Here is a 144,179-nt window from a genome sequence, read left to right on the forward strand (position 1 = left end):
CGGCTAAGATGCTTTGTGAAAGCTTTAACTTTATCAGGATCCAGTCTTGACTTGAAGGGGACATTCTGAGAAATGTCATAATTCTCAGATTTGTCACTAGTCGCAGCTCCTTTCCGTAGACGTGAATATGGCCCCTGATATTTTTCATTAAGAAATACTATAGAAATTAGAATTCCACAATTGTGAGCAAACATTTGTAGGTTTCACATTAAGATCTTTCTAGAAGTCCAAAACTCTCCCCTCTCTCTTTTTAATAGACAGCTCATGTTCATTTATATGCCTTTTTCTCCAAATAATGTTAAATACTAAGAGCAATCTATAATTCCTTCCCAGCGGCTATTAGAATCAAACCTCTTGTTTGGAGCCATTGTAAAATGGACGATAATGAAAGAAAACATGTTTTGAGTGAGTTTTCTCTCATTACTTTGTCAAAAGACAGATCACTGAGATGTAATCTCTTCAACATTACTTGTGATTCAGAAGTTAAATTGAATTAACTTTTAAAAGTTATTTTATCCCTCTTAAATTGGTTTAACTTAGTTTGATGTTATTATACAAAAAATTAATAGGTATCCCTGCTATCTAAGCCAAGGATCCACTGAGAAGTCTTGAACTTTAATTTCAGAATCGGAAATGGATGTGGTCCAGCACAACAATCATGATTTTCACTCACAGCTTTTGGGGTACAGATTTTGTGAAATCACTGCTACTACAGCCTTTACTGTTTCAGTGGTGCGGTGGATCCAGATTTTGCCAGGATGCTGAGTGGCAGAGTGGACAGTATCTCTGCTTTTCACATGGGGGATGCGCTCAATTCCCATATTGGGAGAGTTATGTGTCCTACTATATCCTGATAATACACCAAGAAAGACAATAGTTGTTAGCACAGTTGCTACTGCACAACAGAATGGAGAATTAATCTTATAATGCTGTGGTGCTCAGTGTCCTCACACCCTGCAAGGTCTGTGGTTCAACTCCAGACTACTGCAGTCCAGTGCATTTGGGCTTCAGGATTTTTCAAGCTGTTTATTTCATATTTCTTCATTTCCAGCAATGATTTGAAATAAATTTCAGTTGCCAGCATTCACACTATGTTTCTGCATGAAATGCATTATCCAGTTGACTTTGCACTGTAAAAAATGTTAAGAAACAGCTTAATATTTTAAAAAGTATAAATGCTGGACAAGATAAAAGTAAATAACACGAATGAGCTGAACATTTTAATATTTAACTGGTTTCTGTAGCTCCAAACATGCAAGAGGATAGAACTTGAGGATACATTCTCTGCAGAAAACGTAGGCTTAATGAGAACATGGGGAACTGATGGTTGCCTGTTTGATTCCTGTCTAAGGCTACTACTTATTCTAATACTACTGCTGCTTTTAATGCTACTGCTGCTGTTCTTGCAGCTGGATACCAATTTTAAGGTATACTGTGATTTGACAGTTGACAGTTATCATACCATGTACATTATGATATTGAAAAAAAATGCAACTGGACAGACTGGATGGACCTTTATTTTAGTCATTTTCAAAAGGGAACCTTTTTTTCCCACATACTTTCATTTAAAAATGGTTTAAACTTTCAATTATAGTAATAAATCCTTTATTCAATCAAAAATAACCCTTTGGTTTCATTAAACAATAGGTCAATCTGACTGATAATGGTAGTTACAGTGCATGTCAGCTGTTTGCCTCTTTGGTACTGGTGTTTGGAGGTTCAAATCCTGTCCAGTTCAACTGTTTCTAAATCTTACATGGTTTGTTGAATTATCAATCAGACCTGCAAGCACTGTCTGACTGAATTTAAAGAAATACCTCACCCACAAAATGACCACTTGTATATCCATTAATGTTACCTTGAATTTGTGAAGGAAACATTGTTTTTTTCCCCGCATATCCTCACGGAAGAACATATTGATCTGTTAACTGATTGTGTGCTGTGTTTAACAACAGCAAAACTACATCAAAACTTCCTCCTACACAACTAATCCAAATAATCCAAGTCTCATTCATCCAGTTGTACCTACCAAACACATGCATTTTCATTAAAACCTCACTATCTAAAACTAAACTGAAAGTGAAACATATCTGTGCTCTCTTCAAAGCCAGACCCCAATACATTTTTTTTTTTTTTTTTTTTTTTTTTTTAGCAAAAAAGCATTTGTTGGTGAGGCACGAAATGAGACTTGGATTACACTGTGTTGTGTGAGTTGGGTGAAAGTTTGTAAATAGGTGTTTTTTTTTAAGATTATTTTTCGGGGCTTTTTGCCTTTAATGGACAGGACAGATTGAAATGGGGTGAGAGAGAGAGAGTGGGGGTTGACATACAGCAAAGGGTTGCAAGCTGGAGTTGAGCCTACGACCGCTGCAGCGAGGCATCGTCTCCGTACATGGGGCGCCGGCACTATCCAATACGCTACCGACGCCCCTGTAAATAGGTGTTTTGATATAGAATACCCAGGAAGGCAATCCAGGCACTTCAAAAATATAGAAAACAAGGAGGTAAGTATTAAAAAGCTTTTATTGTAGTGCTAAATCATGTCAATCAATCAAGTCTTCATCGGACTTTAAAAATGTTTTGAAGTGTTGATATTGTTTTATTGTAGTTAAACATAGTCTCTAGCCAATCAATAAATCAATGTGTTCAATGTTTCCGCAGAGGCATGCAAGAATAAACAATGTTGTCTTTACAATTTCAAGATAACATGGCATGGCTAACTGATTTACAAATGGTCGTTTTGTGGGTAAAGTATCAAAGACTTTTTTAATAGTCACGAGTCTTACTCAACTTCTATATGCATAAACACATACTAATGTAAAAAATAATCAAAGCTTATTTTCAGTCATCTTGGTTGATTGGATTATTGTATACAGCAGCGGCAGCAGTGGATCTCAGTTCTGTCAGGATGTTCAGTGGAGGAATAGATAGTATTTCTGCTTCTCACACAGGAGACTGTGGTTTCTGTTGAATTCTATACCAGTTGCTGATTATTCACCAAGAAGCACAAAAGTTATACAGTGCTACAGTTGTTAATGCAGAACAAAAGCATTGTGCTACACAATAGCAAATTTGCTATAGCACATGTCCTAAAGTTCACACACCTTAAGTTCGACCTCAACATTCTGCGCTGCAGTGTATTAGGGCTTCAAGATTGTAGGATGTTCCCCAACATGTGGAAATGGTTTTTTTTCCTCGTTACTACAATGCATTATAACTCAGAAACTTCCTACTCGTAATAACAGAAAAGAGAAATTTCATGCATATAAAAGTTACCCAAAAAAATGCAGTTTGTCACTGTATTTGCATCACTGACTTATTTTCATCCTTGTCCATTCTGGAGGACCATTTCCTGCCAAATACTGATTCTTTATGATCAGGAGAAAAAAAAAGTTTCACCCACTGTTTAGCCTCTAGTATCTAGTATTTATCTCTATCTATCTATCTATCTATCTATACACACACACACACACACACACACACACACTGTATATATATGTATACATACATATGCATGTAGGGGAGAGACAATGATTGAGGTCGGCAATAAACAGTGAAGACAGTGAATTACAATGCAGGTGTGTGTGTGTGTGTGTGTGTGTGTGTGTGTGTGTGTATGTGTGTGTGTGAGGTACACACACCTGACATTTACTGCATTTTTGTTTACATTCAGTTTATTCATCTGCAAATATTGTCTACACAATTTTATATTAGTTTCTTTTAATATTTATGTTTGTAATTTAGCCCTGTATTTTAACTTCTATTTTATTTCTTAGCTCATTTTACTTTAACTTGTGTGATTTGGATGACAACTGCTTCTTTCATTGTTGTGCACATGATAATTAAAAACTTGTATCTTGCATCTTTTCCCACTGACAGCACTGGATCCAGTCATTCATTCATTCATTCATCTTCTAACCACTTCATCCTCTTGAGGGCCGCGAGGGGGCTGGAGCCCATCCCAGCTGACATCGGGCGAGAGGCAGGGTACACCCTGGACAGGTCGCCAGACTATCGCAGGGCTGACACATAGAGACAAACAACCATTCACGCTCACATTCACACCTACGGACAATTTAGAGTTATCAATTAACCTAGTCCCCAATCTGCATGTCTTTGGACTGTGGGAGGAAGCCGGAGTGCCCGGAGAGAACCCACGCTGACACGGGGAGAACATGCAAACTCCGCACAGAAGGGTTGCCACGCCTGGGATCGAACCGGCAACCCTCTTGCTGTGAGGCGAGAGTGCTAACCACCACACCACCGTGCCGCCCTTGGATCCAGTCACCTCATCCTAATATCTTAAGCATTGGTTTGGCATATAGTATCATGACTAGTGTTCCTGCGTTGCTGCGGTCTTCCTCCACAAAAATGACTTTCAGTCTCTTTTTCTATGAAATTTTTAGATTTACCATAAAGTACACCAGATTTCTATGGTTTTAAGAATCTTAAAGCCACTATCCGTATTTTTTGGATGAATAATCCCATAATCTATCTTCTTTAACACTGAACACAGACTTTAACAACATAACATGTATTTAAGTCAGTGTGCCCCAAACCTGAATAAATGCCCTCAATGACATAAAAAATCCTCACAAAAATCTTGACATTAGTATCTCGGTATGCATTGATGACCCATCACCCTGGGGGACAGAGCATTTGCCATCGCCGCTCCTACCCTCTGGAACTCCCTGCCCCTGGCCATCCAGAACTCTGACACACTCCCCTCATTCAAGACTCAGCTTAAGTCCCATCTCTTCAGGATCACCTACAGCATCTGAAAATCCTCCCCCTTCATCCTCCACCCGCTCTCTGTCTTAATATGTGGTCCCTTTGTAGTGTAGTGTATAGTGTTGTTTATTTGCCTTTTGTTTGAGTGTCTTGTTTGAGTGTCCGTTGATTGAGTGTTTTGTTTGAGTACCTGTTTCTGTGCGTATTCTTTTGTAAAGCGTCTTTGAGTATCTAGAAAACTGCTATATAAAACTGATTTATTATTATTATTATTATAATTATTATTATTATTATTATTATTCTGCACTAAAGAGCAACCAGTGAAGGTGATCCAGTGGAGACACACTCAGTTAATATCTCAAAATTTCAACAAATTATGACAGTTTACAACAAATTACAATATATTTTTGTTCACATCAGATCAAATACATTAAATTATGAAGACATTAAATTACACCATTGATAAATACACAGATAAGATTTCAAGGGTGAATGAATCATAACTTTCAAACAGTCACATTCAATGGCAGATACCATGTACAATTTTTCCCATTCCACTTCTTATAGAAATTCATTCTTTGTCAATTATACATTTATAATATTAAGTTACTGCATTTGTTTCATTTTTATTATCAATATGAGATTGGATCAGTAGGTGCATTACATTTCACTAAACAATGCCTCGTGTCACATAACGCAACATAGAAACACAATTTATCAGTGTGACTTATTACACGACAGCAGATTATCTCCCAAACTATGCTCAGTTTTTTATACCACAGCCACAGAAAGCACTTGTAATGGCTGGCAGCTCCATTCAAAATCCTACACCAAGACAACTCAAACACTACCGGCCAACAGTTTTACTACTATTGTTCTAAATCTGTGTGCAAAAACTGGAGGTAACCATAGCAACAGCACTTTTGCTTTAAACAACATTACCTATTAACTCTACCTGGTCAAACAGACCTAATTATGGGTTAATGCTTGACAACAAACTTTGGAGACAGTTTGAACACAGCTTCTGTTACAATGTTACATGCTGACCTGCTTTGCTCTCCTTTCTAACAAACAGTCACTGCATGTTATTTAGTCCACTTAAGGAAAAAAATAATCTGTGTAGTCACAATAAATTCTGCTGACTTGTACTGTCTTGCAGTGGATGTGATGCAGAGATTTGTATGTGCAAGTCTGTAGTGTGTATACATTTGTTTATGAACCATGGCAGCAGTTGTCAAGTTATGATAGGTCTTCTCAGTGGTGCCTACTAAAACAGAACTGTGTAGGTGAATGTCCTAGTGATGTGTATTTGTGCAGTCATTACTTTCCTCAGCTGTGCTCTCTCAGAAGCCCTGTATATGGCAATAGGCCTCCAGACTGGAGAAGAGAATGTACAGGAACCAGAGTCCAAAGAAAAGCAGTGAAGTGAGGACTTTGGAGATCTGCGGGCCACCAAGTTCACCACCTATGGATGGCCTCCGGCGTAGCATCAGGACCCCCATAGAGATGAAGGCAAAAATGGTGAAGAGTGTGACAGAGAAGGCCAGTGAGCCGGGGTCAACACGGAAGACCTTACCTTTGACTTGCCAGTATATGGCAGCCACAGACCAGGCCACCCCAATGCCTAAAAAAACATTGACCGCGTTGCTTCCTGTCACATTTCCCACACATGCATCTGCATACTGGTCCTGAGTGGCAGCCACTTTGCTGGCAAAGGTATCTGGAAAAAAGAAATTAATAAATAAATCAATAGCCAGGAGTTCAATAGTTTAATCCAACACAATCTCCTTTAGGAGCGTATAACCCTAGCTAAGACTTCTAGAATACATGACTTATGGCCGGTATACACTGTGTAATTTTGGGCTGTCCCAGACAAAAGATGGCCATCGTGGGAGAAACATGGCTATATCTTTAGTCGTGGCTCTAAAACGGTGGTCTTACATCGCACTGTGAGACAGGTTCAAGGACGGACGTTGTCAGCGTCTTGCGACCAAAGATAACTTGAGATAAAATTCTGATAGTGTCAGAAATATAGGATGACTATCTCACAGTGTGACAGCTGTTACGACCTACATCTACTAATCAACCAATAGAAATGCAGCATGAAATGACACAATGGTCACCGCGACACCGGCGCTAAACCCAAACAAATGATCGCTTGCCATGGAGGTAAAACGAACAAAAAGAAGTCTGTGGAACTCTCAGAAAGAGGAAAGTTTGATGGAGCTGTGGCAGCAGAAGCCTTGTTTATTTGATGTTTCCTCCAGCTGCTATCATGACCACGACAGAAAAGACGCTGCATGGAAGGAAATTGAGGAGAACAGCAACTTCCAGGTGAGCCAGCTACCTATGGTGGCGCAGATGGATGATGTTGATGCAGTGCATGCTGATGACGTTGCATATTGACGTATGTCATAACCTGCAATTCAGTAGTAAACGGCCATTGTACAATCTGCACACATCAAACTTGACGTCGTACCAAAGTTTATTAGATCCTCGTCTCACAGTGTGACATGTAATAGTCTTATAAGATGCTAAAATCGCACAGTGTATAGAGGGCATTAAACAATGGCATTACTGTGTGCGCGTCCTAGTTAGGGATATATTGTATGTTGCAAAAACTGACTGGTTAGTAGAATCACTCACCAGGAAGTGAAGTCCCCAGTGCTACAAAGACCACTGCAGTAACGGAGTCTCTCAAGCCGACAGTGCAGCCAAAATGGGAAGCTAGGTCTCCAATAACGGCAGTTAATAAACCAATGACAGAGATTGACACTATGAAGCAGGCCCAGCCATTCCAGTATTCTGTGGGTGGTACGCAAGCAAACAGGATCTTCCAGAAAATACACAATATATGCATGAAATAGTCGAAGCAGTTCGGCATTCGCTGCTCCTCTCCCTCCTCCTCATCTCCATCACCTGTTTAAAGAAGACACAGAGAAAAGAAATCAAATAGCACACCTTCACTAACCTTGCTTCAAAGGAAAAGTTAAACATTTTGGACACAGCCATAACTTAGTCCAGTACATAACTCCCCTGGTTTTTGTGCCGTTGAAACAAGACATGACTTAACATGTTAATGACATGTTAATTCGTGACATGTACATTATTGGGCTTTAGACAGAGAAATGGATGGGTCAACCAAACACAGGACTTTCACCCAGGAGACCACAGTTAGTGTTCCATGTGAAATCAAAAGTCAGTGTTGTTTTAACATGACATTAATTAACGTTACCTTATTTATGTACGATAGCCACGCACATTTAGTTATATAACATACTTTTCTTTTGTAAGCTTAAACCTAACCGTACTGTAGTTGCCTAAACCTAACTGTGATGATTGAACAAACATTACTATTTCTGTGTGCATGTTTAGCTGTTAGCCCTGTTAGCCGTTAGCGGTGTCTGTAATAGGTAATAACTCATTAAACGGGCCGTGAAAAAAATATCTTTTCCAGCGGATATCTTAGTTACAACAAGATTGAGCTAGCAAAGCAGTATTGTGTTGCTATGTGTGGTATTTATTCAGTTTTGGGAAATCACGATGTCTAGAAAGCATCAGTGGCTGCAGCTGACAGCGACAGCTAACAGCAGCAGCAAAGCTAACATCAGGATGTCATCTCTTAAAAGCTTCCCATTGTCGGATACAACATGAAACTATTCCAGTTAGCTCAATCATGTTGTAACTAAGACATCTGCTGGAAAAAAATATTTTCTTTACGGATGAGCACACGTTTGATTAAATGGAGTTAAATCTCTTGGCATCCATTTTCAAGCTGTCTGTGTGTTTGTTTCCTTGCGGACGAGAAAAGGGGGAGCGCACATTTCCGAGAAGGTGTGTCCTTTTCAAAAATGCAAGAGGCGTTGCTTTGTTGCCAGCCGTTTTCGCCGGTGTGTTAAACACACTTTATAAAGGAGTGACCCCAGACTATCAGAAGGTGGAGATCTCTGATTGTCTGGTAGCGAGACTACACCACTGCTTAACTCCATGGGCTCTAGTTTCGCAGACCGGGCGAGGAGGGGGCGCAGTGCACCTGCGGTTCACCAACTGTGTGTGGCCAGGCGGATTTTGCAAGTTTGGCACACCGTGTGTGCTGGCGCAGTTACTCCTGTTTCCCACCTCCATCGCTCCTACTTGCGCAAGTCGGAAAGAGGGAGGAGAGAAGGCGTGGAGTGGGTTTTACACACATCACACCAATCAAATGAGCCCTTCTCCTCACCCTTAAATGTACCACGCGAAGGCGTAATGAGAGTTTACTCAATTCACCATGGCAGAAGAGAGCAGCAGCGTCAGATGGCCAAACTTCTCCCAGGAGGAAACTGATGTTTTGGTCCGGGAGGTCCAAGCTCGCAGTGTCCAAATATACGGAACTGCAAGCAGACCTCCACGGGCTGATGATGCAAAGGTAGCCTGGGAGGAGGTCACCACAATTGTAAATCAATGTTGCGTTTCTCTTGTGCGCACGTGCGTGCACTCTTTCTTTCTCTCTTGTAGTCTCACTCTGTTTCTTTTCTTTTGACTTTTCTAAGATGACAGATGCTGAATATATACTCCCTATCTGATGCTGTGGCTGTTTGTGGTTGGCTGAGAGGGATGTGAACTCATTAGTTTGCAGCTGTGTTAATCAAATCAAGTTGGGTTTCCACTACGCGTGCCAAACGTGCCATACGGTGCCAATTCCCTTTGATCTGACATCAGATGTGACGGGACAGTCGATATAGATACATTTATGTGCTGATTGCAGATAGTTGCATTGAATAGTGTTTTTTTGGGGTATTTATAGCATCGTTAATGTGTCTGATATTCTGGAAACCTGCCTGTGAGGTTTTGGTGAGGTGTGCGCACTGTCCGCCTGTCAGCCAAACTTTGGCTTACACCAGCTGCGCTCTGCCTGCGCTGACAGTAGACCTGGTTTCAGCTGGCGAGCTTTTAGCGCACCTTCGGTGAAGCCTTTTGGCACAAAACTGTCACTGTGCCAAGCTGGATCTGTCGGCACCTCCCCCTGCTGCGCCGCCACACCCATGTCAGCGCACCTCAGTCTGCCAAACTACCAAACTGAGCGCGCCTCGGGTTGCGCTGCTCGATACTAGCTCTGCGGGAAACTAGAGCCCCTTGTGTTAACCAGATACCACATAGCATGTCTAAAACAGACTTTTATGGATTTTCACCACATTATTGTTTTTTAAAAATTGCACAAGAGATTCACGGTAACATCACAATAACAGATCTGACAAATAATTGATCTACTCTTGGTGTATCCGCAACACTCTGTACGAATTAATGAGAGAAGCATGGAATACCTCACTGCCTTTTTTATGTTTCCTGCTAGAGGAAATGACATCACTGTGTGCAGGTCACATGGTTCTTATGTGAATGCTTTGGAGATTTTCATGGGGTTTTGAAATTGCGCATAATACAGAAAATTAATATCCTGTATGTTTGATTTTATAACTGTTAACAGAATGAGCACACGCACGCATGCACGCACGCACGCACGCACGCACACACACACACACACACACACAAAGTTAGACTTATTATTTCATGATAATTCAAGTTGAATGAATGAATGAGGAGCTGAAGACAGTCAGTAATGGGTCAGGTGGGATTCATTTGGTAATATTTTATCTGTAAATTGTCCCTAAAATATACATCAAGCATTATTATTAGTAAAAGCTTGATGTAAACAGTAGTATTATTCATAACTGATTCAATAAACATTTTTTGGGTGAAAAATAACCAAAGGTTTATCTGGAAGACACGAAATGTACCCTCAATTCCAAAGTGCATGCAGCGGCTATTTCTTTCTGCCATGAGGGTTTCAGCAATGAACTGGTGATTTTCCATCCTTTTGTGAAGCTATCATCTGTAAATCTATTCATGTATTATAAAAATGAGTGTCCTGTTCACGTCCAATCAGACATTTACAAACTGATGTAAATGAAATGCATGTTGTCCCTGGCCTGCTAACTTCACAGAGGACACAGACCTGACCAGCTGTAACATTTCATTATAAACATTTATTCAAACATGAGACCCAATTTCACAACTGAGTAAATGTAAAACATTATCCACTTGAATAACACACAAAGTTTACCCGGTTAAATGCAAAATACAAACGTAGTGCAAACTGACCTGCACTGACTGTAACTGCTCCAATGAACTGCTCTCTCCACGAGTGAGTGCCAATCACCACAGCCAGATTTGTGTCCTTCAGGAGTTTGTCCACTGTGTTCTGTTACAACACATACGTCAGTAATGAACTGCAGGTAGTCATAGCTCAAATCAATATACACAGAACAGGTGGGTTCACATTTCTGTCACTCAGTCTCAGAAGGCTGAGACCTGTTGTTACATAAAAAAAGAATTAATGGGAATAACAGCCGCATAATGATGTAAAAAAGTTGGTCACAAAAAGGTTTTTGTAAGATGGTTTGTAGGCTGGTTGATGCAGACCAGTTGTAGTTTGATATCCAAAACAAATATGACAAATATGTATCAAGTCAAAATACGGTCACATGTACTGCAGCTGTGCATGACTGAGCTGTGTATGATACCTGAATTGGAATTAATATTTTGTTTGAATACATTCAAATGTATGAATGCGTAAAAATGTTTTGATCAAATGGCATGCAGCGGGGGGCCACAGGCTGGAGTTGAGTGGCTGCTGCGGCAAGAAAGAGGCCTTTGTACATGGGGCGCTTGCTCTATCCACTAAGCCACCAACACCCTGGCTCTACATCACAGTTTTGAATAAATATAAAATATTTGTGAGTGCATTAAGAAGATTTACACATAGGCTTGCAGTTACAGCTAGAATTAACGCCCCACAGTTGTATGCCTCCACGCAACAGTCAAGTTTCTCTAACAGTTAACATCCATGTCTGTGAAAGCATGAATGCTTCACACATATCCCCTGGACAGCACAGAAGAACTATACAATCAGCACAGTTTCAGGGTGGACACCCAAGATTAGTGTCACCAATTCAGTATCTGATCAAATGTCTCCCCTTCTGCTCCTGAAATATGACATTAAGTAATGGCCAGATTAGTGTTTTTGCAGAACATTATGATGTCACAGTGACCTTGACCTTTGACTATCAAAATCGAATCAGTTCATCATTAAATCGAAGTTAACGTTTGTGCCAAATTATAAGAAATTCCTTGAAGGCAATCTTAAGATATTGCATTCTCAAGAATGAGACAGACAAGAGTCCTTTTTAAACAGGAATTGTGCAAATTTGCAGGAAAGCCCAATCAGTCTTGATTGAGCATTGGCAGTATAAAAGCAAAATCAGGGAGTGCACCAATTCTGATGAATCACTGGGTCATTCCCTCGGCGATTCTCTCATAAATTGGCCCATCCTTCACCGTCCCCGTTATTTGACGGTTAATGGCCTCTTCATTTGTGAAGACAGGAGGGCGTGCAATTCTTTGTCACCCAGTTGCTCATTTTTACTGTAGTGTCTGTCAGGTTTGTGTTTCCCTCTTGCTATTTGTACTAGCTGCTCATTCCTGCTATCAGCTATTTCCTGTTTATCCACCACCAGTGGGTCGCACGTGTGGCGTCATCAACAGCTCCTCCCACAAATCATCAACAGCCCCTCCCATGGCGGAAGGGCGCCTTGTTCTTTTTAACCAAAAATGTTCCGCCAATATGTCTAGCCTATGAGGCGGAAAATTGGGCACCTCGGATCAACTCGCCTACAGTAACCTTAACCTTTGACCCTTTTCTTAGGACACTCAAATCTTTCAATGTCTGCAGAACCATGTTGCAGATGTTTTGTCACTCGGTGGTACCTAGCGTCATCCTCTACACTGTTGTGCACTGGGGCAGCAGGGCAAAGGCAGCTGATGCTAACAGACTTAATAAGCCCATCAGCAAAGCTGGCTCTGTCCTGGGAGTGGAACTGGAGTCTTTAGTGGAGGTATCAGAGCGGAGGATACTGAGAATTACTCGGTATTTTGGACAACACCTCTCACCCTCTCCATGCCACTCTGGAGTCATATCAGAGCACATTCAGCCATAAACTGAGACCACAGAGAAGCAACACAGAAGATCTCCACAGAAGATTGTATTGAACTGAACTGAACTGAACTGAACTTAACTGAATTGAATTGATCACCTTAATCTAGTCAGTTCATTGTTGAGTCCCAGTGAACATTTTTGTCAAATTTGAAGAAATTCCCTCAAGGCGTTCTGGGGATACTGCATTCTCAATAATGGGACCTATGTACGTATATGCATGCATATGTTTGGACGACCAGACAACCTGAAAACATAATGCCTTTGGCCATGGTGGTGCGGAGACTTAAAAAAGTGCTTGGCTGGGCCAGGAAACTCGATCTTAAATACTGGGAAACAAAGCTACGATTGTATTCTGACTTCAGTGCAGCCACTGCAAAAAAACAAAACAAAAAAGGAGCCTGCATTCAACAAAATCAAACAAGCCCTCCACCACAAAGGTGTTAAATTCTGACTAATGTTTCCTGCTCACTTGCAAGTTCAACATTAGGAGGAAACCTTCACCTTTGAGGCACCAGAGGACACTCTTGCCTTGGATTTTACCCCTTTTCTTTGCTTAACCCGAGTGAGTTGACTGTCCTTTTTTTTTGCATTCAACCCTTGATGACTAATGTGGACATCTTCATTCCAGCTTATGTTTACCATTGGAATGGGTAGGAGAATGGCTTATTATTAACCTAACTCCTATCTGAATTTCTCCAAAAGGCCAAAGTATTTATTTTACTGCAGATTTTTAAAGAAAACATGCCTTCAGCCTAAAGTCTTAAGGGGAAGGGCTGTTGGTAGTTGTAATTGGTTTCCTGCAAAAATGGTGAATTATAAACAATTCCATGACTTATTGTTGTTTGGAACATTAAGTTAAGCTTATATAGACCAAATCTCTATGCGCTAACAACAACAATCACTTCTGGATAGACAACTAGCAGTTGATTACCATTGTGGAGATACGTAAAAATCAGCAAACATATTGATTGCTATTGTCATTTTCAGCCATGACTTTAAGGTTTAAAGATACATAGTTAAACACTGTGGCCCGACCTATCTGATGTTTCTGCTACGCTTATTTAGGTACTGTGTTTCTTGCTAGCATCTTTGATAAACCAAATCTACTTGGATGGAAGCTAAGCAACGTACAGCTCCAACCAAACATTTGTTAACCTCCTGAAACTAAATTAATGTCAGTGTAAGTGTACGCTGTATTTGTGGATTTGCTTTGCTTTACCTTACAAACTAACCAATCGATGCCGTGGTAGACCAGCACCTCAGTGTTCTGCTAAGTTAAATAACTGCTTTTGTCAGTGGAGTCAAGTGGTTTTGATATAACGGCCTCAATGGCTTGCAAAATAGCAATGTTAAGTGTTGAAATCTTTTTCACCACTTTACCTTGCTATTTTACAAGCCATCTGAATATAGCGCACACTTGAACTGATATTGATTTTTTTGGTGGCCCTTTCTTAGGTGGCTTAAAACGAATTAACTGAGTCAGCGTTTTCTTAGCACTATTTGATTTTATGTATGAGATACGAAGATTTAAATGAATTTTGTGATTGTGATTTGGTCTATAGGCTCAATTGCCACTTGCTGCCATGGCGATGGTAAACATTCAGGTAGTGGGCTACAGGAACATAAACACAGTGTGATCACAGTATTAATGTAAATATAAAGATAAGATACAATGTACAGTTTTTCTGTGATGATGATTATCATGATCAAGATGAATTCATAGAATCATTCAAATAGTACACAGCAATTACACTAGTCTTTTCAAATAACTTAAGAAGCATAGTTAGTACATTTACTGATCAGTGTTACATGGTCTATGTTAATACACAACTGTACTCGCTACTGCTACAGCTGAATCCAATTATTAATAATTAATATGTTAAAGGATGCCTCCCCATTTATTGCATTTTTTTATTTAGTATTGCCTTACATTATAATAAAACACATTTTCGCTTTAACTTGTATGTAATTAATATTTGTGGTGTTGAAAACACAGAAACAACAGCTTGGGGGTGGCCAAAATGCTCTATACCTGTAACTGCCATGGTCATCAGAACGTCAATCTGCAGTGGTGAACTTTTTCACCAAAAAGTGGATGTGTAACTGCAAACCTTTTTTGTAACTGTTAAGTTTTTTTTTTTTTTTTTTTTGCAAATCTTTATGCACTCAGATATTTTTCCTTTATCATAAAAATACATAGATCTCCTTACGGATTCAAAAATTAAATCTGTTTATGCAGATATTTTTTATACATTTAAACATTTAACGTATAATATTTTCCAGTGGCTTAAGGTAGTTACAATAGGCCCTAGGGAGCTCTATTTTGATGGGCCCTAGTGTGCCCCAGTTAATAGTTATGAAGCACACACACACACACACACACACACACACACACACACAGAGTTTTAAGAGTATAAACATTTTTCCAACAGAGTGCCTTACTGCATATATGCAGATGTGCCCAGCTTGTCAGCCTTGACAGATTTTGCACCAAAACTAACTATTGTAACACGATTAAACAGAGACCTGATATTGGACAACATCAACACACATATTACCCAGCAATCATTACATAGCTGTATTTGACAAAACTACAAAAGAAATTATTAGTTTAACTAAATAGTTTTTATAGTTAAATTATTGTTTGTTTGTTTTTTTGCAGTTTATATAGAATAACCGTATACTTGTGTTTTGATATTGATACTATTTTACAAAAACATTAAACCATAATGGAAATGGTTTTTTTGAGGGCATATATTGAAAATCACATCACTTTTAATTTCACGTGAGTTGTTCTTGAACACAGCCATATTTTCAGTGGCAATAAGGCCCCTCCACCCCACGGGCTCCAGTGCAACCACACTGCCTGCACTGTCTGTATTTATGCTCCTGATGTTTTCACACATTGGTCATACAAAGCTACAGTATGTTTCACCCTATATTGAATCCATAAATATGGCACAAAAGAATATCATAACCACAAAATCACTGGCTTTACTGGAATAACTGACCCAAAATTTCACACACATCACACATGAATGAACACACATCTAAAATCAAGATGAAGTTGAGAAATAACACATAATGTACAATCAGAGTTTAAAGAGAAAGTGAGATGAGGAAAGTCTAATCAGTCCCATCACTCACAGAATGCTGGCAGAAACTGTACCTGGTCTAGTACTCCATTGGGAGCCTGATGGATAAGAGGGTGTGAGGTGGTTAATGAACTAATACACACATGCCTAAATAACACTTACTAGTTGTCTGTAACAACCCAAATATCTGTTAAAGCTTTAAAGGAAAAAATACCCTCAAATTAAATATACGTTGCATGTTAACTCGTGTGTCACCATATTGTCAATTTCGACAAGCTATTATTTCTTCACAAAGATATAGTTTGACATGCGGATGTAATAATATGTTCAAAGTTGCCTTTAAGCTTCATATGTTCACTCAAATTCTCTTTTGACATACCATTTTTTTGTTTCCTAATGTTCTTAACTTAAAATATGTGTCCCTAATATTTGGTGACAGTTGGTTTACTGCTAGTTTAATACCTTCTATCAGCCACTCACACACCTTAAACTCACAGGACTCCTCTATGATGATCTCCAGAATGCTGTGCTCCCCTAGAACAGGCTTGCCCATCTCAGAGATCCTCCGGGCCTCTTCCTCCTCAGGGGTAGGATTACCTGTCAGGGAGCGCAGACATTTAATTATCGCGCCAATTTATTTTTTATGTGTCATTTACAAAACACACAAACGTCCTGAACTTCAGCCAAGGGTACAGGCCCACACATAAATCATTAAGATAATAAAGCATTCCACACCGCACACACTTTCAAAGTATAACATTTTTTAAGGTGCTATGTGTAGCATTTGGAGGAAATCTTGCTTCCAGAATTTGATGTATTTACTGTTGAAACAGGATGGGGGAAGACTTTTTGGCCTTGAGTTGAGTAGCTCTTTTTTCATAGACTCAAATCCCAATCGGTGTGTTCACTTTGACCTAATCCATCTATGACTCAAAATGTATGAATGGCAGAGCTTGTTGGAGGTAATACACAGCTAGCACTGCCTGCAAGTTTGTGGTCAGGAAAAAAAAGCTACAATCCCAATAAGATCAGACACAAGGTGTAAATGACGCCATAAATATATTTTGAGTTTATTTCTGTTTATTAGTAATCCCATCCCCTAAACCGGATGTTATTGTCCGCTAGGCGGATACAGTTCAGAGCGCACAAAACACGGAAGTAAAGTAGATGGACACGAGTGAGAGAGAACAGAGCAGGAGAGAAGTTTACAGTCATTCTACAACTGGTCAAGTGCGCACACGGTAAATAGCTTTCCTTTGTTCTGTACTAACCTTTTCTTTTGATGTAACCAACCTAATGGTTTGTGGTGTGAAACGCTAATTTGCATAACAATAGTTTGTTTGCATTACATCACTGTGTATGAGCTAGCTAGCTTGCACTAGGCTATTGACACATTAGCACATGCTTTACTTTGAATGCTAGTTATGCACTACTTGAGAAGTTTCATTTTTGTTTATTATGCACTACAACTGATCAGTAAACTAACAGTGTTTATGTTTACAACTTGAATTCTTACTATGATGTTTATATTGAATGGTGTAAAAGAGTAGCATTTACTTAAAGGTTACAGGACTTACATTGTATCGTTTTAAGTTGTGTAACGAGAAAGTAATGTAATTTAAAGGTAACTGTTGTAATGTAGTCTAATTGAGTTACATGTGTTTGAATGATTAGAAATCTGCTGTCTGTCAGGACAAATATTCATTGAGATTTTCATTTCCTCATTTCTTTAGTTTTCACGGTGTTCAATGAAGGTGTTTCATCAACATGCCAGAAGAATAAATGCACTTTATTAACATCAGTATGAAGTGTGGACTCAGTGATCTGCTACTGTGTCTGATCACGAGCGCAGTTCTTCTACCACGTCCTGTTGTCCGCAGCAGACTTCAAATCCCAGAGCCAAAGTCTGCAGAGAACTTCGGATTCCAGAGTGCAGTTCTGCTACGTCTGTAGCGTACTTCAAGCCCCAGAGCGCAGTACTGCTTCATCGCCTGCAGCCCGTGGACTTCAGGATTCAGAGCGCAGTACTCCTTCATCGCCTGCAGCCCGTGGACTTCAGGATTCAGAGCGCAGTACTGCTTCATTGCCTGCAGCGGTGAACTTTAGGATTCAACGCGCAGCACTGCTTCATCGCCTGCAGCAGTGGACTTCAGGATTCAGAGCACAGTACTGCTTCATCGCCTGTAGCCTGTGGACTTTAGGATTCAGCACGCAGTACTGCTTCATAGCCTGCAGTGAACTTCAGCTTTCAACATGAAGCTTTACTGCCTCAAGGTCAGATCTTACACTCTTAAAATTGCATCCTCAGACAATTGATGGATAGTCCCATGATACGTTAAAGAGACTCAAGTGTAAAGTGCTTTCATAGAGACCTAAGTTTAAAGTACGTTCAATGTGTTTTTTATGAGATTTAAAATCTGCATTTTAAAGTGTCATCTTAAAGTGTTATCCTGTACACGTTTGATGTTTGGTCACAGTGTTTGCTATTTCATTGCTGACAAAGTGGTTGATTTAAATGAAAAATGTCATTGCATAGTGACCCACAAATTCAGGACGAGCTTGTTAGTCAGTCTGAACTTCTGCCAGTAGGCTTACTAGAGGAGCCAGATGATCAGACCAACAACCCATATGAAGAGGTAGAGCCATCAGGGGTGTCAGACACTGAGCAAGGTGCAGCTGCACCAAAGGCAGGCGTAAGGAAATCCTCTCGTGAGACACGTTTGACACTAAAGATGCTGGAGTTGACAGAACAGCAAATGGCTCAAAGAGAAAGGAAGTTCTACTCAGCATATGAGAAATGGAAAGCCCATGTTAAAGATGTCTGTGCGAGTCTAAAATATGAATGCTCTGATTGTGACCTGTGTGAGATGATGGAATCTCTTGAAAAACTTGAGGCTATAGCCAAAGTAGAATATGACAACCTACGAGAAAAATCAACTCCCTCTCAAGAAGTAAGGCAAAAGATCGATGCTTGCTCAGTGGTGACAGGAGATTTAACCCAATTAATGAGAGTACGCCTGTCTAGAGGACTTTGATGCAGAAGCCGAAAAGCCAAGGCTGCGCTTGCTACTGGATAAGGACTACGCCAAATCCATATATGGATCCATAGCTTCCAGATCATCTGTTGCCAGCAGCTCCAAACCTGCCTCAGAGTCACCAAGCATAGCAGCCAAGAGAACTGAGACGGCTGCTCAGTTAGCCGCAACAAAGGTTGAATTCGAAAAGGAAAACCTTATCAATGCACAGCGTCAAGAATTGCACTGACCTGAACAACAAAGGGATCTTGAGGCTATGGAAGCCAAGCTTAAAGTGTACGCTGAGGAAGAGTCAAGAGGAAATAGTCAAAGATGTAGCCCTGCATGCAGCAATGTGATGGATCCTCGTCCCGCAGGCTCCTGCAAAGGAGGTCAAGAAGCTCCAAAAAATGAAACATCATTACTGCAAGCCCTGAGTGATTCAGTCGTACTCGCTCCAGAACCTGGTGTATTCTCTGGTGACCCGTTAAAGTTCATACAGTGGAGCACTAGCTTCAAAGCTCTATTAGATCGACGCTGTCCCAATCCTGCCCACAAGCTGTTCTACCTGCAAAAGTACGTTGCTGGAGAGGCAAAGACAGTTCTGGAAGGTAACTTCTACAGAACCGATAAAGAGGCCTATCAGCAAGCATGGGAGAAGTTGAATGCCAGATATGGCCACTCCTTCGTAGTACAGTGCACATACAGGGAGAAGCTCAACGGGTGGCCCAAGATCGGAGCAAAGGAGTATGTAAAGCTGAGAGAATTTAGTGACTTCCTACAAGCATGTGACAGCGCTATGCCTCATGTCAAAGGTCTGCAGGTACTTAACAACTGCGAACAGAATCAGATGTTAGCCATGCTCCCGGAGTGGGTAACCTCAAGGTGGAGTCGCCATGTTACTGAGCAGCTGGACCAAGCCAAAGACTATCCCAGCTTTAAGGAGTTTGATTTCTTCATCTCAAAAGAGGCACGTATAGTGTGCAACCCAGTCTCTTCACTGTATGCCCTCAAGCCTGCTGAAGAAAAGCCGACAAGAGAAATAAAGCGTCCAAAGGCGAACACCTTTGCTACCGGTGTGCAGACCTCAGACACTTCAAGCACCACAGTCAAATCCCACACTAGTAATGAAACCAAGCCAAAAGATCCCAACAAACCCAAGAAAGATAACACAACCGCACAGAACTCAGGCCCAGTGAAATGTATGTACTGTGAAGAAAGTCATTCTATACATAAATGCCAAAAGCTAATGGCAACCTCTGTGGAGGAAAAGCAAACGTTTGTCAGAGACAACAAACTGTGCTTTGCATGCCTGAGGAAAGGTCATAACTCGAAAGACTGTCAAAAGAAAGCCATGTGCGGCAAATGTAAAAAGAACCATCCCACTCCATTACATTAAGACCGTCCACCTATAGAGAAATCGCCTTCGCAAGGAGCTCAAAACATGGAAGGAAATACTTCTGTATTATCATGCAGTGTGAATGGAGGTGAGGAGGGGGGAACGTCAATGATAGTCCCAGTATGGCTATCATCCCTCATCCCTAGACCCTAGCTTATGTTTTACTGGATACTCAGAGTAGTAAAACATTTGTCGATCAGGAGGTCTGTGAAAGGCTGCAAGCAGCAGGGGAGCCAGTGAAACTCAAGCTCTCCACCATGATGGGAAAGGACTCAACAATAGAAAGAGAGTCAGTGGACTTAAAATCCGAGGCTATTCCTCAGAGACCACCGTCAGCCTACCTCCTGCCTACTCCAGGGACTTCATTCCACTCGAACGAGCACACATTCCCACCTGTGAGACTGCTAACAAGTGGAATCACCATGCAGCCATAGCCCATGAAATGCCCCCACTGATGGATTGTGGGGTCGGATTACTGATCGGCTACGACTGCTCAAGAGCACTAGCACCGTGTCAAGTTTTTACAGGACATGACAGTGAGATTTATGCCATAAAGACTGACTTGGGCTGGAGTATTGTCAGGAGTGTGCCCCATAGTGTGAACTCTAAGAACGTGACAGAGCTGTGTAATCGCATATCCGTCAGAGAGATGCCTCCTGTGACACAGGAGCTGCTGTGATTAGAGCACTCGAGTCTGACTTTGCAGACACCAGCACAGGAGAAAATAACATATCTCAGGAAGACATCCAGTTTCTCCAGATCCTGAAAGGAAGAATCCAGCAAAATGAACATAACCACCTACAGATGGCTCTGCCCTTCAAAGCACGCCCATGTCTCCCAGACAACAAGAAGCTCGCCTTGGTCCGACTGAGGCCCCTGAAAAGGAAGTTCGACAGAGATCGCAAGTTCAAGAATGACTATGTGAACTTCATGGAAGGTGTCTTTAAGGATAGCGATGCGGAGGAGGCTGACAGCAAACCAGAGCCAGGTAACGTGTGGTATATCCCACATCAGGGGGTCTATCACCCTAGAAAACCAGAGAAGATCAGAGTGGTTTTCGATTGTTCTGCGAAGTATGAAGGCACTGTAAGCCTCGAGGCTGTGGACACAGCCATCAAGCTGGTGGAAGAAGCCCAAGCTGTGTGTGCTAAAGGACAACTACGTCTCCACAAATTCATCTCCAATGATCGAGTGGTTCTGGAATCAGTCTGTGAGAGTGAACGAGCCAAAGGAGTGAAGGACGTAGATCTTAGCCACGATGATCTCCCAGTTCAGACAGTACTTGAAGTGCGATGGAATGTAGAGAGGGACACTTTCTCCTTCAAGATCTCACTGGACGAGAAACCAATGACACGGCGTGGGATTCTCTCAACCGTAGCCTCTGTGTATGACCCATTGGGGTTCTTGTCCCCATTCCTCCTGTCAGGAAAGCAAGTACTCCAGGAGATGTGCCAGAAAGGCGTTGGCTGGGATGAACTACTTCCAGATGAGTTGAAGCCAAGGTGGGAGAGCTGGGTCGCTGACCTTAAGAACCTGGAAAAGATTCAAATTCCAAGATGTTACTCTCCTGAGAACTTTGGAAAGATCCTGAGAACTGAGCTGCATCACTTCTCAGATGCCAGCAGTCAAGGCTACGGTTAATGCACTTACGTAAGACTTGTGAGTGAAGACAAAGTACATTGCTCCCTGATAATGGACAAGGCAAGGGTTGCACCCACGAAAGTAGTCACGATACCAAGACTTGAGTTAACTGCTGCAGTGATCTCTGCTGCTGTGAGCAGTATGCTGAAGGAGGAGTTAGAGCTCAGTGTTGACGAAGTGTACTTTTGGACAGACTCGCAAGTAGTCCTGGGTTATGTCAGCAACGAAGCTCAACGCTTTCATGTCTTTGTAGCAAACCGCGTCCAGAGAATCTGCGAAACAACCGACCCACAACAGTGGCATTATGTCGACACAAGTGAGAACCCTGCCGATCACGCCTCGAGAGGACTCAAAGTATCACAGCTCATCAACTCAAACTGGTTCCAAGGACCCAAGTTCCTATGGGAAAGAGAGCTTGATATCAAGCAAGGAACGTCAGAGCTGTTGGTGGGAGACCTCGAGGTCAAGGCAGCACAGGTGCTGAACACACTGGCTGAAAAGCAGGACAGTTTTCTGGAGCAACTGTCGCGATTCTCAAAATGGACCACTGTTGTGAACGTTGTGGCACATATTCACCGATTGGCTGAGAGGTCTAAGAAGACAGAGCCTCTAGACGTAGAAGAGAGAAGGCGAGCTTTACTTACTCTCATCAAGCTTGTGCAGCAAGAAGCTTTCAAAGAAGAGCTGCTCATCCTGAGCCAGGAATCAAGAAAGCTCTCACACAATCACCCACTCTACCAGTTCAACCCAGAGCTCCATGATGGCATACTTAGAGTAGGAGGACGTTTGAGGAAAGCATCCTCGCCCTTCGTTGTGAGACACCCAATAATCCTACCGAGCAATGGTGATGTGACATGCCTCCTTCTCTGCCACTGCCACGAGAAGACCCAGCACCAAGGAAGAGGGCAAACCCTCAATGAAATCAGAGTCAATGGATACTGGGTCATCGGAGGAAGTAAAGCAGTCGCCAGTTACATAAGTCAGTGTGTCGTCTGCAGAAAAGCTTGAAGACCCACAGAACAGCAAAGGATGGCAGATCTTCCAGCAGATCGTATTGAACCTGCACCGCCATTCTCATTCTGTGGTATGGATTGTTTTGGTCCCTTTCACACCAAGCAGGGCCACAAGGAACAAAAGCGGTATGGTGTGCTCTTCACGTGTCTCTGTTCCAGAGCAGTACACATAGAGATGCTGGAAGACATGACGACGGATGCATTCATCAATGCCTTAAGATTAGGGGTGTAACGGTACACAAAAATCACGGTTCGGCACGTACCTCGGTACACAAGTCACGGTTCGTTTTTTTTTCGGTACAGTAATGAAAAAAATAGACAACTATTAAATATCTTTTATTTATTGGTAACCTTATTAAAACATACCACCACAGCAGTTAACTCTTTTTACCCAATTTTTGAATGAAACAAATATATATAAAATCCTGCTTTTTCACATTGTTTGAATGAAAACAGAAATATAAAAGTGAAAAATAAAATCCTGCTGTTTTTTTAACACATTTTTTGAATGAAAAATATAAATATAAATTTCTGCTTAAACAGTTTTACTCAGTTAAAATAAAAAGTATAGTGCAGCTGGTCAGCTTTAAAGCCTGCTCAGATTCAGTTTTACTAGGAACTTACTTAGCTTTCCCACTTTGTTAAAGTGCAGTAAACAAAACATGCTTATATCTAAAGTGCAGCTTAAACAATTTTACTCAACTCCAATGGCGTTGGTTATTTCTTTAGCGCGAGGGTCAGGGAAACGCTCTTTCTTTTTAAACGACGACGATATCGTAGTTTGCACCAGATTGCTTTTTCTAGTCATGCCGGTTAACGTTCAGACTCGGGTGGTGTCGCTTTAGATGCGTTAGCATGTTAGACGTGTTTCCAAGTACATACCCGACCGCTGTTCTGCAGTGTCGGCACACTGCTTTTGTCTTGTCCACTTGTTTATTTCCATCTTCGTATTTTACCCTGAAACCAAAGTGTTCCCAAATGGAGGACTTAAGGTTTGCGGGTGGGTCTTCAGGTTCGTCAGGCTCACTTGCCATGTTGTCAAAATGAGAGAATGCGCTGCACAAAGTGAAAGCGGAGATTTACGGTCGGACTCGGTCCGTCACTCAATTATGTCCGTTGGGGAACTAGATATTTTAAATGGTTCGGCTCGCAAAAACGGAATTAAAATAAAACAAAATAAAATAAAATAATATCTTGCGCCCAATAATTCAGTACAGGGTCGTGCCGAACCTAAAGTCGCGTACCGAACGGTTTGACACAAATACATGTACCGTTACGGACCTACTTAAGATGTTTCATAGCCATCCGAGGAGCAGTGAGGCAAATAAGGTCAGATCACGGATCCAACTTTGTTGGTGCACGGAATGAACTGGAAAGAGCCCTTAAAGAACTGGACGAAGAGAGAGTGGCAGCATTCCTAGTGGATAGACAGTGTGACTTCTGCATGAACGTTCCAGACGCAAGTCACGTTGGAGGTGTCTGGGAGAGGCAGATACGTACAGTGAAGAGTGTGTTGAGTTCAGTCCTTGCACAGAGCACTGGAAGACTGGATGATGTCTCTCTCAGGACATTCTTTTACGAGGCCATGTCCATCGTAAACAGCTGCCCTCTCACTGTAGACAGTATCAACAACCCCCTAAGACAGAACGTGCAAGTCAACGACATTGTCATCATCCAAGAAGATGCTCCTTGCAATGAGTGGAAGCTTGCAAGGGTTCTGGATGTGTGCAAGGGTGATGATGGACTTGTCCGCAAAGCTACCATACAGATAGACGAGAGGAAGCTGGGGCAAGAAGGTGAACGCCTCAGCAAGCCATCTGTTGTCGAACGCCCCATCCAGAAGTTGGTTGTTTTAGTAGAAAGCAACTAAACTGCCTGAGTCTCAAGATAGAGGCTTTATGACCTTAACATGATTTTGAAATTACCATTGATTTATTTAGCTAAGGTTGTCGCATGCCCAATATTTGCATGTTTAAGCCATAAATCAAAGGGTAATTGGTGGGAGTGTAATTGACGCCATAAATATATTTTGAGTTTATTTCTGTTCATTAGTAATCCCATCCCCTAAACCGGATGTTATTGTCCGCTGGGCGGATACAGTTCAGAGCGCACAAAACACGGAAGTAAAGTAGATGGACACGAGCGAGAGAGAACAGAGCAGGAGAGAAGTTTACAGTCATTCGACAACTGGTCAAGAGCGCACACGGTAAATAGCTTTCCTTTGTTCTGTACTAACCTTTTCTTTTGATGTAACCAACCTAATGGTTTGTGTGGTAAAACGCTAATTTGCATAACAATAGTTTGTTTGCATTACATCACTGTGTATGAGCTAGCTAGCTTGCACTAGGCTATTGACACATTAGCACATGCTTTATTTAACATTTACTTAAAGGTTACAGGACTTACATTGTATCGTTTTAAGTTGTGAAACGAGAAAGTAATGTAACTTAAAGGTAACTGTTGTAATGTAGCCTAATTAAGTTACATGTGTTTGAATGATTAGAAATGTGCTGTCTGTCAGGACAAATATTCATTGAGATTTTCATTTCCTCTTTTTTTTTAGTTTTCACGGTGTTCAATGAAGGTGTTTCATCAACATGCCAGAAGAATAAATGCACTTTATTAACATCAGTATGAAGCATGGACTCAATGATTGACCAGGAAGTAGTTATACAAGGGGAGGGATCATGCAGAAATATAAGGATACCGGTTAAAGACAGGAAGTTTTATTTGACAGAGGGAGCAGAGTTTTGTACAGACATATTCATATTATTGTAATTCCTTGCTGTAATTCTTTTGTATGCTTTCTGGTAAACTGTTAACTAAGCCATGATAACCAGCAGGAGACAAATGTGGTAGAAGGACCTAAAGTTAATTGATACTGGTTTTGTATACTGACACCATTTCCCTCAGTGGAAACAAAGCTTTTATTTACTTTTATTTCACACAAATAATGAATTGTGAAGACAGTAAAGCCTCCACTAAAATAGCATTTTAAAGTCTTGTGCATAATTTAACCTTAAGAGATTTATACTTTCAAATTTATCCAGGTTTCATATGAGAAGAGGAAGTCTTCACTCATCGCTGGGCTAATTTATACAATGTAAAATGCCATAATAACTCTAATAATGCTAGCGCTAATATAATAACAATTAAGCATTTTGTATTTCTTTGGATACGTGTTTAGTGTGACAGTTGTTAGTTGTTGAGTTATAATGGAACCAAATTGTGTGCCGTTAGCTTTGTTAAATGTTGCTGTTGTCCCTGGCTTTATATGAGTAGAGGGAAAGATTGCTGGCCTGTAGGCTAATCTATACAATGTAAAATGTCATAGGCTTGTGCTAATAACTTTAGCATGTTATATTTGTTTGGAAAACATGTTTAGTACAGGACAGTTGTTTTGTCAGTGAACTTTGTGAGTTGTAATAGAGCCAAATTGTGTGCCGTTACCTTTGTCAAATGTCGCTGTTGTCCCTGGTTTTATATGAGAAGAGGAAACGGTCGCTAGTAGCTAGGCTAATTTATATGGACCGCGTTTTTGAAGAGCCACCACCCCCAAGGGCGGCATACCATGCCCTAAATAGCTCCATTTCTACCAAGCAGTGGATGGTATGAATGCAACTGTTCTTGTTCCACACTTTTGCTCACCCCTCTGTTGGGGTAACTGGTACTCAAATGTGGAGCTGGAAACACGGCAGTCCATTGATTGGTCAATAGAGGACGGTCACACTTGCTCAGGGCTGAGTTGTGGCTGGTTTTGAGGCTTATGTAACCATTGTTCATACTGTGGCAAGTTTTCCATATATTAGTAAATTATAACTATAAAAAGAAAGAATGTTTTGCTACCTGTCACAGCAGCTGTAGACTGAGAAAAAAAACAATTTGAATCACTAGGCCGACTGCAGGCTTTTAAGATGGAACTTTTAAGGTGGAACGTTTACTTGTAATGTTACTCAATGTATGAGCTGACGTTGTGAATCAATCAACACACCTTAAATTTCAATATGACAACTTTGACCATTTTTAGTAATGAGTGGATCTTCAAGCGTTTAAAAATATATATTAATATTGACCTAATCTCTCAAGACAGATTCTACAATTTACATTTTTCTTTTTTTTTTAAACCAATGGATTTCCAGATTGATATTGACCAGGTTAAGTGAACTGCATATATTCTAAAAAAAGCACTGTGGAGCCTTGCTCCTGTGGGCTACAGCAACAACAAACCCCTGTGCTTGCCTGTGAGGGACAAAATGTAAAAACCTGCTATTTTTTAAATATCCCACGGAAAGAGACTTTCACTGTTACTTTTGCTTCCAAAGATACTATACTTTAAGTGTTTGATGGAAACAGGGCTAAAGATAGTCTGGTTCCCACTCCCAGTGTTAGCAGGCACTGCCCCCAGGAGTGGTAGGGGCCCCACCCAAAAGGCAACCATACTCCCCCCAGTGGCCCAGCCCCCATCACACACAGCAGGCCCCAACCTAAACAGCAGTCCTGACACCCTCCCCAGTCCCCAGTATCAGCAGTACATCCTGCAGTGATGGGTCCCGCCCCCAGCAGAGATCAAGTCCTTGCCCCCAGTGCTGACAGTCAGCCCTGCCAATATCAGCCACCCCCTCCAACACCCTCAGCAAGCACAATTTATCAATAAAGACTGGCTGTTTTCCAAGAAGTAAAAGTAATAGTATGCTACTGTATATTACAGCATAAAACAAGAGGTAGCATAAATGGAGCAAATGTTTTCAGTGTTTCTGACAATGATAAATCATGGAAGTGATGAAAGACTGAAACCATGTCAGCTCTTCTTAATGCCAGAGTGTAAAAGAAAAGCAGCATAATCATTTTTGATACAGAAAGCAAAACCAAGAGATCTACTGATCTTTTCTGGATTCCAGTTGTCTCACTCATGGCCGTGGCAGATTTGCATTACATTACATTTATTTTGCTGACACTTTTATCCAACAAAGTACATTCAACCATGTGGATACAACAAAAAAAAACCCAGCAAGAATGATGCATCAGCTTCAGTAAATAAACTGATATACCTTAAGTGCTGCATTTAGGCCATGTTTACATGAAAATGATGCACTGAAAACAGAATCGTTTCATTGTGTCATGTTATCATTTTGATAACAACTGGGGAAACATAAACGATTGGCCAAAATGCAACTAAAGTTAACCATTTTCAGTTGAAATCATTGTTGTATAAACATGACCTTAGAAACAAAAAGGCCCTGTTTATACCTGCAATTAACGTGTCTTGGGCGATGCGATCACAGGTGGACAGCGCTAAATGTATGTGTAAACGACCACTTAGACACACTGTGATCTTATCACTCAAACCACTTGCCCAGGTGGTTGGTTTGACCACATATCTGTTGCAGTTTAAACGCTAATGCGTCCTGATGTGTCCCCAATGAGGACAACGTCATCAGTGCAGGATGTGGTGGTTGTTTTGGTGACAGTGCGCTTTAACTTGCCCATTTAGCGAAGCTGCACCGATACAACAGCTTGCAAGAATGTGGATGTAAAAACTGTGCACAGGGCTCTTTGACCTTCCTGGGTAAATGATGTAGGCTGTAATGAAATCTGAAGACAAGTGGTCAGCTGGAGACACATGATAGACACAGATTTGGACAGTGATGTGTCTCAGCTGTCCACTTATGTTTAGATTACCAAAATACAAGTTAATATGTTGTAAACAGGCTCTAAAAAACAGAGGAAGGTTTTTTTTTTATTTTATGGGCTGCTGTCCTGATGTCAAAAGGGAACTGGGTCCACCATTGTGGAGCCAGGACAGCATAATAAATTTGAACATTTCACAATATGTTGGTTTTTGAAAATGCTGCACATATCACCTTTCACACCCAAATCTACACCCAAACTATCTTACCCTGGTTTAGCAGTAGTGCTGTGAAGAAAGACAGACAATGATTCATTGCAGTATATTGACACGATTTTCAGGGCCTAATACATTAGAATGGCTTTAGAGAGTCTAAAATGCAACAGGGGAAAACAAAACACTTTGTTTCACAGTTTAGCATTCACACCCTCACTGTGCCTGCATTTGCACTCATAGTCTCATAAACTAATGTCACTGATTCCTTTGACCTCCACTAACAAGCACATATCCAGTTTCTGCACCACCCTAGTGACACAGTGACAGGGAACAGGCAACTAAAGGATAATACAATTGATAAGTTTATACTTCTTCCTACTCCTTTTTGCAAATGTAATTTGATGCAATTTGTAGATGGAACTTATTATGTCTTTTTTTCCTCTCGTTCTTTTTGTTATTGATATAATTTTAACTACTGCACTGTGAAATATTTTTACTGTACATTTACAGTTGACACACTTGATTACTGTGATTTAGCAGTATGCTCCAATACAAATGACTGCATTTCACTGTAATTACACAGTTAAACTCTATATATTACTGTAATTTAGCAGTATCCTTCTGTAAACTGACTATATCTACCTGCATGAATTTCACAATAAAATTCTGAATCTGATTAAATATCACATTAAAATCCTATGAGAAGATAATAATGCAATTTATTATGAAATATTACAGTTAAATATTGTAACTTCCTGGAATTAATTTGCAGTGTGTTTTTGGCTGCAGCGCCTCCTCCTCCACAGTGAAACAGAGACAGCAGTGAATGGCAGTGTGTAATCTTCAGTCGTAGGCTGTAACACAGGTGCCCAGCATTCAGCTGCCTGTGTTGCTGCTGCTGTTGTTTTGATTCTAGATCTTGGATACTGCTGCCATCTACTATGTGTAAGCATACTATCGTATGCTAGTGTAAATGAGCAACTCTTCTCTGACCAACATCTATACAGCACTACTTCATTACTATAATCATGAAATCACAAGTCACTTAGACATTAATGATGACATTTAAAATGCACAGACACTTACCAGAAAGTCCTCGCTTCAGCCATTTTGGGTCCTCAAGCACAATGAAGAAGTTTTCCTGTTTCTCGTACTCTTCCACATTTATAATGTTCACCTTTAAGGTCTGACTGGAGATATGCAAGCATGTACACGTGCACACAGGCACACACGGGCACACACACACACACACACACACACACACACACACACACACACACACGATTATATAGTATTACTTTTTTTTATAACAAAGAACTACAGTACTAGGTACTAAAAACTATTGACCAGTAAGGTAAACACACTAAATACACAATACATCCACATTTTAAACATTTGCTCTACCATCTAAATCAAATCACAAATTGAAGTGACCTAAATAATTAATCACTGTGGACCTCTAAATAATTCAGGCTTAAACAAAGTGTGCTCTTGCTCCTTAGTGTGCCAAAAAAATAGCACTAAACTAAATGACCTGTAGACAACACCTTTGTTCAACAATGTCTCTTTAGTTAATTTGTGGAATATGTTGATGAATTCTTGACAACTTGGGAGGAGATCAAACATATAACAAGGTGTAATGGTTCCAGCAAAAAAAAAAGAAAAAAAAAAAAAAAAAGAAATAAGGCTACTTAACCTTACACCTAATTATAATTCCATTGACTATAATCTACATTGTTAGACCCTTTACTGTAGACCATCTATTTTTGGCCAAGTTACATAACAGAGTCTTTTACTAAGTGTACAATTAGCCCATGTACAAACACAGCTTATATACCTGAAAATTTAATGGGAAAAGGATCTGTCACTTTACATGGGGTGACTAGTGACTAGAGGTTCCTACACCTGATCAGGGATGGGATTATCCTCAGGTGTTAGGTCGTCAGGTAATTTAGTCTAATAGGACCTCCTCCATCTGGTAATCTTTCAGTGAGGGTCAGGTACCTTGGCCAAAGTTATATAAATATAAAAGCACTGAGGCTGCTGTGTGTAAGTACTGCTGATTTCAAATAAAATAAAATCAGTCATTCATACAAGGTACACCTCCAGTGAAATGTGATCCCATCAGCCTCTTTAACTTGTGCACTGTAATTTAGTTCTTTTTGTGTCTTCTTACATTGTTGGCTGCTGCTATATAATTTTCAAAGTGGAGGTTTAGCTAGAATCCGTCAGGAGGAGAGTTTACAGACTGGTGAGTTGATTTCTAGATCTGGACTTGCAGCCACATGCCATTAACATCCAAAAAGGACAGCAGTCTTCTTGATCACTGTCTAATGTGTCTGTGGTAACCATGCCTAAGGTTCACAGACCATAAAACCATGTTTCAGTTTGTCTCCCAAGAAGTTGGCCAAATGAGAATATGGAGAAAAATACCTGTTGTGAACATAAGCTTTGTCACCCTCTATCTGCCTACACTGGAGCTACAATTTAAGTAAAATTACATCTCAATTGAATACCACTACTTTGTTAAAGGGTAAGTCTTGCTATATTCCATGTTTTTCTTAATATCAATAAAGGCAAATTAAAAGACCAAAACCATGAATAAACATGCAGTAAATTATTTTGAGTTAATGTTACAAACACTGCTGCCTGAAATACTTAAAGGGCCAGTGTGTAAAATGGGTTGAAAACAGTGACATCAGTGGTCAAATTCTAGATTGCAGGGCTCACTCGCTCACCCCTCCCATCGGGTAAATGACAGTGGCCTCGTAGGGACAAAAAGCCTTGCGCATGACTTTTTCAGGAGTAGGTCTATCTAGCGACGAGGTGAATGTTTATATTGTAATGAATCCCTCACGAGCAGGAGACCAGAGGAGCATTCGGGAAAAAGGCCCGTTTATTTGAGCACTCCAGAAACTCTGGTTAATACTCCACTCCGTCCCAAACTCTGACTCTTCTAGCGTCACAGACACACTTCATAACTTTACACACATACTCGTTTACCATACTGAGTGGGGACCCCCCCTCTCCTCTCCGCTCCGCCAATCTCCAGCCTGCACACTGACTGACAGCGTAGCCGGTAAACAGAGCTCAGCTGTTTATTTAGCCTAGCAATATCTCCGGACTATAGTAGCTGCAATGGACGACTTTGAACACGATTTTGAAGAGTTTCTTGTAGCGGACACAGATCCAGAGCCATACCTGTTTGAGCCGGAGTACACAGATGAGGAACTCCATGTGTTTGATGCTGAGCGGGCGAGAAGAGAGGCTGAATGCACAGAATGGGATTCGGTGCTACTGCTGCCATCGCTGGGGAGATATATCATCAGGAGGGAAAGCGCCGCAGAGAGTGCATCACAAGCAGTGAAGTTGCGTCTTCTTTTCCTCGCAGATGGTGGTTCGGGTTCTTTCTCTCCTGTTGCGTGGTAAGTGTGGTCCATTCGCAAACTTTATAACTAAAAAAACTTTTCACTACTCTCTATCGATGAACTACTAACACTCTGTGCTGTTTCCTCCTCCTTTTTCCTTCCTTCTGCTGTCTTCATTGGTTCATTTATACACGCGAAACACGTTCTCTGGCTGGCTGGATTGTCCGCTCGGGCTGCCGTACATACATGGTGGCGCAAGATGGCGACCTCTCTAAAGCAAGGCCCTTGCTATATATATATATTTATATATATATATATAAAATATATAATTATATTATATATAATATATATATAATAAATATATAATATATATTATATATATATATATATATAATATATATATATGTATATATATGTATATACTGTATATATATATAAAAGCATAATTATAAGGCTACAAAAACCAAACGAATTTTATTTTATAGCGATTATACACTTGTATAAACATATAATGGGTAGAATATTCAGATTCAGATTCAGATTGACAATAAACCATGCCAAATATTACACACTGGCCCTTTAATATATAACTTTGGCATATGTCAACCTGGACCCTACTTCCCCATGTAAATTGGTCAAAGAGACTGATATGAACAACAATTTTTGAAATTGGTTCAAGAGTGAGCAAATGGGCAGTTGTGGGACTGGCTTTAATGGAAGCACACAGGGCAACTGAACATTGTCACTATATGTCCATTTCAAATGGTTGTTTTCACCACAGAAAGGCTCAGATTGTTATTGTCAGTGTCTGAAGTGGCCCTTTACCTGTCACTTGATCCGGTCTGTTTGCTATTGAATCGTTAAGCAGAAGTTTCCTTATGAAATATCATGAGATGTCATGAGATGTCACTTGTGAGTTCTGGAGAAAGTATAATAACCAGAGTAGTTTATGTAGTTTAGTGTTATGTAAAAGATATTTAGTATCATGGATGATTTCAGTGATGTGGATGAGGCTTTTGAAGTTTACTGCTGCCCCTATTTATGTGAGCCAACGTATAGGGATAAAAAGTGGACAAGATGACAGAGGAAAAAAGGCAGCGGAGGGTGCCATAAAGAGGAGGCCATAAAGCTGGTGGTGTTCCTACGGGTGCTGTGACCCTGTGGGCCCACAGAGGAAAAATGCCTTTGTTGTAAAGAGTGGTTTGTATTTGTGCATTTCCGACCAAGAGTGGATTTACCTGCTGCAGATGAGTGGAGGTAGGCCAGTGCTATTAGCTAAAGTTATTATGTTGAAATTACATAACGTTACACATGCATGGCAGGATAACAGCAAAAACAATCAATCAATAAACAATTAGGAGGAGCAAAATATCAACTGATTCAGCTCTGATTATAACAAATCTCTATAGATTGATTACCATTTTCATCAGCTGACATTCATAATAAAAAAAAGTGATATCAACAAGCTGATGCTATCTATGCCACAGTATGTGTGTGTGGTGGAAGAATATATTTATGCTTCACTAATATATGACCTATAATATATTTTTATGATATTTCATGCCTACATTTGCCCATACATCAAGTAGATACCTACTGGCTATGAATGATGATGATATTATTAGTTAGATTATTAGATATTATTAGTACGCACTGCTATACACAGTCTTTTCTAATAGGATAATCATTTGTTATTCCCACAGAGATGAAATTTGTAGTGTTACAGCAGCAAAGGGGATAATGTAATAACAAGAAGCATCAGCAAGATGTAATGAATACATAAACAGTAAAATAAAAACCTGCACTGCCTTTTTCTTCTCTCTCCTTGTCCACTCTTCATGCGTATACTCCATTACAAATAAATACCGGCAGTGATAGAATTCAAAGGCCTGAGCCACAGTGTTGAAATTAGGTAAATAATCATCCATGATATTGACTTTTTTTTTTCCATTTAACAAAACATTCAGAGCACACACGAACACGGCTTCAGATATGGATATAATAGGATCATCAGTTCTAGTGGTTATTGTCCTTGGGGTCCATTTGTAAAGGAAATCACCAGACACCTTCTCTTTACAGTTTTTTACAGTTGTTTAGGCACTAAAATGAAAATTTTCACACAGTTAACAGCTCTTCACACTCAAGAAGCAAAACACCTGTCCATAGTTGCACAACAATAAGTACAGACTCAGCTTCACACTTTTTGCAAAACATTACACACAGTGATTTGCAAAACTCTACACGCATTATCACACCTTAGACACAGATAAGGATTGTGAGGTTACTTCCTTCTCATTACAAAGCCCCGGCTTGCCAACGACCACACTAATGAACGAATTGGATAATCACATCCACCTAGTGTAGAAGTACACAGGTGCTTAATTGAAAATGCAGCACTCAGGTAGGTGCTATAAAAGGCAGCAGGTGAGTTCACCTGTCTTCAACAAAAATAGAAAGAGTCAGAAGAAGAAGAGGAGTGAGAATGAGAGGGGGAGCTCAAAGAGAAGAAGGAGGTAGAGGAAGAGGCCTAGGTAGAGGAAGAGGTAGAGAGGGACCTAAAGAAGTTATAGAACCTGAACAAAGAAGACGAGGACCAAATTTACAGTTTTTTACAGTTGTTTACGCACTAAAATGAAAATTTTCACACAATTAACAGCTCTTCACACTCAAGAAGCAAAACACCTGTCCATGGTTGCACAACAATAAGCACAGACTCAGCTTCACACTTTTTGCAAAACATTACACACAGTGATTTGCAAAACTCTACACGCATTATCACACCTTAGACACAGATAAGGATTGTGAGGTTACTTCCTTTTCATTACAAAGCCCCTGCTTGCCAACGACCACACTAATGAACGAATTGGATAATCACATCCACCTGGTGTGGAAGCACACAGGTGCTTACTGTAAACCAAGTGGACCACATGTAGTACATTGTCGTTTAGGACAATGTATCTTTCCATCGATCTGCTCTGGTCCACAATTGGTTCCATGAGCACCCTGAATTTGCAGTTTTATACCTTCCACCCTAATTTTTATTTGTCTACACTTTACAGTAGTAAGAAAAACTTCTATTTTGTTCTGATTTTCATTGTTGATCTGTTACTGTAACTGAGTATGGTAAGAAATAAATAGTTTCAGTCTGCAGCAGTCTGCAATCAGTGTTGTGTTGTGTTTGTTGTATTTGTGTACTTTCTCTGTATACCTCAAAGTAATCATGAAGAATGTTGTGGGTTTGACAATATCTTTTTGTCATCTAAATTATCCCTTGCATAAAAGTGTCTGGCACTTTACAACAGTAAGAAAAACTACTATTTTGTTCTGATTTTCATTGTTGATCTGTTACTGTAACTGAGTATGGTAAGAAATAAATATTTTCAGTCTGCAGCAGTCTGCAATCAGTGTTGTGTTTGTTTGTTGTATTTGTGTACTTTCTCTGTATACCTCAAAGTAATCATGAAGAATGTTGTGGGTTTGACAATATCTTTTTGTCATCTAAATTATCCCTTACATAAAAATGTCTGGCAAACAAGTCTAGCACTAGACCAGCTATTTCCTAAAATAGGGGTTTTTACAAATGTATTTTGTACTGATCACTGTAGTGTGTAACTGACTGCAATAGTGTCTGATCATTTGAAGACTGTGTTAGTGAGATGAAAACAAAACAGCATTTTTATAAATATGTGTATATGTTTTGACTGAAGTGTATATGTTTTGACTGAAGTGTGTCATTTTGCAAACAATCTAGGAGTTATGCAAATTGAGTGTGGTGTTTGGATAATTGTGTGAATATTTTGAATAAAGGAGCCCTGTTTTCAAAATTGCGTGAAAACAATTGAGGAAAAACTGTAAAAGCATACATTACAATTAAAGCCCAGGAGGAAACACTTTGCTTCTCAAAGAGAAGATTTAAGTCGCATTTGGGCAGCCAAAAAAATATTTTTTAAAACTAGGTAGTCGGAGGCCACCCAGCTTATAGTCCCATGTAAGCTTCTCCAAAGAAACCCTTGGAGTCTTACCATTACATATGAACTACCTAATGTGTTTATTAAGAGTTTTTAAAAAAAACAACAACTATGTGGTACTGGAATAGGTAAGGACTGGAAAAGATACTGTAGTCTTGGTAATATATTAATTTTAACACAATTTATTCTCCCGATCAGGGTAATGGGTAGATTTATCCGTTTCTGCAGATCAGCTATTATTTCACTAACCAATGGGGAATAGCTGTGCTTATACACATTTTTAAGATTATTGTCTAATATGATTCCAAGGTATCTTACTCAATTTGAGGACTATTTAAAGCAACTCTTACCTTTCTTGCATTTCAAACAGCACTTAGAAAAAATGTGATTATCCACAACTCCCTCCAAAGGCCTACTCCCCCCTCCTCTATTACGTCCTCATTACGTCTATGATAGACGTAGGCGTTGGAAAGGTAACTTTAGATACACGGAAGAGGAGAGCGAGTGTAACACGCCAAAAGAAGAGTAGAAGAGAAGAGGAGTAAAACACGCTGCTGATTGCTGAACGAAACTATGGAGTCGGACTCAGAGGCACCGGTAAGTGAAATTCTACTAAAAGATATTTAGTAAAATTCAATTCAATAACGTTAGGTGTTATAAAATGCTCTCATAACGTTCAGTTACTTTGGAAGTCTGATGGACTAACATTATCAATTTTAACGTAATTATCGTAAAGTTAGCAGTTAACGTTAGCTAATGTTATCCATTAGCAACTGGATGCTGTGTTGTCATATAACATTATAGCCTATGTTACATTGGAGGCAAACTAAAAACACCCGTCCAGCAGAAATTCTGCAATCATCTCATCCCTTTTTAGCTCAGGATGAAGCTGCATCAGTCTTCGCCATCGCTCGAAAGCAGAGCTGATGTTGACCCGAGTTTTGGCTCTTGCAGCATCGAGTTCTCTCTTGGTGTTAGCTTATTCTGCAATATTCTTTCTTTTGCCAACTGATATCCCTGTTGGAGCAGCTGGAGGTGGAAGTCGTGGTCTGCATTTTTCGGCCATTGTTACGGAGAAAAGTTTATATCCACAAGCGTCCCTGTTACTAGCCTATTTGTTGTCTCACAGACTCACTGTTCCTGGTTGGAGGCGGGGGGAGATGTTATGCAAGCGGTTACATCAGTCGGAGGCCTCCACGTGGGGAAGACAGACAGGACCAATCATTGCAATGATTGGTCAGAATTTTAAATGAGCTTCTTTGTTGATATTCAACATAATCAAACTTTTTCATAGTTGACTTTATATCCTGAGACAGACCCAAATGTATCTAGAAGTATTTGTAATTTAGAAAGGGAATCAAATGGATTCGTCATATAGAGAATTATACCATCCACTAGAAGACTAGTTTTATGGATTGTTGGACCTACTTTAAAGCCCTTTATGTCTGCATCTTGCCTGATTACCTAAGCCAGAGGCTCAATGGCTAGGACAAAGAGCCCAGGAGATAGGGGCAACCCTGACTACCAGATCTACTCAAACAGAAAAGGGTGGACATCTGTCCATTGGTGATGATTCGGGCTTGAGTTTTTTTTATATAGAGTGCTAGCCCAATTAATGAAATAAGTAATGGCTATCCTGGCTCAGCCCTGGAACTGGCCAAATGGAGTGTAAACAACCGACACAAATTATTGGCAGAGGATCTCTTTGAGATAAAACCAGTCTCATCTGAATGGATCAATTTTGATAAATATTTACTTAGCTTGTTTGCAAGAGCTTTAGAGCAAATGTTGATGGCCTCCTGATGCCTTAAGGAAAGTGTCCTGAATAAAAGAGACGTCATCATAATTCGGCGCATATAAATTCAGAAGCGTCCAGTATTAAATTTGACAATATATTAACATGTAACGGCTTAATAGATCACAAATTGTTTCCTGAATAGTAACAGGAACATTTTTCTTTATTAAAATAGTGACTCCTTTTGCCTTAGAGTTAAAGGATGAAGAAGACACTTGTCCTAAACAACAGCTAAATCTGTTTTGACCTTTTTTAAGTTCAAATAAACACAAGAAGTTTGTGCTCTAGAGAACAGATGACATCCATCTCATGCTCTATCCCTCCTAATGGAGGGATATCCGGTGGAAAACCTACTATCCTATTCTTCTCTAAATCTGAATATGTATTTCTCAAATATTCTTCAACCTTTAGCCTTTCTGCTTTGAGCTGCCCTCCCTTTTCCTGGCTAAACAATTCTTTAACAAACTTAAAAGGGTCCCTGAAAAAACCTGTCCTTACATGTGCCTTCTTCCTCCTCTTTTTCCTGAGATGCTCTGCCCTTCGAAGAACTGCTAGTCTGCTTCTCAACTCCTCTTGCAACACATTAATTCCCTCCCTTTCTTCTTCTGTAGCCTTTTTCCACTGCTTTCTTGACTGTCTCCTTTCCTTAACTAACTTCTCTATTTCTCTTTGCTGCCTAGACTTACCTGACTGTACCATCTCACCCCTCTTTCTCTCATGCACCCCAAACCTCTCTGCACCATATGAAGTAAATTATATCTCCCATCTTTTCTAACTTTTCTACTGCATTTCTTCTAAGTCTGCTTAAGATTACTGACAAATCTCTATTAACTATCTCCCATTCTCTACTGTCATTTGCCCTAGGCCATCTAACTCTAATCTTTTGCTCCATGGTTCTCTCTCTGACTGGCATACTGACCTCAGTGTCATCTCCATCCTCTCTTAGTACCCCCTCCTCCTCCTCCTCAGGGGCAGTGTTACTGATATCCTGCGAACTGTGGTTTTCTACCTGCCGCTGGACTTCATCTGACTGACTCGACTGACTTCTTAGGAAGTACTGATCAATGCAGCTACTCTGCCCTTTCTTTGCCACACACTTCTTCTTTCCCTGATGAGTTCTGAGGCCTTTTATTGATGTTACTGCCAGCCGCAAATACAAACCTGAAGCATCTTGTTCTCGACTGTGCTACTTTTGTCCTCTATAGATGCGCTCGCCTTGCCCTGAGTGTTGCTAATTCTAGTCCTGGTGGATAGGTCCATGCCCCTACCCTTCACTGAGTCATAGATCCAATGCATAGATGTGTCTGTTCCAGTGTCTGTTACCGTGTAATCCACCTGTGATTAATTTTCCACCCCAGCTCTCGCTGACTCTTGGGGTATTTTCCCTATGTTGTCTGTAGCTAATTTTGGTTGTAGTAAGGCTGCTAGGCCTCACCACTGCTACCATGGGTTGCTAGTCCATGCCAGCACCTTTGGGGTTTTTTCCCTCCTGTCAGCTGTCTTTCCAAGCGGCCACATGGTCTTTCCCTTGTTGACAGCTGCCCTATTCACAGCAGTCACTAGCTGGGCTAGTTCTGAATTCAAATAAACACAAGAAGTTTCTGCTCCAGAGAAAGGATCAGCACTCAGTGAATAACCTCCTAAGCCCTATGATAAGCTATTATGGCAAGGCTTAACTATACAGACCAGTGAGCAGTGATAACTAACATGTCTTTGGGGTCATCAGGTGGGAACCTCCTTTCACCAGTGTTTTGTCTAGTTGGTCCCACAACACCTCCAGGAGGCTAGACAGTGATCTCTGGCATCCCAGAGACACTCCCCTAATGCCAGGTCTCACTGCTCCCCGCACCAACCCAATAACCTCCTTTACCTTACTTACACATGGCTTTCTCAGCCCAAACAGCACTGCCACCTTCAACAAACCCAGGCTCCATTCATGCGAGCTCCAGGTAGAAGCAGTGCTGATACTACCTTTCCTAGCACATTCACCATACTCTATTTCACACGCTACATAGCATAACTCCAATGTAAGCTAAAGTTAAAGGAGATAGAGAAGATAAACTCACAGGATCAGCAAACACTCTCTACTTGATCTCAAGGAGTTATGTACCCTGCTTAGTAGTTCCCCCTGCTGGCCCCCAACTGACATTATTCTTCTTCATCCAAATCCACTGACTAGCTCTGGCTGCTTCATCTGACATTTCCTTCACTGTCTTCCTCAAACTCTGTCCCCACACTCCGAGTTCCCCCAGGAGTGAGACAGCTGATCTTGCTATGAATCCCCTACACCCCACTTCCACTGGACAAATCCTAGATTTCCATCCTCGCTGCTCAGCTTCTGCTTCTAAGTCTGCATACCTAAGCTTTTTTCTTTCATAGGCTTCTTCCACTGAGTCTTCCCAAGGAACTCTCAGCTCAATGAAATAAACTATCCATTGACTTGCTGACCACAACACTATGCTTGGTACAAACTATTTCCTGGGGAACAACAATATTTCCCCCTAAATCTACTTACATTTCCCAATCACAAGCACCTACTATGCGGCCACACCCTTGCCTCTTTACTAACTTATCCCTTCTGTATTTCTCCCCCTCAAAGACAAACTAAATTGCTAAACTCCTATTCTTAAAACCTTCTGAATTTGCCTGTCTTCGTTTCCCTTCGATGCCTGCAGCTAAACTTTTCAACACCTGGTTATGTCGCCATGTATATCGGCCTTGTGACAAGCTTACTTTACAGCCTGACAAAATATGCTTTAAGGTTGTGGTACCTGAACACAATGGGCATGATGGGTCCCCATTTACCCACAGTTTTAGGTTCTGGGGGGGGTTGGTAAGTATGTTAACACTCTTTTCCTTTAATTGGCCCATTTAGACATTAAAGCTGACAAATTTCACTACCTTGTCTATGTAAGATATAAACAAATATAGTCTCCTTGAAATAAATTTACAAAGATATAATGCCTCTCTTTTAATATAATCCAAACTCAAAACACATATGTTCAGACTTGCCCATTCCATCTGATCAAATGTTCTTACACTGTCTTACTGCCTTCCCCTCTATTTTAATGTATTTCTATGATGTTTTGTATGCTGTGTTTCTTGTTTGATCTATGCTTTTTTTTTTATCTTTGCTGTAAGGCGACCTTGAGTGGCTTGAAAGGCGCCCTAACAAATAAAATGCATTGAAAAATGCATAAAATGCAGACTGTCCCCAGAAGTACACTGTCCACTGACTGACAAAACCCATCAAAATAAAACAAAACAGAACAAGAAAAAAAAAAACCCTCAACTGCTTGATGTGAAGATTTTCAGTCGATTTCGGGGTATCCAACTTATGATTCTTTGTTTGTTTTTTGTTGACAGAAAATATAGAATATTGCCAACCTTATTTTTAAAAAATATATATTTGTTTAAGGGTTCTTCATAATGTAAAATCTTTGTTTTAATGTATAGTGTGTTAAAGAGTGGGAAGATGCAACCTCAAGAGTCACAATGTCTGGCACCACATTGTTCCTGGAAAAGAATAGATTGATGTTCTAAGGAAATACAGCCATTAGACTCTGTGGCTCTTACAGTATGACTGAGGTTGCTGACTGTGCCTCACCTTGTCTGTTCATTGGTGAATTCCAGCTCGCCTCTGGCCTCCTCATAGTCCACCCCAGCCTTGGCACTGCCATCTTCTGTATGGTACGGCACAGCAACAGTGCCCCTGGAGCCCGAGTTCCTCACCACTGTCACTGTCAGCATACCTGTGCTCTCACTCACCCGTAGCACACGCTGGCCAAAGGTGAAGATGCCAGCATGGTCATCGTCCAATATAGTGATGGTGGCAACCAGTGGCTCCACTAGTCTACCCTTTGGTGGAGTTCCTGTCCCTTCATTTCCACCTTCTTCTAACCTAAGATTCTGAAGACGCACAAAGAAATGCTCATCCTCCTCAAAGATGTCATCATCCAAGATGCCCACCTGGTGAGCACAAAATGTTAAATGGTCACTCTCAACATGAATGCATAAGGCCATGACAGTTTTAATGCAGACATTTGAAACACATCACAACACAACTTTCAAAGTTACTGTTTCAGGTCTCACTGTTATCAAACTCTCAATTTTTAGTAGAGAGATTGCTATTGTTGCAGAGTTGGAAATATATTATGAGAGGCCCTTTGAGACATAATCCATACTTGGTTTCACATGTAACATCATACTCACCACTATACTCTTACACAAACACTACTATACCCTCTTACATGCACAATCATACTCTCATACATACACCACTATACTCTAACACAAACACTACTATTCCCTCTTACATGCACAATCATACTCTCATACATACACCACTATACTCTTACACAAACACTACTATACCCTCTTACAAATGCACAATCATACTCTCATACATACACCACTATACTCTTACACAAACACTACTATATCCTCTTACATGCACAATCATACTCTCATACATACACCACTATACTCTAACACAAACACTACTATTCCCTCTTACATGCACAATCATATTCTCATACATACACCACTATACTCTTACACAAACACTACTATACCCTCTTACATGCACAATCATACTCTCATACATACACCACTATACTCTTACACAAACACTACTATACCCTCTTACAAATGCACAATCATACTCTCATACATACACCACTATACTCTCACACAAACACTACTATACCCTCTTACATGCACAATCATACTCTCATACATACACCAATGTGAGAGAGTGTAGTAGGCCTACTGTGTGTGAGAGTATAGTACTATATGTGAGAGAGTACAGTGATGTGTGTGAGAGAGTATAATTAAACAGGAAGTTAGTTTGATCAAACAGGAAGACAGTTTAAATCCTCATTCCCTGATTGGCTTACAGCCCTAAAAATAAAGGCTGTACCTTCTCAGAACACTGCTAACTAAATTGACGCTACGTGGGAGCGTTCAAATCAAGCTGCAGCACCCTTCTTTTTCAAAGTCATTTTTTGTTTGTGGAAGTAAATGGTAATGAGGAGAACATTACTATTTTTTTCACTATTACAATGAGGTGTGTTCAGGACATTGACAGGGAAACTGACAGCGTGGGACATGAAAGCATGATTTTGGAAAGATTATTCTGTGAGCTTAATGGATATGCACTGAAAATTTCTTTCTTTCTGTCAAATAACCAGCAGCTAGAAGGGGGTGACAGTCAAGGAAGCTTAGGTGCACTGGAGGCACTGTAGGCCTATACACAGAGCTAAGAAATATACACACATCACCCCAGTTCTTCAGTCCTTACACAGGCTCCCATTGAAGGCCAGAATTGAATTTAAAATTCTTCTTATTGCCTATAAGGCACAGAATGGCCTTGCCCCAAAATATATTAAAGAATTAAAGTTATTATTGTAGGCGATTTTAACATTCATGTCGACGTTGATAATGACTCCCTGGCTACCGCGTTTATCTCATTATTAGACTCCATTGGCTTCAGTCAGGGTGTACATGAACCTACTCATTGTTTTAACCATACCCTCGATCTAGTTCTCACGTATGGAATTGAAATTGATAACCTAAAAGTCTTTCCACAGAATCCCTCGCTATCGGATCATTATCTGATTACTTTTGATTTCTTTTTACTCGATTACACGCCACTCAGTAACAGTTACTATACTAGATGTTTATCAGATAGTGCTGTCGCAAAACTTAAGGAAAAGATTACTTCGTCGTTAAATTCAATACCAATACCTTCAGTAACAGAGGTTTCCCGTGCCGACTTTAACCTCTCCCGAATTGATCATTTTGTTGATAGCACCGTAGGCTCGCTACGAAAAACACTAGAGTCTGTAGCTCCTCTGACAAAGAATTTAAAAAAGCAAAGAAAGTTCGATCCTTGGTATAACTGTCAAACCCGTAAGTTAAAACAAATATCGCGAAAATTTGAAAGGAATTGGCGATTAACCAAACTGGAAGAATCTCATTTAATCTGGACAGACAGTCTCAAAACTTATAAGAGGGGCCTCCGCAATGCCAGAGCAAACTATTACTCAGCTCTAATAGAAGACAATAAGAACAACCCCAGGTTTCTTTTCAGCACTGTAGCCAGGCTGACTGAGAGTCAAAGCTCTATTGAGCCTTGTATTCCCTTAGCCCTTAGCAGTAATGATTTTATGAGCTTTTTTAATGACAAAATTCTAACTATTAGAGGCAAAATTCATGACCTCCTGCCCTCAGATAGTACCTATCTAACCTCAAACACAGCTGTAAAATCTAATATATATTTAGATTGCTTCTCCCCAATTTCTCTTCAAGAATTGACTGCAGTGATTTCTTCATCCAAATCATCAACGTGTCTCTTAGACCCCATCCCAACTAGGCTACTTAAGGAGGTCTTTCCTTTAGTTAACACTCATATATTAGATATGATCAATATATCCTTATTAACAGGCTATGTACCACAGTCTTTTAAGGTAGCTGTAATTAAACCTCTACTAAAAAAGCCCCCCCTGGATCCAGAGGTGTTAGCCAACTATAGACCAATATCTAATCTTCCCTTTATGTCAAAGATCCTTGAGAAAGTAGTCGCAGACCAGCTGTGTGATTTTCTCCAGGATAATAATTTATTTGAGGAATTTCAGTCAGGATTTAGAGTGCATCATAGCACTGAGACAGCACTAGTTAAAATTACAAATGACCTTCTGATTGCTTCAGACAAAGGACTCGTCTCTGTACTTGTTTTATTAGATCTTAGTGCGGCGTTTGACACAATTGTCCATCAAATTCTACTGCAGAGACTGGATCACTTAATTGGCTTAAAAGGTTCTGTACTGAGCTGGTTTAAATCTTATTTATCTGATCGTTTTCAATTTGTTGACGTTCGCAATGAACCATCCTTACGTACTAAAGTTTGTTTTGGAGCTCCGCAAGGTTCTGTGCTCGGACCAATCCTGTTTACTCTATATATGCTTCCTTTAGGTAACATCATTAGAAATCACTCTATAAATTTCCATTGTTATGCGGATGATACTCAGTTGTATTTATCAATGAAGCCAGAAGAAAGCAATCAATTAACTAAACTCCATAATTGCCTTAAAGACATAAAAACTTGGATGAGCACCAATTTCCTGATGTTAAATTCAGACAAAACTGAAGTTATTGTTCTTGGCCCCAAACAACTCAGAGACTCTTTATCTGATGACATAGTTTCTCTAGATGGCATTGCTCTGGCCCCAGCCATCATCTTCCTGTTACGGTCCGGGAGGCAGACACCGTCTCCACATTTAAGACTAGACTTAAGACTTTCCTCTTTGATAAAGCTTATAGTTAGGGCTGGCTCAGGCTTGTCCTGTACCAGCCCTTAGTTAGGCTGACTTAGGCCTAGTCTGCCGGAGGACCCCTCTATAATACACCGGGCCCCTTCTCTCCTTCTCTCTCTCTCGTATCCTATTACTCCATCTAGCTAACCCGGCCATTCTGGATGTCACTAACTCGGCTTCTTCTCCGGAGCCTTTGTGCTCCACTGTCTCTCAGATTAACTCATACCGCAGCAGTGCCTGGACAGCGTGACGTGTGTGGTTGTGCTGCTGCCGTGGTCCCGCCAGATGCCTCCTGCTGCTGCCATCATTAGTCATTAGTCATACTTCTTCTGTTATTATACACATATGACTATTGTCACACATGTATACTGCCAGATATTAATACATACTTTCAACATATTGTACCGCAGTAACCAGAACTATAACTATAATATTATTACTTTCAATAATGTTGTTGTAAGCTACTGTCATTACCTGCATCTCTCTCTCTCTCTCTCTCTCTCTCTCTCTCTCTCTCTCTCTCTCTCTCTCTCTCATTGTGTCATATGGATTACTGTTAATTTATTATGCTGATCTGTTCTGTACGACATCTATTGCACGTCTGTCCGTCCTGGAAGAGGGATCCCTCCTCAGTTGCTCTTCCTGAGGTTTCTACCGTTTTTTTTCCCCGTTAAAGGGTTTTTTTTGGGGAGTTTTTCCTTATCCGCTGTGAGGGTCTTAAGGACAGAGGGATGTCGTATGCTGTAAAGCCCTGTGAGGCAAATTGTGATTTGTGATATTGGGCTTTATAAATAAAACTGATTGATTGATTGATTGATTGAATTACTTGTGCCATATGAGCCAATGAGAACTCTCAGGTCATCAGCTAATGGTCTTCTCGTTGTTCCCCGTGCACGCACTAAAGCTGGAGAGGCAGCATTTAGCTGCTATGCTCCTAGCAGATGGAATGCCCTTCCAAGCAATGTCAGAAGTGCGGCAACAGTGAGCTCTTTTAAAAGTAAAGTTAAGACATTTCTTTTTACCGCTGTTTTTAACTAGCCTGTTAATTGGTATTGTTTTTATTTGTCACTAAATACTAGAATCACTATGCACTTTAAATAAGATGCATCCATGTATGCTTGCATGCATTCATGTTCTTGTCTGTTGTCTGTCTGCGTGCTTGTAAATATGTGCTCATATTTTATGTTTTTATACGTCTTCTGTGAAGCACATTGTGTTGCTTTCTGTATGAAATGTGCTTTATAAATAAGTCTTCTTCTTCTTCTTCTTCTTCTTCTTCTTCTTCTACATGTTTTTGTGCCATTATAAATTCATATGAAAACTCAAGATCAGTGGAAACGACACAAAGGGATATGTTTACTTCAAGAGGACCACCAACAATCAGAACTGGTCATCCTGGTCGCCCTCTTTAGGGTGACCAGACATCCCGCATTGCGCAGGACTGCACAGCATTTCTGTCTCTTTTCACGGCCTGGACACACCGGACGCGGAACCCAAGTGCAGCGCCCAGCAGCGGAGGCAGTTTCCAATCGACGCCCTTGACTGTCCACACACTGAATGAATAGGGCATATTGTTCTGACCATTTTATTTATGTAGTTATGTCTGTAGGCTCGGTGACACAAAATTAAAATTGTGATGAAGTAATTAGGGTATTGAAAATGTGTTCGGTTATGCATTGTTGTGTTATTTTAAATTATAAACACGGTATTTTCTCCTCATGCCAGGGCCACACTGCCCGCGGAAGCGCAGCGCACCGAAATTCTTGCGCGCGCCGGAGCACCTCCGTTCACATCAGACGCGCATTTCTCCACGCCGTCAACAAGCGATTCTGCTCCCAGCTCTTGTTTTTCACTGCCTGGCTTGTCAGATTCGCTCGCGGCTCGCGCAGAAAATAGACCAGACGCCGAACTGATCGCTGCAAATCGTGAGCCTGCCGCGGAGCTTCCCGGCGCGGCGCGGCCAGTGTGGACGACACAGTCGGTTAACATGGGCGCCGAAAGGAAACTGCCTTCTCTTCTCGGCGCTTCGAGGCTATTCGCGGCGCTTCCGCAGGCGGTGTGGCCCTAGCGTCACGTTCCACAGTGCGTGCTGTTGTTATTTTATTTTTGAAAATTGGCCGGATTCTCTCGTCTTTTCTGTGTCCGACTTCCTGTTTGGTACGATCCCCTCTATCCAGCTTGACAGAAGCGCTCGCGGCTCGCGTGAAAAATAGACCAGACGCCGAACTGAAGTGCTGCAGTGCACGAGCCTCCGCGGGCGCTCCGCTCTGCTCAGCGGCCTGTGTGGACAGTCAGATAGGTTAACATTGGCGCCGATTGAAAACTGCCTCCGCATCAGTTCCGTGTCCGGTGTGTCCAGGCCGTAAAGCGCTGCAGTGCGCGAGCCTCCGCGGGCGCTCCACTCTGCTAAGCGGCCTGCTGTGTGGACAGTCAGAGGCCAACAGCTTCACTGAGTCGCTCCCGGTCCGCCATCTTCTCATATTATGATTGGGAAGGCGGGCCAAGTCCGTGCAATCCCGCTTCTTCTCGCTTCATCAAAAATAACCAATCAGGAACTGAGAATTCAGTACTATTTCCGTTTCAATCAAACTCTCTCACACAAACAACTATTCTCATTCACATACCCTATCATTCTGTCTTACATTCACTGTCATTTTTTTCCTTACACATGATTATTTGCATTCACATGTACAACTAATTTCTCTTACATATGCTATTATTGTGTTTCAAATATAATATTATTCTCCCATACATATATTAGAACTTTGTTTTACATATACTGTTACTTTCATGTACATACTACGTACATACATATAATATTATCCTCTTACACTAAGACTATGACAGTAAATAAAAGAAAACAGGATGATAAATACAAGTATAGTAGTGTTTGTGTAAGAGTATAGTGGTGTATGTATGAGAGTATGATTGTGCATGTAAGAGAGTATAGTAGTGTTTGTGTGAGAGTATAGTGGTGTATGTATGAGAGTATGATTGTGCATGTAAGAGGGTATAGTAGTGTTTGTGTAAGAGTATAGTGGTGTATGTATGAGAGTATGATTGTGCATGTAAGAGGGTATAGTAGTGTTTGTGTAAGAGTATAGTGGTGTATGTATGAGAGTATGATTGTGCATGTAAGAGGGTACAGTAGTGTTTGTGTAAGAGTATAGTGGTGTATGTATGAGAGTATGATGTTACTTGTGAAACCAAGTATGAAATATGTCTCAGGGGGCCTCTCATAATATATAGCTACCTTTCACACTCCCCCTTTCCACTTGCTTACCTTGATCTCTTTGTGGCTCTCCCCTGGTAAAAACACCAGGGTTCCCTGACTGAATTCATAGTCTGCCCCAGCATTGGCGGAGCCATTTTCTGTACAGTAGTCCACATAAAAAGTGTTCTGGCCTGTGCCACCCTCAAGAATCACCCCAATGCTCAGAGAGCCACAGTTCTCTGTACACTGGTATTGGGCATTTTCAAAACAAATGTGCGAGCATGTGGACTTGTCAGTGTCCTGGCCTGCTGAGCGACGTGAGTGCTCAGCAGCATGTTTTTTTAATATGTTGCCAGCACCAATCATCATGCGTGTTGCCTGGACACGGTAGAAGGCGCGGCTCTTCTTCTGGTGGACCAGGGCAGAGTAGTTGGCCATCTCAATGAGCTGATCCAGGTCTTTGTCTGGGTGTTTCTCCTTCAGGTCTTTCAGGATGCGGACCACCTGTCCAAGAGAGGAAACTGGTTGTAAAGAAACAAAGTGTATTCATAAAGGTGTATGCTCTGCAAAATGTTCTGTACAAAGTGCTACTGAAAACACAAACTGCTCCAGTGCATGTTCAGTAATGCCCCAGTTTGAAGTAGTGACTACACAGGCTGGATGTGGAGTGGGGTCCTGCAGAGGGTTTGTTGGGTTTAACATCAGAATGGGAAGACATGGCTTATTTAATAATGGTATTTCTTGGGACAAAACTTTTATGAAGTGTGACTTGTAAACTAATGCAGGGCTCTGTGTCGAGAAAGACTTTGGAAACTCCTGCTGCCCAGCCTCCTGGTGATCAACTTCCTGCTGTTAAGACTGCTGTCTGCACTCATGCCATATAGACTGCTGCTGGGATTTAATCCTACTGGGCCCAGGAAACTTGATATTTCCCCTACATTCCAATGAAGTAGCTTATGTTAGAAAATCATGATACACCAGTGGGCCTCATGGGGTAGAAGCTCTCTTCCTTTCCTCCTGCCTTTTAAAGAATACTAAAAACCTATACTTTCCTCTTTAAGAAAATACATACCAAAATTTGAGTGAAGAATTTTGTAATTTAAGGAGCTCTAATTACTTAATACAAAACATGTGCCAAACCTGACATGATTTCACACCATTCAATCTTCAGTCTTGCATATGTAGTATTCCTCCCTGAGCCACTTGTCTTACCTCATCTTTGTTCTGGTCTAGTTCATTGCCTGTCTGCACAGAGACTGTCACACTGGAGGAGTTTCCAGGACACGAACTGCCGTCTGACAACTTTCCATCCATGATCACGTCAATGCCTTTGGGTGCAAGGTCTCCTTCCATTTGCACCACAATGCCATGCCTCTTGTCAGCACGGTAACGCTTGTGCATGTATTTGTAGAAGAGTAGGCGACGGTCAGCAATCCAAGCCAAGATCACACACACCGGAAAATAAAGCAGTGTCACTACGGCCTCCCACACCTGGTAATACAGGCAATATGAGCATTACATGATTTACTCACTTGAATTACTAGAAATACCAGTATATTTACATACAGTCATCAGAAACACACCTCTACAATTCCAGGTGAGATGACAGCCAGTATGAGGTAGAGCCAAATGTAGGCAAAAATACTCCAAAAAGCCGTAACAAAAAAAACTCGCAGGTGCTTGATCTTGCGAGACTCTCCATTAGGGATCACCCACACACACAGACCAATTATCACTAACATATTGAAGGCAGCACTGCCCACTATGGTGCCTGGGCCGAGCTCCCCTGCATCAAAGTTGTGCCCAACCACCTGTCAACATTTAAGGGACAAAGAAGATAAACGTAATATCAGAGACTTTCTAAAATGCTAACTGGGACTGAACTTGAGATCCACGTAACGACCATAGAAAAGGTCTGCTTTGGAGAGGGGTCAGCTCAAATATTAAATATATATGAATATATAACAAGAATGAGAAAACTAGAACCAGAATAGATATTATTCATTTATAGGCATGAATACATCAGTGTATAAATATGAGGTGAGTTTTGCTCACATTGGTGGTTGCACTGCCTTACAATTAACATCAAGTGTTTCCCAGAGTTTCCACATATTTTAATTACTTTACAGTGTTAAAACCTGTATTTTTTTTATTAGTCCATTTATAGATGTAACATACACAGCTGCAAGTGATAGATCATGTCATGTATGTTTTTTAATAATGTAAAATTTCAGAGGATCACAGGCTTTTGTCAAAGATATGTAAACAGCACATTCACAGTGGTAGACAACATTTTTTGGCACGAAAGTATATGTTAGAAGGACGTGAAATGCCTTGTATACCTCAATAACAGAGAGCAGGATCTCTGGTGCAGAGGAGCCCAGGGCCATGAGTGTGAGGTTGGACACAGTCTCATTCCAGATTCTTACTGTGGTTACTGTTGTTTCACCATTTGGCTTGGTGATGGTCACCTCTTTCTCCTGTGAGAAAATGTCAAAGATGTTGTTACCAGAGAACCCATACATTGCAATCAGTGTCACAATAGGATTACATTCAAAATGTAACAAATACATTTCATTTAATACCGTTATGTTTTTATAGTAAACATCTTGATATTTATTCTTTTGCTATCTCTGTTTTCTGTACTATTGCTGTCCTCGTGCTGCTGTAACTACTGCATTCCCCTCTGCGGATCAACAAAGGTATATTGTATCGTACCATACCGTATCATATTGTACCGTACCGTACTGTATTGAACCGTATCGTATCTGATTTTCAGGTCCAAACGGAACCTGCGGATATTTTTAAGTGTTTTCAGCTGTGATCCAAAATGATCTGCGGGAAGTTTTTTTTTTTTCTCATAATGTCATAGACAATATTAATTTATGATAACAACTGCTTTTGAACAACTTCACACAGTACATTAACACCTAAAAATATCTCAAGCAGGCTAAAAGAACTACTTAGTATATTTTAGTACAAACTTTGAATCAGAAATTTTATTTGAGTATTTATGAATACTTAAATAAGTCAACAAAATGTGGAACATGTGGCCATTAAAATGGAACGTTCAATATGGAGCAGAGAGAACAAAAATTAATCAGTCAATCTATTAACAGTCCATAAACAGTAAGTCTTAATTTTCCATATTTCTTCTAACCACACCATTAACTTTGATTTTAATGCCAACTGAATACAACACACGATGCACAAGGAGGTTGAGGAGACAGTGACAACATTCTGAGTTTTACAAGCATCATCTATATTCCTAAAATCTGCAGAAAATCTACAACGTTCTGCAGGCGCAGAGTCTGTATGGGCCTACATGTTAAATCACACTATCACAGCATCAATTTTCTTGCCGTACTTGTCCAGTGTTATTCAAACATATGAGATTTAAACTCTATTCAAACATGATTCCAGCTAGCTGGCATACATGGAGGGAGAGATGGAACGCAGGTTGAAAATGAAGATACTTACATAATGGTAAATAAAACATCACACATCGACACATAATAGAGCTACATTTTCTGTGCCAACATAACAGTCACAGAAAATAAATTTGCCATTATACCTGGAGGTTATCCATGGGAGATTGCTGTAACAATTTCATTACACTCAACAAAATTCCATGACTTTCCCAAAACTTTAGACTAATGTCTTTTTTCAGGTCTGGAAAATTAGATTGTGGAATTCCATTACCTTGCAAGGTTTTACATGACTGTGGGAACCTTGTGTTGTATCCTATCGCATTGCATCACATCATATCGTATCATATCACTTTTAATCACAATATAAAAATTTAACTAGTTTTAACCTAGAGCATTTGATATGGGCAACTTATTGGCTGCATTCAAAAGAGCATGCAACATGTGGAGAGTTATCGCAGGGAATGATACTAAAGGAACACGGAGGATATTAGACCAATTCTGGACAGTCTAATCAGATTTTTCTTCTAAGGCTTGAACAGAGAGAAACAAAACTAAGAAAGGACTTTAATTTTAACCCTTAGCTGTTCCAAATTATATTACATAAATATATATTATTTGGATTACTTGCTATGGTACTGACATAATGTTATGCAATGTAAACCACCCTTTATGAGAAATGGCTGAAACATTCCTGCTATGTTCTTACAGAGACTTACTGTGCCTATTATACTTATTTGGTTTGCATTCTTATTTTCTCAATTACTTTGGAAATGTATGTGCTTTTATTCTTACACTATTTCACTTCAATTTTCAATTACCAGCATACCCCAATAATATTGGCTATGGAGTATATAGCTGACTATGATTTTTGTTTGAAAATATCAGTCTTAAAGCAACACAATAGACTTTTTGATTGCCCAAAATATATATCCAAGATCCTTGTGATGCTACATCAACTCACAATAGGTTGGATGACACCTCTGTCGTTGCTTGAGAGCGTCTGTTTCATTTGCATTGGAACTATGCAGTTTCGGGGTTCGGGTAGGAACCTGGACACAAAAATGACTACAAAATTTGGCTGCTTTACAGCATACGTCATATCCCCCTCCACGCCATATCCCCCTCCTCTCTTTAGAGTAGCGTAGCTGAACCGAGGTGAACGAAGTTAGACGTGGTTGTCATGGCTGAAGCGACAAAGAAAAGGAAGAAGGTGAAGGTGTTGTCCGAGGAGACAAAGAAAAGAAAAGGGGAGAGCGATAAAACAAGAGCTTGAACGAGGATTAATATTGGCCCAGCTTTCACACGCTGACGAGAGCTGAAAGAGGAGGGATGCCTGACCGATGGTGACCTGGCGCTGTTACTGCTGTTACCCTCTACTGAGGAGACTCACTGTCTGCAGGTCGGCTGTCTCAGGTACATTTTAAGATAAAGTGTTAGCCTACATACAGACAGCTTTCATTTTAGTTTGTCTTTAACAGTTTGCTGCTAGCACCGCAAGCACGATGTGCTTTTGTCGACAGCGATCGTAAATCATAATAGCGGTAAGAGAGACTGCGGACAGAGCAGATTGAAATATGGCTTTCTACATGCTGATCACGTGTATTGATAACGTATTGGCTTGGCTGGCAGAAGTTTGATCGCACTTACTTACAGTAACAGGTGTAGTTGTCGTCAACTAGAGTAATCTTGAAGTTATATTCCCTTCATCTGCACCGCGGCCTCTCTGCTGTTGTCTGACTTCACTCTGTTGAGTTTGTGTGTGTGCGCACGCACGCTGTGAGGAGGAGGTCAGCCCTGACATGCAGAGAGCAACTCATTTCTGAGTTTCGAAAGTGAATAAATAAATAAAGCAATGTTCTGAAGACATGATGATCGCGCATTACACGGCCAGCTTCAGAAAGTTCACCGGTATCGTTGGCTTGTCAACAAATGCACACGCAGAAAGATTTTTTGCGACAGTTGTAACAGACAATACCGTCTTTTCGTCTGTAGGGGGACCCCATGAGGTAAAAAGCACAATCCTCCATTGTGTTGCTTTGAAGCTAGCATGTTACTCTTGCTGTCCAAGATGCTTTTTAGAAACTGTTCTTGTGTTTTCCTATGAAAAGTAACGCACCCAAATTCGTACACATACTATGTGCGATTACTTGATTAATGTGCTGATGGGATTAGACAAGGAAGGGGTCCCAAGCGGTCTTGTAAGGAGGAAGGTTGGGGTGGTGAATGGGTCACAGAAACACAGACTTTCCCCCAGGACTTTCCCCTGGAGATGGAGTTTGGAATCGTGTGAGCTTTGAGTGAAATTTCAGTAATTTTAAGGTACATCCTCACCGTGTATTTTTCCTAAACCTAACCACAGTAACTTAACTTGCCTTAACCTAAGCTCCTTAACTTTTTGTTAATTATGTAACTGTAGCTTAATGACATAACATAATTCACGGGGCAATAATCTGTATACAAACTGTCGTGTCTGCATTTTTGTAGGGTATCATACAAACCATCTTATGACGAAACATTGTGCTGACGAGGGGACATAGTGGGATAATAGCACGCTTAATTTCCCAAGACCCCTTTGGTCAGTCACAATTTGAGACAGTAGAATGGGACCAAATAACTGTTGATCACTGACAAAGTAAAAATGCAGCTACAAAGTTGTGTTTTAAATTAAGGGTGGCTGCATTTTAGTTCTTACAAATGTGAAGTTCAATAATACCTGAGATGTGATGACTTCTATGGATGCCATGAAGCGATCAGCGATGATGGACACACCCAGGAAGATGTACATGAGACAGAGGAAATAGACAACAGCCCTCCCCGCCTGCTCCCCCACTGGAGGGTTGAGTGGCGACCACACCGGCAGCAGGACACCGGGTTTACACACCACAACGCCCGAACATGTCCGCTTGCCTGACCCCGTAGCATTACCAGAGGACTGAGGCTGCTCGGGGGCAGATGCTCTCTCCACAACCTGGGGCCTGATGGAGTTGCATGGGTGGGCCAGGAAAAGGAAGGAGAGGAAGAGGAGTGGGGATAAGTGTCCCATGATATCCCTGAGTAAGGAGGGGCTTGGGGGTCACTGAGAGAGATGCTGGGTCAGAGGACTCTCCTGGGGGAACAGAGTAAGGCAGACTGTTTTAAGAAAGAGATACAATGGGGTGCAACAGATACACAGTGTGTTTGTTTAACTTGTTTCTATCTAAAGATTCATTTCATTTTATACAGGGATAGGGGTCTGAAAAAGGAAAGAAAAAAGCACAAAGAATGAACAAAATCTTTACAGTACAATCAGCTGATCATTTGTGATACTAGTGCAAAACAACACGAGTCGTACTTCACTGTCAAGACCAGTAACGATGAAGTTGTTACAATGCGTTGGAGTTTAGGTTTTATGTGATTTGGATGTCAGTGTCTGTGTGTCTTGTCTGTTGTTACACCACTTTGGCCAAGACTTAAAAATCTCTGCAACTATTGGATAGGTTTACATGAAATTCGTTCAAGCATCCATGTTCCCTTCAGGACGATTTGTCATCACTTTGGTGATTTATCTAACTTTTACTTTGTCCAGTACTTTGGTTTATGTCAAAATATTTGCAAAACTAAAGACATCACTGAGGGCCTGAGCTGGGTGCTGCATACTGACTCGGAGGTGAGAAAGACAAGGCAGAGACTGTTTCACCTGAGATGCTTCAGGAAATTCCTGGTCTCCCCTCAAATACTGAGGGATTTCTACTCCTGCACCATCGCCATCACCATTGATTGGTTACGCCAATCGGAGGTCACTAAAATTAATATTGCCTTGGTGTGTGAATATGCAAAAACTATGTCGGACTCTGTAGTTTTCTCTGGAGCCCTCCCAAATCTGATCAGTGATGGCATGTTTAGCCGCATGTCATTATTCAATCGCTGGCTGTCCAGATGGTGTCCAGCAAACAATGTGGGCAAACTTTCTGGGGAAAACCTGGTCTTATTAGGAGAGACGGCATTCATCCCACTTTGGATGGAGCTGCTCTCATTTCTAGGAACCTGGCAAATTTTATTAGTAATTCAATCAATCAATCAATCAATCAAGGAGGACAGGAGCGGGAGAACTGTGGGTCGCCACACGAGCAGCTCCCCGTTTACTTAGATGAAAAAAGGGCGGTGTCGCAGCACAGACACTGGGGGGCACGCACGGAGCCACATTTGGGCGCATCGCATCACCCTCCCATGCTACATTGCGACGAAGGGAGGGAGGGGGGGCAAGAAGGCGTTGAGTTGGAGGGGGTGTGCGTGTTATATGTGTCTTCATGTGTGTGTATGTGTAAGTCCATGTTCTTCATCTCCACTCAGTCCCAGCCCATTGTCTCTGCCATCTGATAACTGATGACGAAGACACGGCTGTTGCCATGGAGACGACCTTGGAGAGTTCTGATCCAGAAATAAATCAAATTCAAATCCCTGACAACCCAGAGTTGAGATCAGGACTCAGAGTCGCAGTCCTATACGCTTCTCTGAGCTTCTAGTTCAGTTACCCAGCCATAGTTTTCATAGTTTTATACAAACGGTGTCTGTCCCCCGACTACCTAAATTATTTAAATCCAAAATTAAACAAAGAGGAGTTGTGCATAACAACCTCATAAAAATTAAAACGTCTTCTGTGACAGAAAGACAAAACAGGAGAATTAAATGCAGACTGTTAAATATCAGGTCTCTATCGTCTAAAGCAGTGTTAGTAAACGAATTAATTTCAGATAATCATATTGATTTACTCAGTCTCACCGAAACCTGGCTGTGTCAGGATGAATATGTTAGTCTAAATGAATCCACTCCTCCCAGTTATAATAATACCCACATTCCTCGAGGCAGCGGCCGAGGAGGGGAAGTTGCAGCCATTTTTAACTCTAGTCTGTTAATCAGCCCTAAACCTAAACTAGATTATAATTCATTTGAAAGCCTCATTCTTAGTCTTTTACATCCAACCTGGATGAGTTTTTATCCAGTTTAGTTCTTAAATCAGATAAAGTTATTATTGTAGGCGATTTTAACATTCATGTTGATGTTGATAATGACTCCCTGGCTATCGCGTTTATCTCATTATTAGACTCCATTGGCTTCAGTCAGGGTGTACATGAACCCACTCACTGTTTTAACCATACCCTCGATCTAGTTCTGACGTACGGAATTGAAATTGATAACCTAACAGTCTATCCACAGAATCCCTCGCTATCGGATCATTATTTGATTACTTTTGATTTCCTTTTACTTGATTACACGCCACTCAGCAACAGTTACTATACCAGATGTTTATCAGATAGTGCTGTCGCAAAATTTAAGGAAATGATTACTCCATTGTTAAATTCAATACCATGTCCTTCAGTAACAGAGATTTCCCGTGCCGACTTTAACCTCTCCCGAATTGATCATCTTGTCGATAGCGCCGTAGGCTCACTGCGAACAACACTCGACTCTGTAGCTCCTCTTAAAAAGAAGTTAACAAAACAAAGAAAGTTCGCTCCTTGGTATATCTCTCAAACCCGTAAGTTAAAACAAATATCGCGAAAATTTGAAAGAAATTGGCGATTAACCAAACTGGAAGAATCTCGTTTAATCCGGGAAGACAGTCTCAAAACGTATAAGAGGGGCCAGAGCAAACTATTTCTCAGCATTAACAGAAGAAAACAAAAATAACCCTAGGTTTCTTTTCAGCACTGTAGCCAGGCTGACTGAGAGTCAAAGCTCTATTGAGCCTTGTATTCCTTTAGCCCTTAGCAGTAATGATTTTATGAGCTTTTTTAATGACAAAATTCTAACTATTAGAGGCAAAATTCATGACCTCCTGCCCTCAGATAGTACCTATCTAACCTCAAACACAGCTGTAAGACCTAATATATATATAGATTGCTTCTCCCTGATTTCTCTTCAAGAACTGACCGCAGTGATTTCTTCATCTAAATCATCAATGTGCCTCTTAGACCCCATCCCAACTAGGCTACTTAAGGAAGTCTTACCTTTAGTTAACACTCATATATTAGATATGATCAATATATCCTTATTAACAGGCTATGTACCACAGTCTTTTAAGGTAGCTGTAATTAAACCTCTCCTAAAAAAGTCCACCCTGGATCCAGAGGTGTTAGCCAACTATAGACCAATATCTAATCTTCCCTTTATGTCAAAGATCCTTGAGAAAGTAGTCGCAGACCAGCTGTGTGATTTTCTCCATGATAATAATTTATTTGAGGAATTTCAGTCAGGATTTAGAGTGCATCATAGCACTGAGACAGCACTAGTTAAAATTACAAATGACCTTCTGATTGCTTCAGACAAAGGACTCGTCTCTGTACTTGTTTTATTAGATCTTAGTGCGGCGTTTGACACAATCGACCATCAAATTCTGCTACAGAGACTGGAACACTTAATTGGCCTAAAAGGTTCTGCACTAAGCTGGTTTAAATCTTATTTATCTGATCGTTTTCAGTTTGTTCACGTTCATAATGAATCATCCTTACGTACTAAAGTTTGTTTTGGAGTTCCGCAAAGTTCTGTGCTCGGACCAATCCTATTTACTCTATATATGCTTCCTTTAGGTAACATCATTAGAAATCACTCTGTAAATTTCCATTGTTATGCGGATGATACACAGTTGTATTTATCTATGAAGCCAGAAGAAAGTAATCAATTAACTAAACTTCATAACTGCCTTAAAGACATAAAAACCTGGATGAGCACCAATTTCCTGATGTTAAATTCAGACAAAACTGAAGTTACTGTTCTTGGCCCCAAACAACTCAGAGACTCTTTATCTGATGACATAGTTTCTCTAGATGGCATTGCTCTGGCCTCTAGCACTACCGTAAGAAACCTTGGAGTAACATTTGATCAAGATTTATCTTTTAATTCTCATTTAAAACAAACCTCACGGACTGCATTTTTTCATCTGCATAATATTGCGAAAATTAGGTCTATCCTAACCCGAAAAGCTGCAGATAAATTGGTCCACGCTTTTGTTACCTCTAGGCTGGATTACTGTAACTCTCTATTATCTGGTAGCTCTAGTAAGTCCTTAAAAACTCTCCAGCTAATTCAGAATGCAGCAGCACGTGTACTAACAGGAACTAAGAAACGTGATCATATTTCTTAGTTTTAGCTTCTCTGCACTGGCTCCCTGTAAAATCCAGAATTTAATTTAAAATCCTACTGTTAACTTATAAAGCTCTAAATGGTCCGGTTTCAAGAAACCCGGTTTTGCCACCTGGAGTACTCCGATAGAAGCCGGGATACTGGAGCATGTATACGCCTTATCCCGGTCTCTGACGGCTGCCCACCATGTGCGCAGGCGCCAGAGTGACGCACCAGATATACAAGCAACATGGCGGCAATGAGAGCTTCCCATTTTTGGAGCGACGAAGAGACTGAATTTTGCCTGAAAATGATGAAATTACAGCCAAATACCTGTCAAAGTTGGTGACGTATTCAATATTTGTTGTCACTCTCTCCTCCCATTGCTGAAGATGAAGTGGATGACCCATAGCTGTAATGCGATGTGAGTATTTACTAACGCTAAGCCCACTAGAAGCCACAGAGGTCTCATTTTTGTCTTACTTCTAAATATAATAAATATATCACATTTCCCGCTCCATCTGTTGTAAACAAAAGACGTAAAAGACGTAACACACGCCTGCACAGATAGGATGCAGTGATCAGAAAACGGGTTACTTATCATGTATACAGGGATATGAATAACCGGGTTTCTCTGTGTTCCATGTAAACATCATATCCCGGATATGCTCAAAGCCGGGATAAGCCTCAAAACCGGGATACTAAAGACCTTGTAAACACAGTCATTGTTGGCTGCTGCTTTATAATTGTTCATGTTTCTGAACGGTTGGTCCATGTTTTCTGGTTGTGGAATGTTTTAACTGTAGTTTTCGATAGATGTTTCTGTTGTTTTACAATTAAATCCACCACAGACTCAGTGAATTTACTGATGTCATCATTGATGTTGGCAGTGGTGTCCTGGAATGTGCTCCACACTCTGATTTGTTCCATCTCTTATGTCACTGGAGGCATGTGTTGTAGTCTGTCCCTACATCCTGACTCCAACAAGACAGCCACATGGTCTCGTCTCCCAAATATGGGCAGCTCTGCAGCGTATTCACAGCGTACAGAGGCATGTCTTAAACTCCTGGCTGTGTCCTGTCCTGTCTCAGACCTCCTATCTTATCTTTAAAATCCTAACTATAACTGTAAATTTGATTCTTCAGTAGACACTCGTCCTATCATCTATGTTTATACCATGGTCTGGGTGAATACTCGATTCTGATTGGCTGCAGGGTGTCAAGAGCAGTAATGCGGTTTTTAAGGCGATACTGAAGCGTTACAGAAAGAGTGGGAAAGACACAAGCTTCCACTATCCTCGTATCCCTGAGTTGGACCTTGAGATAATCTGATGTTCATCTGTGCTGTCTCCCGATACGCCCCTCGGCCTCATCAGAAAGGTGTGGTTTGACATCCAGCTGTGTTTGGCTCGGCGTGGCAGGGAGGGGAACTGTGAGCTGACCATGACATCTTTCAGCATCCAGAGAGATGAGGATGGTGTTGAATACGTCAGATTAGCGCATAATCCTGACACTAAAAATCATAAAGATCCAAACGACCCACACAAGCAAAACCTAAGAGGTTTTATGTTCGCAAGGCCCGGGGATCCCCTGTGCCCTGTAAAAAGTTTCAAGAAGTACATCTCTAAATGTCCCCCAGACGCAAAATCTTTTTATCTGCACCCAAAGCGCTCCATCACTGTGGCATCTGATTTGTGGTACTCCAGGGAGCCGATGGGTGTCCACTACCTGGGAGACATGCTAAAAAAAAATCAGTGAACAGGTCTGTGCAATTCTAATAATGTAGCCCTATGTATTATGCCTAACCCCTCTTCTGCCCTCATTAATAGCCTGTGGGTTTATTATTGTTTCTTTAAGGTGGGTCTGTCGCGGATTTACATACATTTACATACCCCTCCAGCCTCCGGAGCACGGCTGTGGGTTGACTCTCAGACGCCGGGCTGGAGACACGCCAGATCATGTCTGTGACGGGGCATCGCTGTGAAAGCAGCCTGCAGGCTTATTGGGCTCCGTCAGTCCAGGAGAGACGAAAATGGAGCAACATTTTGTCGTCCCGCAACGTCCCAGCCAGCAGTGGTCAGGGTCCACAAACGTTAAATCTCCGTCCTTCAAATGCCACTATGATGGACATGCCAGTATCTCTACCTATCAAATTTCACGATCAACGGAAATGTTGCATTTAATTTTAAATAGTTCGTCGCCTGTCTTTCTGTCTTGCTTACCTTACTTAGGCTACTTACTTGCTTAATACAGTGTGAATGGTGGATAATGTTTATAAAAACGATTTAGGATAGACTTACTTGCTTGATACACATTTAATGATCAAAGTGAATGGTGGATAATATTTATTGCAATAAAAATGATTTAGGAAACTATCTGTGGACTTTGATTATTTGAAACAAAATTTCACATCATCCTCTGGACACACACAAGCGGTAAGAGGTGCACTTGCCCTCTGAAATGATACTTTGTATCACGTAACATAACGTTAAGCAATCATCTCACTTCCCTCCACTGATTAGGCCTAATATAATAGCTGCGGCCGACCGAGCTGCAGGTTCTGTGGCCAGAGCCAGTTACCTTGGCAACGTGTCACAGCGAGAGATATTAAATAGTCCACTCAGCCGCTTCTTGTGAAAAACTTACGATTTTAAGGGTAAAAAACAACATTAACGTATTAATAATTGATTTAATATTTATTTCTTTCGGAAGTGACCATGGTATAAGCGGAAGCAACCGTCCGACGCCTCCGCGTCGTCCATTCATTTCTGATAATGGACACCTCGTCGGGCATTATCCCTTACTTAAATATACACAGACTGCTTGTGTCTTTGATTAGAATGTGCCAGTCGGCTACTGGAGGTTAAAAAAAGCCACAATATCAGTGGCTCTCATTTGTCAGTGGCTAGCTAGTTTTCTATCATGGACAACTTGAATTTGCAGTTGTATGCCTCCGCACACCAATCAAGTTGCAGTTACAGTTTACATTCATGTCTGTGAAAACATGGATGATCTACTCAACCAGCACAGTTTCAGATTCTGTTCCTGAGTTACCACATTGCATAATGGCAAGAAAGTGTTTTACAAAACACTACTATATTTCAGTGAAACTGACTTCTGACCTCTTGGATATATAATATCATCACTTCATTATTACATCCTATTTGACATTTATGTGACATTTTGCCATAATTAGTGTATGAATTTTTGAGTTACAGCCAAAAACCTATTTTGTGAGGTCACAGTGACCTTGACCATTGACCATCAAATTTGAATCAGTTCATCCTTGAGTCCTTGAGACCTTTGTGCCAAATTTGAAGTAATTAAATCACATGGTTCTTGAGATATCATGTTCACAAATATGAGATGAATGCAAGGTCATGGTGACCTTGACCTGTGACATCTACAGTCTAATCAGTTCATCCTTTAGTCCAAGGGACATTTGCACCAACTTTGAAGAAATTCCTTCAAGTCATTTTTTTTTATTTGAACCTTGGTTGATTTTCTCAACAAACAAAAAGGGAACAGCATATTTAACTCATACCAACTCAACCAACCCATAATACAGGGCAATAACAAAGGACAATGAAAAAAAGTATAAGAAAAAAAAAGGTAGTAATTACAAAGGGATTGTGTATGGCTTAGTGAGTTGTGATAAACTAAACAAAATAGAAGGAAATATTGGATCATTCACGTTGCTTCTGGGGTCTGTCTCAACATTCCGGGGAAGGTAGGTATTTTACAAACAGTATCCGGTATGACCTTCCACAGTTGCTGCTCCTCATTATAAACCTCAGGAAGGATAGATGCTGCTCTCTCCATGGAAATTGTCTCTGGGAATGTTTGAAGCCACAGTTTCTCCTTCAATTGATCTGTGTCCTTCAATTTGTTGCAGTCAGTCTTTTAGCTGTCATGCATCTGGTTGTTAAAATGTGTTTGTTGTGTTTTGACCAGTTTCCTTTTACAGCGTTAATTCAAAAGACACATTGCTGGATCATGATGAACAGTATAGCCAGTATAGTATTTCCCAGGGATTGCATAATATTTTCCCAGAAGGTTTTTATCGTAGTGCAAGTCTATACTATATTAGAAAAAGCACTTATATCTTGTTTTCAGTGCCAACAAAGATCAGAGTCAGAAACACCAATCCAATGCAATTGAATAGGGGTGAAATATGTTCTGAGTACAAAATTAAAATGAGTCATTTTGATCTTCAGTTAGATGCTTTGTGAAGTGTTTTCCAGACATGATCCCAATTTTCAGTCTTCCATGACATACCTACGTCAGTTTCCTAATTTCTTTGAACTGCATTTCAATTTTCTTCTGATGTTTTTACAGCTTCCCCTAAATATATGTTCAATTGTGATCTTATTTGCATATCTTTTAGAAAATCTTTGTTTGCAATTCCACATGCAACTTAAAGCTGATCAAAAGTTCGCAATTTTCGGTCGGTGGATTTCCCTCGTCTTAAGTTCTAATACCCTTGAAGTCCCAGTTATCATTTCCAAGAGGCCAGGTTCATTCAACATGAACCTATAGTCCCTCAAATCTTTCTTGAGATATCCCATTTATGAGAATGAGACGTATGTACGTACATATGAACAACCCGAAAACATTATGCTGCCAGTCATGGCTGTTGCCGGAATGGAGGCATAAGAAAAGATGAGTGTTAAACTTTAGCTATGAGGAGTGGGATACACTAATTGTGTCATAAGGGGAGAGGAAACCACACCTTTTCTCCTCAGTTATTTGAATTATTATTTATTCAAGTTTATAAATTATAAATTGCCATACAGTTGGAGTAGCCTTTCAGTCATTATATTTTGATGTTCATGTTGTTCCCCATCTTCACTGTCACTGCCATACCAACCTAAAAACAGTGCTTGTGCCATTTTAGCAGTCATTTTAAATTTAGGACAGGGTCTATGCCATCCTAATTGAAGATTCAGTTCTGTAAAAGCTAAATTCCCATCCTAAGAAAAGATTTTTGCCTAAATGCAGATAGGATTTTTTTTTTCTGTAACATTAAAAATCCTGTCATCTCTCATCCTATACAGAGTAGGTAGGATTTCAGCCTTGGGAAGTTTCTGTTATGAGACTGAAAGCTAAACCTACTGCACATTAGTTTTTGTACCGACGTGGTAATATTATGCAACACCCAGCAGGCAATGATTAGCCACAAACTGACTCACCCATGCATACTGTTTCAGGGATTCCTTTTAGGACTGTTATACACAGTTGGTAAGGATACAGGTTGTTTTGTTTTCTACCATAGCCACCAACACAAAGGCTTGTTATTAGCAATTAAAAGTAAACTGACCTAACAGAGTAATCTTAAGAGCGTATCAAAATGACCTCTGAGAAACTAAAGCCAGCCTGTTAAGCCATGCAGTTTCTGTGGTCATCATTCTCTGGCACCAATCACTGAACCCTGGGGTCATTTACACCTCAGGCAGTGTTTTTTATTGCCTGCAGCCAAGTGGAAGCATCCATGTACTTGAATGCTACTCTTACTCTGCTTATTGCTTACTCTCAGGGATGCAAACAGGTGTATGGTCAAAAAAGAGAGAGCTTGTCAAAGTGAAATTCTGAATATTAAAATACACAAACACTAATTTGGAAGAATATTGTGTATTCCAAAACAGACCAAATCCATTGAGCCATCATGACCATCTTGCTAGAGGTCCAAATCTTTATACATTTCTACATGTTCTTTACATTGAACAAAGCAGGTAGATTGCCCTGCTACAAATAACATGTCAGTTTCAAACTAAGAGCCATCTGAATATCCTGTTGCAAGTGCCCTTAAGTGTTGGATAATAGTTTTTACATCTGGACTGTGTGATAAAAAAAATAAATAAATTCTGAATATTAAAATACACTAACACTCAATTTTCCTCATTCTTGCAAATGAACAAAGTTGAATGTTTCAGCAAAACTACCAGAACAGAGTGCAGTTCATCCTACCTCTTTCCACAATTTTTTTTTTTATACCAGCTACAAGGTACTTGCTCACTCTGGAATTGATATAAGATGCGGAATTTTTATGGAATGTTTGCGTTGTTTGGCATGAAAATGACAACCTTAAAAATAGCCAGAGGCCACTGTATTAGTTAATCTGTCTGTATATATATATATACACATATAAGATGCAGTATATGCATGGACTTACCAGCGTTTCATAAGCAACCATTTCAAAATTACTTTACAAATACATTATATTTACTGACCTTGAACTCTACCAAACCGACTAGCCGACCAAAAACGTAGAAAGAATAAATGAATCAATGAAAATGAAAGTAAAGAAGTTGCAAATAACGAGCCATTTTACTTTCACTGTAACAGTGCTGGTATGCTGAACAAGATTTGAATGATGAGTACATATTTCACACAGAATCTGAATCAGCACACTGCCTTTGAATTGTCCGCCTCTTGAAGTCAAATCTTTTAATCCTCTCTCTTTCTACAAATCTTTATTGTATTCTTTCCATATTTCGCCCACTTGTTAGCGAAATAGTTAAAGAACCTCCATTACTCGCGCAATTTAAATGTGAAAAGTCTCATTGACTGACTGTCACCTGTGTGTATGCAGAGAAGGACAGGGGCGGAGGGAGCGGAGCTGTGGAAACATCCTGCAGTCCGACATACTATCATGCGTTTAAATAACTTATTAGACGGATATATATATGTATGTAGAGAAAGGCAACATTTAGAGAGCAAGCCCAAATAAGCAACTCCACTTAAGAAACAAGCCCAAAAAAACGCAACCCGCGACTACCAATATTTGTAAGTGACTTTACAAAAAAACAAGCCCAAAGTCGCGGCTAATAAGTGGACCTAACAACCCTGCCCTACGCATAGCGCTCTATGATCTTTGATCCAGCAGCACATCATCCAAATGAAAACAAGTGATTCATGCTTGCGCGCGCGCACTACACAGTTGTTTTACACGCAGCACTTTCATCTGCTCATTTCGTTTGTGTTAGTGGAATTATTAACCAGACACTTCCACGCTAACCCCGCCCCTCATGTGAAGCAATCATCAACCAATCATTAATTATTGCTATTAATTTCCTTATTTCTTTTTCATCTTTGTCATTACCAATTTGGCTAACCCTGCTTGACACCCTTCACTGGTAAGTTGCATGATAAACCTTGCGTGTGCTGTCATATCGCAGCGGTGCCTGGACAGCGTGACGTGTGTGGTTGTGCTGCTGCCGTGGTCCTGCCAGATGCCTCCTGCTGCTGCTGCCATCATTAGTCATTAGTCATACTTCTACTGTTATTATACACATATGACTATTGTCACACTTGTATACTGCCAGATATTAATACATACTTTCAACATATTGTACCGCAGTAGCCAGAACTATAACTATAATATTATTACTTTCAGTAATGTTGTTGTAAGCTACTGTCATTACCTGCATCTCTCCCTCTCTCTCTCTCTCTCTCTCTCTCTCTCTTTCTCTGTCTCATTGTGTCATGTGGATTACTGTTAATTTGTTATGCTGATCTGTTCTGTACGACATCTATTGCACGTCTGTCCGTCCTGGAAGAGGGATCCCTCCTCAGTTGCTCTTCCTGAGGTTTCTACCGTTTTTTTCCCCCGTTAAAGGGGTTTTTTTGGGGAGTTTTTCCTTATCCGCTGTGAGGGTCTTAAGGACAGAGGGATGTCGTATGCTGTAAAGCCCTGTGAGGCAAATTGTGATTTGTGATATTGGGCTTTATAAATAAAATCGAATTGAAATTGATGACTTATTTAGTGGCTATTACAGGTCAAAACTGATCCCTGAGTTGTGATGTTACTAAGTATGGGATGGCTTTCAAATACGCGTCTTAACTGTTCGAAACTATTACTCACTGCAAATGCTTGTCTAAAGATGTATGGCTGGTTATGGCTATAGGGTGGTAGAAAGCTTTCAGTCTATGTGCTGCTCCTGGGCCCACCCCCTCCACTCCCTCTGCACAGGTGACACTGCACTATTGTGCAGTGTGACTTGAAACAGATACTGGGGTGCTGCATCTTTGATGCAGCCTGAGCTCTGCCAGCTCATTATGGAGTTGTGATTCAGAAACACAGCCCAGAGGGCCCGCCGCATCACATTTCACTTTCCAAGTCCTGCTATGGTTACCACGACCTCAGACAGAGGGCCACCTTACACCAGCGGGTACTGAAGGGGAGGGGGGTGCTCACCAAAAATAACTTCCTCAATGTTCATATTAAGGCAACAATAGCACCCAGGTTACAGAGTGAAGTGGCACAAGGCAGGGAGACTAGTAGTAGTGTTAAACATGTTTTTGTCAAATCAATGCTTACACAGAGTGGCCCAGTAAAATGTTATTACATTGCTGGACTGTGATGAAATCACCTGCCTTGTTTTTACATTAACAGCAAAAACTTTTATATAAAACCAGCAATATGTGCTCAATACACGTAAATACACACGCTCACAACACAGAGCATAAGTGTTAAGGAAATGATTCACAGTTTTTATGGTTATACAACCTGGGCTACAGGAAATACACTTACCTAACATCCTATATTAGTTGTAAGTCTTAAGTTTAAGTTTATTTACTTTATTAATCCCCCTGAGGGGAAATTCAATGTTTTCACTCTTGCTTGTCAATTACACACAGGTCTGAAAGACACACACATGCACAAACAGGACCTATACATGCACAAAGTGGAGAGATGTCAGAGTGAGGGGGCTGCCCTTGGTGAGGCATCCCGAGCGGTTGGGGGGTTTGGTGCCTTGCTCAAGGGCACCTCGGCAGTGCCCAGGAGGTGAACTGGCACCTCTCCAGCCACCAGTCCACGCGCCATATTTTGGTCCGGACGGGGACTCTAACAGGCGACCCTCCGGTTCCCAACCCAAGTCCCTATGGACTGAGCTACTGCCTTGAGAGTGTTATGTGTGTGCAACATGTTTTAGGTCCAAAGACAGATTTGTAAGTGGTGCATTTTCCTCACTGATGAATCCGTGGAATGCATCTGAGCCACAGAGGGCAATATATAAGTGCTGGATAATCAAGTCGCTGGAAGAGCTGGATGCATTATTGATTGATGCATTTACCTAAATATAGCAGGATATTTCTTCCTTTCACGTCACCTATAACTAGCCCTGTAAACATCAATCAGAAGAGGAGCCTGGTGGATTTATCAGCCCTACATAAAGGGAATGCTTCTTAGTCTCTCCACTTAACAGACTGAGTAAATGGGGAGATAAATAGCAGGTGACTGCCACTCACTGCCCTCATCTAAAGGATCAAAGCTTCCCTCTGCAGTGACACTGATTCAAGTCACCTTTTTTATTTTTCTCCAGAAACACTGTTCACTGGATACCTAAATGTCTGTTAGGGTTAGGGCTTAAATGCTTAAAAGTCATACATGTTCATTTTAGAAATTGAGAGTAATGAACAACATAAAGCAAAACAAACAAAAAAAAAAACAATAACAACAACAAAAACAAAAAAACCCAAACCAAAAAAAATTATAAAAAAAAAAACAAAAAACAAAAAAGAAAACTCTTTTCATAAAAGCCCTTTTTTATACCTGGGAGAAGGGGGCTAGCGGGTGTTGATAGGTCTATGGTCTCCTTGTTCTCTTAGCACACAGGGACAGTGAGCTGGGTGACAGCTCATCTCCCCTTACTGCGTCTGACACGTCCACTATCTGTCACCACCACAGATAAGTGATTGCCTGGGGTTATCTTACACTGATAGCAGTGCCAGCAAAAAAGTGAGTTAGCACCTTCAACAGTTTAATATTCCCTATACCCTTACAGCGGGGTACTGTCAGGTAAGGTATGCTCCTTTTGACAAGCAGAGCACTAAGGTGTGAGGGCAGGGGAGAGATGATTAATTCAAGCATTAATAGTAGGAAATAAACACACTCCTTTTTAAAAACTTGACATAAAATGCTGCTCCAGTGACTTACAGTAAGTTTTTAAGGTCTCCAGTGTTTTCTCTATCAATGAAAATCCCATTTTAAAACCAACTACAAACAAAAATAAAAAAAACAGATCATTGCTGTGTGTGTCTGGGGCATGTGGGTGAGGAACAGGGAGTGCAGGGCAGGCTGTGTGTCCAGCATGTAGGCATGATAGTAGTGGGATGAAGATGAGACCATATGCAGGTTACATTATCAAGTTGTAGCAAAAGTAAATGGACTACATGGAGATAAACCTTCGACAATATGTCCAGTAACACACCTCTTTACCTCCCTTGCCCCTTCCAAATAAAGAAGAGTGTAATTGAATTCAAATGTCCCTCCCAACTCCATTACAGTCAAGATGGCAGTGAAGATAATAAAAACAATGATTTATTCATCTCGTATTGTTCTTAACTTTAGTGGGTCACATCATATCGAGTATGGAATTATTTTGCAATTACTTTTAATCTATGGATGTTGAGCTACAACAAAGGGCAAAATGGGCTTGTAACCGAACAGGTAAGGTTTGCTTTTAGCCTAACAATTTGCCGGAAATGCCTTTTGCGACTGTATCTAATTTTGTTGGTCACTTGCGGCCCCTACTGGCCAGTTAAGAGGAGTGATGGGTCAGCAGTCAGTGGCAGTATAGACCCTTTTAGGGCTGTGGACAACAAAGGAGTCCTAAAACTTCTTCTTGTTTTTTTTACTGAGTACCAGAATAGAAGGAGTCATGGCTCAAAAATTCAATTTCATTGCATAGCAGCCGCCACTGCCCGTCAAAACTGGATGGAGGTGATCATCAAAAACGCTCTCATGCGCAGCACACTTCCTATCAGGTTAGGGAAAAAGCATTTACTGTTGTAAGGATGGATAACATTATGTTTATTAAGGGTTATCATGTCCACCTAATCAGAAATTGGGGTCGTATTTAAAGGGATATTGGATTTCTCCATAATGCTAACTTTTTAGTTCATTAGCTGACGTAAGACTTCCTATAGCTTGAGAGCACAGATGTGGCCACACACAACTCTCCCCAGGCGTGTCCCTCCTTATCCCAGCACCGGCTGCCCCACCTTCAGCAATCCTATTAAATCGTCCATCCACTGAGTGAGAGCATACATGTTGGCCAGTCTGGTCCCATTGGTCAGTGTTTACCTTTTCAAGTAACACTCATGGTCCTGGAGAGTGAGTGATCTGACATGGTGCATTCATAAATTCGGTCTGACACTCTACACTAAAATGAGAGCCCTGTTGGTTGAAGAAACGGAACGTTATATTTCTATATGAATTAACAAATGGTTAAGTTCATCACACATTCACTCCACTTGGTGCTCTGCTGCTCCATCTCCCCAGACAGAGTGCCCAGACTGTGCTCTGCCATTCAAAGAGTGCGGTGCTCTGGATAACTGAATGATAAATTCTGACAGTACTCCCAATTTATGAACAGTCCAGTTTGTGCCAGAGTGCGCTGCAACACTCAGAATGAGTATTTCTAAATGTACCACTCTCATCATCTTCCTCCACTGTGTAAAGCTAACAGAAGCTAATGTCTGTGGAGAATTGTTTTGCCTCCAGCTAAGCCCAGCCCACAAAAATATGTCCTACTGTTTACTAACAATAAAAGGGTCATAAAACAGAGCAGTAAATTATAATTATTTTTTAAAACTGTGACTCATCAAAACCAAGAAAAGTTCTTAAACATAGTCAAAAATGTGCACAAATGTTAGGCTGATGGGTCCAGTAGTACACAAGATTAGCTTTGGACAGACAGACAGACAGACAGACCCTGTTTCCGTCCAGCACTCACTGTATTTCCTCATAGATGGAACGTCTGCACATATTTATTGTCCACAGAACGGGGCTGCACGCCGACATTTTCAGAACAAAATGGAACAGACTAGAGTGAGAGTCTCTTTCGATGGGATATATAAAAATAGCGAGTTTGTGCATTAAGTACTTGTCAGGTAAGCGCAGCCAGCCAAAAACCACAGGAACAAAGTTCTGCAATGCTTTGTTTCCTCCAATTGAGGATTAGAATATATACAGTTCACATAATCCAGTTGATATTAATATGTATTTTTAAACTTTTGAAAATCCACTCATTAGTAAAAGTCTGTGTCATCCAAGAGAGACAATAAAACCTAAAGTAATGGTCACAGTTGTCAAACTGAAATTTAAGGTGTGCTCCTGGATTCACGTGAACTCATATATTGTGTGACATTACAAGTAAACGTTCCACCTTAAAAGTTGCTGGCAGTCGGCCTAGTGAATTGAGTTTTTTTTCTCTTAGTCTACAGCTGCTGTGAGAGGCAGCAAAACATCTTTTTTTTATAGTTATAGTTTACTAAACTTGCCACTATATGAACAGTGGTTACAAAACCAGCCACAACTTGACCCTGAGCAAGAGTGACCATCTGCTATTGACCAATTGACTGCAGTGTTCAGAGCTCCACCTTTTAGAACCACGTCTGTGTGCTAGGGACCCCAACAAAGGGGTGACCAAAAATGGGGACAGTACGGAATGGTTCCATTGGTACCATCCACAACTTTTCACAGTGGAAACAGGAAAAATGCGTCCCGAACTGAACTGAACCATACCATACTGCTTGGTGGAAATGGGGCTATACATACACACTAACGCACACACATGGCCGAACGCATGATCCCATCTAAGCTTATGAACCAATACAACTTTGAGGCTAACTATCAGACTCTGCCAGACAGGCAGACAGGCAGACAGACTTTTGATGGGTTCACTGGTTCATCAATTGTTCATCCATTACCATCCAGCAGGCAGCGTACCGTGAATAGCCTATTTGTACAATAAATTTAACCATTACCTAAAATCAATGTAATCCGAACATACAGTTTAGTTATCTTGTGATTTAATCCACTTGGTTAAATACCTAAACTGTTGAGCACAACAAAAAACAACCAGTTGATTAATTTGGTCCGGTTTCACAGTTAATTCATAAACAGGGACCTGAAACGTGGATGTGTCAACAAACATGCTCTCTCTCAATCACCAATCAGTGACAGGAAGGAACTGCACTGACCGAGCAGCTTGAACATTAACATTAAGAAAGATCACCTTTCCAGGATGTAAGCTCTATGCACAGGTAAACCAATAACATACCATGTATCAGTTTCACAGACAGCCAATCAAAGCCTGTGTTTGCACTTAATCTTAAAGACCCAGTCACCCAGCCACATGCTAGAACTCAGAGAGTATAGCATTACTGTAGCTCTCTACAAACAAAAAGGTTAATATATATATCACCTGAGTGACTCCACTGCCATTCACAGCCCTGTCAAATACTTTTCTGCTGGCTGCTATCACAAGAATATAACCTTCTGTATCCTAAATAATCAAGGTGTAAGATGGGTCATTCATTCAGAATTGAATTTAAAATCCTACTTTTAACTTATAAAGCTCTATATGGTCAGGCTCTGTCATATCTTAGAGAGCTCATAGTGCCATATTATCCCACCAGAACACTGCGCTCTGAGAATGCAGGGTTACTCGTGGTCCCTAAAGTCTCCAAAAGTAGATCAGGAGCCAGAGCCTTCAGCTATCAGGCTCCTTTCCTGTTGTGGTCCGGGAGGTAGACACCATCTCCACATTTAAGACTAGACACTTTCCTCTTTGATAAAGCTTATAGTTAGGTAAGCTCAGGCTTACCTTGTACTAGGGTGACCATATTTTGATTTCCAAAAAAGAGGACACTTGGCCGGCCACGACATAGCCTACTTAAATGATACTCGCAGTTTACTCAAAGATGCCTTATAATTTTAATATATTTAAAATTTATATGTATGGATAGGAAATTCAGTTATATTACAAAATAATATCTCTCAAAGACAGAAATTCAGATAGGCCCCAATAGGGGACACATACACACACTAGAGTGTGGCGATCCGAGCCCTCCTGCTGCTGCTGATGTCATCATTAGTCATACTTCTACTGTTATTATACAAATATGATTATTGTCACATATGTATACTATCAGACATTTATATATACTTTCAACATATTGTACCACAATAACCAGAATTATAATATTATTATATCATTACTTTCATTAATGTTGTTGTAGGCTACTGTCATTACCGTCTGTCTTGCATCTCTCTCTGTCTCTGTCTCTGTCTTTCTGTCTCATTGTGTCATACGGATTACTGTTAATTTATTACGTTAATCTGTTCTGTACGACATCTATTGCACGGCTGTCCGTCCTGGAAGAGGGATCCCTCCTCAGTTGCTCTTCCTGAGGTTTCTACCGTTTTTTCCCCCCGTTAAAGAGGTTTTTTGGGGGGGAGTTTTTCCTTATCCACTGTGAGGGTCCAAAGGACAGAGGGATGTCGTATGCTGTAAAGCCCTCTGAGGCAAATTGTGATTTGTGATATTGGGCTTTATAAATAAAATTGATTGATTGATTGATTGATTGATGGGTGAAGTAACTTCAGATGCTATAACCCAAAGTTAGAAAAATATATAAAACATAGAAAAGGGCTAAACTACTCGGAAATATAAAGGACCTTTATGTTTGTGACTAGACTGTTACTGTAAACCAATTATAGTTCATCTCCTTAGTTTTACCTTACACAGTCTACGCCCTCTACTGGACTAATTGGATAATACACTCCTCCAATCATGAGAGCGCATTTGCCCATTGAAATTTGCATACCCGTAACCTGTTTGTCTTCAGCGACAGAGTGAATCGTAGCTTGAGATCACTGACATGTAAAACCCCTACTCCATTCACCAACACACCATCCTGCCTATGAGTCATTCCCACTGAGACAACAACTGTTTATAGATGATGATGACAATGTGTCATTGATGTCCAGTACATCATTATCTCGCGGGAGTCCAGCTCTGACATCTCTCTGCCGGGACTTCCTGAGGGTGATGATCGTTGCAGTGGGCCATGTTGAGCTCAACTCCTCTTTGTGCTCTAAAACTGTGGTTGCCAGTGGCTGCACAGTGCAACTTGCTGTACTGGCTACAGTTTTAGAGTGGCGAAAAAGAACAGATGTGTGAAACTATTTTGAAATTTATAAATAACCTTTGTTGTATCGGATTGGTACGTAGACTTGCGTACCTGCCGATCCCTGATTCAACATTTAGAGCAGTATCAAAGGCATTTCCGATACTGGTATTGATATGTGAACAACTCTTGCTCCAACCCAAGCCAGTAGGTTGTTTTTGTCAACTCTCCCAGTCTGGCAGTGCATTAAGGTGTACCCATTAGCAGCCGCTGAAGTTGAGAGCCCCAGCTGCAGATATGATGGCTATTCCTGAGGTTGCAGGTGCACCACATCATTTGCTCCAGGCCAATGGTGGACTCACTAATATTAATAATAACTTTATTATTATTGACTATATTGTCAGAAGACACATCATCCAAAACAGCAGCTCTGATTTACATATAGAAAGAATACAGGCATGCCTATTTCTCATTTACCTAACTCGTTTACCTAACGCTGTTGTGCACTGCCTGTAGAGCAAATCAAAGTGTGTCTTGAGCCACTCCTCCCTCTGCCTCTGCTCTCCAACATCCCCCCCCCCCCCCACACACACTCGCCTCATCTGTGCAGCTGAGCACCGCAGCACCTCCACGGACTATCACATCCAGACGGTCCCGGTGTTTCTTCCGCAGGCTCCGCTTCACTCAGCTGCCCGATATACCCGCTGCTTCTTCCCACATTAACCTGAATAACAAACCAGGGCTTGGTGCTCCGGTTGGATCCAAACAGAGAGCCGCTAGCTCGGAAGCTAGCGAAGGCTAACTGGGTGTGTTAGTAGCTGAGTGAAGTGAAGCCTGAGGAGGAAGCACCAGTTAGCCCCTGCTGTCACTGTAGGCAGATTCACCCACCACAGGGGCGAGGAAATAAAACCTAAATAGCAAACTTAGTTTAGCAGTTAGCAATGTCTTTCACTCACTCTCGGTCTCTACTGTGTTTAGTTATTTCCCTGCTTTCCTGTTAGCATTAGCACTTACTCGGCTGCCACGCTAATGCTCCAACTGAGACGGGAGCCGGGCTCAAGCTTGTCCGCCATGCTCAGTGAGTCGGAGCCGAGAAGCGTGGGGACGTTAGCGTTAGCCGGCTGCTATGCTAACGTTCCGGGAGCCTGCTTCTCGGCTGCTTCTCAGCGAGCTCTGGCGTGGGGACGTTAGCCTTAGCACTAGTCGGCTGCTATGCTAACGTTCCAACTCCCGGCTCCCGGAGAAGAGAGGAATGTTAGCTTTAGCTCCCACAGTTAGCACTAGAGCTACTACGGCTACTGGAGTAGCTTGCAGCTATGGAGCGCTTCTACCAGCTCTTCTAGTCACTGAGCCTCGCCTCCATTTCAGCAAATATATTACATTTATTACAGGTACCATCATCATTGAAGTAGGCAGGGGAATAGCTAAACACAGCCGCCAGACTGCCCGCCAGGCTACATTTTACAATGCTAATTGCAAATTAGCTGGGCTGCCGGGCTACACACCTAACACAACCGAAACGCCTGACCCATTGCTGGGACCAAAGCTCCGGACATTAACCCATGCTACCATTGTAACATTAAATTTAATTGAATCGACATAGCGACATGTGCCTAACATTACTGTAAGACTAATCAAAACAGACATTTGACTTTATGTTGTACCTGTCCAGGAGAAGAAGAGCTAGCTCCGAGTCAAATTGTAGCCCCTTTAGCTCTTGCAGTGCTCTCCACCTTGGAAATGCAAGGCCAATGTTAATCCGAGTTCTGTCCCTTTCTTTATCCGACAACTTCTTCGCCAACAACCGTTGTTTCTTTAGAGGTAATGTCAGATCCTGGTCACAGGATCACATTAACGTACATGAACGTGCAGCCGGACCGGCTTGTAAACAATGGGCTGGAGATCAACACAGAGAGAGGGTGTGTGAGGTCATGCTATACTCCAGATGAAATTACACCTCTAGTTCTTCACATAGCAATTTTTTAATTCCTTCAGTCTAGAAATGATGAATTTCGCTTATTGCCCCTTTAAGAACCTCAGCACCGGCTAGGTCCTTTCCATGTCAGCACCCCAGTAACCAGCCCTATGTTAACAGAGAGTGGAGAGTCTACTGGAAAGGGCCGCGACAGGTTTTTACAGCTTTTGATCTGCCTCCCTAGTAGCTGGTCACTTGTCCTCTAATGCAGTTTTACACATGGTGATGTGTATGCATGTTAAAAGAATGGATGGACAAGACAAAGAGGGCTATTCTCTCTAGTTTTGCTGTGTTCCTTCTCTGTTCATGGGCATCAAAGAGGTAGATCTAACCTCCTATGAGGAGACAGGTAACCTCTCCCAAAAAACATTAACAAAAAAAAAAACAAGCCTCCATTAACATAAAAGCTGCATACTTTCATGTCAAGGTGGCTACTGTGAAATGCAAGAAGTTCTTGCTGGTTCGCCAGGCTTTGCTTGGATGCCAAGAATCACAAGCAACGTTTGGGTAGCGTTCCCCCCTCAGTGCAGGATACCCTGCAATACTGGAAGTCCCCATAACAACTGTTGAGGGGAACACTGCTGGGACAAGTGACCTCCTGTATCACAGTGTTCACTGATGTGTCCCTGACTGGATAAGGAGGGACCTGCCTGGGGAGAGTGGTGTGTGGCCAAATCTACGCACTCAAGCTACAGGCAATGTTTTTGGTCCTTCAACACTTTAGGCCCCTTTTACTAGAAGGTGCATGCTGGTAGGGGCCAACAACCACACAACAGTGGCCTACATCAACAGGTAGGGTGAATGCGGTCTGCTGCCCTGTTGATGATGGCAGAAAGCTGGTGGTTGTGGAGGGGCTCCATCTCAGGAGGCAGTATACGATAGGCGTGTTGCCCACTCTGGGCCAATTTCTCCAGGCTTGACTCGAGAGGGACAGGCCGAGGACTGCTGGACTGTCTGTACAGATTGTGCAGACTATCCAGGCGGTGAGAGCAGGACCTACCACTGCCTGTTTGAAGACAAAGTAGTTGAGGTTCCAACACTGCTACGAGGAGAGGAGGCTAGATCCCCTGTAGTATGCATTTAGTTCTATTCTCTCCTTTTTGCAGTGTTTGATGGACAGAGGGCTGTCTCATGCGACCATTAAAGTATATGCAACAGCCATCTATTCCTACCATGAGTCTTCTGGTGACAGACCGATCTTTGGCCACCCTCTTGTGAAGCGGTTTTTGCAGGGAATCTGGGGATGCGAGCCTCCTCCCTAAATTGGGTACTGCCATTGTTTCTCGAGGCCTTGGTGAAGGATCCTTTCATTCCTCTCTTGTCAATCAAGACAGCTTTGCGGTTTGCACTGACCTCAGCTAAGAGAGTTTATGAACTAACCGCCCTGTCAGTGCACCCCAGTTGCTTTCTGCTTCATGGTGACCACAGCAAGAGTACTCTCAAACCAAATCTCTCCTTTGTTCCCAAGAACTTAAAGGGGAACTAATGTTTTTTTCAACCTGAGCCCTATTTTCCGATCTACTTTTGTCTAAATGAGCGATAGGATGTTCAATATTTGAACTTGCTACTTTGAACTTTGAACTTGCTTGTTGGAATGACACAGGACTGGTGGAAAGGGATGGGTGTGTGTCAGTTGTGTCCCTGTGCACCTTGATGACTCAGGCAATGTGGTGCGCAGGGTATCTATTGCTTGTCTTTTGACCCCTGCAAGGCTAGGCCACGGCTCTACCTGGTTCAGTTGCATAATGCCTTGTTTGGCTAGGGCCCCCTACTTCACCAACTGTGGCAGCTTAGGTTATAAAGAAGTGCGGGTATTGGATAAAGTTAGAGAGACAAACAGGTACACTATTAATCTGGCTATTTTGTTAGGGAAAAGATTTTAAAGCTGTTGGTGTGGATTCTTTGAATAACAATAAATTTAGTATGTGAATTATACGTCATTTCATTTTGGAAAGATATATTGCAAACACAAAGAAAGATGTTAAAAAATACTCACAAAGGAGGGAAGGGTCAAGAATACTTGGTCCGTTTTTCTTCTTCTCTTTAATTACTCTGAGAAGTTGACAAGTTTATCAAAAACATTAACAATTAAATTAGCATACTATGAAATTAATATAGAGAGAAAAGAGAGGCACCTCTTAAGTTACAATGAAGGTTACGATATTGTAACCCTGGTTCTACTAGCACAAGTGGCGCACTCTGGCTAGAATCCCTGTCATTCGAACACCACCTGTTGAAAAAATTGTAGGATAGGAGACAGCAGTGTGTGCTGCTTCATATACTGTGAGGTCTTCATGTAATCAGGTAAGCATGTACTAATTTATGTAGATTTTAGTGAATGCGTGCTTGTGACTGGTGGAGAGTATTACCTATAGAGCCCAAGTAAAGGGCTCCACTTGTGCTCCAGGGCTCTATGCTAGCTTTTTTCACTAGGAGCACCGTGGCCCCTAACTGAAAATTTTAGGAGCGCAAGCAGAAAATTTAGGGGTGCACACCGTAAAAGGACTTGCATTGCAAGTCACATTCCCTATCATTTTCATTGTATTACTGATAAATAATTTGATAATAAATGCAGAAATGGCTATTTGCTTTCAATTCAGAGTGACACATTTTATTGCACACTTTTAAAAAAACAACATTAACAATATAGCTGTGGGGAGGGGGGGGGGGCAAACAACACAGGAGATTCTGTAAGTGTACCTTATCCATGTAAGTTCGCGGAGCCATTCATCCCGACTTTTGAATTTCCTGCCTCTCTTGGCCTGCTTCTTCAGAATCAGACTCTGATTCACTCTGTGTTTCGGGGTTTCTTTCGGGTTCAACAGGCTTGTGAGAGATGAAAAACGAATCAATGGTTTGCTTACCCGCAATTTCCACATACTCCATCTGTGCCGCGCTGCGGATCTGGAGTGACCAACAGCGCGTACCCTCACCTACTGGATGAATTTCTGGAGCGTCGTGCCTTGTAGCGGAGCCGCCCTGAAATGATAATTAACTTGAAGGTTGAACTTACCATTCACTCCCAAAACTGACTGACAACTTGTGCGACAGGATGTGACGTGATTTTTAAAAAATTGAGAGTTTACCATAATCTTCATTATAACTTAACAGGTGCCTCTTTTCTCTCTATATTAATAATATTATACAAATGAAAAGTCCTAAATCTACATTAATTTATTGTGCTTATAATCAGGCTGCTTAGGGGTAGTGCAACAGCTGTGAACACAACAGTCTCATAATGTTGAAATGTTGCCCGTGTACACAACTAGCAGACACAGAGCAACATTATCATTATTTTGGAGTTGTATTTCTAGTCATCTCCAATACTCACTCTCTTTAAATTGGTTTTGGTCTTTACTAACTCCTGAGGGATATAGCTGACTCTTTAGATGCTAAATGCTCCACGCCGGACAACAATTAGTAGCTAACTGATCTGTCTGCTGTTTGGTGCTGGTTAGGAAGTGCACAATGGGTTTATGAGACCTTCTCACTAAAAACAGCTTTTTGCAGGCTGATGAGAGCAGCCATAAAATTAGCTGAAATATGCTAAAACACTCTGCAGAGTCAGGTGATCGTTTTCTGTGGGTTCATCATTTGATACATTGTTAAAATATTGATTATAGCAGCTTCAAAAGAATCCTGCTAGTGAGACAGATAGGGTCTTCACCTAAGCCTTTATTTTCTTTAAAGTTAACTGCAAATGCACCTGGACTTCAAAGGAGAATACTCATTCTGTTAAGGCAGGCATGTCCAAAGTACAGCCCAGGGGCAAATGGTGGCCCACAGGCGGTCTTAAAATGGCCCCACACAATATTAGTTAATCAACCACAATCACTTTGCATTTTTTCCGTTTACCTCATGATGGCAGGACAATCATACACTTTGTAGAAATGCACCAAGTAAGAACTATGCAGGTGGAACTAATGTGTTTTCATAGACAGACAGCGAAGAAGCAAATGAACAGTTACCTAACAGCAGACATTTCCTGCTAGGTGCAAACACAGCCATAGCAAAGAAGTGTAAAGTCAACAGGGAGAGCCAATGCTTTCAAAAGCAACCACAGCAAATAACTAGAAAGTTATTGGGAAGTTCCATAACCGTCATAACTATAACAAATACAAATGTAATACAAATATAAAGATAAAAAAAAATTAGACGAGTATTATTACCAGATTTTAGAGTGCCATAAATAAGACTAGAAAAACACTCGGAGAGCGCAGACCTCCGGCAAGCAGCTTGGATTTCCCACCATTTTATTATTTTATCCACTTTGCTTCAACCGATCACCACCACCAACTTTTTGAGTTATTTTGCAGACAAACAAACAGACAAACAAAGAAACAAACAGACAAACAGACCAACACCGGCAAAAACATAACCTCCTTAGCAGAGATAAAAATCCTGGGAGGATCTTTTGTATCATTATTAAAAGCTCTTTCTCCTTATTTACAACACCTTTCCTACGTTGTGGCACAGAAATTTGTATAAATTATGGTAACCTAAGAACAGAAAGGCTTTGCACCCAATTCTTAAATTGCTGCTTAGCAGAAAATGTAGGGAATGTAGTGGGGGAGTTACATGGTATGTTTTTAAATTTGTGTCCGTGTCCGTTTAGTGCTAAATTATTACTGTTGCTTAATGGTGGTTTTGCACAAGAATTCCCACAGATCATCTGTAAGTCAAAGAATAGGCTATTATTTCAAAGATTTTCTGCTGAAAACTTTGGCTTTTTCTAGTAGTTTGAGTGATATATGCCAAATTTGAGGTGATATGCTCACTTTTTCATAAAAGCATGAAACTTGGTACTCTTGTACAGTTTTGGACCCTGAACATTTTCAGAAATGGAGTCACTTCAAAAATACTTTATGGTGGCCATCACGGTCATTTTACTTTCAGCCATAACTGAATACTGTATTTCATTCTTTTTTTAAAATCGTATTTCCTCAGTCTAACATGCTAACACAGAATAGGTGAAGCCTATCTAATGTTTTAATGGTCAGTGATTACAATGATACCATATACAGCATTATAAACTGTGCAGGTGAATAGTTAATGGTGAATTCAGTGATGCAAGATGGAAATTACAGTATCTGAGAACCTAGGCTAGACTTTATAATAACGTGTTGCATGCATGTTGTGTAGAGTATCATTATCCCTGACAATACAATGACTGTTAAGTGTCGAACAATAATCAATTTGACCTTTGCAACTTAGCTTAAAAGAATGTGTCAAACACAAAGGTTTACTTAGAAAATGTATTTCAGAAACACATTTGATTGTTTTGCCGTTGTTATTGTTCAGCCTATTCTTCAATGTCTCCTTTTTAAACCTAATTTATGGTAGAGCACTTGACACCTTGGATTAGTATCGCTCAACAGAGATGATACATTTTCGACAGAAAAACAGTGTCACTTGATACTTTTTTATATGATGTGCACCTGGAGAATTCTGTTATATTAAGGACATCAAATTTTGTCATGCAATGTGATTGGTAGTATTAGTATCATTGCCATGAAGACAGTACTTTTAAATCCACATTGACACTGACCTGCATTTAGTGTCTCTGTCCACAGAGCCAGCAGTCTGTCAGCAGCAGCTCCTGTGGAGCTGAGAGGACAGAGGCTGGCCCATTATACATCTACAGGCTGACCAATCTGCCTTCACCAGGCTGACTGTCAGTGGATATTTACTGAACCAAAATATTTTTCATGCCAGCACCACAGGAAGAAATCAACAGTGTTTTCATTTATTACCTCCGCCAAGTAGGTTATGTTTTCGCCGGCGTTTGTCTGTTTGTTTGTCTGCAAAATAACTCAAAAAGTTCTGAACGGATTTTGATGAAATTTTCAGGAAAGGTTGATAATGGGACAAGGAACAGATGATAAAATTTTGGTGGTGATCGGTTGAAGTGAAGTGGATAAAATAATAAAATGGCTGGAAATCTGAGCTGCTTGGCGGAGGTCTGCGCTCTCCGAGTGCTTTTCTAGTTGATTAATTGATTTTATTTTCAAATTTTAAGGCCTTGGATTACCAAAGACTTTGCAGTCTCATGGACAGGTATGTATCTGAAGTTCTTGCCAGTCCCAGATGCCACAACTTGCCTGGGTCATTTCCACTTGTGCACCCTGTAGTCTATCATCTCATCCACAATAAACAGATTGGATTGTGCGCATGAAGAGGCGGATACATCGATATTACTTCATGTGGTGAATGCTGCCAGAAAAAAAGATTTAAAAAACTCATGCTGCACGCAGATGTTGTGGTCCTAGCCACTGCACATGTGTCATAGCTGGACACGGAGGAGCTGTGGGTGGATATGGGACAGAAATCAATGGCATCAAATCTCCAGCAACACTTTTTGGATGCTTTTGATTTATCTCCATTCTCCAAGCACCTCGGAAACAGGTAAAGTTGCTCCAAAAACCCTCACCCTGTTTCTCAGTATTCATGGAATTTAGCACTGGCAAGAACTTACAGACACAGGCCTGCCCATAAGATTGCCAAGTCTTTGTCAATCGAAGGGCGTTCCTGTGTTCCATGCCTTCACTGGGTGTGACACAGTACCTGTATTTGCAACCAGGGGAAAGAATACAGCATGGGAGGCCCGAATTGTTGATGAAATGGCAACAGAGGCCTTCATGGCTTCATATTGAATATTGTTCTACTCTCTGCAGTCATTGTATATTCAGGGTTAATGAACGAAAGGATTAAGCTATTTAAACTCTGCACAACATGTCTACAATGGACATGATATTATAAAGTCTGGCCTAGGTTCTCAGATACAGTGATTTCACAGTATTCACCTTAAGGGTGTATGATGCTGTATATGGTATCACTGTAATCCTTGACCATCAATACACAGGGGTAGACATTATTCAGAAATGGCAGAAAGCAAAATGGCTGCCATGGCCACCACAAGGCATTTTTGCAATGGATCCATTTGTGAATTTCTGTTTCTACAGCATGTATCTGTGATATTTAATGTAAGTGAATAGCTAAGATGCTATAGTTGTTGGAAGTGTTTGGATGGTTAGACTGAATGACTAGCTCTTACATGTATTTCAGGAAATTAATTTGTTTCCCCTAGTAAACACTGAATGTGTGGCACTGCAACTTGTCAACAGATGACCACGTAAGTTGTTGCTACTTTACTGAAAGATCTGTACCTCCTCCACCTCAGCTTAAAATCATGTGTAGATAGCCTCTAATTAAACTTGATTTCTCACCTGAAGAGCCGATCTCCAGGGCTATGACTTGCCAGGCAATATCTTTTTGGCCATGGTCTTTATAATATCGGGATTGTGGGTCATTTGGCTCTAACACAGGAGACACAGCAACAGCTACAGAGTTCTCTTTGAGTCAGTGGTGAGGAGAAGAGTCAAGCTGCTAAAAGAGCAGAGAAAAAGAGCTGCTACAGGATTTGGTATACAAACAGAAAGCAAGAGCAGGGGAAAATGAATTTAATTCCAGGGGCAGCGAGGCTGGAATTAGAACCATGGCGTGAAGTGGCACATCCAGGAGTGTTGACATGTGTCTACAGATACCTTACAGATGATTCAGTCTTTGATTTGAGCAGTACCCGTATAAAACACATCCACTACACACAAATCAAGGCAGTTATTTAGTATGTATTTTTGACTGTCTCTGTTTGCAGTTAAGGTAAAGAAAGGAAAGAGATCCATCCCTTTAATAAGTAACACAGACTTTGGCTTGCTGCTCTGGGCCTATCAATGAACCCAATGAATCACAGTGTAAGCTAATCCACTAGGCCACACAGACACACAGATAGACAGACAGATAGATAAAGACTGGGGCAAACCACTAATGTGGCATTAAAGGTATTACATTCAACATTTCTCAAGTTTATGTCACATAGCTGAACTCAGAATGGGTCCTCAGGGGTGCACTGCGCCAAATCTTGATTTAAATTTTTTTCCTAAGTTATGTGTGTGGACCAGGAAGTCAGTCTTTTCTAATGGTGTAATACAACATTTTGAAGAATTTCATGCATACATGCCTTAAATCTTGGTGCTGAAAAGAAAGCAATGCAAAGCAGACCAGGGCTTGTTAAAGAGTTATCTCGTTAACTGCTCAGTTGTTTTCCACAGCACAAAGTTTCTGCAAATGTTTAAACAGGTTTAAGACATGTCCCACACACATTATGTTAGTCAGTGGCTACAGGACTGAGTGTACGAATGCACTTAAATTTTGACAGAAAGAGAAGTCTGTCAGGGAGATGTGCACATCATATTACACAACTGGACACACATGCGCGCGTGCACACACACACACACACACACACACACACACACACAAACCTCTGAGTCACGTCTTCAGTTTTCATCAATATGTTTTTAAAAACATCAAAAAAAGAGTTGGATCATTACTAGTTGTCATTGCTGAGTGTAACTATCTCATTTGACTTCAGCTAACCCTGTCTGCTGAGCATTAATGAGTTAGATGAAATGTGCAGTACAGTAATAGCTCTTGAGCATCCTGTTTCCTTCACATCTTGTTACTGTGGCTTTCCTAAAATCATCCCTTGCTCTACCCAGGTTGGTTCTCAAAATTCCTTCCCTGTATTAGTCCTTTAACACTTTGGACTACTTGGCATTGCTGGTTTTATCTATCTGTAAAAGTGAAGACTTTTTATCATTCAGACATAGAAGACTTTTACTTACAGTAATGTTACAGCTTCATTCAGACATGACAGAAGATTTACAGACAGAACTGCTTGCCCAAGTGGTATTTGACACCTGGAGCATAAGATGGAGAGAAGCCCCTTTTACATTGCCTGTTCAGACGAGAATATAAAGTGGCTACTCAGCCTTTCCTTTCTGTTTATAAGGTACAATCGTGGAATGGGGGGACAGAGTGGTCTCACCTTTAAGCCATGACGGGAGGCAGTAACAGTGCTGAAACAAAATCTGTATAAACAGGACAGAGGTAGGACTGGTGTGACGTTTTGAAGACGTGTTATGTGTGACGAGATTAGCTGCCCTATTACAGTTATTGTCATGTTAATGCCATTGTTATTGTTATAAAGCACTGCCAACGCGTATGTTATATGTCACACTGAAGGCCAATGTTGTTTAGTAAAGCCCAGTTCAGACCAATGATTCACAACAAGATGTAGTAGTTTCAGAACATTGCAGAGAAAAGCTGCAGCAGTGTGAACTGGCCAGTCTAAGTTGGACTTAAGCCACCTAATGGTGTCACCTGCAACTCAGCTGGTCAAATCACAGGTGGCTGGTTTTAGAACGTAAAGCACGCCATTTTGACTTGACTAGCGGACTACTCAAAATGACTGCAGACAGTGTGTTCGCCAGCTGCAGCAGGTGGTCTGTTCCCAATGAGCCTTCTGTTTCCATCTTCACGATTTAAGTGTTAAATGTTATGATAAAAAAGGTGACGGATTTTGAAACATGACAGGAATTTCAGTTGGGACTCTCGTTAAATTGTTGTCTGCCCTAATGCTGTGGGTTTGCTAGATATTCATTTAGTGATCCCTGCAGCATCAATGAATAAACATTATAATTTAATATGCAGTCATCTTACTAATATGTTAAATTGCCATCAGATTGACCTAAAAGGGTGCCAGTTTGAAAAGTAGGTCTAGAAAAGTAGATGTAAACAAATTTGATTTATTGCAGTTAACGGTACAGTTTGTGACAGATTCATCCTGCTTTGTCCACTTTTGAAAACTTGTCCGTGACAGCAATATTTCAGGAAAACTGCAGACTGCTATGCATTTTGTAGATACCCAGATCTTTAACTTTTTTAAATATGACCTAGAGACAAATTATAGTATACAATATTAGCAGCTGCCTCTCAAAGAGCTTTACCTCTGCACTGTGTTAAATCCCTCAGTGCCTAAATTAACTGTCTCAATTTGTACCCCAGTGGAACCAATTGTTTTTTGAGAAGTCCATGTAGACGAAAGATAACCCAAGTCATGCACAGTCTCTGCTGTCTCTGCGTCCACTGGGTCAAAATTACCATCAATCTGGACAGCAGCAGTGCAGGCTTGGCTGAGCACAAGGCTTGGTTTACAGCGCGGCAGGCAAGCTGCCACGCTGTTCAGTTCCTCACGTATAGTGATCTACTTTCAGTCACCACAGTTCTGCTGATCCCTCTGACTGGTTTATGTACAGTCCAATGCTGAAATTCCACAGTCAACTACAGTGATCTTTCACTGTGGAAATCTAATTTCTATCTTGTGGGATAGTCTTATTGCCCTCTGGCTTACTACTTGCCCTCCTGTGATATCAAAAACTGAAAAAGTGACTGTGATAGTATTCAAGATGATTTTCTGTGGATGAAAGAGCATTTTCTTCTTAAGAACTGTTAATAAAAGCTCACATATAGAACAATATCATTGGAAAAAAATACAAGTCCTCACTGACAATTCTGATCAGTAAGAGGTGAAGTTGTTCACAGACAGGTAGCTTTGTAAACACTTTATAGCTCACTGAGTAGCACATAATCCTTTCATGCAATCGCATTTTTGGACACTGCCATAAAACTACCCACTGATTTGCAACACTGGCTATGGTGCACAATGTTTTATTATGTATTATATTAGGTGTTTATTCTTTATTTTACAAAGCTTTTAATGGTCTTATTCAAACCTTCTAGGAGGTCACTGTTAGCAGTGGTGTTGCACTGGACTGCATTACACTGAAATGTGTCACATCAATTAGTTACATCAATCTGTGCATTAAAAAAGGACTATGATAGTGAATATAAGATTATAAGATGGGGCAGTCTCAGGCAGGGTCATCTTCAGGCTGTTCTCACAAATTGGATGTTTTCGTATGAAAAGCAATGCACCTAACTTCGTACAAATTCGCTCACAAAAAAAGCGGACTGTCGCCGGACTTTCCCCTGGAGCCACATGTTTGGATCTTTGAGTCATTTTAAGGTACGTTCTCACAATGTTTCATTTCCTAACCTAACCACAGTGACTTTTATTGCCTAAACCTAACCTCCAAAACTTTATGTTTAGGACGTATCATTCTTGGGCCACAGATTTGTAGGACATCATATGAAGTGTTGTGCATGCATTTTTCATAGGATATCATACAAACTGTTCTATGAAAAAACGTTTCCTTCCTGAGCCTCTTAGTGCTGCCTGATGTTACTAGTATCTCCTTCCCGACCTCAACAGGGAGAAAAGGAAGTTATCTGTGTGGTCTGGATCCTTAATGATTCTCCTAGCCTCATTCTTGCCGTGTCTGGAGTAAACTGAAAACGTGCTTTATGCAGGGTAGAACAGCATCTATGGTGTGTTCAGCTGAACAAACCACTCTTTGCAGGGCCTTGTGGTCCTGTTCTGTGCTATTTCCACACCAGGCAGTGATGTTCCCTGTCAGGGTGCTGTCGATGGCACAGGAGTAGAAATTCCTCAGTATTTGAGAGGATACCCTGAATATCCTCAGGTGCTTAGGTAAAACAGTCTCTGCCTTGCGTTTCTCAACACTGAGTCAGTAACGCAGCGTCCAGGTCAGGCCCTCAGTGATGTGGACACCCAAAGTACTTGAAGTTGTCCACCCTCTTAGCCGAGGACCTGTTATAAGTGGGGCATATTTTTCCCCTGCCTCTTGCTAAAGTCCACTGCAAGCTCCTTAATTTTGTTGATGTTCAGGACAAGGTTGTTGTCCTGACACCAGCAGATCAGGTCCTCTACTTCTTTCAGGTAGGCCTTTTCACTGTTATCTGTGATCAGGCCCAACACAGCTCTACTGTCAGCAAACTTGATTATGGTGTTGGAGTCAGAAGTGGCTAGACAGTCTACAATCTGTGTACAGGAGTAAAGCAGGGGGCTCAAAACACAGCCCTGAGGTACTCGGTGTTAAGGATGAGGGTGGGGGAGGTGTGTCCACCCACTCTCACCACTTAGGTCCGCCTGTCAGGAAGTCAGGGATTCACACGCACAGTGAGGTGTTTAATCCCAGCTCCCTGAGCTTTGTGACCAGCCTGTGGGGAAATATGGTGTTTAACCCTGAACTGTAGTCAGCAGTCAGTCCTTAATAGCAGCAGTCCTTTATAGCTTCCTCTATTTTCCAGGTGAGACAGGGTGGTATGGATGTGTGCTACGTCTTCTGCTGATGATGTATAGACATACTATGGCAAACCAGGGGAAACCTCTGAGTCAACCCTGCAGAGGGGGCAGACCCACAGTCCCAGGTTAGGGGAGGTGGTAGAGGGAGTGTTTTATCCCGTGCAGGTGCTGCAACCACTACGCACCTGGCACTGGTCACACCTGTAGCCTATCAAGTGATTAGAGAGAGAGAGATTTACTCGTCCTTCTCCCAAGCACTCAGTTTGGTTGAGGACAAGCAGCAGGCAACATTTCCCTGGTTTCCACATGACTGAGCATCCTCGGCTTACGTTGATGAACCCCACATCACAATGAAGCCATGTGGAAAGTTAGGAATATTTGTGACTCACCTGGTCTCTCTCTCCCTCCTCTCCACCCATGGAACTTGGGCCGCTGGGGAAGAGCTGGGTCCCCATATCTACTGTAATTAAATAAGAAAGCCTCACCGCTCTCTCTCTCTCTCTCTCTCTCTCTCTCTCTCTCTCTCTCTCTCTCTGCCACCTAGGACAGGTGAAGACTGAAGACAAATACCCCGGATGGGAAGAAACCTGAGTTACCGTTTGATCCCCCTCCCCTTTCTCCCCACTTTATTCATTAAAGACTCTTTGTTTTGCTGATAATCTGTCTCTGAGTCCCTATTTTATGTAAATCCTGCCTCTGGGCCCCTGAGTTGCCACATTTTGGTGGAGAATGCAGGCACCTTGGTGCAACGCTACAGATTCGTTATTCTTTTGTGCGCATGCGCCTGCGCGTGCAGCCTGTTGCAGTCGCTCCTGCTCTTTTTTCTCAGTTTTCTTACTTTTTTGCTTTATTAAGTTTGGTATTTGTGCTTGCTTTTTGTGATTGTAATTTTGAAGCTGCGCCCTCTCAAAACATGCTGACTGAGAGAGTTGTACTCATTTTCCTCACCCTGGAAATACTTATTTCATTCGGACCCGGCACCATTGCGCAACAACTTCATGGCCGCATTGTTTACTCCAGAGATCAGCTGATCACGCTGAGGCCGGCCGGCTTGGCGGCCGGAACATCGGAGATACCAGCTGAACTGTGGAGGAAAACACACAGAGGATGCAGGGGAGGAAGTAAACAGCGGCGGAAAAAAGCAGGGTTGAGACAACGGAGGCTTACGGAGAAGAGAAGATATAAGCCGTGTCTCCCCTCTCATCATGGGCAATGTGAGGTCACTGGCAAATAAGATGGACGAGCTGACAGCGGTCGCCAAAAGTCAGAAGGAGTACCGGGAATGTAGTCTGATGTGTTTCACTGAGACATGGCTTCACCAGGACATTCCCGACAACAACGTCTCCATCAGCGGCTTTCAGACTGTTCGGGCTGACCGGGACTGCACCGAGAGTGGTAAGCGCAAAGGAGGGGGGCTTGCTGTTCTTGTAAATAACCACAGGTGCAGTCCTGACCATATTTCTATTAAAGAACGAATCTGTTGCCCGGACATTGAACTGTTTGCTGTTGGACTCAGGCCGTATTATTTGCCCAGGGAGTTTTCACATGCCATTATTGTGACTGTTTACACCCCCCCCACCCCCCCACCCCCGCCAACCCGACGTCAGCATGTGACGTCATTCACTCTGCCATAGCCTGCCTGCAGACTAAACACCCGAGTGCCTTCATAGCTATCTCGGGTGACTTCAACCATGTCACCATGGCAACAACATTGCCCACATTCACACAGTATGTGAGCTGCCCTACCAGAGAGGAGAGGACACTGGACTTGCTGTATGCAAACGCCAAAGATGCATACAGCTGCTCCCCCCTCCCCCCTCTGGGTAGGTCAGACCACAACCTGGTGCACCTCAACCCCTGCTATGTACCACTAGTCAAGAGCCAGCCAGCGACCATGAGGACAGTGAGGAGATGGTTGGAGGAGGCTTATGAGACACTGCAGGGCTGTTTTGGTGTGACAGACTGGCAGGCACTCTGTGAGCCACATGGGGAGGACATCGACGGGCTCACAGAATGCATCACGGACTACATCAGCTTCTGTGTGGACTCCACTGTCCCAGCCAGGACTGTCCATTGTTACCCAAATAACAAACCATGGGTAACAAAGGACATCAAAGCCATCCTAAATGCAAAGAAGAGGGCCTTCAGAGCTAGTAACAGGGAGGAGGTGAGAACAATACAGGGGGAGCTGAAGATGAAGATAAGGGAGGCTAAGGAGAGGTACAGGAGGAAGCTGGAGAGGAAACTCCAGCAGGAGTTGAAGGCATCGTGGACAGGGCCAATGAACTGAATCTGTTTTTTAACAGATTTGACACTGCTGACCATGTGAGAAGACAGCTGATGAGACTCAACTCAAATAGGGCTGCAGGCCCTGATGGTGTCAGCCCCAGGGTGCTCAAAGCCTGTGCCCCCCAGCTATGTGGAGTACTTCAGCATGTCTTCAACATGAGCCTGAGTCTCCAGAGGGTCCCCTTGCTGTGGAAGACATCCTGCCTCGTTCCTGTGCCTAAGACGTCCCAGTGGCTCCAAGGACTACAGACCCGTGGCATTGACCTCCCACATCATGAAGACACTGGAGAGACTCGTCTTGGAGCAGCTCTGGCCCACGGTCAAGCCACTTTTGGACCCCCTCCAATCAGCCCCGACTTGGAGTTGAGGACGCCATCATCTACCTGCTCAACCGTGTCTACACCCATCTGGATAAGCCGGCGAGCACTGTGAGGGTCATGTTTTTTGACTTCTCTAGTGCGTTCAACACCATACGTCCAGCTCTACTGGGTGACAAGCTGACAGCAATGCAGGTGGATGCCCCCCTGGTGTCCTGGATTGTAGACTACTTGACTGGCAGACCACAGTATGTGCGCGTTGTGTGTCAGACAGAGTGGTCAGCAATACTGGGGCCCGCAGGGGACTGTCCTCTCTCCTTCCTCTTCACCCTCTACACCACGGACTTCAGCTATCGCACTGAGACCTGCCATCTTCAGAAGTTTTCTGATGACTCTGCTGTAGTTGGATGTATCACCAAGGGTGATGAGGATGAGTACAGGGCTGTTGTGGATAACTTTGTCACATGGTGTGAGCAGAACCATCTGCAGCTCAACGTGGCAAAGACAAAGGAACTGGCGGTGGATCTGAGGAGGACCAAGACACCGGTGACCCCTGTTTCCATCCAGGGAGTCAGTGTGGACATTGTGGAGAGCTATAAGTACCTGGGGGTACACACTGACAATAAACTGGACTGGGTTAAGAACACTAACGCTCTCTACAGGAAGGGCCAGAGCCATCTCTATTTTCTGAGGCGACTGAGGTCCTTCAACATCTGCCGGACTATGCTCAGGATTTTCTATGAGTCTGTGGTGGCCAGTGCTATGCTCTATGCTGTTGTGTGCTGGGGCAGCAGGCTGAGGGTGGCGGACGCCAACAGACTCAAGAAACTGATCCGCAAGGCCAGTGATGTCGTGGGAATGGAGTGTGACTCTCTGATGGTGGTGTCAGAGAGGAGGATGCTGTCTAAGCTACGAACTATCTTGGACAATGTCTCACATCCACTCCACCATGTACTGGTCAGGCACAGGAGTACTTTCAGTGGGAGACTCATACCACCAAGATGTACCACTGAGCGCCACAGGAAATCATTCCTGCCTGTGGCCATCAAACTGTACAACTCCTCCCTCTGAGTGGCCCTGTGACTATTTCACACACTGCAATAATTTAATCTAACTTGTGCAATAACCCCATTCACCCTGACTGTATATATTTTGTTTGTGTAAATAATCTTGTTCAGTTTACAATATATATATGTATATATATATATTTATTTAAGTTTATGTTTGTTAATAATTCCTGTTTATTTAACTCTATATTTGTTAATACTATTGTTTAAATTTCTTATATTTTCACGTATCTTTCCTCTCTTGCAAGGAGCACCTGTAACATAAACAATTTCCCCTTGGGGATCAATAAAGTATTTCTGATTCTGATTCTGATTCCCAGTGAAATAGTACTCGGAGGGAGATACACCATGCTATGGAGGACGCATGAGCCCAGCTCGCTCAAACCCAGACCCAGCAGGCCCAAAGCCTTAAAGCCTTACAAGACACTATGACTATACTGGGCCAGCACTTGGTGAAGCCTGAGAAGCGCACAGAACCCAGTAAAGTGCTAACCAAACAGAATGCTGAGGATGACATTGAGGCTTACCTGGAAGTATTTGAGAGAACAGCAGAGAGAGCAGTGGCCAAAGGCAGAGTGGGCTGGCATATTGGCCCTTTTTTTAACCGGAGAAGCTCAAAGGGCCTGTTGGGACCTTCCCTCCAGTGATGTGGACAAGTTTTACGTGTTGAAGGCGACCATTTTAGCCTATTATGGTCACAACCTCCTGACGAGGGCTCAACCATTTCACTCCTGGGCCTATGACTGAAATGCCCCAGTTCGACAACAGATAGCTACCCTGATTCGTCTGATCTGCAGCTGGCTGAGCACAAGAGACGGGCCTCCAGCCCTTGATAGACTTGCAATGGACCAGTGCATTCAAGCCCTGCCAGCTGATGCTAAACGATATGTCTCCTAAAGCAGTCCAGAGACGACTGATGCCCTGGTGGCGCTGTTGGAAAACCACCAGGTCACTGTCGAGTTGATGCGAAGCAGTCAGCGGGAGAATCCACGTCCAAGCCGTCCCAACCCCAGGGAAGACAAGCCAAGGCTGAGGAAGAGTGACCAGGAGGCGCCAACCCAAATACAGATCCCCCAGCAGGGCCAGATGAGGTCACCCCCACGGCGCAAACCTCTGATAAATCATGATCAAGGAGGAGTCCATGAGGAGTCCATGCCGACAGCTGGGTCAGCCGATGCCCAACGGAAGACTGGTAGCTATCTCACCATCTACTGGGCCCATGAGCACACAAAAGTCTCCAAGCTTCCCATTAGAATGCGAGGCCGTAATACAGAGGCTCTACTGGACTCTGGAAGTTATGTCAACCTTTTAAGGCCGGAACTGTCGACTGGACCCCAGGGGCCCCCTACTCCAGTCTCCTGTGTCCGTGGGGAATCACGGGACTGCCCCACCACTCACATCCAGGTACAGACCACGAGGGGTGCCTTTGAAGTAAGGGCTGGGGTGGTGAAGAATCTGCCGGTACCTCATAGGGCGAGACTGTCCCATATTTTGGCGTTTGTGGGCGTATTGCAAGCGAAACAGTGCAAGGAAGAAACCCCGGAGTGCCTGGAAAGTCAAGCCATTGCCGGCCTGTGCAGTGCCCTCTGGGGTCCCTGGCTCATCTGGAGAGAAGACCAGTGAAGATGCTCCTGGACCAGCAGGGGTCCTGGGGGAAGGAGATCCTGGATCCAATGAAGCCTCTTCAGAGGCCGTGTTTTCTGAGGCCTTCTCAGAATTCCCCCTTGTGGAGGAGGAACAGGGGCCCCACCCAGGGAAGTTTGGGAACGTCCAGTAAGAAGACCCCAACCTGGTACAAGCCAGAAGGAACATGGTAGAAGTCAAAGGGAAACGTGTCAAAGGGGTGAGTGTGATCACATTTCCACATTTTATTGTGAAAAATGGCCTTTTGTACAGGGTGGTGAAAAAGAGGGAACTCATTGTTGAACAGTTATTGGTCCCAAAATGTTATGTTCCCAAAGTGTTATACCTCGCCCATTCACACCTGTTGGAAACTCACTTGGGGAAAACCTACGACAGAGTCCTGGGCCGTTTCTACTGGCCAGGCGTGAAGAGGGCAGTCCAGGATTACTGCAAAAGCTACATAGAATGCCAGAAGACAGCCCCAAAGGTAAACTACCAGAATGCTTTGATTCCTCTACCCATAACTGACACCCCCTTCCAGAGAGTGGCCATGGATATAGTGGGTCCCCTTCCAAAGTCCAGTAGGGGGCATTGATATATCCTAGTCATCATGGATTATGCCACTCGCTACCCTGAGGCTATCCCATTACGTGCTGCTAATACTAAAACAGTGGCCAGAGAGTTGTTCCTCCTCTTCAGTCGAGTTCATAAAGGATCATAAAGGAGGTCCTAACGGACCAGGGAAGCAGCTTCATGTCACGAGTGATGAAAGAGATGTGCAAGTTGTTGAAGGTGGGTCAGTTAAGAATTTCTGTGTACCACCCGCAGACAGATGGTCTCGTTGAGTGGTTTAACAAGCCTCTCAAACAAATGCTGAGAAAGGTTATTGATGTTGATGGAAAAACTGGGACCAACTAATTCCTTTTGTCTTGTTTCCCATATGAGAAGTTCCACAGGCATCTACAGGGTTTTCACCGGGGGCCTGCTGGATCTAGCCCAAGAAGCCTGGGAGCAACAGCCATCCCCCCACCGTTCCATCATAGAGTATGTTGACCAAATGCAGGACAGGATGGGAAAGATATGGTCCCTCGTTAGGAGCATATGCAGCAAGCACAAGAAGCCCAAGCCAGAGTCAACAACAGAAAAGCCCAAGTACGGGAGTTCCGCCCTGGTGAGTTGGTCCTTGTCCTCGTCCCAACTGCAGAATGCAAGTTCCTGGTGGTACGGACCCTATGAGGTCATGGAGAGGGTGAGTCGATTGAACGATTAGGTCCCAGCCGTTTTGTGTCAACTCTTGATCTCACCAAAGGATACTGGCAGGTCCCCCTCACCGAGACAGCCAAGGAAAAGATGGCCTTCTCAACCCCAGATGGCCTGCACCATTCTAAGGTCTTGCCCTTTGGAGTCCATGGCACGCCAGCCACCTTCCAACGGATGATGGACCAAGTACTCTGGCCACATCGTGAGTACGCAGCAGCACACACACACACACACACACACACACAGGTGAGCACACTAGAGTGTGGTTTGGGCTGCATTTTCCTGACCGAAAAACGACCCAAGTGAGACAATTATAACTGAGCCCGTGCACACTGTCAATGGAGCGGAACCTATGTTGCATTCAGATGTTGTCACGTAAATAACAAATTCCAACACCTAAATAGGCCATAATACAATAGCACAGCACTGCTGCTGCTGCACGCCACCATTTTTTTTGTTTGGACCGACGCGTCGATGCAAATAATTTGCGTCGATGTATTTATTTACATAGTCCATGATGACGATGACGTCGACGCGTGGCCCTAGCCTTTATACACATATATATATATATATATGTATATATATATATATATATATATACGTGTGTGTGTGTGTATGTATGTGTATGTTTGTGTCTGTGTGTGTGTGTGTGTGTGTGTGTGTATGTGTATATATATATATATATATATATATTCATAATATATAGCATCTTGCTAGACAAATCAACGTATCCTCATGGAACAGTTTGTATGAGATCCTATGAATTAGCCTAGCGCCCCACAAATGACTTTATGTCCTTAATGTACAGTTATATGATGAACGTAAAGTTAAAGAGGTTAGATTTAGGAAAAGAAACATGGTGAGGACGTACCTTAAAATGACTTAAAGTTTACTATAAGTTCACACAGTTCTGAACACACATCTCCAGCGGAAAGTCCTTGTTTGTGTGACCTATCCACCACCCCAACCTGCTTCCTAACAAGACCGCTTAGGACTGCTTCCTTGTTTACTCGTCAGCACATTGATCACATGATCGCAGACTTTCAAAATACATGGGAAATGTACAAATTTGGGTGCATTACATTTTGTAGAAAAACGTACAAACAGTTTCTGAGAACGGCCTGGACAACATTTGTGTTAATTAATTTATCACTGTATAAACAATGTGTAGTAATATTATATCATCTCATGGTATCATATCACCATGTTACCATATCCAGGGGTGATTTCAGGTTGAGCCTGAATTACATCATTTAAGATTTCAAAAGAGGCCCCTTGAGCCCCTAACCAATGTGACACTGAGGAGAATAACCCTTTTTATATCTCTAAGACATTCTAGGCTCTCTTTTCTCCCCCTCGAGTCAATTTGCCTCTGCTTAAATTGTTACACTTCTTTTTCCAATGATTTTCCACTCAGGCAGGCTTACTGTAAAGGAAGAGGCAGGTGGACAGAGAGAGGCCGCATGGGGCCGGAGGTGAGGTGGACAGAAAGGGTGCGATAGACAAACAACTGACAGCCAGCAGACAGCAGCTCCTGAGGTTTCCATTACCTGAGACAGCCTGCTCAGCCACTGGCAGCCCTGTCACCTTAGAAGGAACAGCTTTCTCAACTTCATTATGAACCCAGACAGGAACACCAGTTATGCAATATTTACAATACTGTCAGAAACATCAATAACCAACAAAATATAGAAAAACACACTGCTAGCTATGAGGACTGGTATGATAATGTGATGGTGTCAATTGTAAAAACACTGCAGCTTGCACTTCAAAGCAACTGCACTCTTGCCTATCACTGCATGACCCCTATGAGCAATCACTAATCTTCGAAATTGAGTTTGTTTTTAGTGTGATGACTCGTGAAGGAGAAACTCTCTACACATTACCCAGTCTAGCTATTGCTTAGAATATAGTGGGCGACATCACATGGTGAAACAACCTAAAGACTAACAGACAATGATAGGAAAGTCAACAAACCAAAAACCAATATTTCACCATGACTGCTTGAATTCAGGGCAACAACCTTGTTTAGACCGATAAAATTTTGACAAAATGTGCAGATGCAGCCTGTAGGCCTGAACACACAATAGACTAGAGTCAATGAAAACAAAACACCCCCCCACAGGCACTAACTCTCCTCTCCCAATCACTCATACACACACACATACACTCACAGACAGGCTGGTAAATACTATCCATTACAGCATGTCCACTACTGTAGCCTCTAACTTTGTGATTGTTAAACAAGGTAATATAACAAAACTGTGACAAAACAGTATATTTCTCTGATCCTAATAGATGCGACAAGAGCTTTTGGCCTTCATAAGTCATTTAATAGCATCAATAAGAAAATAGTAATCTGATTCACTCAGGGTAAAAGAGAGCTCTCTGTAGTTCTTGACTTCCCTAAATCAAGTGGATGAAAAGGTTTCAGAAGGAGTCTGATCAACTATACAGTTTTACTGATTGATCGTGGGGGAAATGTGAGAGAAACGTGAGGTGTAGGATAGCCCTTTGTCTTGTGGCACCAGTGATGGCGCGCATATCATTGCCTGTATACAATGCTGCAGCATTGGTTTACTTGAACCGTCACATACGTGTGTGTGTGTGGGGGGGGGGTTACATTTCAGGATAAGTGTCAGTGAGTGTTAGTGGTGCACTGCTTGAATTTAGAGTCTAAACCCCAACATACGTTGTCTTCCTTGTGCTTAGATGCCACCAACTACAAGACGGTCCTAAGACAGAAAGGTCACACGGCAAACAGTAACCATTATTTCGATCATTGATTAATCTGCACATTATCTTCTTGATTAATCATTTTGTCCAGATAATGTCGAAAAAATTGCAAAACATTCCCATCACAATTTCAACACAAGCCCAACATGTATACAACAATGTCAGCAGTCTAAAACCCAGATACATTACAATTATTTAAAAAAGATAAAGCAAAGGAGAAAATAAATATACTCATAACAAATGTGTGGCTTTTCTTCTTGAAAAGCAAACAGGCTTCCCACAAATTTCATGGACAAAATTTGAAAACATTTCCATGACTTTTTAGGGAGCCGTAATAAAATTTTCATTTTGGAAAAGCATGCACTTCTCTGTGTCTGCTGCACTTGCTGGCCTGGTTGCAGTACTTGTCTGCACACACATACAGGAGTCTCGATTCCCATAACAAACACCTCTACACTACATCACACATACACAAAACATCTAAAAGCAAAAGGCTTGGCTGGAATAAGTCATGGAAAATAAGAACTGTGAACTGTTTTCCATTTGTATCAAGCATCAAATAAGTTGTTTGAGTTCATTTGCCTTACTTGACATTAGGGGTGGGAATCAGCAGAGGATCCATGATACGATATTATCACGACACTGAAGTCACAATACAATATTATTGCAATTCTAAGTATGTTGTGATATGCTACATATTGTGATAAAATGTAATGTGATAGGCTATATTGTGATTTATTAACTTCTTGACATTGCACTTGCATTATGTCGATGCTGAAACAATATAAGTTGACACCTATTCGTGCTATGTTAAGTCAATGGCTAACTTACAGAAAACAAATTCACTGTTACGTTACATTACGTGAACGATTACTGTAACAATTAATTCACTACAAACAACTAAATTCCAGAAGTGTTCCAAAGCTATCAAACAAAACTAATTCCATGACTTTTCCAGGCCTGGAAAATGAGACTGTGAATTTTCCAGGATTTCCATGACTGTAGGAACCCTGAGTGAAAAGTAATCAATTGTCAAGATATTTGCTAAATAACTGTCAACTAATCAATGAATCCACTAATCATTTCAGCTCTATGTGTACATCTATTAACAGCCAACAATAAAGTATAATAAAGACTCTTTGAATTTGTTGTAATATCCACAGACTATTGATTTTTCATTATGTTTAATAATCTCCAATACAGTCTGTTGTAGGGTTCTAACCCAAAGGTCATTGCAATCCATTCTTAAACACCATGTATGAACAAATATAAGTGACATAATCATCAGAATCAAAATTCCTTTTTTATCCCCAGGGGGATATTGTGTCATGTGACAGTTGCTCACATACATAAGCACAAAGAAATTATGAGAAAAATAGAAAATATTACGTATGAGTAAATATTCATAATATATCAAGATAATGCATGCCACAAAGGAATGCATGAGTAAAAAGAATGCAAAAATCACAAGAGTGATCATGGTGCCATTTTGAATGCTGATCTGAATTGATAGCAATATCATGTGCATAATCAAATATAATGGATTGGCACAGGGGGTGTATCTGCAGTCAACGCCTCCTGTCTTACACATCACCAACTCCGTAACATGCCTGTGGGCAACCAGCACTGTCACAGACACAAGAGAGAAGTGAGTGAGGCACCGTATGTGGCCGCCAATCTGCTAAATGAATGATGCTTTATGTCAGATAAATGTCAGCTCTGAAGTTCAGCCCTAATCAGGAAATGTCGGGGAGAAAGCAGGATGATCTTTTAGAATAAAATCAATGGGACCTTCTAAGTGTCCAGCAGGAACACGCAATCATCACTACACACTTAAAAGAGGAGATAAAGTTTCAATTTCTTTCAACCAGGAAGAAGTGTCAGAAAATGCTAGGATAGATAGATGGGCTATAGATGGGCTTTTCCATCATCAACAAAATGTTACATGATAAATAATCAGTACAGGTTCAAGTGGGGATCCACATGAGTAGTTTTCCATTTGTGGATGTACACATGCAAAGGGTTATAGGGTTAGGCTCACAGCCTATAGGAAAAATTTTGGAACCGGATTTGTTTCACCACGTTATATTTCAGCCAGCTGTGCTAGTAAACAGAGCACTTCTACTCAGGGGTGTAGCCCCAAATTCTAGGCCTTGTGTAAAAGCACACTCTCTGTGGGCCCCCAGCCCTTCCTCTCTTTATCTATGTCTCTAACACGCACCTTTTGAATTTCTTTTTCTTTTATGTAGTCAGTTTGCTTTCTTTCTTCCCTCCTTTCTTTCTTTTCTTTTTAGGAATCCAGATTTCCCTTTCTTGAAGAAAGACATGACAGTGTACGTTGGTGCCCCAGTAACATAAACAGTCACTCATTCGGCTCTAGCTGTGTTTAGCAAGGATGTATGATATCGGATTTTTTGCTAATATCCAACAGGCTAATGTATAACAACTTATTCGGCTGATAACCGATACCGATATCAATTAATCCGTTTTTCCCCCACCTAATTTTAGTCATCATAAAGTCTCTTCTGTCGTGGAATTAACATCATATGCATACTCTTATCGTGATGGCCCACCAGCAGGTGAAGACTTTTAAATGTATGTAATATTCATTCATTGTGCAAAATAAGAAAAAGCATGCTGGCCAATTCTCATTTTAAGGCTAATATAAGACGATACTGATGATGTGACAATATTATCGTGCATCTCAAGCGTTTAGAGACTAATCATTGTGCAGGGATGGACTTTCTACTTTCTACGCCTTTAAGGGATGAGAGACGCGTCAGAGAGCTTCCACTATTTTAATTAAAGAAAAAAAAAAGGAAAAACAAAAACTTTAACTAACTCGCGCTCTGAGTAACACCTCAATCGTTTAATTCAGTAGTTTAGTTATAATGATATGAAGGGATGGTGACATTCTCTATACTAGTGTGTTATAAATCAAAATTACAGATGGGTTACGAGGGCGGAGGCTTTTGCAGTCTCCCCAAATGTCTGTTTATCCGCCGCACCTGTTCCTCTTTCCTTCCCTTCCCATCTCTTACCTTCTGTTTTATGACACTGCTCCACTAAAGGCTGCCATTGCTTCGGAAAGTCTGGAAACAAACGCCCGGTAAAACTATCCCAGACTCGACTCACAGCTGAACTCACAGAGTGAACTTTCCTGTTCACTCACATTGCCGTTTACTAACGGTGATGATGCTACGAACCCATGCGGAGGATGACATGCTGCGTTCATGTCTCCTCCGAAGTTCTTCTTTCAGATGTTGTAAAGTGGTAAAAGCGACTTGTTGGCGCTAATTCAAGTGTCTGTGGTCGGAAATACTAACAACATGTTTGTTCGGTAGACATTGATTGTCCTTTGGAAAAAATATCTAGTTTTTATTCCAGCGGCAAGGTGCTGCAGGCTTTAAATGTCTTCTGATGTATCTAATGTATCAACGTCTTGTCGGAGTTATTTTCGAGAGCACTTGAAGGCAGCACACATATGGGAAAGTGCGCAACTGCAAAACTGTTAGATTTCTGTGGACTGCCTCATTTGGTCCCTGTCAAACCTGCCCTCAGCTACCCCGTCTGTTCCCCTCGAATGTTGCTGACATATCGGTATTTGTAACATGTTACTTGCTTTCTTCGGTCGTATTTCGACTGACGGTACAGTGAGAGCACTGAGATGTCTAGGTGAAATGTGTCTGATTTTTTTCAAGTAGGATAATAGTTTATTTATCCTCTGGAGATTATGTCAGCTTGGTTCAGTGTTCAGTGTAGTTCAGTTCAGGCAGATACCGTTTATAAAGAGTAGTAACTCATGGCTTTATTGTAATGGCCCATTTGGGGACTGTCACTTATGAGGTGGGGGGGGGGGTGCAAAAAAAGGGGGAGACATGCCAAATATCTTTGTAAGTATTGGAGAGGGACTTATGGTTTTTATTTGATTTGATTTTAAAAGAAAATGTGTTTTCTTTAAAAATCACAAAAATTACACCATTTATCACAGCCAGAAATTGTAAAAACAAAAATGGTGTTGGATAATCAAATTCCCAACTGTCCTTGGACACATCATTTGCAACAAACCTGTACCTAGCAGCCCAGTCTGCTCTGATTGGTCAGCTTGCTCAGTCTGTGGTGATTGGTTCAATGCTTAGAAAGTGTGTAAACGTCACGCCCCTTACCTAATCTGACTTCACCTAGGCAGGCTGGCGCAAACAACAGCTGAGGCTAAAGCCTTTCACATTACATGATTTTCACCCTGATTTTGCGTTGCAGAGACTATCGTAATCTTTTGAGTGTTCATACCTGGCGACGTGTGTTTCTATCAGCGGGAGTGTCGCCAACTGCATTGGCTGACGCTCTTTGTCAGTCGTGTCAGCCTTCTCTAGTTTTCTAGCATGCCAAATATCCAGTCCCAGTCACAGACGAGGGGGCGACTTGCCAGTAAGCTTGTTCACACATAAGGACTCGTCGTGGCAGACAACCTGCCGACCCACCTCCAACCCAAGGTGGTTCTCAAGAGCCGCTACGACGTAAAAATCGCGGTGAAAATCATGTAATGTGAACTAGGCTTTAGCTAAAAATGGCGGCCATCCGCCATTATCCATTTCACTGAAGAAACTAGCCGGTAGACTCTGAAGCACTTTAGCATCAAACACTGGAGTGGGATGTTTTGCAGTGGTAAGTTTTTATTTTGTAGCTGTCTTATATTTCAGCTGTAACATGATAACTGCAACATTTCTGATGTTATGGGAACATCTGTATGTCTGTCCTCTGACTACATGAAGCTGGAAACGTCTGTTGCAGAGTACAAAAGGTTTCTAACAATATAGTCAGTTACTACATAACGTGGAAACACCAACAGCAGCACTCAGGTGTTATAGGACGTGGTGTAAAGCATAATTCCTTATTTTATCTAAGCAGGCTTATCTATGATCAGACTAATGTAGCTTGTACTCGGTAACAATACCAAAGTTATTATAAATTCTGCTACTAACACATTTCCTGTTAAAACCACAAAAGTCAAAAGTTTGGGGCGTCGGTAACTTAGTGGTGCCGGTGCCCCATGTATAGAGGTGAGGCTGCAGTGGTCGCAAGTTTGACTCCAGCTTGCAACCCTTTGCTGCATGTCGTCCCCCCACTCTCTCTCTCTCTCTCTCGCCCCACTTCACACTCTTCACTCTGTCCTGTCCATTAAAGGCGAAAAAGCCCCCCAAAAAATCTTTAAAAAAACCACAAAAGTTTTAACGTGTGAATTCATCAATTTTACCACAGCAGATTGAGATGAAATATTTCTGTATTATACAAAAACAAATGAATGGAAATATCTGGTACATTCAGATGTCTTAGCTGTCATGTTTACTGAGACCATTCTACTAAAATGTAGCTGCATTTTATAATCATTTTCACCCTATGTTTGTGATCTACAATATATACGATGTACCAATATATCACAGCTTCTTCATATCATTTATATGAAATCAAAGTTTCATAGTAAAACACATTTTGCTCCCTGGATCAGTATTTGTTCTATGCAGTGATATTGTCTCCTGAGTCTTTATTTGCTTGACTGACTGTTTGAATCCGTACACCCCACAGAACACCCTCAACATTTATAGGTACAAGTACGGACCCCATTCAGGCCAGGGCCGTAGCTGGGGCCCTGCTGCAGAAAATGTTCACATGATATGCATTTTAACATGAGTTTGGACCACTCTAGCTTAGGGATGTAATGATTACCAATATTACAGTAAATTTCGGTTAATTTTTACATGGTAAGAATGACCGTTTATGTTTAAATTAACTGCATTATCGCAGTGGATTATCAGGATAGGTAATAACAGCCTCATTCAAGTCTCACGATGCAGGCGCTGCGTGAATGCGTAGCATGTGTAAACACAAAGAATGAAAACATGGCGGAAGCGGCACTCAGGACATTTTCCCCCCAACTAAAAGCACAAAGTCTGAGGTCTGGGCGTACTTTGGGTTTCTGAAGAATGCCGAGGGACAGCTGGTGGAAGACAACTATCCTGTGTGCAGAACATGCAGAAAGAAAGTTGCTGCGAAGGGTAGCAACAGTACAAATCTGCTGGCTCATCTCCGTGACCATCATCCACAGTTTTACAGCCAATGCAAGTTATGCTATGCAAACGTCAGTTATTGTGTATGGGACTTCGGTTTTACTAAGATTGTCATAATGTGTAACTCTCAACGTATGCGGGACATTTGAGCCATATCTGTCCTCCTAAACGGCGACTAGGTTTTCCGTTTTCGTTGAAGACACTTAGGAGCTAATACTAGCTGAGTAGCTAATAGCCGTATTAGTAGCTATGTTGCTAACGTTAAGTGTTTCAAAACGAAACGGAGCTGAAAACACTGAGCGGAGCCGACAGAATATAAACCGACGTAACGTAACGCTAATTGAGATCAACTATGATTGAATGTGATTATGGTTATTGTATGGCGAGCTAGAATCGATATAGATGGCCAGTTATGCTTTCTTGACATAAGCTCAAGGAAACAACATAAAACGCTGCCGTGTTAACCTTTGACCGAGAGCATGCACTCCTTTTGTCATACAGGTAATCCTCTGACTCACATGCACACTTCTAATGTGTGAATTATTCTGTGTAATGATGACCATTGCCCTTAGGATTTTTTTTGGTTTCTCCTGCACATTTGTGATATCTATTCTATATATTGTATGTCTTTTGTTCTACTCTTGCATTGTTTTGTTTTATATTTATTTTTCCTCTCGTGCTAATAAATAAATAATTAATATATAAATTGTTTACATATTTTGCTGACTGTTAAAATGCACCAGACAAATAAGCTTTGCTCCTGTAATGTGTTTACATATTTTGTTATTTTAAAATAAAATTTTCTGTTGCTGTGCCAATCCCTTGCCCCTTTAATGTGAAAGTTTCATTTTAATATAAGATTTTGGCTGTTAAAGGGCCAGTGTGTAATATTTGGCATGGTTTATTGTCAATCTGAATCTGAATCTGAATCTTCTACCCGTTAATATGTTTATACAAGTGTATAATCGCTATAAAATAAAATTCGTTTGGTTTTCGTAGCCTTATAGTTATGCTTTTATATATATATATATATATATATATATAGCAAGGGCCTTGCTTTAGAGAGGTCGCCATCTTGCGCCGCCATGCATGTACGGCAGACCGAGCGGACAATCCAGCCAGCCAGAGAATGCGTTTCGTGTGTATAAATAAACCAACGAAGACAGCGGAAGGAAGGAATAAGGAGGAGGAAACAGCAGAGAGTGTTAGTAGTTCGTCGATAGAGAGTAGTGAAAAGTTTTTTTAGTTATAAAGTTTGCGAATGGACCACACTTACTGTAGAAGCCTAAATTCATTCTGACAAAAATGACTATTTCAGGTTAAAATATTTACAGCTCATATATACAGAGTAGTAAGTTCATGGTTTAATTCCTTACATTTAAAAATATGTGTATGATTAAGTTAAAAGGTTAAAAATTCTCAATTGTAAGGTTTTGTGTGATATTAGTGAGTATACTGAGGCTCTCCAGTAAGTTTGCATATTTAATTGCCTGTTAAAACTTAAGTATCATGGTGGGTGTGGTTACCGCATGAGACAGGCAGTCAGGCAAGTGAAGTGGAGCCACACAGTTTTTTGACCTCGTTATTCTTGTCATTATCTTATTCTTGTTTATGTTTTTGTGTGGATAACCTTTGTACTGTGGTTTATTTTTTTAAGTAAACAGTTGAACTGAATCAAGAGGATCCTGTGGAATTTTTCGTATCATTTTTGTGGATTACGAGAGGGATATGAGAGCGTCAAGCTTAGGCTTCATTAACTAGGAAACTACACTAGTCAAAAAACTTGCTCTTCACGGATTGACACAACCTGGAATGGCCTGACTGAAAGCGGAACCCAGGATAAGGAAGCAACACGGAGGCTTTGGGAAGATAAGGATAACAACCGACACGTTTTTGCTCGGTGACGGATCGTTAATTGATGCGGGTCTGGCGCCGATGTACGTGAGTAACGAAAAAGGAAAAAAGGATAGTTTCTCTGTCGAATGAGGTAGTGGAACGCTACGGTGCTGTTGACATTATTATTGATTAAAAGTGGAACTTTGGTCTGTTATGGATGAACAAGAGAGTGGAAAACGAACAGTAAAAATGACTGAGAAAGCTGCTGAAGAGCGTAAGGCTAAACAAATCCAGGCACGCAGGTCCAAGCTATCGCAGTTAACTAGCTTGAAGAGGCAAATCGAGCAACTGATGGAAGACGACGCAAATGTTAACACTGTAAAAAATAAGCTTTGCGTTGACTTTAGTGGCTAACAGGAAGAATTTCAAGAGCTTAATTCTGGTCTGCAGGAATTCTTGGATGAGGAGGAATATGCAGAAGATCAAAAGAGTTGGTTTGGTCCAAAAAATGACCTAATGGATGACTTCTTTTGGGGATGTGAAGGATGGATGAAAGATGTTTTGACACGCGCTGAGCAGGCTGAAGAGTGTGAGGGACATGTAGCACCTGCAGACAGTAGGTCTATGTCATCAAAGGTGACCATTAGATGTCATGGTAGATCTTCATCACAATGTGGAAGCTCAGTCTCGTCATCTTCCTCAGTCAGATTAAAGGCAGAAATGGAGCGGGCCTCATTAAAGGCAAAGGCAGCAGCTTTAAAGGAAAAGTTGGCCATAGAAAAGGAAGAAGCAGAGTGGCATGCAGAAAAAAAATACAGGGAGGTTCAACTGCAGGCTGAAGAAAAACAACGAGAAGCAGAGTTTGAAGCCCAGCAAAAGAGGATAGAAGCTGCAATAAAGGCTAGGAAGGAAATGCATGCAATGCAGACAGCGCTTGCTGAGTCTGATGCCAAGATGGAAGTTTTGCAGAAATATGAAAGCACACAAGAGGACAATAGCATCACTCAGGCTGATCAGAAGGACAGTAAGGCAGATACAAAACCTATCTTGCAGCTACCATCACAGGACACCTTTAAAGCATCCAGCTTTAAATACAATGCACCACCAGCAACAGTTCAAACGGCCACATCTGCACCAAAGACTGAAATCAAAACAACAAAAACAACAATGCACAGAGACACGTAAACCAAAGAAGGTGTTCACAACAGCTGTTGTGCCCCCCAAGGCGGAAAACGACAAACACACAACATCAAAAACACAACCTGCACCAGTGGATGCTAGCAGCAAACCTTGTGTTTATTGTAGTGGAGAACAACACAGCCTCACAGTCTGCAAAAAATTCAAGAGCAAGCTGCATAAAGACAAGATCGATTTCTTGAGGAGCAAAGGTTTGTGTTTTGCATGTTTGAAGCATGGACATATGAGTAGCAGCTGCAAACAGAAGCTTCAGTGTCAAGAATGCTCTAAACCACATCCCACACTTTTACATATTACAAACAAAGACTCTAAGGAAGACTCAACAGAGGAAAGTTGTGAACAGCAATCTGTATCAAGTGCTCTTGTACAAACAGCTGAAACCTTTGGTGTCACTGGGGCCGGTAAGGAAGATTGTGTTCTTTCGATCATTCCAGTGTGCATCAAGGCACAAAAGGGAACCAAGACAGTGACCACGTATGCGTTCCTGGATCCAGGAAGCTCAGCTTCTTTTGCTACAGAGTCGCTGATAAACCAGCTGAACATGAATGGACGCAACATCAGCATCTCGTTACGAACAATGGGGAATGAATCAGTTGTGAACACACACATTGTGACTAGTCTAGAGATCAGTAGCTTGCACGGCAACCAGTTTGTGGAACTCTCTGAGGTTTATTCACAGAAAGACATTCCCGTAACTAAGGACAATATTCCCCGTCAAGAGGATATTGATGGTTGGCCACACCTAAAGGAGGTGAGAATTCCCACTATCCAATCAGAGGTTGGATTGCTCATAGGAGCAAACATTCCCAAGGCTATGGAACCGCTGCAAGTGGTTAACAGTGTGGACAATGGACCATACGCCGTGAGAACTATCCTAGGTTGGACAGTGAATGAACCACTCAGAGGTGGAATCGACATAGTGGAGACAAACGCACTGACAGGAATCACTGCAAACCGAATCTCAGTGGCTAAGCTAGAAGAGCTCTGGCAACTGCAGTTCAAGCAGGACTTTCCTGATGCTGGACAAAATGAAGACATTGCGATGTCTAAGGAAGACCATCAGTTTATTGACATGGTGTCACAATCTGCGAAACTAGTGGATGGTCATTACAGTGTTTGTCTTCCAGTGAGGAAGAAGTCTTTGCATATGCCAAACAACAGGGCAGTTGCAGAGCAACGTGCGTTGAACTTACGCAGAAGATTCTCAAGAGACATCAAGTTTCATGGAGAATATGTTGCATTTATGGATGATCTTCTCAAGAAAGCCTACGCAGTGAAGCTTGATGGTGCTGCATGTGAGTCTACAGAGGGGAAGACGTGGTATCTGCCTCACCACGAAGTCAGACATCCAACAAAACAGAAACTGCGGGTCGTCTTTGACTGCGGAGCAAGCTTTCAAGGAATGGCATTGAACCAACAGCTCCTTCAGGGGCCGGACCTTACAAGCTCTCTAGTGGGTGTCCTCATGAGGTTCCGTCAGGAGACCGTAGCGGTCATGGCCGACATCGAGGCCATGTTCCACCAAGTCAGAGTCAGGAGTGAAGACACAGATCTCCTCAGGTTTTTCTGGTGGCCTGAGGGGAACTATGACCTGGACCTCGCTGAACACAAGATGTTGGTGCATATCTTCGGTGCAACATCGTCACCAAGTGTTGCAACCTTTGCACTTCAAAAATGTGCAACGGACTTTGCCGACGAGTTTGGTCAGGAGACGGCTGAGACAGTCAAGAACAATTTTTACGTAGATGACTGTCTTAAGTCAGCTTCTGATGAAGATACAGCCATCCCGCTGTGTGCTAAGTTGCGGAGCATGTTGGCAAAGGGTGGATTTCGACTGACAAAGTGGTCAAGCAACAGCAGGAAACTGCTCAACTCAATCCCAGAGAAGGAGAGAGCACAGGGGTTTCAAGATCTGGACTTGGATGAGGACAGTCTGCCAATGGAGAAATCATTGGGCATCCAGTGGTGCGCTGAATCAGATCAGTTCAGGTTCAAGATCAACATAAAGGATCGACTGCACACTAGGAGAGGTCTGCTTTCCCTGGTCAGCTCCATCTTTGACCCGTTGGGGTTTCTCGCTCCAGTAGTACTTCCCGCAAAAAGGATCCTACAGGATTTGTGTCGGCAGAAGTATAGCTGGGACGAAGATCTGCCAGACAGTGTTGTTAAGATCTGGAAAAAATGGATTTCAAGTCTGCCTCAGCTTGAGAAATATGGAGTCAATCGATGTGTCAAGTCAAAACAGTTTGGTTCACCAGTCTACGCACAGCTTCATCATTTTGCTGATGCGAGTGAAGACGCCTATGGAAGAACAAGCTACCTGCTGCTGCGATCAGAAACCGGTGAAGCTCAATGTACCTTGATCATGGCGAAGGCGAGGGTAGCGCCCTTGAAGTCTCCAACTATCCCAAGAATGGAATTGACAGCGGCCACAGTTGCAACTAAGATGGACAAACTTCTGAGGAAAGAGCTGGAGCTGGAGCTTGATGAATCTGTCTTTTGGACAGACAGCACGGCTGTGCTAAAGTACCTCAACAGTGAAAGTACCAGATTCAAGACGTTTGTCGCAAATAGGGTCTCAGCAATCCTGGAGCACTCTCAGACATCGCAATGGAGGTACATCAACACCGCTCTGAACCCCGCTGATCATGTCTCGAGAGGACAGACTGTGGAAGCATTTTTGAAAAATGAGAGCTGGCTTTCAGGACCAAGTTACTTGCTCAGCTCACAGGACCAGTGGCCCAAAAATCCAGATCCTGCTATGCTGGATATTGATGACCCAGAAGTCAAAAGAGTAACTCAAGTGCACATCATTCAAGCACAAGAGCCAAAGGACCTCATGGATCAGTGGATGAACCACTACTCTTCTTGGACAGCGTTGAAACGCGCTGTAGCCTGGTTCCTGCAACTTAAAGAGTTGCTGAAAAAGCTTAAGGAAAAGAGAAAGGCGCTAAAGGCATCAGGAGGAGAAGGCAAGATGGTTGAGTTCAAAAAAGCTTACAAAGGAAAGAACCAGACTCGTGACGACTTGGTCGCAGAAGAAACAGAAATCGTAAAGTACTGTCAAAGGCAAAGTTTCACAAAAGATTTGGCTATGCTGAAGAAACATCAAAGAGTAAAGAAAAGTAGCTCACTATTTAAGCTAAATCCAGTGCTTGAAGATGGAGTTATGAGGGTCGGCGGGAGGTTAAGTCGCGCAGCAATGCCTGACGACGTCAAGCAGCAAGCCATCTTGCCTAAGGACTCACACATCACAAAGCTTGTGCTGAGACACATTCATGACAATTACAGCTCACGCGGGAAGGAATCACATGTTGGCTCAGCTACGTCAAAGATTCTGGATCCCTGGAGCTAATGGAGCCATCAGAAGGTTCCTCGGCAAGTGCATTATCTGTAAAAGACTACACGGAGCTGCCGGCAACCAACTCATGGCAGATCTACCGACACGCAGAGTCCTGCCGGACGATCCTCCATTCACAAGAGTGGGTTGTGATTACTTTGGCCCGTTCCTAGTGAAAAGGGGAAGAGGGCAAGTCAAGCGATACGGCGTTATCTTCACATGTCTTGCCATACGGGCCATGCATCTAGAAGTTGTGTCTTCACTCGACACTGATGCATGTCTCAACGCAATCAGAAGATTTCTTGCCAGAAGAGGACAAGTCAGAGAGATGTATTCAGATAATGGAACCAACTTCAGGTCGGCTGACAGTGAGATGAAAAAAGCAATCCAAGAATGGAACACGACCAAGATTGAGAAGCACTTGCAACAGAGGGGTGTTCAGTGGCACTTCAATCCACCAGCAGGTTCTCACCACAGAGGATACTGGGAGCGACTAATCCGTTCGGTGAGGAAAATCCTGAACATCACAGTCAAAGAGCAGCTTTTGGACGAAGAAGGTCTCTACACCTTACTTTGCGAAGCCGAGGCAGTTATAAACAGCAGGCCCATCACAAAGGCTTCATCAGACCTCAACGATTTAGAGGCCCTAACACCCAACCATTTGTTGTTGCTCAAGGTCAAACCTGAATTGCCACCAGGAGTATTTCAGAAGGATGATCAGTACACCAGTCGTCGTTGGAGACAGGTGCAATACCTCGCGGATGTCTTCTGGAAACGCTGGTGCAAGGAATACCTCACACAGCTTCAAGAACGTCAGCAGTGGTCTAAACCTAGAAGAAACCTCTGTGTTGGTGATGTGGTTCTGATTGTGGATGACACTTCTCCCAGAAATTCATGGCCTCTTGGAAGAATTGTGGAGACCTTTCCCGACAGAAATGGCCTTGTTCGTCAGGTGAAGGTGAAGACCAGGACCAATGAGCTTTGCCGCCCTATAACAAAGCTATGTCTTCTTCAGGAATCAGAAGATAACTGATGGACTGAGGCTCTCCAGTAAGTTTGCATATTTAATTGCCTGTTAAAACTTAAGTATTATGGTGGGTGTGGTTACCGCATGAGACAGGCAGTCAGGCAAGTGGAGTGGAGCCACACAGTTTTTTGACCTCGTTATTCTTGTCATTATCTTATTCTTGTTTATGTTTTTGTGTGGATAACCTTTGTACTGTGGTTTATTTTTTTAAGTAAACAGTTGAACTGAATCAAGAGGATCCTGTGGAATTTTTCATATCATTTTTGTGGATTACGAGAGGGATATGAGAGCGTCAAGCTTAGGCTTCATTAACTAGGAAACTACACTTACCACGCAATAGGAGAGAATGAACCCGAACCGCCATCTGCGAGGAAAAGAAGACGCAGCTTCACTCCTTGTGATGCACTCTCTGCAGCGCTTTTCCTCCTGATGATATATCTCCCCAACGATGGTAGCAGTAGCACCGAATCCCATTCTGTGCATTCAGCCTCTCTTCTCGCCCGCTCAGCATCAAACACATGGAGTTCCTCATCTGTATGCTCCGGCTCAAACAGGTATGGCTCTGGGTCTGTGTCCGCTACAAGAAACTCTTCAAAATCGTGTTCAAAGTCGCCCATTGCAGCTACTATAGTCCGGAGATATTGCTAGGCTAAATAAACAGCTGAGCTCTGTTTACCGGCTACGCTGTCAGTCAGTGTGCGGGCTGGAGATTGAGCAGAGAGGGGAAGGGGGGTCCACTCAAATTCTAGATCAAATTCTAGGCTAGCAAGAGTAATGCAACAACAAATAAATAGTAGATGACACAAACGTGAGGTCATGTACTCTTCAAATAAGTGAATAAAGGCATAAATAAATAAATGCATAATGTGACAACATTATTTGATGTGTTTTAAGGCTTCAAGCCACTGAATAGTGTTCAGATAGAAGGATGCTCTCATTGCCCAGTGCATCAAATACCACTAGTGCTGGCAGCCAACACAGTGACCAGCCGCATCAGGAAACCCTCTATTGTACAACACACAGGTGCATCACCGTAATTTAGAATATCATAATAAGTTCAAATAAGTTCAATTTTTTTGTCATATATATATATATATATATATATATATATATACACAAATATAGTTTCTACACCACCTAACCTCTTGTAACGCACACATGCGCTACCGTGAGGCGCGCGTAGAATCAGCTCGAGGAAGGAGAGAAGAGACCATGCGTCGCTGCAATGATTGACAGCACTCGACATCTGAACAATAAGAGGGGTGCGCTGGCAGGCACTTGCAGAGCTGCAGCAGGTGAAGAGTTGTCGACATGTCGTCCAAAAGAGCCTCAGGAGTATGTGCGGGGACGGGAGGGCAGGCGAGCTCAGGGCTGACCCTGACCAAACTGGGGCCCTAAGCGAAATTTTATTTGGAGGCCCCCATCCCAAATGTATCGTTTGGGATGGCGGGCTCCACGGAGGGGGAGACCCGAGCCTCGGGGGTATGTGCGGGGCCGGGAGGTCGGATGTTCCCAGAGAGGGGAGAGGGAGAAATATAGCTAAATAAGATGAAAATAGAAAATAATGTCTCTGCGTTTTATTTCTGTTTTCAGTGTTTAATTAAGGTGGGAGAGGCGGAGGGCTGAGGGAGATCAGATGCCTCCAGAGAGGGGAGAGGGAGAAATATAACAAAATAAGATTAAATAGGAAAAACCTGTCTCCCTCTTTCATTTTATTTTCAGTGTTTAATCAAGGGTGGGGGATTGAGGTGGTGGAAGTTACTTTCTTTTGATGAGTAATTGATGGCTATTTGTGACTCAGATTCGTTTATTTATTTATTTCAGTTTGAAGTTATTTTTATTTAATATTTATTTATTTATTTCAGGTTGAATTTTTTTTTATTTTATTTGACTCATACAGCCAAACTAGTGTATCTACAGTACATTTGTTATTGCCAGTAAAGGTTGTCAAGTTAAATGGCAAGTTGTTGTACGGTCATTTTGTACCTATGATACATTTGGGATGGGGGCCTCCAAATAAAATTTCGCTTAGGGCCCCAATTTGGTCAGGGGCAGCCCTGCCGCCACCTGCATAATGTGAAATGACATTACCTTCGGGAGCATAGCACTGACTTAATGAGCTCATGATTAGCCAGTAGCTGTCAACCCATTGTGTCACAGCTAAAGCTTCTAACATTAACGTTACTTATCGAGAACTTAACTTTTTCTTAAACTTTAACTTACAGTGGGCTACTTGGTCATCGCTAAAATAATAATAATAAAAAAACCTGTCATTTACTCACCTCGTCTGTCAGCTAGCAGCTAGCAGTATCGTCATCTTCCTGTCAACTGAATTCAAGTTTTCTGCATTCCGCCGATACATAAGATAACTTCCTGCGTGTCATTTCAAAATAAAAGCTGTCTGGTGTGTTAATATGCTTACCATGCTGTTTGGGGCTTCTTCTATTTTTCGTCTTTTAAATTTTTACCAAGGTCCAGACCTCGGTGAACTCATAGCTGGCTACGGCCATGATTCAGGCGTCCATCCCACCCTGTGCTGTACTACGGATACACCAGGGATTTCCTGATCCGGATGGTCACTGCGTTGGCTGCCAACTGCCCCTTGGCTGAAGTGAGAGAGGTGTAAGGCAACCACTACCTCCTTTGAGGGTCTCTCATACTGGGATGAGAGGTCCTTTGGGATGGGGATTTTGGGGAAGACATGCCTCATCAGGTCATCTTCAGTCTGTAAAATATTGAATTTAAATATTGATTTCCTTGTGTTTTGAAATTAAGTGCTTCCCTGAATCCACCTTTCTTGTATTTCAAGAGTTGCCACAACTATTTCATATTTTTTATCAATCAATCAATTTTATTTATAAAGCCCAATATCACAAATCACAATTTGCCTCACAGGGCTTTACAGCATACGACATCCCTCTGTCCTTTGGACCCTCACAGCGGATAAGGAAAAACTCCCAAAAAAAACCCCTTTAACAGGGGAAAAAATAATAATATCTCTATTCTTCTTCTTATTCTTATTCTTATTATTATTATATTATTATGGTTGTTGTTACTATTATTATATTTGTTATTGTAACCATTGTTGCTTTGCCTCTCTCTCTCTCTCTCTCTCTCTCTCTCTCTCTCTCTCTCTCAATCAATCAATCAATTTTATTCATAAAGCCCAATATCACAAATAACAATTTGTCTCAGACACTCATGGCTTTACAGCATACGACATCCCTCTGTCCTTAGGACCCTCACAGTGGATAAGGAAAAACTCCCCAAAAAAAACCTTTAACGGGGGGAAGGAAGAGCAGCTGAGGAGGGATCCCTCTTCCAGGATGGACAGACGTGCAATAGATGTCGTACAGAACAGATCAGCATAATAAATTAACAGTAATCCGTATGACACAATGAGACAGAAAAAGAGAGAGAGACAGAGAGATATGCAGGACAGAGAGTAATGACAGTAGCTTACAACAACATTAATGAAAGTAATAATATTATAATTATAGTTCTGGCTACTGTGATATAATATGTTGAAAGTATATATTAATATCTGACAATATACATATGTGTATATATATATGTATATTTATCTGATGTTATTATCAGAGTTGGGTAAAACGTATTACAAAGTAACACGTTAAAGTACTTTGATTACTTTTTGCAGTAACGAGTAACCTAACGTGTTAGTTTGCTGTTTGAGTAATAAAATACTTGAGTACATTTTCAAACAAGACATCAGTTACTTCCGTTACCTTTAGAACGCTGGTCCTTCAGCTCCAAAACAGCAACGACTGTCTTTTGGTTCTAATAACGGAGATAACCTTAAACCTATCAGTCCGAAAGAAGACATGAAACTTGTGACTCGCTACGTGGAAGAAGAAATGCTGCCATTGTCTACGGTGGAGGCTAAAACATTCCGCAGGATTGTCAGTAAAATCCCCACGACTCAAAAGGTGGAGAAGGACTCGTTGACAGACAGGTCAGATTCAGGACTTGCATTATGCCTGGTACACATTACACAATTTTTCTGCCCGTTCTGAGAGTCACTATGTCACATTACACGATTGTGGAGTCATAAAATTGTGTCATGACTTGGCTGACAGACATGACACACTACACGATGGTACTCACCAATTTTCCCCGGTCGTCCTGTTTTTATTACTTTTACTATCATCTGAGTCAGTGTGTGTGTTCATGTGCCAGCTGAAATGTTGTTGTAGTCACCTATAAAGCGTCAGCAGGTGGCAGGAGCTACATTTGAAGCACTGTACGTAAACATTCAAGCAACTATATACTCCACAACCAAGTTCCTATAAATGTTTCACAATAAAAGCCTATTTAGAAAATGGAAGGATTCTCTCAGCTGAGGATATAAAGGGCTTTTAATTTGAAACAAACTAAGGAAGTGTTGAGTTGACGGCGCGATACATTAACTTTATAAAGACAACGGAGCAGATAAAAAGTAAAAATATAAAAACACACAGAGGGATTAATAAATAACAGACCGTCTATGATGTAGTTTATTTCAAGTGAAGCTGGTAGCCTCTGCAGTTGTGGTGAGTAAAAGCCCCGCCACTGTTTTTTTAATGTTATTACTTTATGCAGGACGTAACATTGTTTGCTAGCTTGATGCTAATGACAGTAACGTTAACTCAGCGGGTTGACAAAGTGCCTCTGCTGTTTCACACCATCATTTCCCCCTTTCACTCTGTGTGGTAACATCCCTAGAGGAAATACTAAAAAGGCTGGGGTGTTGTTGTCATACAGTTGTCTACGGCAGCAGATCGTTCTGTGTTTCTACTGGTCAAAGTGACGGCTGTGATGGGAGAATTGGATCTCAATGAAGGCCAAGTGGTCCATAACTTTAATTCTGGAGACAAAAAAATGTAGGCTTAGCGCCCTGTGGTCCATTGCCCAATAGGAAATGTAGAATACTCAAAAGTACTTTTGCTTGAGTTACTTTTCTCAGGGAGTAACGTTGGAAGTACTTTTAAAGTAATTGAGTTACTTTACTCAGGGAGTAATGCAGTAAAGTAATTTGATTACTTTAAAAGTAACCCTTACCCAACTCTGGTTATTATGTTGGTAATAAAAATAAAATTATTTCTCAATTACTGCATATAGGGTCTGTTCTTCCAGCCTTTGCTGAGGGTAAAAATAAACTAAAAGAAAACATTTTTGCTCAGATTCCTCTGTAGTAACAGAGTCACCAGGGTTACGTGTTGAATTGTCTACTAGCTCTGTTTAAGTTTCTCCCTCTTTCTCCTCAAACTCAACAAGAGGTCTCGTACTTAGTTTGAAACCTATGGCCTTCATAGGTGTTGATGACAGCCGAAAGTCCAAATGAAAGAAAATATGTGTATGTATGTCTGTCTATACATACATATATATGTATATGTATATATATGAAATATATATTCTCAAGCTTTTGGTAAACATCATTTTAGTACTGTAAAATATTTCCAGGTACTGTATGTCAAACACAAAAACATACAATACAACATTTAATTTCTGTGTTACATACCTTTGCTTCTCAGGCTGCTCCCTCAGAGTAGCCCTGTACAGCAGCGGCCTGGGTTCGACTCCAGCCTGTGGCCCTTTGCTGCATGTCACTCCCTCTCTCTCTCCCCCCTTTACGCTTGTCTGTCCTATACATTAAAGGCTAAAAAGCCCCAAAAAATATCTTAAAAAAAAAAAAAAAAGAGTAGCCCTGTACAGGTGTGTGCTGATCACTACCATCTTCTGAGATGCCACAGACTGTGTGCCCACTGAGACGGTTTGTGGAGGGTCCGTTTGGCATCCTACATCCTGGAATCTGGCTGTAGTAGAGAAGTGTTGGACACCAGGGCCCTGCTGTGATGTACTCTAAAAGACAAAGGAAAATTAAATATCTAAAACTGATATTGCACTAAATGAAAACAGTAAACATTAGGCATGGGTACATTAAGATTTTATCAATACTACTACTTTTATCGATACTCCTTATCGATTTGGTACTTTATCGGTACTCTTATCGGTTCTTTTTCATTTCTAAATAATTGCTTTTTTGAAAATATATTTATTTAAAAAGAGCATACTGAATATTGCTGTTTACATGTTTACATGTTCATGTTTGATGAACACATGTATTGGCTTCTTACACACTAAGGTTTAATTGCACTTACAGTAATGAGTGTGGCTGCCATCAACTCGAGTCATTTTTGAGTTACCTTCACTTTCCACAGCAGGTGCTCAGCTGTTCAGAGATTATCGTGTCCTGTAGGTGTGTGGGTGGATGTGTGTTTATGTGGAGGAGTTCAGCCACAGCACAGAGCACAGATGAGAGGCTTCAGGATGATAATGAATTAAACCAAAATGTGTAAAAGTACCGAAAAAAGAACCGATGGCGTCAGAGCTTATCAATACAGTCTTTCATTATTTAACCAGAATTCAGAATTTAGTACCAGATTTCCATACCCATCCATAGTCAACATCTAAAACACTAAACAGTGTAGTCCTCTCCCTGTAAAATGAGCAGACCAAACATTCAAACACATGTAGAGACAGACACATACACAACGTCCTTTCATTACAATTTAGTCATTAAATTCATCTTACTGACATCACCCATCTAGCAGTTTAACTTACTGTACGCCGAGTAGCAAAAGCATTTTAAAAAATATTGCTTGGATTAGACAGTTAGCCGAGGCCTACAGTTGATCTTAGCAACTGCCGGCCCATTTCCAAGTTGCCCTTTGTATCTAAGATTTTAGAAAAAGCAGTTGCAAACCAGCTAGTGACGGCGTTGAACAGTTACAGTATCTTCAATAAATTTCAGTCCGGTTATCGTCACTTACATTCCACAGAAACTGCTCTTCTCAGGGTCTCCAATGACATCATGATGGCCTCCGATGCTGGTAAATCCACTATCCTGGTTCTGCTTGATCTCAGTGCAGCCTTTGACACTGTTGATTACCACATCCTTTTAGACAGGCTGGGGGACAGGGTAGGCATCTCAGGGACCGCCCTTCATTGGTTTAAATCCTATCTGTCTGATAGATCCTTTTCTGTGGCTGTTGGCATTCTTAAATCAGAGTTTGCCCCCCTTTCTTGCGGGGTGCCCCAAGGTTCAGTGCTTGGGCCTATCCTCTTTATGCTATATATGCTCCCTCTCAGAGATGTCATCAGCAATTTTGAAGGTATCTCATACCGTATGCAGATGACCTTCAGTTATATTTTTCTTTTAACTCTGATAGGACCGATGGAATTCGAGTCACTGCGCGATTGTATGAATGTAATTAAGGACTGGATGGCTACTAACTCTCTTCAGTTGAATGCAGCCAAAACTGAGATTTTAATTATTGCACCTGATGCCTCAGCATTTAAAGTGGCTAGCTGCTTAGCGTCCCTTGGGGTCATATTTGATCAGACCATGCTTTTCAATGACCACATCAAACTGTCACTCGCTCCTGCTTTTTCCACCTCAAAAACATTTCCAAACTCAGATCCATGTTAACTTATTCCAAGCTAGAAATGATCATCCATGCTTTTGCTTGACCAAAGGTGATAGAGCCTTTAAGGCTGTTGCACCTAAATGGTGGAATGCACTACCTCATGAGCTGAGAGCGACCTCTTCCGTGGACATTTTTAAAAGGCAGTTAAAAACACATCTGTTTAGGCATGCGCTCCAGTAATAGCCCATTGTATCATCTCTGTATTTCACTGCACTTTAATTTTTATTGTTTTTGCATTGTTTCTATTGTTGTATTTTGTGTATTTTAACTTGTGAAGCACTTTGTGAGTCCTCTCTATAAATTTACTTTCTTACTTACTACTTACAGCTAAGCACTGGGTCTACAGCCTAATGTTAGCTCCTACAGCCATCTACTCCACACTTCAACACTCGGTAGCAGCTTCCTAGTTTGTTTTTACACAACAAATTCACAACTCATAAAGCAGACTTACAGGTTGTGATCCCGAATCTCCAGATTTCTCCAACAAAGGAAACTGCCTCGTCTTTCAGCAGTAACCGCTGTGAAAATCCAGCAGTGAACTGTTCTTCTTTGTTCCTTTATCCTTTGGCAGTCCAAACAAGGGCAATTTTTGGTCACATTGAAGAAAGCAGTGTCTCCTAGACATGGTGTCTCATTTACCGCTCCTCAACAGTTCAAACTCTGCAGCCTCTCTCCTCCGGCTCTGCTGTGTGACATACTAATTGCACATTGTTATGAAATAACTTTGCGGAAGGAGGAGACAGAACTCCCTTTAGCCTGGACCTTTTTTTTTTCACTTAGCAGACCTTATAGAGGCAGAAAAATGTAACACACTAAAGAAGAGGGAAAACCCCCAAAAGCATAATAGGTCTCATTTAAAACAGTGATATTATTTTATCAAAATCACTTTATTCTATGTCTCATTTAAATTTTGCCAAGAAATAAAGTTTGCATGAAGCAACCAGCATGCACGATGTGAATGAAAAACTGAGGTTTTTTTTTTTTTCATCTCCAAGATTTCATCTTCAACTTTTAACCTTCAAACATCAAAGGGTAGGCTTTAAAAATCTAAGGAAAGGCTCAAAGAAAAATATTTGTAGTTTCAGGGAGGGTTTAAAAAAATGAAAAAGGACGGAGTCACACCCCAGCCACCCACCTCCCTGATAAGTTAGGAACAGTCCCTTGACAATTCCTTGCGTGGAGTATTTTAGCTATTAGTGAGAACATATTTGGGGGTGTCCAAGTTATGAATATTCATCAAAATCATCTGCACCCTTTTGTAGAAATAAGTGGCCAAATGTTCCAACCAGTCAAAAGGAGTTTTCACAACCCGGAAACCCAAAAGTTGTTCTATCAATAGCTTATGAGTGATATATAACATTTGAGTAAATTATTTATTAAGCATATATCAAAACATTAGTCACAACTTCCGGTTCCTTATAAAGGCTGCCTCACGTTACTGTAATGTCAAAATATTTCTGAAATTTTTAATGAGAAATATATGAATAGGCTACATGGAACAACCTGCCATAGACTACACAATTTTAACCCTGTTTTGTGGTCAAATATGATTAATTTTTAGAGACACATTTCACTGAAACACAATTCCCTGTTTTAATATTTTACTAAATAAGTAGTCATATTCCTTTACAAAGGGAAGTCCTGATTTCTTTCATTTTTCATTGGTGTAACAACATGACAAAAATAGAGTGACAGACAGTATATAGGCCCACACAGAAGATGAATAACATAACAGAAAATAACATAAAGCAGTATGATGACAGCACATGTGTGATGATATGATAAGAGTCCAGGAGTAGAGATTAGATAAAAATTAGTATGTGTCAATAATGTGTCTGCATGCCTGGATGTTTGTGTAGAGGTAGTGATGTGTATCATTGTGGGATTTGTGGCAGAGAGAATGAAAAAGACATTGTGTAAATGTTATACTGATAATCAATATATGACAAAGCAATAATATAATAACAATATCATAAAAAGGTAATGTAATAAAATAATATTGTAGTATCATCATTATCTTTATTATATATGATTATAATAATAAGAATAAGAATAAGAATAATACATTTTATTTATAGAGCGCTTTTCAAAAACTCAAAGACACTTTACAGGCAGACAAAAAAAGTGCAAGAAATACAATCAAAAGTACAAAACAGCAGAAAAAAGAGGAAAAAATTACAGACAGGAGTGCATTAGTTATAGACAAATAAGAGTGCTGACATTACGAAGTTAGGCAAAGAGCAAGAAAAAAAGTAGGATGGATCAAATTTGCAAGTTAAATGCAGAACGGTATGTTTTGAGTTGAGTGTTGAAGGAGGTGAGGTCTGTGCAGCCGCAGATGTGTTGTGGGAGGGAGTTCCAGAGGATGAGGGCAGCAACAGAGAAAGCTCTGTCCCCCCAGGTGTAGTGATTATATTGCAATAAAATATTATAATAAGCATTACATTAATTAACATCACATTTCTACAGCAGTGAGAAGTGAGGCCAGTTCAAGATTTACATTTTAGGGATATATTTCTTTGAGGTGTACCAATGCCCAGAGGAAGGTGCTCTGTTGGACCACTCCCAGACTGCTGTGGAAGGAGTCTATCCACTGAGGAATGACATTATTTGTTTTCTTTGATTGGTTATTATGGTTCAAGCCCTGAATGGACAGTCATGTGATACAGCCCATGGTGCAACCTGGACACATCGTCAGTAATGAACCCAGGGTCATCAGGTGTTTTGGGTCTTAACATCAGACACCCTCACCCGGGCGACCCCGCCAGGGATGATCAGGCCCCGACTTGTGTCCAGGTAGCTCACATCGCCACTCATCACCCATCTTAATCCAGAGCCAACTGGAAGCCTTTTCAGCGGCTGATGGCTCTTTTTCACTGCTGGGTGCAGATCCCAGGACCTGGTGTAGAGATCATCCTGCGAAGAATCTGCAGCCCACTTCAACAGGCTAGCAGCGGGCCTTCCACCCCACCTTTGACACTACACCACCAGCAATGCATACTTGACTCTCTTTCTCTCATGAGCCCGTTCCATGTCCAATGTCCCCCTCTTCTGGCAGAGTTGGCAAGCAGGTGAGTCCACCAGGCTCCAGGTGAACAGGTTGGAAGGACTCAGGAGAACATCTATACTGATTGGACCAGGAACTTGAATCGGTGTGGCTCAGTTTTCCACAATTCCGTCCAGGTGATTTTTCTGCCAGCAGTACGCTCCCACTTGGTCCAGGCCCCCTGGTTGCCAATGCCCACCATCCTGCTGAAGCAAATGTATTCCCCTTCTGCACGGACCTCCTCCTGGATTAGCTTTCGCCTCTCCTTTCCCCAGGCTTTACTGTAACAGTGTGTTTGGATGCACCCAAGCCTGGCCCGCCCATCGTCACCACACCCAACAGGAAGTTGGGTGAATGGCTTCTCAGTCACACATGGAATTTTGGTGTCTCCCAGAAAGAACAGAGCTGGTCTGTAACCTTGCCCTTTCTGAGGACTGGAGACCTGGATTTTTAAGATTTAAAGCTCATTCCTGCCCACATCATGAGTCTTTCAAGACCTTGAAGGATCCACCTACACCCAGGCACTAATGTTGCGGTAACCGTCAGGTCATCCATATAAGCTCTGATCGGGGGTTGTCGGATGCCAGATTTGACAAATTGAAACTAACATCTTACAGTTTTCATATGCATTTTCTTGAAAATGCAAATATTCTAGTTATTATTCATTGTTTTCCACTACAGCTCAAATTGCTGTAAGATGGATTAAGATGGAAACCTGAAACTTGGCCCAATAATTGGACATGATGTGCAAATCTTTCCCAAGAAATATGACCCCTGAGAGGGGTCTCCTCTCTGAAGAAGTGACAGACTCTGTGTGAGGAATCAAGTCTCTTTAATACATGCAGCATGGAGAAAAGACCCAGGTGTTCTGTGACAACCTTCAGGATGTACAGACCTTTATACCAAATCAAAGCTCTGACTCCAGGTTACACCCACCAGCTGCACTCGTAAAGGAGAGTGCTCACCCTAATAAAAGGTTTAGCAAACAGACCCGTAGACCCAGCCAACTCTGTCCTCCACCCAGCCCTCTGGCAGCGTAGGGGCAGCTCTGGTGGGGCAGGCAGTCCTGATTTCTCGAGATTCATGGAGGCCCTGTCATTCATGCACAAACCTATGTATAGTTCCTTAAAGAACAATAATTAAATTCCCTTTCCCCCTTTATTTAAAAAAATATCTTAAGAGCAAATGCAAAACTGAAACAATATGAAATTTGCTCCAAAAATCAGCATAATTTTTTTTTAAAGTTTCCACCCTTTGTAGTATTCCTAAGTGCATTAAAAATCAAACTAAATATTTTATCAAGAAATTTGCATTGATCTGGCTGATTACATTGATTGTGTTAGCAACTTCAATATCTCTGCATTGCAGTTTTCAGCAGGATTCATCCTAGGTGCTTTTGGTTGGTCTGACCATCACTGAGCTGCCGGTGAACAGTGTGGGGTAGAACTCCATCATGAACTTGTTCTTCAGTCGGTGCTGGAAATGGATGAATCTTACCCCAGGCCCATAGCCAGAGAACACATGTGACACCTGCAGGCCAACAGAGAGACATGCAATGAAAAACTTAAATCTTGGCCCTTTAGTAACTACCTGTCAGGGAACTCAGGAACTCACCTCCTTCCAGGTGTGTGAGTAAGTGCTGAGATCCTCGGTGGGGTTGACAGTGTGCTCTGAGATCATCGTGCTTTTGTCTGCACCCAGTAATTTGACATGCAGTTGGTAGATGGACTCATGCAGCTGACTCTCCTCATACCTGACACAAAAACGTATGGTGTTCCAAGTGCTCATATTACAATGTAGTTTTTTTATGAAAGGATGGTCAACACACTGAATGTCACCAAAGCTGGAATAAAAGGCGAACTATTGAAGAAGTAGGTGACAACTTATTTTACAGGTCTGCAACTTCAGATGTATTCCCTACAAACTGCCAAGATGCTTCGGGGAAAGAGCTATATAATTTGGTATTAATTTTATGGAAAACAGAGATTGTGTTCAATAAGTTCAAATGGATTTTTTCCAGTAAATTATTGGTGTAGCCTGGGGATTCCTTTGGTAACAGTATAACATGTCAGCTGAACATGCAGAATTGTACAATTTTGTGTACAACCACACACACTTTTCAATTCAATAAATATGAGTAATTAAGTTTCCAATGATAAGTTAATGACAAATGAATATATAAGTATATATTAATTTATTATTAACTGATCTTGATTGGGTTTAATTGAATTGTCGTAAAGAAATTCAATTGACTTATAGGAAATTCCTGTCCAAATCTCTAATGGGCCACACTCTTCTTTGGACAGAGTCAGTACGTTCACATGCACAGTTAAGTTGAGCTACGGTTATAGCTCTACTAGGCCATTTAATTGTCCTTGTCCCAGTGCACAAGCACGGGAGGGGAATTGATTTATTGAACAAAGTGTGTCTGACTCCGTTACAATAGGTAGCGATATACCCCCCTTGCGAGTAAGTATTGGACCTTTTTCTGGTTGAGCTATTATGTCATAGACCAAACAATTGCCATTCCATGTTTTCCTCCCACCAATGTATTTTAAGATATTTATCTCTTTCAGCTGACACAGCTTGAACTGTGTCTCCTCATCCGTCCATAAATGCACAGCTCTGGATGTAGATTTCACAATGTTGTTGTCAGCTTCTTCTTCTGTTACGAATTTAATGCTATTCAACTTCCAGATCAAAGCCCAGGGCGGAAACTGTGGAGCATGCACGGAGCACCTCGGCCAGTTTAGGTCGGATTGACTGTATACATGCATGAGTAATTCAACTTCCAATTGCATTATCTGGGTGTGTTGATAAGACTTTGAGAAATTCGATTTAGCATGATTTCAGTCCGACTAACATGTTAACATGCATTTTAAAAGTCTGGTTTTAGTCAGACAAACACAAAAAAATAAGTTTCTCTGTCATGTAAATGTTCTGACTGTTGCTTCCTACTGGTCAATTACAAAAGCATTTTGAGGACATGCTTCGATGGCTTAGTTAAAAAAAACAGTCCAGTAAGTTTGGTGATGTTTGAACAAACTGTAATTGATTTATGGGCAAATGTTGCAAAATGCCAGTGCAGTCATTTGGAACTGTAGGCGCTGTCTACTGACTGATTTCAAAATACTTTTACACACGTGGTCCAACATTATTACTTAACATATCCTGCAAATTTTGTAATGATTGGGAAATAACATCTGGGGCCATATTCACAAAGCTTCATAGTAAAAGAGTTGCTCCTAGTGATGAAATTCTAAAAAAAATCTTAGAATTGTGACGTTTTCTTAGAATTTTCCCTCTGAAGTTAAGACTAGGTCCCTGTAAAGATAAAAGAGAGTCACGGGGCATTTTAGCCCTTAAAATAGCTCTTGAGGCAAGAAAGTTTTTCGACTAAGTTGGGAGCTCTCTAAGACTATTCTCAGCATGTCTGAGAATATGGCCTCAAATTTATAGTCTAATTTGTGTTGTGCCATGTCCATTTTTTGCAACTGTGGGGCTCCCTATTGGTCGATTTAAATGACACTTTCAGGGTATGTTGCTGGTACCTCTTCAGACATTTCCCGCAAGTTTTGTGATGTTGGCTCCAGGTTTTAGAGCTGATGTCAAAAATGTGTTTTTCAAAAAATTCAAAATGGTGGAAAATCTAGTCAAGTGGACCTTCATGGTTCTTGAGGCTTTTATGTAGAGCACACTGAGCTGGACTGTACATTCAATATTTCTCCTGGTTATTACCGCAGAGGAAAGATACAGTATATTGTAATTACAGTCCCTTTGACTGTATATGTTAATGCTTAACTGATTATGAACATTTGATTAATTATCTTAATTGTACTGTCAAACCTTATTTGCACTTTGATGCTAAGCTTAACTAGATTAATCAATCAAAGGCAAGACATTTTTCACAAGCAATTCCAAATCATATCACTATTTTCTGCATAGCACCTACACAAACACACAGGCAAAAAGGCAGACACCTGTCTATGTCCAAGCTACTCATACATTTTATGAGTTAAACTTAAACAGCACATGCCCAGACTGTAAAACATGAACTGTACACAGTGTCACCTGTGTGTGTACCAACCAAGCTGATAAAACCACAGTGATAAGGAATCACACATGGGTGGGTGAAGTGGAGCAGTGGTGCTCATTAACCCACCAGTCTTGGATGACTATTTCAGGCTGAAAATCATCTAGCAGCTCTTCCCACAGTCCCTCTGCCTTCAGGTCCACCACCTGCTCCATAGAGAACCAGCTGAGGACAACAGAGCAGACAGAGCAGCAGCAGAGAGTCTTATTTACCACATGCTTGTTATTTGGGATAAACATTATTTTAAGTTGTATCCTGGCCTTCTATGTGCCAGTTTTTTTTATTGTAGGTGGAAGTACATGCCCACTGGCAATCCCTGTTATAACCAATTATATGGTAAACACCCACCTGTATTGAGGCAGTCCGCAGACCGCAACACCTGTTGGGATGCCACTGGTATCGTAGGGGAGGACTTCTGTGCTTGTGGTCCAGCTGCTGAAATCGCCTATGAATTACAAGAAACATTTGCCTGATCCAAGACTTTACAAAAGTCCACTTATTTTCTTTGTTTTCATTAGCAGCTTAACATGTTGATCACTCCTGTCTCTCACCATCAGGTTGAAAACGTGGAGGTCCACGTGTTGGCACTTCAGGCAGGTCAGGTTCAGGTGGAGGGATGTCCTTACTTAAACCTGTGTGGAAAATAAGACAAAGGATCAACTGTAAATGGTACCACACCTACCTAAGCCACTGTAATCTCACTGTAAATATCTTCAAGCCAAAGAATATATCTTTCTGACCAGGTCTCAGGGTGTGCCTCTGTGTGAAAAAAAAAAAACCAAAACACACACACTTTAAATATTAGTCAGCGGCTTATAAAGCCCACGTCTGCATTTTGGGTCACATAAACTTTCTGTGCAGTTGTGTTTGATGGCAGCGAAGAATCCAACTTTTCAAATTACATTCTTTTTTTTTATCCAAGCAAACACAGTTGTCACTTGACTTTATAAAAATGACAATGTGCAATCCAATTATCAAGATCCACTTATTCCTTTATATTAATCTTTGCTTTAATATTATGTAAAGACTGAAAGAAGGTAGGTGTGAGGTAGGCAAGCAAACCTCTATTCTCATAACCCTTCTTTTTCTCAATATAATTTTGGACCAATGTCTACAACAACAGTAAATACATCTATAGATCATAGGCTTAGTAAGAGATTTCACAAAAGCTTAAAAAAATCACTTGAGGTTCTTATAACTGAACACATCTCTTAAAGCCTTATGCCATCACAGTCTGCACTCTAAAAATGATTCATGGGGTTAGTTGGTAACGCTTTAAAATTATTATTTTTTTAAATTCTGGAAAAAATAAAAACACTGTTTTGTTCATTTACATAATTTAGTCAGTTGAAAACATATTTTAAGAAGTTGATCAAAATCAAAGCCTTTTTAAAAAAATATCATATATCATAAATAAAATTGGACCACTAAATATCATTATGTTGGTTCAACTTAATAAAGCTTTTGAGGAATAAGCTTATCATGTCGGTTGCACTAACATAATCGGGATTGTCAGATTATAAAATACTCATAGGATTTACTCAATAGGGCCAGAGTTGGAGCTACTTAAAAAGATGCATGCACATTGTTACTTTTTTTTGTAGCACCTGTGGATTCTTTTTTCAGAGTGTGGGTTACTTTCTTCCCTTCTACTTCTCAGGTAGACATTTTGATGTCTTTGAAACAGTTTGCAAAGAGCTTAAAAAACACTGCTGTTGAGCATTCCAGATGCAATTCAAGATTCTTCTGACATCACAAACATAAAAAAAAATAAAAACCTATGTCTTGTAATTTGGATGTACTGACCCTTTAAACTCAATTAACTCACCTTTGAAATTGAGGACCTGAGATAACCAAACTTGATTACAAGCAATGCAAATTCATTGTTTAAATAAGAGTTAATATGTGCCTTTTTTGTACCTCTATGACACTATTTGTTTTTTACAGTTGCCACGTTGCCAATCCCTGTGATAATGAGATATGAACTTACAGTAAAATGATATTATCACAGACAAACAGTTGGCTGATGGTATCTCAGATCCATGGTTTATTTAAGTAGATAAGACCGCATTAAGGTAATCATTTGAGTCTAGAGGCTACAATAAGCTCACGCCACTGAAGACCCCATAAGTTAGATGAAGCACTGCACATCAAAACCAAACCAAACCAAACCATAAAGACACAAACGACCTCGATCAGTGTAGTTTTGAGTTATACATCTCCAAACCGTTAGTCAGATTGTACAATGCTTCTCAATCATGTTGCAACAGTGACAGTTATGTTGAAACAATGACATTATTACCTCAGTTACAGAAGATGAACAGTAACTGAGTAACGGAACTTGACACTTAAGAAACAAATGAAAATACTTTGAAACCCCATAGCCAAGATACTCAAACCACTGTAGACTGAAACGTACAGACATTTACATTAGAATTAGGCCTACTGAATTCCGACCCTGCCTCTGGCTCAGCACTGTAAAGCAAATCTAGCTGGATCAGTGCTGAGCAGGTGAACAGCATGTTTCTAACAGTATTGTGGTACCGTGAGGGGCGGGGTTTCTCAGTAAGTTCCTCCCGAACGGTTTGGCGTCGTAGACGGACTTCCAGTCCAGGCTGTCCGGCATCGGTGCGCCCTGCAGACTCCACTCAGCCTCACATCTCTTCTTCCATTCTGCGACAGACATGATGCGGCCAGATACTGTGTGATCTTACACTGATTCATCCAGGAAGTCTGTGAGGACTCTCATTTAGGCGACGCCACACCCCGGTGTTGCAATGGAAACAGCGCGCGCTGCTCTCTGGCCTCTTAAAGCTACAGTAGGTATCGATGTTTCCAACGGAGATAATCAAAGAGATTCTGCAGCCCCAACACTGACGAAAGCAATGCTGGGAAGGTTCATGTAATGTAATGTAATGTAATGTAAGGAAATGTAACGAAATATAATGTAATGCAGTAAGTCATGTAACTATGTTAATTACCTTATCACGTCACTTATTAATTACTTGATAAAATGTCCTTTTGTCCTAATTGCATCAGTTAATTAATTGTAATCAATCACTGAAATAATTTCAAAGTACAGAACACATCTTTGAACAATCAGTCACTCACTTTCTACAGTGATATCCAGTATCAGTTGTGGTTGTGTCTGCTGCCTGCTTCTGTTTCATCACCACTGCTACTGTTATTAGTGTTAGTCATATGTCTACTATTATTATTGTTGTTGTTGTTGTTATATAGCCTGCTTACTGTCATATACCATCAAGTATTATTGAAAATACATAATATCATTCTATCATGCACATACTATCATATACTATTATTAGTATTAGTCATATCTCTATTATTATTATATTATTATTATGATTGTTGTTACTATTATTATATTTGTTATTGTAACCATTGTTGCTGTGCCTCTCTCTCTCTCTCTCTCTCTCTCTCTCTCTCTCTCTCTCTCTCTCTCTCTCTCTCTCTCTCTGTCTCTCTCTGTCTCTATTCTGACGCATCCTGTTGGGGGTAAATTAAATCAATCAATCAATTTTATTTATAAAGTCCAATATCACAAATAACAATTTGTCTCAAACACTCATGGCTTTACAGCATACGACATCCCTCTGTCCTTAGGACCCTCACAGCGGATAAGGAAAAACTCCCCCCCAAAAAACCTTTAACGGGGGAAAAAAATGGTAGAAACCTCAGGAAGAGCAACTGAGGAGGGATCCCTCTTCCAGGACGGACAGACGTGCAATAGATGTCGTACAGAACAGATCAGCATAATAAATTAACAGTAATCTGCATGACACAATTAGAAAGAAAGAGAGACAGAGAGAGAGAGACAGAGAGAGATGCAGGACAGTAATGACAGCTTACAGCAACATTAATTTAAGTAATAATATTACAATAATAATTACGGTTATGGTGGGACAATATGTTGTAGGTATATATGTAGGTATATATTCATATATGATAGTATATGTATGTGACAATAATCATACGTGTATAATAATAGTAGAAGTATGACTAATGATAACAGCAGCAGCAGGAGGCATCAGGCAGGACCAAGGCAGCAGCACAACCACACGTCACACTATCCAGGCACTGCTGTGATATAAGTTATCCTGCGAGACAGTGGAGCACAAAGGCTCCGGAGAAGAAGTGGAGTTAGTGACATGCAGTAGAGCCAAGTTAGCAAGATGCAGTAACAGGACATGAGTGTTAGCAAAGGAGAGAGAGAGAGAGAGGGAGAGAAGGTGCTTGGTGTATTATAGGAGGTGTATTATAGGAGGTCCCCTGGCAGAATAGGCCTAAGTCAGCCTAACTAGGTCCAAGGCAAGCCTGAACCAGCCCTAACTATAAGCTTTATCAAAAAGGAAAGTCTTAAGTCTAGTCTTAAATGTGAAGACAGTGTTGTGCCTCCCAGACCGAAACAGGAAGATGATTCCACAGAAGAGGAGCCTGATAGCTGAAGGCTCTGGCTCCTGATCTACTTTTGGAGACATTAGGAACCACGAGTAACCCTGCATTCTCTGTTCTGGTGGGATAATATGGCACTATGAGCTCTCTAAGATATGACGGAGTCTGACCATTTAGAGCTTTGTAAGTAAGGAGTAAGATTTTAAATTAAATTCTGGATTTTACAGGGAGCCAGTGCAGAGAAGCTAAAACAGGAGATATGTGATCTGGTTTCTTAGTTCCTGTCAGTACACGTGCTGCTGCATTCTGAATTAGCTGGAGAGTTTTTGAAGACTTACTAGAGCTACCTGATAATAGGGAATTACAGTAATCCAGCCTAGAGGTAACAAAAGCATGGACCAATTTTTCTGCATCTTTTTGGGACAGGACAGGCCCACTTTTTGCAATATTACGCAGATGAAAAAACGCAGTCCGTGAGGTTTGTTTTAAATGGGAGTTAAAAGACAAATCTTGGACAAATATTACTCTGAGGTTTCTTACGGTAGTGTTAGAGGCCAGAGCAATGCCATCTAGAGAAACTGTGTCATCAGATAAAGAGTTTCTGAGGTGTTTGGGGCCAAGGAAAATAACTTCGGTTTTGTCTGAATTTAACATCAGGAAATTGGAGCTCATCCAGGTTTTTATGTCTTTAAGACATTGTTGAAGTTTAATTAATTGAGCCGTTTCTTCTGGGTTATGATGCTAGACCTGCTCAATATAAAAGTGTCTTTTGTTAACTTTTGTTATGATTAGGTGCTATAAAAAATGGACTTGAAATGACTTGGCGAGTTCTTATTGTTTCATTCCCAATTTGCAGCACTTTGGCCCTGCTGTATGTGCAGAGAGACTACTGCCCTGACCTTTGCACTGCAGAATGATGAACTGTACGTTTACGTGGCAGATATGAATTTGAGTGCACTGATATGAATCACAGTGCGAGTTTTATGTATTTAAATGTAAACATTTGACATTTAGGCCTACATACCCAACTTGCGTTGCTGTATATAGTAAGTATTATATGTTTTTTCTTCAGCAGGTTACCTGTGAACAATATACAGACATTAACAAGTACTGGCCCATGGTATGCTGCAGAGTAATAATACTATAATAAAATGAACAGGGTATATCCAGCTTCAACTGCTGAAATTACTACTACTACTACTACTACTACCACTACTACTACTAATTATAATAACTATTATAATTATGATAATGTCATTCTGATTTCTGACAGGGAAAATTCTTTCAACTAAATACAGATAATAAATAGTTTTCACTATAAACCTAAATGGATGTGTAGTGAGTTTTGTTTAAAACAGAAGCATGTATAATTTAATCAAAATGTGTGCATTAATAATCCTGCCCTATATTAAGCAGGATTGTAAAGATGAGTGACAGCCTCCAGTAGCTGTATGGCTACAGGCCTGGTGATGTATTTAACTTGGCTGACATTTGTAAACAGCCCTACTGAGCCCAAACTTCCCAGTATGCAGTACATACTGTATATTATCAGTGAGTAACACATTTGTAATTTGATGGTTGAGTTGCAAATGGTATGTTCTATTAACCACATCTAAAGCAACCATTTAGTGCAGGAAAGATGGCACTGAACAGCAGCAAATACCTTACAACTGTCTCCACCTTGTGGATTCTAGCAGTAGACTATGTTTAACAGTGCAGTCAACAGTACACTGCCTACATACAGTTCATAGGCAAATTCACTGCCTGAATCTCACCGTCCTTGACATCCAAATGAAGGATATCCTCCTTAGACACCGTATCCTCATATGAGGACTTTACATTTTGGGTTTACCGGACCTTCTACTTCATTCAGCTTAACTTAGAACTCTTGTGCTTGTCCTTTTTTGTCATATAGTGGTAGTAAGACCACAATATACTAATCCATGTAAAAGCAAGATGACAGCCATCTCTGCCAAGTCAGTCTGCAGCTGATCCTGTCACAAAAGTGGACAAGTTACAAATCCCGATCAAACACAATGGTTGAAACTTTATTTATGATTGTGGTTTGATATGGCAACAAATTTGACCAATTTAAGCCAGAGTAAGAAGCTAAGACAATGGGTCTATATTAGCACTGAGTGATGCTGGACGTGGATCAGCTGAGTCTGCTTGTACCAGCTGATGATGATCCAGCATCTCCTCGAGTGACAAACTGAAGCATAACACCTGTAAACTATAGATAACATTCCTATTCCCCTAGATTTCCTTTTATACATTTTCAAATACAAAATACTATTTATATAGTCAGTATAGTATACTCAACTTATTACTTGATCGTTAGTAAGCACTTAGTGTGCAAACTGTGTTATGGGTTCTGACAGTTTCTGAATTATGCCACACACACACACACACACACACGACATGATAAAAATAGATATTCCAAATTCCATTTGTGAAAACCTTGACTCCACACTGTAAATATTTCACTGTAAAATAAGGGTAAAGAACTGGCAGCACAGATGCCAGCAATATAACATGAATTTACAGTATTTAAACTGTGAGAAATGACTTTCCAACCTATTACTGCAAAAAGAAATATGGTATATTTCTTTATTTCTACACTATACAGTAAAATACTGGCACCACAGATGCCAGCAATATATTGTAATTTTACAGTATCCATACTTTTAAACTTTTTGCAGTCTTTTTCTGTAAAAATTAAATGCAGTATTTCTATGATTATTTGGGTTTACAGTAACATTCTGTTTATGCTGTTACTTAAAATTATAACAGTTTTTCTGGAGACAGGCACAGTCTATGGGCTACAGACATTTGCTTAAAATGTGCATTCCAATGAACATTGTGTGTGATAAGCAGGAAAAACTTTGAAGAGATCAAAATTAAATACACTTATTAAAAAGGGTAGTGTCAACATGAATACTGCTGCCATTTTGTCATATGACCCAGAGAAATAAGCCAGTGAGATTTTGAGAAAGAAACAGAATCAGCCTACTGGTGTCTGCTTTGATCTATAAAAAAATTACTATTTATCTGTGTCTCTCCTTAAATCAGAATGTAAAACAATAAAGTAGACAGTAAAATTAAACAAAATGTATAAAAAGTAGCAGAAAAAGAAGAAGTAAAAAGGTGAACTAAGTTATATTTACAAGGAACATAAACCATATGGATGTTGTACATTAACTGAAAACAGCACATAGGCCTACAGCTTGAGTTTATGTTTTCTTATGTCATGAAGGTTAGGTCAATTTATAGTACAGCTGCTGATGACATAAGGAGTACCCAGAGCCAGTAGGGTTCATGGCTGGAAGAGAGCCAGAGAAGCAACAGGGGGCAGCAGACACTGTGTCTGAAGAGTGAACTGCTGCAGGGCAACAACACACTGTGCTGAAGTACAGTAATATGGTTCCAAATTCATAAATACTGTTAGAATACAAAACAGGGGTGTAAAATATTTAAATGACAAAGCTTCACATATGTAAAGTGTTTGTTCTTTGACAGTAGGCTGTGCTAGAAGAGTAGGACAGCATTCTGTAGATTTTGTAACAAACATTTAGTAATAGGATCACAACTGCCAATTGTTAGACATGTGTTACTGTATTGACAGGTGTTTAAAACATCAGAATGTGCTGACCTCTTAAATCCTATACGTTCTGCAGGCTCAGTGGTGGAAGCAGTCACTTTTTAATATCTCTATAGCTCAAAGTCATTACAATATGGTTTAGTCATATATGTATTATGGAGACTGAGCAATTTATGTAGAAAAAATATGGTGGCATCATTGTCTGAAAAACAAAAACCTTTTAGAGCTCTTCAATGCAGAAAAAGACATGTAAGCAGTGATAACTCTCCCATCTGGTTATGTCCGTATACCGTAGACACCTGTCATCTACCCTTGTGCCCCTGTGCATAGTGGGTTATGACCAATGTGTGTTAGAGGTGAACTCTGGCTGCCTTTTAACTCCTGAGTAATTGACTCAAGCAGCAACATTAGCTCTGTTTTCAGTGGATGAAGAAGAATCCCGTCTAATAATATTACTGCTTTCACCCTGGTTAGAGGGGCAGGCCACAGATTTTACACATCAAGGTCAGTTTACTAATGTAACTCGCTCACTCAACCTAGTTCTCCAGATACAAAGTAAGTGTGTCACATTACCCTCATCTGACAGGAATTTTATGTCAGTTTAACACACCTTCTGTTATTGTTGTTTGAGCATTTAATCCTATGCCATATGACTACAAGACCATTGAATACATACTTTATAATACTTTTCTCTACCTTTTTTCATATTTCATTAGATATTATGGCAAGCTTGGATGTCTTGATTGCTAGAAAGAGGCAGAGGGATGATGACTGAATTAGCAGATATTCTCCATTCACATGAGCACAATTTTACATTGGTCACTCTACAATACACACAGGCGAGATGTCACTAACTGTGTATGCAACTTAACTCATGGTGCGAAATGTCTTTTACCACATCATTAACTGTAACGCATTAGGACCACTGTGAAATACATAAATATCAATCACTGTGTAATGGGTAACATCAGTGATTTTAAACACAGTTTTCTTCAGCTTATGGCCTTAAACACATTGTCCCATGGTATGCTGGGAAACTCAACCCATTTAGCCCCAACACGCCACAATATATCAAGTGCACAGTGATAGTGTTGTTTATTGGCCTTCAACTAATTAGGTGAAATCGGCTTCATAAATTTTAGTAAAATTAACTCAAAACTCAAAAACAGTCAGCTGAACATAAAAAAAATATGTCAAGCTCACAAGGAATGTTTTTGTGTCAAGTGAATATAAAATGTCAATTTGAAAATCCCGGGCATTTGTGTTGGGGTTTACACTGTAAAGCGTCTGTAAAAGCAGTTGTATATCTTCTTAGCACATGAGGTAATATTTGGAAATACTTAAGTCTCTAAGCTTGGTGATGCAGTGCCAGTGAATCACTGTAGCTGGAGAGCTAATTGCTAACTAGCGCTAGTCAGTCAAATTAGATCCTGAAGATTCTCTGCGTTTTCTCTCTACTGCTCTGTTTACTTCCTCTGTTCAATAAAAAGTTAATGAAGAAGGAAAATGAAGCTCTTTAAGCTCTCTAACCCTATTTTAAATGTCTAAAGACATTGGCATTTTTGTGTGGACATTAACATTATGACATTTTGAAGACATTTGGTTTTGTTCATCCTACCTTACAACTAAACGTCATTATTCTATATCAAGATGATGTTGGCATGCGATGTTTGGTGGATGTTGGATTTTGTTTTCTTCGCAATGCATCTTAAAGCCAACAAAATACCAATGTTCAATGTTCTGACATTGTATTTTGGTCACCCAGTGTCACAACCGAAATTCAACCCTATATCAATGTCTTACGATATTGGTGGCCAGCTGGGTTATACTATATATATTTTCTCCAGGGTTGTGGCAGTGAGCCAAGTGTAGATGCACGTTACATTGCACAGTACAGCATGTCATTTGCGGTCACATCACATGTGCAATGATCCATGGTCACATACTGTACTCCAAGGCCCTGGAATGCCGGCCTTTATTCATTCAGATGCACTGATACATATTTGGTACACTTAAATAAACATCCTACGACTGGAGCACATTGCGTTCGTGTGTTTGGGTCCAGTTAATCCTATTGAAAAGGCCACACCTATTTATTTAGCAAAAGCACCTGCATGACTCACTTGTTAATACTGCAGTGAAGGGATGAGGTAGAGGGCAAATGCCAGATACCTAATCTCACTTTACCCAGTATTTTCTTTCAGGAAAAGAGTTTACTAGTGTTTTAGTCTATTTGAAAGCTTTAAAATGTATATTTATAGTACACATTATGATAAATAGAGTGGAAATAAGATAATAGCAAAAACATTTTGTTCTCATGGTGTTTTTGCTCATTTGACCATTTAGTGATAATCTAAAATTTGATGCTGGAAAAAAAAAAAAAATCCCATTTTTTTTCTAGCACAACAACATTGCACTGACAATGTTGATTACATGTTCAGCTCAATTTCATAATATTTTTTGCAAGGTTTATCAAATTGGTTCCACTTTTGTAGAGCCAAAGCTAGGAGAGGCCCGGTCAAGTCTGGGATGGACAGAGAACTGACTCGATGAAATTGAATCTGGGTCCTGGGTGGGCGGGGGCCCCTGTTTGACGCTGTGCAGATGGACCTGCAAGCCTGGTATAATTATAGCCTTCCCCTGACCACACTATGTACACGTGATGCTGGTGACTATAATTTCAATGGAGCAAGACCAACCAACACCACTCCAACAGGTACTGCAACAAGTAAACCAAAGAAAGTACAGCTTGAATAATATCCAATTCAGCTAATTTATGATTTGCATAATAATCATTCAAATCTTTTATGATAAACTTTTTAAGGCATCAGTCAGTGTTATCGGGCTCTAGGCAGTCATGTGTATTCTTTTAATTGTATTTAAACAGATAGATAGATAAAAAATGAACAAATAAATTCCCCAAATATGTTATGCACATAACATTGGTCACACGGTCTGCATCTCCAGGCTAGTTCTCTACAGACAGGTGTTGAATTTAATGCAGGAGAGGCTTTAAATATAATCTGCCATAAAGGTGTTATTTATAGAGGCATGTTATGTCATTGTATTTGGTTGCCAAGCACATAATGTTACTTTTCCAGTTTCATTGAAACTGTTTTCTAATGAAGGAACTGCTGATCAGTCTCACTGCTTGTGGTCAAGATAAATGCTTATACAGGTTCACCGTTCCAGATCGATGTGACATAATTTGCTCTGGACTCATACTCACAGTGTAGCAGCTGCAGCTTGACACTGTGCTATTCTGACACAGGTCGCTGCAGTTGGTGTAGATTCCTTTGCAAGGGTCAAGCTGTATATGTTTCAAAGCGTCTTGCAAGGCTACGAACTAAAGCTAACTTCCTCTCACATACTTTGAGTGATTACAACTATACACACTGTTACCAAATAATCCATCTAGCCCCAAAACCAGGGGCATAATTTACTGGAGGGATACAGGTGACATGTTCCCCACGTTTTCAGAGGGCATTAGTCGTTTTCTCCAATTTTTATATTTCAAAAATCAACATCATGTCTGTGTGTGCTTGTGTGTTTGTAATTCTGAAAGTATTGATAACAGTGTAGTTCTATTCTGCAGTTAATATATATCGATCAGTTTCATCACTTTTGCTGTATAAAATATATTTTTTTTTAAGTTGCACTTACAAATACAACTTAAGATTCTACACAGATTACATATATCTCCTCACCGCAGGCACCTCTTCAACCGCTCTCTTTCCCCTTTGTCTCTCAAGTGTAAAACTGATGTGGGAACTTTAACTCATTGTTTCTGGTCTTGTCATAAACTTCAAAGATATTGGGTTGAAATTATAAGTGAAATGGAGAGAATTTTTCACATTAATATAGATATGGATCCCATGTCCCTGATTCTAGGTCTTCCAAGTGACCGTCTAAAAACAGCAGTCAACAAAAGATTGCATAATATTCTAATGTTTGCAGCTAGGAAAAATATTCTCTTGCAATGAGTCAGTGACAAGATTCCCTCTGTCTGTGGTTGACGTAAAATAATTTTTGAACTGATCCCTCTAGAATATCTTACCAACATCATACATTACAGCGTAGATCAGTTCTATAGAGTGTGGCGCCCATTTCTGGACTATATCAGACTGGACCTTTCCTCCATTCTGTTGAAGGGACTGTTGTGCACTTGAACGACATTTGGGTACTGTAAGACTGAACCACCACCTCTTGTATTATGCCATATGTTCGTCTCTCATGTAAGAGCTGCTGTGTACGTTTTGTGTTTGTTTTGTTGTGTGTCTAGTTTTTGTAGACACTGTTTTGCTGAATGGAAACAAAAACTGCAATAAAAACAATGAGGAAAAAAAAAAAGTTGCACTTACAGGTGACCTCCATGTCTGAGAAAACATAGATGCTTCATACACATCTTTCCCCCGCAACACAGATCTATAGAAGCAACACAGTTTCAAGGGGGACACCCAAGATTACTGGCACCAATTCAGTATCTGACCAAAAGTCTCCCCTTGTATTCCTGAGATATTTTGTGAATAATGGCCAGAAAAGTGTTTTTGCAGAACATTATGATGTCTTAGTGAAGGTGTCCTTTGATCTTTTGGATATAAAATGTCATCACTTCATCATTTTATCCTTTTAGACATTTCTGTGAAATTTTGCCATAATTAGCATATGAATTCTTGAGTTATGGCCAAAAATGTGTTTTGTGAGGTCACAGTTACCATTGACCAGCAAATTCTGATCCATTCCTTCTTGAGGCTAAGTGGAAGTTTGTGTCAAATTTGAGGAAAGTCCCTCAAGGTCTTCTTTGTGTTAACGAGAATGAGACGGACGCAAGGTCACAGTAAGCTTGACCTTTGTCCTATGACCACCAAAGTCTAGTCAGTTCATTGCTGAGTGGACGTTTGTGCCAAATTTGAAGAAATTCCCTCATGGTGTTCTTAGAGATATCACGTTCACAAGAATGGGATATATGTACAGAAAGAGGGGTGGAAGAACAACTCAAAAACATAATGCCTTTGGCCACAGCTACTGCTGGTGCAGAAGCATAAAAACATGGTTGGGTTTTACTCTACCTCGGAGGCGCGGTACCTGAAAAACTAAAGCTTTTGAGGAGTTTTGCTTGCACTAACTGTGTCCCTCTCACTTTTGAAATCAGAATTCCTGCCCTAGACAATTTATCACACAATTTAAAATCATCACCCAACATTTTGTCATAAAAGCACAAGTTACCTTGAGAGCGAGAAGGTGTCTAAGGTATAATAAGTAAATATTTCACTGGCCCTACAAAGCTTCCGGCATCTTGTGAAGCTTGTGAAACTTCCTGGCCAATATGAACAGAAAGCACATTTTCATGTCCCCCAAACCTTTTCCAGACTGGCATCATTTAATTGCTCTGGGTAAAATGTCAGCAGCTAGCTGCTCTCTCTGGAGTCTCATTTGCAGGTGAAGCTGTTTTCTTTTGTTAGCAAGTGAGTGTTGCTTACATACATACTAGAAAGGTAACTAAAATGTCTCTTCCCATGCAAAACCCAGGCATTTACAGTATGCTTCAATATCATGCATATAATGAAAAAAAACAGTGCTGTATGCTGAATAGGGAAAAGGTGACAGATTGGTGCATGGACTGATAGTAGAAACCACAGAGACTAATTCAGTGACCTCCCTCCTGGAGGAGGACAGGCAGCAGACAGCTGTGTAACAGGAGACGGGGTTTCAATTCAGGGCAAGGACACTGTGACCAGCCTACTCTTCACTCGTCTCATCTCTGGACACTGGCAGTACCAAAAGCAGAAGAAAAGCAAAGAGATCGTCAGAATACATCAGGAGTGGAATTAGAGAACATATATATGTGGAGGCAGGAGGTCTGAAGTGTAAGCTGGAAGCATGTAGCAGGATTGGGTATTTGGGAGGGAGGGGGGAGTGTTCTATGTACTGGTTGTACAGACACGGGTGGTAATGATACTGGGGACTGGAAGAAGCAGGTGTGAGCCAGTCAGCTGCCAGTCAGCTGCTAGTCAGAGATGGCTGGTACCACCCACAGACACAGATGACTGTTGGGATACCCCCTTCTTGGAACAGTGCCTATGATAATGCTCTGATAGATCTCCATTTCAATTGCAGTCACACCTTCAGTGTTTCAGCTCAAAACCAGTGGTGTCATCACTAACTTTCTCTCCAGTGCAGATAGATTTGGGTTTGATGAGTAACTTACTTTGGGTGCTGGCCAACTAGTGTGGTGTTCCCTGAAAAGGTGGGGGTGGTGTAGCTTGTCTAGAAGATTAAGCAGTCTGTGTCGGCCAAAGAGCAGCTCTGTTTCCTTCTTCCACTAAGATAGCAGGCTGTTCTGATTTTATTATTATGGGGCCAATGGGTAGTTTTTTTTTTCATTTTTATTGACTAATCATGATTGAAAATTACACTGCTCCTTCAGTAACAGACTGTGAGACCCCAGTGTCGGAAGGACAGCCCTCTGTTCCAATGGCAGTCAGACTCGTTAACACAAGTATAACATCATGAAACACTGTTGTTGCCTCTGTATAAACAAAGTATCCTATTTCATAATCATTTCCATCATTTGTATATGTACAGTGGCATGCAATAGTTTGGGCACCCCTGGTCAAAATTTTGTTTACTGTAATAGTTAAGTGATTAGAAGATGAACTGATCTCCAAAAGGCATGAAATTAAAGACACTATAACATTTCAGATCAGTGTATTATTTTTGTTTTGTACAATTTTAGAGTGAAAAAAAAGGAAAGGAACGCCATGCAAAAGTTTGGGCGAGACATTTCAATTTATTTAAATTTTTTCAATTTTATTTATAAAGCCCAATATCACAAATCACAATTTGCTTCACAGGGTTTTACAGCATATGACATCCCCCTGTCCTTAGGACCCTCACAGCGGATAAGGAAAAACTCCCCAAAAAAACCCTTTAATGGGTGAAAAATGGTAGAAACCTCAGGAAGGGCAACTGAGGAGGGATCCCTCTTCCAGGACGGACAGGCAATAGATGTCGTACAGAACAGATCAACATATACAGAGAGAGATGCAGGACAGACGGTAATGATAATAGCTTACAACAACATTAATGAAAGTAATAATATTATAATTATAATTCCGGCAATTGTGGTACAATATGTTTAAAGTATATATTAATATCTGATAGTATACATATGTGACAATAATCATATGTGTATAATAACAGTAGAAGTATGACTAATGATAACAGCAGCAGCAGGAGGCATCAGGCAGGACCACGGCAGCAGCATAACCACACACGTCACACTATCCAGGCACCGCAAGCCAGTGGAGCACAAAGGGTCTGGAGAAGAAGCGGAGTTAGTGACATGCAGTACGGTCGAGTTAGCAAGATGCAGTAACAGTACATGAGCAAGAGAGAGAGAGAGAGAGAAGGAGAGAAGGTGCCCGGTGTATTATAGGAGGTCCCCCGGCAGACTAGGCCTAAGTCAGCCTAACTACCGGCTGGTACAAGGCAAGCCTGAGCCAGCCCTAACTATAAGCTTTATCAAGGAGGAAAGTCTTAAGTCTAGTCTGACTGTGGAGACGGTGCCTGCCTCCCGGACCACAACAGGAAGATGATTCCACAGGAGAGGAGCCTCATAGCTGAAGGCTCTGGCTCCTGATCTACTTTTGGAGACTTTATGGACCACGAGTAACCCTGCATTCTCAGAGCCATAGTCCGTGGAACCGGGGGGGCCAGGGGAGCCATGGCTCAGGTAACTTTTGTACTCTGACATAGAGGGCTGCATTGGGATTGGGTCCCGCCGGGTCCCGCGGGTCCCAATTAAACAGTAGAACAAGAAGAAAAAGAAGAAGAAGAAGATGTAGCCTAGACAGGATGTCAGCACAGGAACTTGGTGCACATGCATGAGCGTTTCCACTCCATATTTATTCATAAATAGACGAATATGCCCTGAACCAGCTTTCATACCAATTTGCCACTTGCTCCACCTGTCTGTCTGTCTGTCTGTCTGTCTGTCAGCTCCATCTGTCATGAGACAAACATGAAAGAAGCTGTCATTACGCGAGACTATTACGCATGTCTACGCGCTCTTTGTAACTCACTGTGTGAACCTATGTTGCATAATAAAGATTTGCCCCCTCGTAATTTTTAACCGCCCCCTCAGTAACTTCATCCTGGCGCCGGGCTTGCCTTAACCTCAATCACTGCATGATTATATAAAGGTAGAAAAATAAAGAAATACAGAGGAGGAGAATAGAATATGAAACAGCCTGTATTTCATTAAAAACTAAATGAAAACAACGAAATAGGAGCGTTATTCCTGACCAGTGCATCAAAAGACATGCAGACCAGGGAAATGAAACAAACAACCCCATGAATCTCTTAATTAATAGCCTATAAAATGACGTGTTTTCTCCTGCGGGACGGGAGAAGACACAGAATCAATGCATCTCTAGTACTGTGCGGACATAAATTCTCAGAGTTTTGCGGGAGCGGGCGGGAGTGGACATACACATTGCGGTTGTGGGCAGTAATGGTCAGAAATTCAGCATTCTGGTTACTTTTCAGTAACTGCGCAGCTGCGCTTGTTTTGTTGTTGGGTGTGTGTGTGTGTGTGTGTGTGTGTGTGCGGCTCTGCACATCAGTCTGATACGAGTGCTGACTTGTGATGATAATGAATATGATGTTGATTTAGATTCAAGGCAGCAAGATGAGTTTTGGTTGTGGTTGTGGACTGGATGTACTTTGTTGTTTGCTATAGTTTCATCTGTGCTTTATGTATAAATAGGCTTGGCCTGTTGTGTGTGAATGTTAGAGTGGGATCAGAGGGGTTAATCTGAGCAAGCATGTGTTCGTGTTCATGCATGTACTGTAGATGTGACTGTGTGGCGTCGGAATAAAAAAAGTGCTCTGCAACTTTATTTAATACATCAGTAATATTGTCTGTTTCAATATGCCCCCCCCACCCCCTCCGCGTGACTTGAAATTATGGCCCCCCCTTGTTCAGATGCGTTCCGCGGTCCATGCTCAGAGCGCAGAGTTCTGGTGGGATAATATGGCACTATGAGCTCTCCAAGATATGACGAAGCCTGACCATTTAGAGCTTTATAAGTTAACAGTAGGAAATTCTGGATTTTACAGGGAGCCAGTGCAGAGAAGCTAAAACAAGAGAAATATGATTGTTGTTTCTTAGTTTCTGTTAGTACATGTGCTGCTGCATTCTGAATTAGCTGAGGAGTTTTTAAAGACTTATTAGAGCTACCTGATAATAGGGAGTTAAGGTAATCCAGCCTAGAGGTAACAAAAGCATAGACCAATTTTTCTGCATTTATTTGGGTCAGGATAGGCCTAATTTTCGCAATATTACGCAGATGAAAAAATGCAGTCTGTGAGGTTTGTTTTAAATGAGAATTACAAGACAAATCTTGGTCAAATATTACTTTCTTGTTTAGTTTCTTATGGTAGTGCTAGAAGCCAGAGCAATGCCATCTAGAGAAACTATGTCATCAGATAAAGAGTCTCTGAGTTGTTTGGGGCCAAGAACAAGTTTTGTCTGAGTTTAACATAAGGAAATTGGTGCTCATCCAGGTTTTTATGTCTTTAAGGCAATTATGTAGTTTAGTTAATTGAATAGTTTCTTCTGGCTTCATCGATAAATACAATTGTGTATCATCCGCATAACAATGGAAATTTACAGAGTGATTTCTAATGATGTTACCTAACGGAAGCATATAGAGTGAATAGGACTGGTCTGAGCACAGAACCTTGTGGAACTCGTCATCGTGAACATTGGCAAACTGAAAACGATCAGATAAATAAGATTTAAACCAGCTTAGTGCAGAACCTTTTAGGCCAATTAAATGTTCCAGTCTCTGTAGCAGAATTTGATGGTCAATTGTGTCAAACGCTGCACTAAGATCTAATAAAACAAGTACAGAGACAAGTCCTTTGTCTAAAGCAATCAAAAGATCATTTGTAATTTTAACTAGTGCTGTCTCAGTGCTATGATGCACTCTAAATCCTGACTCCATGATAAATTATTATCATGGAGAAAATCACACAGCTGGTCTGCGACTACTTTCTCAAGGATCTTTGACATAAAGGGAAGAATAGATATTGGTCTATAGTTGGCTAATACCTCTGGATCCAGGGTGGACTTTTTTAGAAGAGGTTTAACTACAGCTGCCTTAAAAGACTGTGGTACATAGCCTGTTAATAAAGATATATTGATCATATATAATAAGTGAATGTTGACTAAAGGTAAGACCTCCTTAAGTAGCCTAGTTGGGATGGGGTCTAAGAGACACATTGATGATTTAGATGAAGAAATCACTGCAGTCAATTGTTGAGGAGAAACCGGGGAGAAGCAATCTCAATATAGGGCTTACAGCTGTGTTTGAGGGCAGATAGGTACTATCTGAGGACAGGAGATCACGAATTTTGCCTCTAATAGTTCAAATTTTGTCATTAAAAAAGCTCATAAAATCATTACTGCTAAGGGCTAAAGGAATACAAGGCTCAATAGAGCTGTGACTCTCAGTCAGCCTGGCTACAGTCCTGAAAAGAAACCTGGGGTTGTTCTTATTTTCTTCTATTAAACCTGAGTAATAGTTTGCTCTGGCATTGCGGAGGGCCCTCTTATACGTTTTGAGACTGTCTGCCCAGACTAAACGAGATTCTTCCAGTTTGGTTAATCGCCAATTCCTTTCAAATAAATGTTTTAACTTACAGGATTGAGAGTTATACTAAGGAGCGAACATTTGAGTTCTCAGACAACTTTTACCAGGGTCTCAGACCTTAATTAGCTTGTTAGGACTATGGCTTGCTCATAATCATCATTAGGAAAGGCCAGGTGATGTAAATTTCAAAGCTGTATAAATACTCTG

The 144,179-nt window shown here is 41.2% G+C and overlaps 2 protein-coding genes across 8 annotated transcripts; both read right to left on the bottom strand.

The window, feature by feature from the left end:
• Nucleotides 1–3,506: 3,506 nt before the first annotated feature.
• Nucleotides 3,507–118,842, bottom strand: slc8a2a (solute carrier family 8 member 2a). 7 transcript variants are annotated; one of them, XM_049591503.1, is made up of 16 exons: nt 100,248–100,413; nt 78,784–78,829; nt 78,551–78,676; nt 77,847–77,902; nt 54,570–54,962; nt 50,768–50,905; nt 50,009–50,236; nt 49,638–49,916; nt 48,495–48,929; nt 41,503–41,864; nt 29,851–29,954; nt 16,340–16,452; nt 15,930–15,953; nt 10,867–10,966; nt 7,378–7,650; nt 3,507–6,451 (listed from the first exon to the last, which is right to left on the bottom strand). In XM_049591503.1, exons 5-16 carry the CDS (start codon nt 54,897–54,899, stop codon nt 6,075–6,077), a joined length of 2,763 nt encoding a protein of 920 aa, XP_049447460.1. In that variant the 5' UTR covers nt 54,900–54,962; nt 77,847–77,902; nt 78,551–78,676; nt 78,784–78,829; nt 100,248–100,413; the 3' UTR covers nt 3,507–6,074. The 7 variants fall into 7 exon arrangements, with proteins under 7 accessions (XP_049447460.1, XP_049447462.1, XP_049447463.1 ...); XM_049591502.1 differs by lacking the exons at nt 77,847–77,902; nt 78,551–78,676; nt 78,784–78,829; nt 100,248–100,413 and adding exons at nt 116,190–116,530; nt 117,502–117,638; nt 118,610–118,842 and having other exon boundaries at nt 3,508–6,451; XM_049591505.1 differs by lacking the exons at nt 78,551–78,676; nt 78,784–78,829.
• Nucleotides 118,843–122,019: 3,177 nt separating this feature from the next.
• Nucleotides 122,020–128,068, bottom strand: nccrp1 (P1, F-box associated domain containing). Its single transcript, XM_049591621.1, has 6 exons — nt 127,842–128,068; nt 125,849–125,929; nt 125,646–125,742; nt 125,367–125,462; nt 122,819–122,957; nt 122,020–122,734 (listed from the first exon to the last, which is right to left on the bottom strand). The coding sequence occupies exons 1-6, from the start codon at nt 127,981–127,983 to the stop codon at nt 122,591–122,593; spliced, it is 699 nt and encodes a 232-aa protein (XP_049447578.1). The 5' UTR covers nt 127,984–128,068; the 3' UTR covers nt 122,020–122,590.
• Nucleotides 128,069–144,179: the final 16,111 nt, after the last annotated feature.

This window comes from Epinephelus fuscoguttatus, linkage group LG12, assembly GCF_011397635.1.
Source record: "Epinephelus fuscoguttatus linkage group LG12, E.fuscoguttatus.final_Chr_v1".
In the NCBI taxonomy this organism is placed as follows: domain Eukaryota; kingdom Metazoa; phylum Chordata; class Actinopteri; order Perciformes; family Serranidae; genus Epinephelus; species Epinephelus fuscoguttatus.

What these genes read in the sequence shown, in the direction of transcription:
- nccrp1 (XM_049591621.1), bottom strand. Translation starts at nt 127,983, where the DNA reads ATGTCTGTCGCAGAATGGAAGAAGAGATGTGAGGCTGAGTGGAGTCTG. An exon ending in TGCGGACTGCCTCAATACAG is followed by an intron (nt 125,463 to 125,645) that starts GTGGGTGTTTAC and finishes TGTTGTCCTCAG; the next exon opens with CTGGTTCTCTATGGAGCAGG. An exon ending in GAAATAGTCATCCAAGACTG is followed by an intron (nt 122,958 to 125,366) that starts GTGGGTTAATGA and finishes TTTTTGTGTCAG; the next exon opens with GTATGAGGAGAGTCAGCTGC.
- slc8a2a (XM_049591505.1), bottom strand. Translation starts at nt 54,899, where the DNA reads ATGGGACACTTATCCCCACTCCTCTTCCTCTCCTTCCTTTTCCTGGCC. An exon ending in TAGAAGTCATCACATCTCAG is followed by an intron (nt 50,906 to 54,569) that starts GTATTATTGAAC and finishes ATTTTCTCACAG; the next exon opens with GAGAAAGAGGTGACCATCAC. An exon ending in AGAGCCACAAAGAGATCAAG is followed by an intron (nt 41,865 to 48,494) that starts GTAAGCAAGTGG and finishes TGTGCTCACCAG; the next exon opens with GTGGGCATCTTGGATGATGA.